The sequence below is a fragment of the Grus americana genome, chromosome 1 (assembly GCF_028858705.1).
Source record: "Grus americana isolate bGruAme1 chromosome 1, bGruAme1.mat, whole genome shotgun sequence".
NCBI lineage: Eukaryota > Metazoa > Chordata > Aves > Gruiformes > Gruidae > Grus > Grus americana.
Genome location: NC_072852.1, coordinates 79,649,210 through 79,793,388, shown reverse-complemented (window position 1 = coordinate 79,793,388; position 144,179 = coordinate 79,649,210). Strand labels below are relative to the sequence as shown.

General features: G+C 42.4%; 1 protein-coding gene across 7 annotated transcripts; it reads left to right on the top strand.

Moving 5' to 3' along the window:
• The first annotated feature begins 38,814 nt into the window (after positions 1 to 38,814).
• On the top strand, positions 38,815 to 138,397 carry WNT7B (Wnt family member 7B). 7 transcript variants are annotated; one of them, XM_054812792.1, is made up of 5 exons: positions 38,815 to 38,864; positions 40,710 to 40,893; positions 94,387 to 94,613; positions 123,460 to 123,731; positions 135,028 to 138,391. In XM_054812792.1, the coding sequence occupies exons 2-5, from the start codon at positions 40,823 to 40,825 to the stop codon at positions 135,505 to 135,507; spliced, it is 1,050 nt and encodes a 349-aa protein (XP_054668767.1). In that variant the 5' UTR covers positions 38,815 to 38,864; positions 40,710 to 40,822; the 3' UTR covers positions 135,508 to 138,391. The 7 variants fall into 7 exon arrangements, with proteins under 7 accessions (XP_054668767.1, XP_054668766.1, XP_054668772.1 ...); XM_054812791.1 differs by lacking the exon at positions 38,815 to 38,864 and having other exon boundaries at positions 40,513 to 40,893; XM_054812797.1 differs by lacking the exons at positions 38,815 to 38,864; positions 40,710 to 40,893 and adding an exon at positions 42,235 to 42,268.
• Positions 138,398 to 144,179: the final 5,782 nt, after the last annotated feature.

Genomic DNA, 144,179 nt, shown 5'->3' with positions numbered 1-144,179 from the left:
GATTACTAGTAATTTTTGTGTTCCTGACAAGGATACAGCACGGGAGCTATGCATTACTACAAAGCTGATGTTGTTGAAGAAGGTACCATGATTTGGTATAAATATGCTAAATAAGTATTTATTAAATAAGTATCTATTTTATTTTATTAATTATATTTTTTATTATTATTATTATTAAATAAGTATGTCAGTATTTCCAGTCCTAAGTGCTTACAAAAATCACAGGCTTTTCTAGAAGGAAAAATTATGTAAGATTATTTAAAAAAAAAAAAAGAGAGATAATTTTTGGAACTTCTTTGCTTTTTTCAGATGTTAGATTTCATATACCCAACTTTCCACTATAATCAAAGGTTAAGTGCTGAAAGCTGCAATTCTGCTTTCAGAACAAGGTTTCTTTCACAGGAGAGGCAGAAAACCAGTAAGCGTAAGACCATCAGGACCAACACCACTGTATTTTTGGTAGCTTTTTTCAAGTGTTCATTGTAGGGTTTTCATTTTTTGTTGTATTTTATTTTAGCCAACCATGATGTCTGTCCTCTGAAATGTTCCCCAAATGCATGTCATTGTTTCTGCTTTTCTATATTCTTAACCAGACAACTGGTCTCACTCTTACTGGGTTTTACCAAGCAGGGGGAAGTGCCTCTGACTACCAGTCTCTCTAGTCTAGAAGACTGTTTGCACTAGGTAACTTCTAAATACAGGGGACAGTTGACTTGTAGAGAGTTATGCAGGAATTTTATACAGGTAACATAAGGGGAAGAAAGCACAAAAATATGCTTTGCTGCAGTCATCATTTTGTCAAAAGTCAACCAAGGCAACAATTCCAAATGTCTATCTATCTTTGTCACTTTGTTAGAAATAGATCAAGTACTGCCTACTGGGGAGAATATGCAGCAAAAGGTTTAATCCTACTATTACTACTACTAATAATAATAAATAGTTTATGCTACTGTAATGCAAACCAAAGAGGCTAAAACCAGAGCAGCACGTGGCAATCATACTACTTGAAGTTTGGCTTGTTCATGCAGTCACAAGGGCAAAAAACAGAGGAGAAGGCTGAACTATCACATGTCAATGGACCACCCCAGCCACCAAGTCTAGTGTAGAGCATCTTCATCTACTGCTGCTTTTAGCCATTAACATATTCCCAGCAGGGTGCAATGGGTGTGAAAATTTTACCTGGTCAGAATAAACAATCTGTTGGTGTGCATGAGGTTACACACTCACTGGCAGAAGCCTGCAACAAATTTTGAGTAATGAACTAAATGATAATTGCTATGTATAAAGGATTTTTAAAAATAAAATCCATATTTAGAAAAGTAAATGTAATATTAGGTGCTTAAAGTTAAGCATCCTTTAAGAAGGAAATAACCATGGCTTCAGTTTTCCTGCCCATAAAATGGGGATAATGTTACATAGTCATTTTCTAAATTACTACAGGATGTTTAGATGGGAGTGTCTACATTAGGGCACGATAGTGCTAGTTTCAATCTCTCTCCACACAATATTAAGTGCAATGCTTCCAAAAACATGCCCTGTCTACACTGCTGCATAGTCAAGTCTGATTTAAAAAAAAAAAAATAAAAAAGGAGAGTGAGTGAGCAAGCACACATTACAGCTGTGCCACTGGGTCAGTAAGTGAGAAGTTAAAATAAGAAGTTCATTCAATAAAATATTGATTCTGGAAACAGATTACAGGAAATCATACCGTACCACTAACTTAATTTATGAGTATTTATATTGCAGGAATTATACCAATATATCAAACACAATGCCTTCAACCTTAGTTCAAAAGAGAATTTTATCTCTAAGCTTTAACAACAGGGCTGAAAATAATTCAGATTATATGGGCAGCATTTTAGCAGCCCATTTTCATCTTCTTTAAAAGCAACATTCTAATGCATGATGGTTAAGGATCAAGTTGGGATTATGTGGAGAATGTTAAACATATACCAAATAATACATCTGTTTTGAATAAAAGATGTTGCACAGAGTTCCAGTTCATTTTTTTCAACTCTTTGCTGTACGTGTTGTAGCTGCTAAGTGAAACCACGCATCAGATAAATACATCACTTCAGCAACAGATTGCTAATCAATTGTCTGACATGTTCTGAAATATGTGGGTTAAAAATACTCGGGTGCAAAGGCTTTTCTAGCTTGGAAAAAAACCTGTTTCATGTTCTCTTGTGGTTCATTCTTCCATCTCTAAGCTTCTAAGAGCATTACCATTGTCTCTATGTTGGTGCTAGATCATTTCCTCCATGGTGGGAAAACAGCAGACCTTATACCATGTTCTCTACCCATTTACAAAAGCTAGTCTGACTGCAGCCACATTTGCTGGCCTGGCAGTCTCTGGCCAACAAACAGGTTGCTCCCAGTAAGAGAACCACTAATATACTCCATTTGATTGCTGTATCTTATGACTTGAATATTGTTTTAAAGCAACCAATTTTTCAGAAAATTCATTTAGAAATTCTCATACTCAATTAATTTTTTTTTAAATCTTCAATTGGAATAGGAAACGGAAAACTTTCCATAGCATACAATTTGTCAAAATTACTGTTTGACTCACTAATAATTTCATTTAAACAATATCAAAACATTACACTGTAACATACTGATGTTAAATATGTACATTATCAAATCTGTATGACAACAGTATCAATAATTAGCATGACTAGTTCCTCATATTCAAACAAAACCACTTTTAATACTTTAATTAAAACAACCATTTAGCACTTTTTGTGGTCTTTGCAGGGGGCAACCAAAGAAGCCCCCACGTACCATCAGAGGGGTGCTCATCATGGGATACCACTTCCTCCTCTGCTCTCCTTCTACTTTTGGCTGACCTTTGTGTCCAGACCTGCTATCTACCTCCCTGGGCACATCCACAAGGGGTGGATTTCAGAGGCAAATGCGACACATACAAATCACAGCCCAGTGCATGCTTCTCTTGCAGGAAGAGAGGCCCTCTCCATAACATCTGAGAAGGCTGCCACTGGGCCCATGGCCAAGACTCTCCTGAGGACAGGCCGAAGGCTACAGCCACCCCAGCAATGCAGGCTGCTAAGAGCTTCTGCCACCACTTTCATTCCCCTCAGTGAGTCCCTAACAGTGATGGTCTGTGGGTTGGTGGAACTGTGTTTGGTGGGCCTGAATGGATCCCATGCTGCTTGCCCAGGTCACGACATGAGCAGTGACTGTACCTCCCACAGCTTACTCTAGAAGATGAGGGATGCTTTGAGTCCCACAATCCTCCGCCTCGGGTAACTCCTGTGCAAGAGTAACCCAGCACAGACCCTGAAGAGCTCCTCTGCCTCATGAGCCTCCTGGCCACTTCCCACCCAGTGCTATTGTAAGCCCTCATGATGCCTGCCCAGTGTACCTCCACGCTGTGCCCCCAACACAGTTGTACAAGCTCATATTCCTCTCAATCCCTTTCCCAGCAACTAGACCACAAGGCAGCTGTCCCTTTTACCATCACACAACTAGTGAGGAGCCCTGGTTGGCCAGCTTGTACTCCAAGCTACAAGAAATTTGGTTCACTAGGGACATAAGTTGGAGACTTCTTTGTGGAGCAGTAGACATGGGCACACTCATAGCGTTCCCAGATCCACATCACTTCCCAATACAAGAGAAAAATGGGTGCATGTGAACACTGCGTGTGCTAGGCTGCAGCCAATCTTTCAGTTCCTCCAGAACTTGTTGAAATTCTGGCAGCATTCCTCCTCTTTTCTCATTTTTGATACCCTCCCTATCTGCAGCCTCACCTCCTTGTCTTCACAGGAGCTCTCTGTCAGCCTCCTCATGGGGCAGGAGGAGGAGGGCATTTAGGTTTTTATTTCCTAATGAGGAAAAAAAGGAGAAACACTTGCCCTACAAAGGCCCAGAGTCTAAGATCAGTGCCCCGAATACTCATCTAGCCTCCAACTCCAACTGACTCCACCTAGGAACCAGATATGTTTTCTATGTATTGAGTAATTTAAACTCTATTTGATGCCCTCTTCAGCTTCTTCATCCCACTTGCTCATATTGTATCATTGTTCAATGACATCTTTTCCATGCTGAAACAAGTCCACCTACATTAAAGGGTCCTGGAGCTGTTGGCTCCCAGGAACTCAACCATTCCTACATCAACAGGTATTAGAGACAGAAAGCTTCATAAAAACACAATCATCACCTGTCACCCAGACTGATCCTGGGCTAACCTTGGAATATTTCCTCACTGGTGTAATTCTCTGTGGTTTTCTGATAACCTAAGGCAGATGCATGTGATGACAGAACAAATACTTTGAACTTGATATACCGCTGGGTTATGGGTTTGTGCAGTCCTTTTGCTGTGATGGTGAAGCAGGCGGAGTTCTTACTGTAGTATCTGCTAAGCACCAGGGCCATTTACAGCCCCACTGGGACATGGCTGAAAACCTGGTTCCTTTCTACTACATGGAGCAATCCTCCTAGGACAAACTCTTTAGCATGAGAAAGCTGCCAATGCAAGGGCATAAATGCTCCACGTTCCTGAGGCAAAGAAAACCTAGTCACATCAGCGATGTTCCAGTAGCCAGTGGAAACTGGCACACACAAGAAATGTAACTTCCAGGGGGAGAAAAAAAATGATTTATGGAGTGGAAAGTTTTCAAAGGGGCTCTTACAGTCCAAAGGGACACCTACTACCAGCCCTGACAACAACTCTTGCTGTGTTCTCAGCATCCCATTCTCAGTATCTTTATCTCCTCTTTCTTCTCACACAAGGTACATCTCAACTACTGGTGTAGGTAAGCTTCAGACTAGGATCTGTCTACAGTCACTGTGAGTGTTAACACCAGCGCAGCTACAACAGCAGAGCTCTGCAGTGTGGGTGCAAAGTTTGCCAGCTGAAGGAGATTTTGTGCCATTGTAGTTACGCTAGGCTCTGAACCCAACAGGTTAATCTGTCAGCAGCTTTCTCCTGGCAGCACAGCTGTGTCCACACCAGAAACTTTGCTGGCTGAGCTCCACTGGGCAGGTGGGATTTCTATTTTTTTCAGACTCTGGCTAACATCACAATGTGAGCAAAACCTTCTAATGTAGGTAGGCCTGGTCCTAAAAGGAACATCCCCAATACCAATCTAAAAAGCTCAGTTACCTCTGCATATATCAATAAGCTTGCTTGCCCCTCAACTCTAGCTATAAAAAGGAAAAATGAATTTGTGTCCTCCAAAAAAAGAAGGTGGGAAGACAGGTAACGCTGATATATCACAGGAGAAGTCAGAATTGCTTCACTAGTTTTTCTGTGGTAGCAGCATTTGATTGCTGCACTAACAAGGAAACGGTGAAGCTTCTTACTGCTTGCTGTACATGAGAGACACAGGACCATGATGCACATTAGAGTAGAATTAGCTTCAGCTTTGGAAAGCAGAGAAAAAACACTCACTTTTTTTAGAATCTGTAAGACTATTGCCATGCAAAGTCTTTTTAAAAAAGGCATTTAGTTAATTTGTTTAATTGCTGGGCTTACAGATGTCCTACTTTCAATTCTAGTACAGGGATGGGAAAGTTACACAAAATTAATATGCATTTAGAAATGAATCAACACATTGAACATTAATGCCAGATTATCTGTTTAATTGTTGATATTTATTATCTTTTTGCTATAGGACTACATTTGCCTTGCCAGGGGAAAAAACCCCAGCCCTCTTTGTATGAAGGCCCTCAGAAAAATAACATAAGCTGAGATACTACGCTGTGTAATAAACAGCTTTGAGTAAGAAAAAGAGTGATGTGAAAGGGCTTTTCTTCATGTGCCTCTTGTCAGAAATGACAGTTTGTTCTTCCTTATAGCTACACGTGGGTTACTTCAGTATTTCATTTTGAAAAGCCACAGCATATCCAGCATACCTCACTCCAGAAAGTCAGATAAAAAGATTAGTCAACAAAAAAGACAAAAAGAATAAGAAAGTATTGTGTCATCCCTATTTACATGTCAGGTTCACACCACCTCTGTTTTGAACTGCTGTCACCAAGTGCATCCTGCACTATCCTGAAGCGCCTTGTAGCCTTTTACAGATATTTTTTTCTGATTCGCTTGGTTTAAAAACAAAGTAATCTTCACTGAGAGAAATCCTGTAACTTGTGTGACAGATACCTTGAACGAGGACCAGTCAGACATCTTAAGTCACGTGTCAAATAAATAAAGAAAAACAGTTCCGATGCAATATTAATGCTGGTCATTTTATAAATTAGGAAAATGAAAAAGATCTTGAAACATAAAATGAGACTCTTTGTATTCAGGCAGTATATTACATGTCTTTGATTACTAAATATGTGCATTAACCTAATGATTGTTATTTTAACTGAAAAATCATTAAATGTACAGGATATATAGAGCATAAAAGCCTGTAAAAAGCCTATCTTTTGCATTTCCTGACTTAAAAAAACACTTGAAAACTTGGTACCTCCATAAAATCTGCAATATGGTACGTTAATAATAACTCAGTGCGATGCAAAGTTAAAATTTGCTGCCAAACATTAAGGTTGCCAAGTTAACACCGACTTGTAGATAAACATTATCATGGTGGAGAGTTTTTCCTGGATAATAACTTATTCACTGAAAATGCAGTTTTCACAAATCAAAGCAATCCTTAACTAATGTCAAATCTGGCAAACACATCTGAACATTTTTTTTCAGTGATGAAAATCCTTTGCCTCTATTAATTCAATAGATGAAGAGTATTCAAGAGCATGACCCCACAGGGCAAAGGTTAAGGCATTTGCCTCGCAGCTGGGATATCTATTTTGCAGTTTCTGTTCCAAAATCACTAAAGAGGAGATTCGACCATTTTGTCTTGTAGTTCTCCAGGTAACTACTCACTGGGCTACTAGTAAAAGGAGAGGGGAAAGGAGGAATAACGAAAATTACCATCTACTCCTATTTATCCAGATATATCACTCTTTTTACCTTCATTAAAAGTGGCCAGAACTACTTTGTATAAGACAGTTATGTTACTATGCCATACTAAAACGTTTGGGTTTGGTTCTACCTGAACCAATGTTTAAAACCTCAGCAGGGCTGCTGAAACCAAAACATCATTTATTCGCCTGTTTTTTTAAATCAGTACCTTTACTATTTATTCACCTGGTTGGTTTTGGGGTTTTTTTTGGTTTTGTTTTTTTTTTTTTTAAACAGTACCTGGCATTTTCCAGGTCTCTCTTCCTTAAGAAAAACCTGTCTTGCAGAATACTGCCACATCCAGAGAAACAGAAAGCGATCAAACGCAGCAAGGATGCAAAAATCTTATTGTTATGCACATGCAGGGACAGGAAGCAGAAACAATATTAACAATCAATAACTAAGAGAATTAATACAGAGCCTAGCTATTACCACAGAGCACATGTTGCAGGCACTGTAGCCAACATACTCATCACATAGAAAAGCAGATTTTTATCAGTTAGAACACTTCATTTCCATATGTAATAAAATAAATAAAATACAGTCAGCATCTGACCTGCCTGGACCAGGTACACGGTGATTGATCAAACTCCGACCACCCACCTTTACTGAGATCAGCCTCCCTGAGCACTCCTTCCTCAGCTGCATTTAGAATTAATCCCAGATGATCCAGATTAGGGAGAGCTGAAACCCAGATTAGATACCACTCCCATTTAAAATATAAACCAAACACAATTATATTAGTACATTTTAGAGGCTTCTAAAACAGTCCAAGTCCATTTAACTGACTGAAGAAGGGTAAAGAAATCAGAACAAGTAACAGAGAAGGTACCTAGCTGGGAACCTGTTTTTCTGGAGTTTGTAGATGCCTTACTTATTTCACTATTTTCTTTTTTTACAAATTTCCTCATTTAGATCTTTTAAGAAAAGCTGTCTTTAAGATGTAAAGGAAAAAAATTCTTCTCAAGAATCAGTAATAGTCTCTAGAGGTTGTTTTAGGCAATTCTAATTTTACAGTTTCCTCTTCACATTGGATAAGGATCTTGGATAGTGTCAGAGATTTGGTATGTGCACAAGATCTTGGCCCTGGAACATTAAGTTGTCATAGCTACTTTGGATGGTTTCTAAACATGACCAAATCCTCCACAGGATCCTTCCCAATTTTAAAGGGCTCTTCTGCAAAAGCTGGTTCCGAGTGTATTAAAGCAAGCCTCACTGTTTTGCCTGTATGTATCTGTACAGATGATGTAAAGAAAAACAGTCACTAAATCAATGACAAGGCAAGTTTAAAAATAACTAAATAAAAGGAGTCCAGGACTGCTTAAGAGCAGTGTTACTCATATTTAAACAGAATATTTTCATGGTCTGCAGGGGACTTCTCTTTAAAAAACAACAGTTTGCAAGACTTTTTGTGTAACACAGTTTTTCAGGTAGAGTTTGTCATTGTTCTTTTAAATATGCACTTTAAAAAAAAAAGGAAATGTGTGGAGGAGAAAGACTACAGACCAATTAAGGGAAAGCTCATCTTCTGAAAACAGAAGGAAATGGTCCAATTCTTTGATGTAGACTATAAAAAATCCTGGTTTGGTCACAGCAGTGTAAAACTGGAATAAATTCATCAACACCAGAGGAGCTGAGCTGGAATTATACCAGAACAGCTGAGAGCAAAGCTAGGCCTTTAGTTTTACATTTTGTTCAGCTCTCCTATAACTTGAGTAGAATCATAAAGCATGATCATAAATCATAGCTCGTTGTCTTTGGAAGTATACGGAAAACTAAGCCATTTTCTTCTGGGCTTAGAGATGAAAGAATGGTTTAATCACCTTTAGCTTCAAAGCAATAATCTTGATTTGAAGATAGGGTCGTACTTTAGAATATGGTATTATAAACCCTCTGACACAGGAGAAAGCAACATTTTCCAAACTGCATTTTACCCTGTATCTTCAGGTTAGTCTCCATTCTTTTCCATTTTCAATTCCAGAAGCAAGAGCAGAATAAATTGTGAACTTGAACTGTTAAAAGAACAAGGATCATGGATTCCAAAGGTAACTAGGTAGATTCATAGCAGAGAAGAAGGGAAATCTAGTAAATGGAAGTTGGTTTGGAACAAGCTCTTCAACAAGAACTATTGCCATAAAATACTGCTATTGAAATTAAAAACAAACAAACACACACACAAAACCAACCCCAAAACCAAACAACAAACAACAAACCCAGTTTAGTAGGTTAGGTCTGCTTTGAGTAGGAGGCTAGACCAGATGACCTCCAAAGTCCCTTCCCACCTAAATCATTCCATGATTCTAAACAAACTGGATTTTTTTATTGTACACGTATTTGTTCAAGAGATTAAAAGAGATTTTAAAATTGATATTGATTGGATAGGTAGTTACTACTATAGCAAAACTTACAAATAGTCACTTACAAATAGCAAAAAATATTACTTCCTTAGTAATACAAAATATATTAACTTTACGGTTTGATCATAAGTAAAGTCTGGTCAGAGAAAAATATAATGTGTAACTCTTTTAACATTTTCCCGAAGCTTTCCCATTGATTAAATGCAACTTTTTGGTCATGTATACCACTGCTTTTCTCTCAGTTGCAGTCCTCCTGATGCATTCCAAAAGACCCAAGGAAACAATGTTGTTGAATACAAAATTGTATGAATGTTATACAGTAAAGCCCTGTTGGAAAATGTTTCAGTGTGTAACTTCTAGGAAATTTAGTCTTAATGTGGGATATGCATCACTCATGAACAGGGCACTTAATTTTTATTGCCTTGTTGGTTAAATTAATTACGTTATAACTGCTAGCAATTTTTCATCAAAACAGGAGGCTGTTTTACCATATTTTTTCCTTTTGGTCCACTGGAGTGCACTGGAAAATATCACAAATGTGGACAGAGGAGCATTGTTAAATGGTGGTATTTGTGCTCATAAATTAAATCTAAAATAAAGTTGCTGTAAACCAACAATAAAATGGAATATAAGGCTGACATTAAGGTAAAGGAGTAGATTTTGCCACAGTGAAGTAGTGAAAAGAGGAATATTTTAGCAGCTTTATCTTCAGTTGTATATTAGGTGAAAAACAAGTAATATGTAGATTATTTTTGTATTGATTCTCCTATTGCACTTGTGTTACTTGACAGTGCTTCACAGTTCCAGTTGCGGATATGAACATGGTTAGGTGAGGTACTAAACAAAAGCAACAACAAGAGAGTCACAGAAACTCTGCTGATGCCAGTGCATGTGTACAAGCCCAGTCTTGCATTGCTTTCCTACCTGAAAATCCCACTGAGATTTCTACTTTCATCCCATGCAATCTAATATCCACAGAGAGAATCCCTTTTTTTTTCCAGGAAAAGATGAGTCAAAATGGACTGTCACACTAATTTGAACAATAAGTACAATATTTCTTCCTCATACAGTGAGTGAGTATGCCCAAAGAGCTTTGTTGGTAAAAATCTGGTCATTTTTATGCTTGTATTTATGTGCAGATCTATAATCCTATGAGCTATTTTGGTATTCATCATATCCATCTCTGTGTTTTCCCAGTGTTTGGATGTGAAGCTCAGTTTTTGTATCTTCATGCAAGTCTCTGAACCAGCAGCAGTTCAGGTCCTGAAGATATGGAAGACACAACTAGCTGTAATCACTATCTGTAAATGTTTAAGCTCACTCCTCTCCCAAAGAGAGACTGAACTGCTTTCAGTGATTAAAGCTAGATATCAGTAAACACTTTCAGGATGCAATTATAGAGCATTTTCACTCCTCTTACTGGAGGAAGCAAGCTGCCATTAACTTAAAGGGCTTCAAGCTTCTGCTGATAGTTATCCTTTAACAGTTGGGACCACTTTTGACCCACAACACATGAAGCAGTGATCTACGTGGTACTACTACAGTCCTAAGAGACATCTGGTTAAGATGTTCTTCAAGATCAGGGGTAAAGCACAAGGAAAGGTTCCTCAACTGCTGTTAAATGTACAAATACCATTACAGAAGTATTTTCTGTTTCCTCTGCTTTCATCATGGCTTTGTTGGTCGTATTTCTTTTTTCTCTAAAAAGGCCACAGTTTAAACCCTCTCACAGAAAGATATCTTTCATAGAATCATAGAATGGTTTGGGTTGGAAGGGACCTCAAAGATCATCTAGTTCCAACCCCCCTGCCATCGGCAGGGACACCCTCCACTAGACCACGTTGCCCAAAGCCCCATCCAACCTGGCCTGGAACACTTCCAGGGAGGGGGCATCCACAACCTCTCTGGGCAACCTATTCCAGTGCCTCACCACCCTCACAGTGAAGAATTTCTTCATACAGTTTTATAGCTTGACATTTTTGCTTTGGTTTCCCTTGTAGTACACCTTTAAACATTTTTAGGGCATGCATTTCTTACAAGGAGCAGCAGATATTTCCTGAGACAATGCAAGTGCAAAGACAATTAAAGTCTCCTTCCTCACCAAGATACATAATGCCCCCTCTCACTTTTCCTCTTTGGGGTTTTGGGAGGGGGGAGTTGTTGTGGGGTTTTTTCCTTTTTTTTTAATCTCTCTCTAATTATCATCTACTTGGAAATATGCATCTGGAAAGACTGGCCTGTCTTTCTTCAGATGAGGGCAGCTTGTCACCAATATATGTAATCCTGGGCCACTTAGACAAGATGCTGTAAAGACACCAACTATAAAGATGGTTCCTCTCCTGAAGAGCTTACAATTAAGTGTCTGACAAGAGACCACAGTTGGACACACCACGGTAAATGGTCACTTCAACAATACTTCCCTCTTAGAAGGCCACTGATAAGACCTGAATGACTATGTCAATGTTGTTCAGTATCAGTCAAACTAACTCCAGGGGAAAACAAACGAACAACTAATTCACTGAAATTGTGTTTCTCTGGGTGAGAAGACAGGGTGCTGGGCAGAACATTACAGCAACTCAGGAGCACAGAGAGATTCAGTTTTGAAACCTGGAGCTTCTGTATATCTGGAGAAGGAAACCTCCCTGACCTTCCCAGAACAGGATATTTTGAGGGCTTTTTCTGCTATTGTTCTCTCACTTAAACCTTTTTAAACCCACAGCCAAGGAGGAAAGAAGATCCAAAGACAAGAACTTACAGTTCTCTGAGGTCTCACAGGTGGAAGACTTGGGACTGCTGGAGAAGAAGGTTGTTTCCTCCTTCCATGTCCCTCCTCCCTCCTCTTACCCCTGCATTGCCACATAGTGCCTCTGTACTCTTGGAATATTTTGATTTGAGCTTAACTGTAACTAAATCCTATGCAACACTCCAGTAAGGCTAAGCTAAAAGGCCTGATGAGGAAATGCTGCTGGGAAACATCTGTGCTTTGTTTTATGCAACCAAAGAGTTAAAATTATTTTCATAAATACCATAATGTATAAAAGCTGTGAACACCCAACTGTAGTGTCAGACTTCCAAATTGTATAAATCTATTTGTCTCTCATATTAGTAAACGTTATTTGAACAGAAATAGCACATTGTAACAGCCTAACAAGAAGCAGTCTTTCTGATGACGTTTGAGACTTCTTTGCTCCACTGTATGGAAATATTTAAGACTTAAAAGATTTATATTACAACATAGCATTTAAAAAGGCTCAGTCCTGTTCCCAGTAAAGTCAAAGAGGATTTTTACCGTCAGCTTCAATGGCAATGGCATAAGGGCCATGAGGTATTTTAACACGATTTTTTTTTCCTGTTTTGTTCTAAGATTCAAGAAGTTTCTCCAAATGCCCCCCCCCCCCAAAAAAAAAAAAATCAAGCAAGTTATCAAGTGTCAGTCACTGTCATGGCCAGACATTAACACCCATTGAGACCTCTGTGCACGTAAAAGTAAATGGGCTCTGAATATCAGAGTTCCACCACGCACAGCACACTGGGCACAGAGAAGCAGTGTTATTTCTAAGTTTATTATTGGAAAGTTCTGTTGCCTTTTAGGGTCCTTTCTCACAATATCCAGCACACTGTCCTACTTGCTCTGAGACAAAAATTCTCACCTTATGCACACATTTCAAAGATAAAACTCAACATGAACTAGTAAGTGATAAAATCTGATCCATTAAAGGGATTTGAGTTTGAGTAAACTTTGATCTTCTTCAGCAGCCTTTGATCCATTTTCTTTTTTATGATTGACAGAGGAAATAGTCCCATAAATTTTTAAAATCCATGTATTAATTTAAATAACACAAGGACAAACACCATTTCTCTTCAACTGAGTTTTTCCACCAGCCTCCAGTATTAAAATGTTTTTCTTTGTTGGTTTTTATATTTGTTTGTTTTAATAATTTTTTAGATCATGCGTTTTGCATTTCTATTGAGCCTTAAGTGATATGAGAATAGCAAAAGCATATTTACCTTCTTGATAAAGGTTACAGGAAACATGAAAATGACATGGCCTAATATTTTATTTATTCTTCCTTCTTCTGTTTTTTGGTTTGGAATTGGTTTGTTTCCCCCCCCCCCCGTCTTTCAGATATTCTTCTGCTACAGTGCCCTAAATATTAATGTAACAGCAGAAGGTTTTCTCTAAAGTATCCTCCACTGCATTTCTTAGCAGTGTATTTTCCAAAGAGCTTGTTTGACTTCCCTTAGAATATCAACTGCATCAGGACAGCAGTCCTCACAAAGTGAACAGTTATAACCCAGGAAAACTGCATACGGGCCCATCTTTTTAACTGCATCCACTGGATTTATCTGACCACAGAAATTTATCTCAAACAGCTGGTTTTCAATTGGCACATGTAAAAGCTGAAATTAAGGGGAAAAAAACCCTACAGGAATGAAAAATAATGACATTTCTCAGTTAGCTGTATAGTTTCATATATTTAAAGAAAACTGAAGGAAAACCGAACTTGCAATGAAGCCACTGAGCTGGGAAGAAGGTATTTTTTTTTTTAGTTGCTGGTTTGATCAAAGATTTTTGTAGAAACTTAAGCATTGGCTAGTATGAAATTAATTTTCTCCAAAATCTCAGATGGGAATAATAACAGAAATTTCTTTCTCTTCCTTTTTGTTTCCATTGGAAACTACCTACTGTGCATATGTCCAGAGCCCACATCAATGGGTTGCTGATCTAGTTTGGTAGTGCTAAATGTAGCACAAATATATTGGTTATGCAGCAAACACATTTATGTGCTTCCTAAAAGTTATATTAAAAAAAGTCTGAGCATTTTTTGCATCATACGCATCGTATTAGAACAGGAGTCACACAATGTCAACATTCAGGCCTGCGTCTTTTCTCTTTAATATGTAAGCAGCAAGTAGTTTCTGAAATACTTGCATTGTAGCTTTCAGCTGAGCACATTTCAGTGAGTAAGGGGAGGTGTATAGAATAAGCAGCTAAACTGCTTCCTAAATATTCAAGCGAGAATGAAAACTGGAGGAATCAACTTCTCATCGGAATCTGGAGTATTATGTTTGGAAACAGACTGCTAAAATAAATAAAGTAAAATAAAGATTTGCCCACCTGCTCTTTGTTATAATTTCTGTTCAGTACTTTTTTATATATACACTCAGATATACCATGTACAAATAAAAGAAGTTACACTGAAAAAAACCTTCTGGACTGCCTTCCTGATTTTTTTCAGTGAATAATCAACCTACATTGCCATGAAAACTGTGTCTCAGTGGGTGAGCAACAATATTTACATATGAAGATAAACATAAGAAATGCTCTTGCTAAAGTTTAGGGTTTATAATCCCCTGTTACTGGTAGTCTTCTATAATTTCCTGAAGTATTTGCTGTTTGGGCTGAGGTTACGTATTCTTGTATTACTCTTCAAACTGTGACAAACTCTAGTGTGATACTTCCCTCCCACTGGTTTAAAAGCAGGCAGGTACCCAGCACAAGACACAATGCAATCTTGTACATGTGCAGTTGTGCATATGCCAGCCTATAGGTCCATAAGGATGTAACAACACAGCACCCCACGAAGTCATTAAGGCACAGAAATACATCACGCACAAATATGATGTCCTCACAACGTGCCCCTGCGACAGTTGCCATGGGAAACCGAACTTTGAATTTCCTTAGGTCTCAGTGTAAAAAACCGCATTAATACGGAGGGTTTGCTTCGCACCCTTTAGGCACAAAGCTAAACACTACAGGTGTTAAAGTAAAATCGTTTTGAGTGTTTTGCTCGCTTCTTTTCCTCTGGTGTCATGCTTCAGTGTTGTTCTGTTTGAAGAGCCCTAAGTGACCCTTTAAGCATAAACACAGCCAGACAAACTTTTATCCCAGACAGTTATGAGGGAAAACACGGTAATGTCACGCAAACGTGATCCAGTGACTTAATTAGAACCAAGTTAGCAGAGACGGAGAGAAGCTGTAAATCTCCTGAGACTCCTCGGGGGGCTGCTGCGGGAGGGTGAAGCTCTTGCGGCACTGGGAAAGGGCAACACTAGGGCGGCAAAAAACCCCCCCACAAACCCAAAACGAAACAGAAACACCCAACCCGCACTTTACAAAAAGAAATGTTAGAATAAGGCTGTATATTTTTAAAAGGAAAAGGTTAAAAAAAGCCTTTAGGGAGAGAGACCAAAGAGTTAATTTCCAGCAGCACTTGAAAGCAGGCAGCAGCCTGGGAAGCCTCCCGGCGCCCTCTGGTGCGAGGCAGCAGCAGTAGTGGAAATTTCCTTTGGAAACCAGCTTTGTTTCAAAGTTCAGACAGATTAAAATCACTCTTAAACGTGCCGACGGGACGAGGGGTAATTTCCCAGAGCGACTAAGCGGGACAAGGGGAACCTTGCTTGGGGTCAGCTTAGGTGATGGGGAGGGAAGGGGGAAGCTTGCTTTTTTACTATTAGTATTTTGTCCCTTTTTTGTCTTTTTTTTTGTCTTCCCCCTTTCCCCCCTTATTTCTGCTCCGGAGTGTCAAGTTGAGCCGGGCTGCGATATGAAGAAAGGAGCCTTGAAAACCAGGCGGTGAATGAAAACATCGCAGGCTCCTCAGAATAATGGTTGCAGCGTGACAAACATCTTTCAAAAAAAAAAAAAACCCAAACAAAAAAAACCCCCAACCAAAAAACCCCCAACCAAAACCCAAAAACCCACCAAACAGCAAACCATGCGCTCCTGTTTCCCTCCGGTCTGGAGTTTCCAAGGGAGGGTTAGCCTAAACAAGCACGGAGAAGAAATGTCTTCTTCCTACATGACTTTAATACTAAGCGGTAAGAGCCTCAAAAAAAAAAAAAAAAAAAAAAGCATCATTCTTGATTTCAAGCACCTCTCCCTTAAGATACGACAGTCGACCCCCTTATTTTAATTGCCAGGACAGTGAGGAGTCCTTTCTGCTATCAAACAGCGAATTCAGATTTTTTTACATCTTTACAATAAATAACAACAAGTAATTTGTAGCTACTTCTGAGAAACAAAACACATAAGGCACACACACAAGCTTACGTACGAATGAAAAGGGACCGACAGCTCAAAACGGGAGAGCAAACCGCAGAGTTATTCCTTTAGGTACCTGCTGGCGAAATACACTCTAGTATTAACCCCTAAAAAAAGGAAGATGAGGTGATGGGGGGGGTGGGGGTGGGGGTGTAGGCAGCTTCCCAGCTCATCTTTACCAACTGTTTTTCCTTCATTCCTAATACTTCACAAAATGACCCATCTTCCAGCAAATGCATCGTCCATCACTTCAAGAGACCTGACAAAAAAGCAGGTACTGCTTTTTGGGGGGGGCGGACCTGCAGCGCCCCCCCCGTGCAGTTTAGCTTAGCTTAGCTAAGGAGATGCCCCGCCGGGGTGGGTGATGATCCTCGTCCGTACCTGGATACAGCGATGATGTTAACGGGGTTTTTATCTCGCCTTTGCCCCCATCTATTCCTCTCGGCGTCCTTTCCACGGGGGGCAGCAGGCGCTGGATTTCTGCCTCAGCTAAGGATAAATTTACCCTAAAAAAAAAAAAAAGTGTGGTTTTTTTTCTTAAGTAAACTTTTACACACACACACAAAAAGTTTTTTTGTTTTTTTATTTAAAAGGAGGCTTTTTAAATAAGTGCTTCCACCTCCCGCCCTGACAACGCTTGAGAAAGTTTAGGGAAATAAGCGGCAAGTCCCTGACGGCCGCTCTGCATTTTTGCATACCAACCAAAACACATTTCCTTGGGGGAAAAAAAAATAGAAAACTAAACACAATGTATTTAATAAAAGCCAGCAGATTTTTGTTGTCAAGGTGCGGGCGAGGCTCTGCACCTAACCTGGCTTGTAGACATACACGCATGCGACTCTTTCACCCCAAGTTCCCCACCGAATTGCTTTAAAAAGGAAAAGAGAGGGGTTTTTTTAATTAACATTTTGCAGCCAGCGATAAGTCAAAGCAAACTGTCGCCGAATATTTGTAGGAAGGGTCATGTGCAGGCGGATTTGTCCTATTAATAGGACACAGGAAGAGACGGGAGAGCAAACGCCTGTCCTGAAGACAACGTGGGATGTGATTCGGCGTAATAGATTAAGGACAGATACTGGAAATTAGTACTTTGTGGATGCTCAAACGCGTCGCTATTTCGCGTTAAATAATTTTAGAAGCCACGCCGGCTTTTCTGCTGGAAGGATGCAGGATTATTTAGAAGCAGTAGTAAAATTGGGGGGAAAAAAATACAGACGACAGCTCCCGGTTGGGAAGCTAATCAACATTATAGATTATAAACGTTCAACTATCAAGGGCTGCTTTGCCACAATTAGTTTTAAACCATAAACATATAAATACAGGAACTAATTATGAGACCACATCGGACTTTATCTGGAAATGACTGGAAAGTAACAGACCATTCCCGAAAACTGTCAGTACCTTCCAGGGAAGCCTGTTGATGCTGAAGAATTGATACTCGATGGCAAAAATTAGGGCGGGGGGAGAAACCAATGTCCCCGTGCTTACAAGGCAACACGCGATACATTTCTAAAAATCCCGATCACCTAATTGTTATTTTTGTAGTTAAAATATTGGCTGAAACTGTAGGTGTTAAAGATCTGTTAGTAACACGATATAACAGACGTACGGAACCTTAATATGACCTTAACAGTTTAAGAAGTAAGCGGTTTAGGTTACAGTACTACGATAGCTACTAATTTTCCTTATTTAGAAATAATTTATTTTTAATGAACAGTTTTTACAACAGATTCTTTACAAAGTATTTTTGCTTGTAGGTTTTTGGGTTTGTTTGTTTGTTTGTTTTATTCGGGCTTTTACTGTTTTGTGTTTTGTTTGGGGTTGGTTTTTGTTGGGGTTTTTTTTTTCCTATTGCCCACTTTGTGTTTATTACCATTAATAAGAATTTCCAGAAGAAAAAAGAAATGGAGGCTATGAGGAGGGCCTGACTATACTTTTTTAATGAAGTGAAAGACAAAACTTCTATTGACTTATGTGAAAACAGAATGAGGCCCTACGAGAATTGCTGAGTGTCCCTTGTGCAGGACCCAGGTTTCTTTTCCTTCCTCCCTTCAGCTTTGCGAGAAAAGATGGATGCCGAATACGTATGATCCAATTCTCCCACGCGGGTGCACTAGTGGTAGGGCTCGGAGCCGCCTGTACCTTCCCGGGGAAGGGCTGTTAAATCGGGGAGGATTTAACTCGTTTAGGCTCGTTTCCCTGCCCGAGCGGCACAGATCCGCTCCGAAAGCTCACCGGCACCTCTCCCCACCTTCCCCGCCAGCATCCCTGCCTTGCGCGGCCGTGGGGAGAGGAAAGGGGACATGCGTGGCAGCTGCCCCCGGTTGCCGCCTCAGTTTGCAGGGAGCCGGAACAGGACCGACGGACAGCAAGACCGACGGACAAAGGTGTTAGCGGGCTCCCAGTCGGCGTGCTCGCTAGTTTCTCAGTAAGCCAATATTCCCACGCAGCAGAAACAAACCAGGGGTTCTGCAAATATTCCTGCCAAAGCGGAGTAAAAGGGGCTTAAACTGAATTATCAAGTACCCCGCAATATTCTGCTTTCATTCTTGTTACAAATAAATTATTTTATTAACGATCCATTAACTGTTTTAATGACCCATGTTATTCAATCACCAATGCTCCATGAAAGTTATTATTTATCTGAAACTTCATTGCAATTTCCAGTCACTCTCCATTTATCGTGGGTATAATATGTACTATTAGAAGAAAGCGAGAGGGCTCTGAAATAGAAAAACACAAAGTTGGTCCCACATATTGCAAGACGAACACTACATTTAGGCACCTAGTTCCATTTTTGATACAAATAAAATTATTTTCCCACTTGCTGAGCACTCACTATTCCTGCTGATCTCACTAGAAGGTGCTGGATAATGAAGCCTGACGAGAAAACAGGCCACCTTTCAATAAAGGCCTAACTATGGATTTAAATAGCTTAACTTTAAGCACCTACATTAACAAACAAGACGCTCTACGACTTCGTTTCAATCCCCAATTCACTGTACCACGTTCCAAAGATGACATTAACAGATGTGAACACTGCAGAAAGTGTGCGAAAGTTAAAGCCAAAAAAAAAAAAGCTATCATAAACGAAAAATTATTTTAGGGAATGTTAGCACAGTGACAGCCGCACTGTAGAGCACGACCTGCAAAGTCGCTCATTCCCTCTGGAAACACAGCCAGTCCATCTCTACCGGCGTCCTAGGAAGAATATCGGCAGTGTAATACTCGTCTGTAGTCCCCGTAGCATCGGCACCGACCCGGGGAGGGGATATTTACGGAACAAGGGCGACCGAGTAATAACCCCGTAGCAAAACTGCCGGGGGACGAGAACCGAGTGATGCCGCCCGGCGCTCACGATTTCTTTTCGTCCGGGTCCGGCCTTTGCAACCCATCAGTTTTTTGCTCCGAGGCGAGGGCACAAAAAAACCCCTCAGTCCCCTAAAATTTAACCGTGAGGTGTCTGAAACCCAGCTCTGCGCCTAGCTAACAGACTTCAGATGCAGTGGAACACATTATGCCCACGGGGGAACAGAGGAAACCACGCCACGATCAGGGTGACACGGGGAGCAGCTGGGAATCTCTGGTCCTTCTGCCCCTGCGCATGCCGGGGGGGGGGCCGGGCAGGGCTGCAGGATCGGGCCCGCACGCTTCCCTCCCTGATCGTTAAATTAGCAACAGAAATAGTTAAAATTACCGCAGACCCAAAAATCAAAACATTGTTGAGATCTCAGTAAAGCAAAGAAAAAAAAAAAAAAGACAAAAAACCCCACGCGGAACCAAAAGCTTAGGACGGGCGGTCAGCAACACAGCACGACCTATTCCTAATGACTGAACTGTTGCTCAGATTTTCCTCCACGACGCTCCCACCACGGAGGGAACGAACTTTTTTTTTTTTTTTTTTTTTGTCCCTGCAATGTCTCTTATCTTTTCTGCACAAGGCAGCAATCCCATGTCTTTACGCTGGGCCTTGTACAACGTCCTAAAACAGCTCAGTGTTAAATAAGGGGTATGCCCAAGATTGAGGTATTCTGATTGACGTTTATTTTATGAAAAAAATGCATTTTAAATATATCGGGAACACATTAGACCCGAGGTAATGCAAAGTCAGTAACAGAAGCAGCTTTTCTAGCCAGGCATTGTATTTATGTCTGGTTTATACAATGCTTAGTAAAAATGGATTAAACAGAACGATCCCTCGGCGAATCTAGGCAGTATGATAAAGCACAGTGATAAAATATGACTGTACCATTCTCTCCATGATACCTCCGGATTATTTTATAATGGTACATTCCCCGGTTATTACCTCTCCTCATGACTAACGACCGTGGGCTTTGCTGCCAGAATTAAAATGCACAATCTAACCCAGGGAAGTTTTAAATCCCAGGACTGACCTTCACAAACAGTAAAAAAATACAGAGTTCGGGAGGTGTAGCGATATACTCTCACTAAAAAATGTGACACGGGAGCAATGCATATATTTTTAAATAATCGGTGTGATTGTTTTTAAAGAATTGGTATGATTTCAGCAACGTTGTCTTTAAAATACACTTCGAGGGCCCTGAATATTACGTGTTCAATTACTAGGGAGGCAAAGGGCAGACAGGGGCACTCTGGATGTTCACATTTTGGTATTTTCTCGGAATTAAGGCAGTACAAAACGAAAGGAGACCAGAAGCAGGAACAGACGGTCACTCCACACAAGCAACACGCAGACATCCTCGCCATTTTAAACAGTCACCACGCAGGCCCCGGTTCTTGTGTTTAAAAAAAAAAAAAAAGGACAGTGGACGGTAGCATTACATCAAATGGTAATAAACACATTAACCTGGGGACTGCGAAGAAGCCGAGTAACTGCTCGGGGGACAAGGTGGCTTCTCCGCGCTGTACCCCCAGGGTCCCCCGCCCGGCTGCGGAGCGCGACCCAACCCTGCCCCGGGAGCGCCCGGGAAGGCCGGTCCTGCCCGCGGGGAACCGCAAGGGCTTGCCGATGGAGACGGGGGAAGAGACCGTCCTTCGGATCGCGACACCGCCGCTGGGCTCCCACACAGAAGGCAGTCACAGCCCCGCGCCCCGCGCTCGTTCAGCGAGAGCGCTGCAGTTTCAGACAGCCGAAAAGTTAAAAAAAAAAATAATAAGGGAGGAGAATCGCAACCCTGTCGAGTCTTTATTTCCAGGCAGGGCCCTCGAAGAAAATAAGCCTGTCACCCAGCCCGGGGCTGGGGGAGGACCGAAAATAAAGATGTCGGCGTGCTGCCGTCGGGTCCTCCCCCCTCCTATAGCGGGGGGGAGGCAGGGGGGCGGCGAGCCTGCGCCTCGCAGGCCCGGGGTCCCGCTAGCCGGCACCTGGCGGGGCCCCGTCGCCCTCCTGCGGTACCCGCGGCCCGTGACAGCCCCCGCACTCCCCTCGCTGGCCCGGAGGAAAAGGGCGGGCTCGGGGCGGCCGCGTCCTGTCAGGGCTTGCGTGCGGCCGGGGGAGGGGGAGACGAGGACATCTGCCTCCTGGCGGCTGCGCTCCTCGGCACGCACAGCGCGGGGGGGCTGGGGACAGCGAGGAAAGCCCAGCGCGGCAAAGGGCGGAGAGAGAAAATGGAGGAAGGCGAGGGGAAGGCGGGATCCGGGCTGCCTGCCATCGGGGCCGGGCAGAGCCGTAGGCGGCTGCGCCAGCGCCGCGCAGCTGCACCGAGGCGAGAGGAGGGGCGCGGATGAGCGTAGCGTTTGTTTTCCGCCTCCGAAGGCAGACTGGGGGCCGGGCTGGCAGCGGAGTGACCCGCGCTTCGTCCCAAAGGGGGAGCGAACAAGCCTCTTCTCCCGCCTGCCGCTCGCATACGCTTAACCGGGAAACTGCAACTAGGCACAGCCATGTCGTACCCTTCCCGCCACCGTCACGGCCGCTGCAAGTCCGCGTCTTCACACGCAACGGCAGCGGCAGCTGCAGGGGCGGAGGGGTGCTGGTGTTCAGTCAGAACCCGCTGGGGACGGGGTGACACTCCCAGGCCGTGCCGGGGGACAGGGGCACCCGATCGGCAAACGCCCGCCCGCCGCGGCTCGCCCTGTCACGGAGGGTAACGGGCGGAAGACGTAAACAGCCCCTTCCAGAACGTTCTCCGCGCGCTGACTGACAGGCCGGCACAGCCCGCGGCGAGCGGAGGGCGCCCTCTGCTGCCGCCCAGGGGGCACACCGCCCCGTCCCGCCCCGCCGCCGGGCTCTCCTCCCGGGGTGGCGAGACACCCTGTCCCGGGAGTCCTGCCTCCTGCTCCGGGCCGGGACTAGCCCTCGGAGGCGCCGGGCAAGCTGAAGGAAACGGTTACGGTGAAAAATGGAAAAAAGTAATAATTAAAAAATGATCTCTCAAAGCAGATTTGGCATCCTACGATGTATTCCCCCCCCATACACCTGCTGTTTGTATAATTTTTGTCAGGATTTTGTCAAATTTCTTTTATTTACAGCCTGAGAGTTTTAAGGCAAAAGTGCTGACTTGCCAAGTAAAATTACAAGTTAAGTGAAACTCAGCTGACAAACACAAGATAGATTTTTTTCATTAATTTTAAAAGTATCGGCCCAGTTTATCACCACTTTGTGGCAGTCTATAGTTCCATTAAATAGCTCCAAATACCAGATTGCAAATACCGAAAATGTAAATCCAGCTTGTCTAATCCAGAGTTTAAAATATTCTTGTGATGTCACAAAATGACGGCTTATAAAATATTTTCATTTAATTAGGAAGCACTAAGAGGATTTCTGCAAGGAAAAAAAAAAGCGAGGAAGCTCAGTTTGAATTATTTATGTGCTGTGAACTATCATGATTGCCACTGAAGCTTTTCAAGTACAAAAATGCAGGCTTTGCTTGCTTTTCATTTTTAGGCCCTAATTCTTTAATTATTCAGGCATGCAAATTCCTGTGAACAGGGATTAATTATGCAGGTAATCAAGGCTTTATTCTAAGTTTACTTTTAAAAAGCAAAGATTAGCTGATAGTATCTACATACAGTGTTGCTGACACTGTGTTCCTGCACTGAAATACCAGTTTAAGGTATTCTAATGGTTTGGGATTTCATAGAAGTAAAGAAGGGGTACGGATAAATTCGTCCCTCGAGTAAACTGAGGAATGCAATCCATGGCAGCACCGCTATGGTTGGCTGGCACGACTTGCTGTCCTGCAAGAGAGAAGGACGTCCTCCGTCACAATCAAGTGCTCATTGTCCCCTTCCTTGTGCAGCCATGTATACAAAAAGCTGTAGCGCAGCATGTGCCATGAAGAAGTCGGGAGGTTGGAGCCTGTTCTGGATTGGGAAGGGTGAGCTTGGAGCCAGAGGCAGGAGGAAGACCCTTAATACTCCAGCATTTGTAAAGCCGAGCTGGCCTCTGTCAGGGCTGCCACCCGGTGCCTTCAGGGGTCTGTCTCCTCTGGGAAGGTGCTGCACTCATTACGCAGCATCATGGCACTGTATTTAGCTGCCCCCTTCCATTTACTTCACTAGCACTTGGATGCCGACATGGTGTTGGTGCCAAAGCACACAAATCTAGCCGTGGCAGGTGGTGACACGGAGAAGCTCAACTTCCTTACATAAACGCTGACCCATACCATTTAACAAACGATGCTGTCTGAAGTACCACAAAATAACAACAACAGCATTACATCTCAAAAAAATGTTTGCGGCTGTAATCACACTTAGACACTTCAATTAGCAATCGCGTATTTAAAGTATAGTTTCCAGATACAGAAGTGTCATTTTATCTTTAGCATGACTTATTCCAGTAGAACCATAATTTGTTACGAAAGCCCTTCTTCTGACCCTTCAGACGAATATATTTGAACGCAGAGCTGAGCATAAGTCCCTGAAAACAGCAAGGCTTAGGGCAGGCGGCCCACCGCCATCCCGCCGCGGACCATCCGCGGCGCCATCTTGTGTGAGGTGGCGGGGAGGTGGCCAGTGCCTGTTTTGGGTGTCACTCGCAAGCTGTCGGTCACTTCGGTGCTTCTGGCTTTAAGGTACCGCAAGTTATAAAGTCAAGATGTCTGGATCGGCCTGTTTTGGGTACTGCTTAATCATGAGTTACTTCAATCAGTTAAAGAAATAAAGCCATACCCTACAAAACACCTTTTTGGAGTTGGAGAAAGGGAGATGTCGTATGCCCCTGTCTAAAGAGCTGGATCTGAAGAGTTAAGGAGTAATGTTACTTTATTCGTGGTCCAAGGAGAAGAAAATTATGTTCATTTTAAATGCCAGAGGATTATTTTAAAATGTTAGCACAAGAGCTAGAGGTCTGTGGAATGGGCAGTCGAGTCCTTTGGAGGCCTTGTGGCTCCTTCATCTTCCTCCTCCCCTGGAATTCCCGCTCCGCTCCAATTGTTCAAGGCACCTTCTGGGCAGCAGGGAGGGGTCCACGCCATTAAAAAAGCTATTTTATTTCAGACTGAAAAAAATGTGCTACAGGATCTGTCTCATGCACACAGAGCAACTAACAAAACCTTTTAGCTTCTTCCTACCAAAGTAGTTTCCTCAAGCCTCCCTCCACAGCCACTCCTTAAGGCAGGAAAAGGAAAACCCAAATGCTAACCACCTTTCCCCCACCAATTAATTTGCTGGCAGATATCCAAAAGGAGAAATGGACCTCTTGCTTTCATAGAAGTTTTATTTTTTTTTAACTCACTGACAAGACTAGGTGATTAAGCAGCATTTACAGCGTGGCAGTTCTGACAACACTGGAAGGAAAAGACAGCATGTGGGATACTGGTACAGCAGGGGAAAGGTCTACGCATTTTATAACCAGTCACATTCAGGTAGATGAACATCATAATGCAATTAATTATGTAGAAAATTATTTAGAAAATATAGTAAATACAAATGTACTATTTACAAATAGTAAATAGCCTTCTCAAAGAATAGAAATAATAATGCTCATACTAATGAGTATTACTATTAGCATAGTATTTTTCAGTCAGCTTGAAAAAAGACCTCCTGTTAATGAACAGAACATACAAGTCCAAGTTCATTCTTCATTGTGAAGAAAACTTCTGCAATCTAAGAAAAACTGCTTAGAAAAGGAACATGATTAAAAGAAATCATGACTAGAGAACCTGCACACTTGCATCTTCTGGTGACATTTACTTGAGATAGGAAAGAAAGGGAGAGAGAAAGAGAGAAATTAAGCTCACAAAAATCTGATTCACCCCCTTATTTTGTGAAAACATGATAAAATGTGAAGAATTAAAAAACCCTCATTATAAAAATGCACACAAAGTAGAAAAGCATCAGCACTTAGTAATGGAATTATGACATTCTATTTCCTTCACTGTAACAGTAAGGTATCATATATTGTCCTGCTTTTAGGACAGTTTACAGTTAGTTTACAGAATGCCCACAATCAGGACTTGCAAGCCATAGGGTTGCACGCTGTGCTGTAGTTACATCAACACAGCCATCATGGTGCAAATCCCTTTGTAGATAATGTAGTATTGATGTGACTTCTGAAGAAACTTCCTGCCTAGGGATAAAAAGGAGAGAGGGGATCAGACATCTCCTCTTCTCCCTTATGTCGCATTCAGTTTCTCAAAGCATTGTTTCTCCTGCCCCAGGGGTGGAAGCAACTTCCAGCTTCGGGTGGCTGGGAGAAGAAAGGCCGAGGAGCTGATCTTCAATTGTATGGAGTGAACAGCAACAGATGGAGAAGTAGGATACATGAATTGTTCCTTCCCTTCTTTTTCTGGATCTCTCTCTGGATTTAATTATCCAGTGATTTTCTAGCTGTCAGCTGATGGATGTGCAGTCTACCAGTGCCTGCTGGCTAATCCACTTTGGGGCTGTATTAGATTGGTTGAAAAATGATTGAATTAGAATAATATTCTGCTGTCACATAAAAAAATAGTGGGAGAATGAGGAAGTCCATGGAAAAAGTATTATTGGTATCAACAGAAAAAAATGAGTTTCAATTTCGAAGGGGTAAATCTGAGTTTCAGTTACATTAACGCAGCACCACAGAAAGAGCTGGGCTTGTTCTTACGAGATTGAGAATTACATAAAAGAAAAAATGAGAGATAGAAAAAATTAGCAAAAAAATAATAGGATATATGGTCTTATGGCTTGGTGGAAATCCAAATAGAGGATATTAAATTTGGGTTGTGTGGTCAGTAGCATCTTGTAAAGCCAGATGCAGAACATAGAGAGTGGTAAAACAGTAACAACTGGAGGAAGAGAAATGGCAAGTTTTAGACCTATCAAAAGAAATACAAGTGAGCTCCTTTAAATGAGTACTTGAGGTTTACATAGCTGGAGATTTGTCTTATGCCATGAGAATTCTCTCTGTGTGTGAAGTTTTTATTCAATGAATCATGCTTAAATGAAGAAAAAAAATAAAACCAACCAACCAACCAAAACAAACAAAAACCACCACCAAACCCCAGAATGTTGCATAAATCGGAGTGTGTTTTGACACGGTATCCATTCTCATGCTCTTATCTCTGAGTAATAGTTTACTCTTAAAGCAGTGATTTGGAGTTGAGTCCTGAGTAAAATGAGGAAGCTCTGTATATCTGAAGGTCCAAGGAAACTTGTTTAGCATATATTTTTTTAATATTTTGTGCTTAGTGCAACAAACACACTGTGTGAAATTTTTTTCTGCATCAACGGTATGCCTTTATCATCCTGACTTGTTTCCTCTTAGATGTATGTACATACCAGTATCACCGTTATCTTGGTTGAATCAAATGTGACTCTTCCATTTTCTCTAAGTAACTGGAAAAAGAAAGTATTTTTTCATACAGACTGTTTGCATACTGAGAAATAGAATAGAAATAGAAAAAAATAGAAAAAAATTAAAAATAGAAAAGATAGAATAGAATAGAATAGAATAGAATAGAATAGAATAGAATAGAATATTTCAGTTGGAAGAGACCTACAACGACCATCTAGTCCTACTGCCTGACCACTTCATGGCTGACCAAAAGTTAAAGCATGTTATCAAGGGCATTGTCCAAATGCCTCTTAAACCCAGACGGGCTTGGGGCATCGACCACCTCTCTAGGAAGCCTGTTCCAGTGTCTCTGGAAACTTCAGTGCTCTTAGGAAAGATAGGTAAATCATTATTTTAGTATCCAGTGTTTATGAAGGCACTAGAAATGGCCACTGAGAGCAGAGGCCTTGTACTTCCATGAAATTCCCTGAACAAGCCAAGAGCAATTCTCTCACAAGGTACATGTGATGTCTTCAACAAGATAAGCCTGATCTCCTTACTTGTTTCTGTCCTTGGGAGGAAAGGGTATTTTTTCCCTGTTTCACCCCTATCAGTAGTTAAACAGATAAAGAAACAAAAGCCTCTGAGGTGAGAACAGCAACAGCAATACTCCCTATAAGGAGCAACAACTGATGCAGTCATTAGCATCTACAGATGACTTCTTCAGAAGTGCCATCTTTACAAATTGTACAAGAGTGGCCAATACCCTGCCCTTTATGTAAGAAACTGTTTACAGTCTTGTCAGTAATGTCATCAAAACATCCCAGTTACTTTTTGCAACCCATGAAGACAAAGGTCCGGCTCACAGTTTTGGCATTTCCCATTCAGCAAAATTGGTCCAAACATCCAAAGAAGGTGGTATATTTATATCCTTTTGCTTTGTTATTGCTTGCTTTGTCTCAGCCAAATCTACTGTGATCCGTTTAGCTTTCGCATCACTAATAACATCACTACTGTCTTTCATAGCACTATGAGCAGTTAGCAAAGCACATAGAGAAGGAACTAGCATGAATGTTCATAGAATCATAGAATCATCATAGAATGATTTGGGGTGGAAGGGACCTTAAAGCTCATCTAGTTCCAACCCCCCCTGCCATGGGCAGGCACACCCTCCACCAGACCACGTTGCCCAAAGCCCCATCCAACCTGGCCTTGAACACTTCCAGGGAGGGAGCCTCCACAACCTCTCTGGGCAACCTGTTCCAGTACCTCACCACCCTCACAGTAAAGAATTTCTTTCTAACATCTAATCTAAATCTACTCTCTTTCAATTTAAAACCATTACCCCTTGTCCTATCACTACATGCCCTTGTAAACAGTTCCTCTCCGGCTTTCAATCCCATCAAGCCCATTTCAGTTCCCTTCTCCTTGCTGAGGCAGAAGGCACACTAATGGAAATGACTCACACAGAGTCGTTCAGTAGGCCAATGATTTGGTGAAGACTAGCACTAGGTCTGTCACATTCAATATACTTAAATTTCCTTAATGTTGTGACAACCTACATGAACAATGACTAGCTGAGGTAACCTGTGACAAAGAATTAAAAGGCAGAAAGTGCCCACTTGCCAACTGTTAGATTTCTATGGGTAAGCTTTGCATTATTTGACTACATTATCAGCAGGATGCTTTGACAAACAATGTAATACACTTAAAACAACTGGAACTGAGTTGGTCTGTCAGCATCTACAACGAAGACCATCAGAAAAGCCACATCAGTCTGAAGGAGAGGTAACATTCAAATTTCAAAAAGGTATCTATAGCCATGGAAATTATTAGCAGAAACAGGGTTTTGTGGATTCCAGAAATACTACATATGCTGTAGGATTACACTCTTGAACCCAGCCTTCATTTTTATTTTCAAAATATAGTTGTTGAGTTACCAACAAATTCTTAGAAATACTAAAGAAATGCTGTATTCCCTGGATATTTTTATTACAATGGTTCATTTTACCAAAGTGCTTCTCTTTTGTTTGGTTCCAAAATCTTTCTGTCCTTCACGCCTATTCTGATTAATGCATCTCTTCTCTTTTCACTGTCAGCTGACTCTCTTCTGCACACCATTTTTCTCTTATATCAATGTTCTTTTCCAGTTTCTCTGGAAATTACTACCTTACATTTTCTGTTCTCTCACAGTCTTTTTTTTTTTGTCAATGTGTAAGTAGGTATAATAGCCACCCTTAAATGCCTTTGAATACTTGTTGTTCTATATTGAATTCTTCCAAAGTGTATACTTATGCTACATATAGAAAACAGATTGCTCTGTATTATGACACTAAAAAGTAAGATTTATTACTATGGCAATCTCTACAAGAGCTGGCATAATGCAGTTCTAAGGAATGACAGACGATTAAGATTTGGTTTCCACATTTCAAAGGAAAAGTACCCATACAACTATAGGAAAGTTGCAAAGAAATTTCTAGAAAATTGCATGTTTTGGGTTTTTTTAATTGCCAAAAGTAAATGGACACCTGCAGCTGTCAGCCAAAAGAGGAGTTTTCCCCCTTACCTTTATGCTCCATTGATTGTAAGAGACATTGTGTGTGGATGAAATGGGACACTACTTTTAGCATCAAACCAAGTTATGACTTTCTAAAAGAAGAAAAAAGGGAGTGAAAAAATATAATAAGGAAACATTTAGCCAAGAGATTGTGTTTGGTAAAAGCAATAAATACATTCTCAGTTTACAGCTCATGGAGACTCAGTAGGCAGTAGCATAACAATCAACTGTAATTTGAAAGATTCCTGTTATACCAAAGAGCAAGAGGCAAAAGACTCTGTTAGCTCCAGCATGCACACAAACAAGCCCATAAGGATTCTGTAAATAAAGCTTTCTATCACTTTAGAAGGAATATTTTACTCAGCGTAAAACTTTCCTGCATCCAGAGACCCTGCAGACAAAATGTGAAGTGGTGAGGAATGCCCCACAGAATGGTATTAGATTTTGGGGCTCTGCTCTGGATTTGGAAGGATGTTGGGGAGTAATCATTTAAGGTTGGTAATCAGCAATTCTGTGTTGAGGTGCCAGCTTGGGGAGGCAGAAAAGGATGTCTAATAGGTTAATGGAGGAAACAAGAGGCAATCTAGCAGTGAGGATTCCTAGATTCTTGACTGCATTTGTTCTCTAGATAGACCAGACAATAGACAACCATTAAAAAAAGGAAGAATGATCATTGACTTACATGTATTGTCATAAATACAGAGACCATTTCAAAACATTTCTTGGTGTAAATTACATGACATTTATATTGATGCATTTTCTTTGTTTAGGACCCTATGAGAGAACACAGTGACTTTACAGCTAGTCTTTTTTAAATAAAAAATCTCCATGGACAGATGATATTGTCCCACCATTTCCTACTAGCACAAGCAGTAGGAATTATTAATGTTTTTGTAACAGTACTGTGTAAAGGTCACAAAGTTAGTCTCCAATTTGCTAACTCTTGCAGGAATGTGTAGAAAAAAGTCATTGTCTATACCCAAAGAGGACCGAAAGAATTTCATTTATACCCTGGTGTGAAACCTGTCAATCCTACAGGAACTGTTTATACTTTCTCCAAAGATCCCCCAATTCTTCACTTTTCTGGAGGCACAGATATGGGTGCGCAGCTACAAGCACAGTGGCACCTATACTTATTTCCCTCCTCCTTTTCAAAAAGCAGAAAGATAAATTGATTCTAGAAGCCACAGAGAATCGAAGACTTTGTACTAAGGCAGGGTCATGGAGACTTGGTTTGCTGAAGTCATTAAGTAACTGATTTCTCTTTCATGCTTTACATGTTTTGCCATCATGAATGGTATCACAGGAGCCCAGCATCTGCTAGCCCAGTGTCTCACAGGAGTTGTTTTGCATGCTTCGTCAGGTAACCTGTCCTCATGCTTTGCAGTTTTCAGGGAGCATATTGTATGGGGGGAGAGACGGGGACTATGGCAGTCACACGATGATTTCAGATAATCATAGAAGTGTAGAATGGTTTGGATTGGAAAGATCCCTTAAAGGTCATCTAGTCCAACCCCCAGTGCAGGAGTGCAGTTGTCATGCCAGGAGGGCATAATGGGGAAGCTACTGCCCTTTTGGGCCCTTGCTCAGTAAGCCTATGGTTGGTTTGGAAAGAATATTTTTAACATCTTTTATAATGCATGTAAGGTATGTCAGGGCTGCATCCAAAAAAATGCTGAGATCCTTCACCTCCAATGAAGGTGATGAAAGAGTAGAAGCAGTCAACACCACTTAAGATTTAGACCCTGGTCTCTACAGAAATCTTGTGCTGAGATTAATCAGACACTGGATTCAAGCAAAGAGTTAAATCTGAAAAGTAAAGTATGCACTTTTAAACATCTCATAAATTGCTTATAACTGCACAAAATACCGCAGGGTGCATGTGAGCACCCCCACATGAACCTGAATTGCAGCCAGATAAAATATCCTGCAGCTTTTGCTGATAATCCTGATGAAAGAGAGGCTTACTGTAATAGAAAGAAAATGTAGGAAAGATTTGTAGATAAGTGATCATTATAATTCAGTGACCTGGGGGAGGACATGACACAAACAACATTATTTGATGAATCGTTGAAAACTGTAAAGGGAAGAGTGGCAACCTTTCTAGATTGTTTCCAAAGTCTGGCCGTTTCTGTATAAGTTAATACATCCAGTACAATCATACCATAGAACTGCAGTGCGACAAAATAGCTAGGTTAGTCAAAACCTGATGCACAGAGGCAAAGATTAAAGTACCAGAGTAAAAGGGGAAAATGTATTGCAAAGCAGACACAGGGGTGAGCATAGTGAACTTAGCTGGACACAGCTTTATAGAACTACTCACTAGACCTCATCTTCACCTGAAATGGGGCAGGGTTTTTTTAGATTTAAGACGCTAGCAACAGACTGAACTCTTAAGAAGTAGGCTAATGAAAGGACTTATATCTCAGTGCTGTCATTACTGTAGCTTTAAATGAAATACAGTCCCTCCTAGGTAAGAGCAGTAGATGGTCCTTGATGATGGCTGGGTGAAAAGACAGGAAGCTAAACAAACCAGTGTCCTCATGTTTAGGTTGGCAACATTAGTATCATCAATCCTGTGCTTTCAAAACTAATGCCTAGACTCTTTCACCCACTCATTATTAGATTTACTTAAAAAATCAGGATAATTTTAAAAATAGCAATTCTAGATGTGTTTTCTTTTCTTAGAGGGCTGTAGTTTCTGGGAGGAGGGGGAAAAAAAATCACATTTAGGAGTTTTTCTTGGCTTCTCACACATGGAAAAAAAAAAATCCAGAGGTTCTCATCTGTTATTTAAAAACATCAAGCACTGGAAGGCATGTGATTAGCTTTTGAAATCTGACAATGATGTACTGTCAAGTGTATATGAATATGGATCATCAGAGTAATTTTTAAAAACAAAATACACAAAATTGAGAGATGATACTTGTATTCCAAACATGAGGGCACACATTCATACAGATTTATCTCAAAACAGTAAGCAGTATACAATACAAATCAATAATTTTAATATGAATAAAGCCTATAAAGTCCTGTATTTTTATGCAGAGGTTGTCATCAAGTCCTTTAATGGCTTATCTTTAGGAAAAAATGAATGTTTAAAAGCTCAATTACAAGATGCAGAATATGATCCAAAGGTATGGCTACTGTTATAAAGTTTCTTACTGGTTGCTGAAATCTGTTGAATATTTTCTTGATATGAGAGGGAAAAAAAAGATGCTATTCTATGGTCTTCTGCACTTACTGTTCACCTTTCAGGATGTTTCCCTAACAGGAGACTGCACCAGATAGCTGGAGCTGTTACAGCAAGAGACAGATGTGCACTTTGACTCTAGCCCCAAGATTTCTGGGAAATGTAGTTTAGAAATCAGAAAGAAAAAAGGCAGGGTTTTTATATGATTATTTGCAATGAGTGAAATTACAAGATTTTTGTATGCTTAAATGAGGTGATGATTTAGTAGTCTGGTGACAATCCCACAGAGGCACGTGTTTCTTCTGATGACAGAAACACGTTTAACGGTTTATCTGAGAGATTATGAGTAATACCTTTGAGAGCAATAAGATGAACTGCTAAAGAAGATTCACATGATTAAACTGTATCACCAGTGATATATTGATAAATGAAAAAAAAGAGGTAAACTCATCCATGTGGTAGTCACACCAACGGGAAGTGAGTAATCTGCACACTGTTCAAATTAGAAATGAGTAAATTCTCTCTCACTGTCTAGCAATGAAGCAGGGGCATGGATGGATGGGAGATGAGGCAGGGTAAATGGAAACCTCACTAGGCCTTAGAGCTCCAGATGTTGACGTCTGACTCAGTTGGAGGAGAGCACCATTGTACCATTTTATTTATCACTAATGATTCCTCCCCCCATATTTCTCCCACTTATTTTTTTAATGAGTATTCCTACTGTATACCTTTAACGATTCTTACCAAGGTGCCTCAGCTTCTTACAATGAAAAGTACCTCTGCAGCGAGTTACCTGAAGAAGGAATCAAAAGGACTGTCAATGTGTAGTTTTCTTTTTAATATTATAAAAATTCCAGCACATGATAGGCAGGCAAAAAAAATTAATTTATCACATAAAACTGTTCAGTCACCTAGCTTTGAAAAGATGATTTTAAGGGGTAAGTGTAATCTAAACCTATCATAGTATCTTTTGTACTCAACATTTGAAAACACAGATAACTAAAAAGATGTTTTCTCAGCTACACAGGTCTGAGAATATGATTAGAAAACAGGAATGAAGCATGTAAATCACAGCAAAATTACTTCTGAGTCCTGATTGTCCTTTGTTGCATCATAGGTATTGTTGACTTAGAGACTTGCAATGGCTCCTAGAAAAAGGGGAAGAGATTTAAATAACATAAAACAATAAAACATAAAAACAATAGTAGAAGATTGTGCGGATTACAGATTAAATCACAGGACTAAATTTATTTTCTCATGATTCCAGTATAAACCTTGCTGAACTCAATATTTGATTTACATTCATTTGGGCTGCCTTAGTAGGACTACCCGAGGCCAATGGCCAACTTGGGTTCAATAAAGTTGTCTTACTTCTAATACATTACCTGAAGTAGGGAATGACAGTTGTTCACAGAGTTTCAAAACCTAAAGTTTGAAACCTTAAGTCTTTGAATTGCTGACCTAATTAGAAATGTGCAAAGACTCCTTTTATTAGATTTTTTTTTTTTTTGTGAGAACCAGTAAGAGCACCTGTTACTGCAGAATTAGTATGAAATAATTAAATTTGTGAAATACTCCCTAGAGACAACTACTTTGGGTGTTCCTCTGCATTCCTGGATACAAACTACATCTCCTTGGGTCAAGCTAGATGCTTTCCAAAGCTCTTTCAGAGTAAGTCAGGGAGGTTTATTTTATATCTTGCCATGATTTATGAAGGAGAATAGAATTTTCACAGCACAGCAACTCAAAGCAGAGTCACTGAATCACAGGCATTGTGGCTGAAAAGGACCTTGATGCTTGTAGCCTGTGGTAGGAATCTGTACTACTAAACAACCTCTGTAGATGTTTACCTAACCTGATCTTAAATCTCAGGAAGATGTTTCCTAATTCTTAAACTAATTTTGTCTAAATGCTGCTCAAATCCATTTATCCCCTATGTCTGCACACAACAATTTCTTACCTTGATATCTTTGCAACATATTTTTGCACATTTGAAGACTATTATCATCTCTGCTCAGTCCATATTTCTGTAAAATAAACAAACACAGCTGATTCAATTTTTCTTCATGGATCATGTCTTCTACACATCTTCCTGTCACCTCTGGATCACCTCCAGTTGATCCATCTCCTTGAAGTATGCTGACCAGAAGACACAGTTCATCCATCAGTCTAGGCTTCCTACTCCTGCAAAGAGTAAAAGGATTAGTTTGCATACAGCATGTACATACAACAGGCTATTTTATTCAGAGTATTTAACTTTTTTTTTTTGCAACTATATGATATTGCTGACTCACATTCCAGTTTAACTGCTGAACCTTCTTCTGCAGAGAATCTTTCAAACACAGTCAATGGAGTAAGAAGCCAGTCCATGAAGAAAAGAAAAAAAAGGATCTGAAATTGAATTAAGTGCAATGCAACAAAACCAGTAAATATACACTTAGCAAGGGAAGACTAAGCGAGACAGTCTGTTAATGCCATTTCATGCTGGTACCCCAGATGTGTAATGTATCTAATTATACATTTCTGTGGTTTGAACAATGCCTCTCAGCTTTGATGAAACAAAAAGTAAACAAAAATTTTCAAACTAGGATTAACCTGAAAATGTAAAATACATGAACCAACTGAGTATGGACTCCTATGTTACTTATTAATCTAATTTGGTGTCTGTTAAACTGACAAAATGTTGGCAGACTTAGGAATTACAGGAAGACAGATACCCTGAGAAGTAGAACATATTCCAAGTAATGAGACATAAAAGAGAGGAAAGAAGATGATGGAGAGAAATAGGGAATGGAAAAGAGAGAAGGAAGCTAAATGAAAGCCAGTGGCAACAAAAATTGTGGACAACTGCTGTGTAATACCAAGCGAGAGAACAACTAAGAGTAGCAATGGAAAGTTCAGTTACTATCTAAGACCAAATTCAAACTGTGACCTTGGTGCAAACTTTCTGTTACCATTAATGTGCCCTCTACTGGACATCTTGCCAGATGTATGTCCCAAAAACATAAACAGCATGTAATTTGCCCACTCCCATCAAATGAGTTTCATGCCTTCCTGCTGAATTAAAGCTCAAAGACCAGATGACTTGAGAACAGGGTTTGGCATCAGAAACCCACTGACGGACATCCTGAGTGTTAAGAAAAACTCTAGAGGCAGAGAGTGGGTTCGGTAGTCTCACAGAAAGAATGGACATCTTAGACCTAGGAAGCAGTTGGGTAAATGAGAGAAGTCATTTAAGAAAAGACTTCATGTGCAAAGGCCTGGTAACATAAATACAAAGGATTAAAGACTAGTAGTAAATATATACATATATACTTAACAGACATTTGTAAAGAACACCTGTAAATTGTGTGTAAGATCCTGGTCAGCTATAAGATACTCCTCCTTGTGTGCTTCTTATTTTTATTTGTCTTCTTTTAGTTCTTTTCCTTTCTTTCTTTTCAGCCACGTTATACGCTGCATATTCTCCCTGAGGAATATTTTCGCGCGTTTATTTTTTAGTGTTAGATGGGGGCCTTCATCTACAATTGCATGGAGCAACAGTGCCAGACAGTGGCTGGCTGGGATCAGTGCAGCTGGATTCTCCCTGTAGTTAGCCGTTAGGACCTGTGACAAGCATACCAGTTACCTGTGATTGATCTGAGCAGTACAGAAAGAAGGGAAAGGCATGTAAAGAAGCCTGTCACAGAGGAATCATCCCTGTTGTCTGCATTCCCCAGAAATTTCACAGGATTTGTTCTGATTTTGAACACTGTGTTTGGAAATAAGCTCTAGGGAAGATGATGTGAGCTGTGACCAACAATTTAAAATTCTTTTCCCCTTCAGCACTGCTCATACTTTAATTTACAGAGCTTTACAGCAGGCTTTTCCCTCATACTGTGAGGATTTCTCCTCCTGCTGGGACAGAGTGCCCTGTATGTAAGGCCCTGCAAGCTGTAGTAGCCTCGGTCAGACTAACAGCGCCGTGTCCCTTGTGGCCTAGTGTGGGTGTTGTACAGTCTGGAATAAAATGAGACCCATGCCTCTGCCAGTGAATCTCGTTCCTGTAATCTCCTTTGTCAATAGACTGCCTCCCAAGTTACCCTTGAGTAGTTACCTCCTGCTGAGTAAGCTGTCAGACAAATTCACAGCCTAACCGGTGACTTCCGAAGGTCACTTGGGTTCTCCACCCCAGGTGCAGGAAAAGCCTCTCCAGTTGAAGGAGTGGAGGTAAATGCATTTGTGACAGATTGTGAAAGCATTGAAATATTTTCTCATAGGAGTCATTTTATCAAAAGGCTATAGGGAGGTATTGGGACCCTGCAGCAGTATCGTATAGATGGCCTTTCCTTCTGCAGGTTTAGAGGAGTGAATGTTAAACTTTGTCTGCAGAAGGTCAATGGGTGGAAAAAATGAATTACTGAATTTTGTCAACTGTATCACCTGCCATGCCAATCATTTTGGATGAAAACTAAATAATGATTGTGCACTGGAAGAGCATTCAGCAAATGGTTTCAACCCACACCTACTTTTTCATTTATGAATATTACCTTACTTTCTGGAAGTAACTGAGTGTTACTAAGGTAGTATTTGTTTAAAGCAGTTTAATAAGCTTTTCATATTTTGCCTATAAAGTTGAAGTGACTATATGAATTTCTGAATACTAATGTAAGAATGACCTAATTTTATATTCTCCAGGTTTGGAGTTTTTTAAATTACAGAATTATTAAATTTCATGAAATCTTCTTAGCCTCAGCCTAAGCTTTCAGCAATCGTTAAACCAATATTTGAAGGAAAGAAAATCTATTATTTATCCCCAGACAAGCATCTTCAAATCAATTAACTGAAGATAACGGTGGAGTAAGGGTCAAAAATACAAAAAGATTTTGCCCTGAAAATGATGCTATCTCCAGGCTAGTTTAGACACAATGTAGTTTAGTTTCTTTTGCTGAAACTTCTTGGCTTTGCATGGAAACATGAAAAACCCTTACTAGTTCAAGGAAGCAAGTAGGACATGCTGGCCTGATGGTTAGCATGCAGTCATTGAGGAGATGAAGGTCATCTGAACTGCAATCCTACTTCCATGGGTCTTGTGAGAAAAAAAGCAAACTAACCTGTATATGCAATCTTTAAAGAAGAAGGTGGTGGTGGGGGTATGCCGTACAGAGGAAAGGAAGGCAGCCCACGGGCAACACCCACAGTTTGCGCTCTTAAAGCTAGCGGCCGCGGCGGGGGCCGCAGTGGAGAGGAGAGGCAGGGGCTTATGAGTCCACCTCTGCCCGGCAGGAACGGGGAGTCCCTCCCGCGCCCTCCACCCCCACAAGTCCCCTCGCCCAGCCACCCGGGCCCTGCGTGCCCCGGCCCGGCCATCCCCGTCGGCACCGCCGCCTGCCGCCCCTGGGTGGCGGTGTTACCCCGTGGGATGCGGCCGCGCCCGGCGCCGGGGCTGCCCAGGGCTCGCTCTCGGGGGCAGGGCGCCGCGCCGGCGTTTGCGGGGCCGGGGGTAGAGACTCGCCGCGACCGACCGCTGCCACCGCCCCGGCCCTGCCGCCGCCCGTGGGTACGGCTCGGCCGCCGCGCCTCCTCCCGTCCGGGCCTGAGGGAAGGCCTTTGCATCCCCCGCGCCTCCCACCGCCGCCCCGGCCGCGGGCAGCGCCAGCTCCGCGCCCCGTGGGCGCCCGAGAGTTCAGCTCCTCCGTCCGCGGCTTTCTGGGGGAGGAGACCTCGTCTGCAAAAAGCTTCAAAAACCGGAAAAAAGAGGGGGGAGGAAGGCGGGGGGGGGGGGCTCTTAAATTGTCTCTGGGTGTTGGTCGAAGAGTTTGGATGGCAGCTCTGGGTAAAGTTACGAGGCGCTTGAAGAAATGGTTTTGCAAAAGATAAACACGGCCTCATCTTACCTAAAAATCCTTAAAAAATAGTGGGGATTAAAAAAAAAAGTGGTATTGGTTCAGGGGAAAAAGAATAAAGGACATTTAAGCATAAGGGAAAGAGCGTGAAGGGAAAACTCAGCATTTTAAAAGGACAAATTGTTCATACTTAAGTATTAGGAAAAACGTAGCAGAAGCGGTCTGGAGGAAGGCCGGCTGCCTGCAAGAGCCGGAGCGTTGATTATTAAAGAATAAAACGTGAGGTACGCGGGGGGAAAGGCAGAGCGAAACCGATCAGCAGGGAGAGCGCGGAGGGCGGCAGTGGGGTGGGCAGGCTCCGTCCGTCCCAGGGGAGCTCGGCAGGAGCCACTCTGCAGCAGGGCCCTTCTCTGTCCCGCTTCGCTTCTGTTTCCCTTTCCCCTTCCCAGGGACCGGCTTGGGATCTCTGCGTGATGCCGCGAGGAGCCCCTGTTTTTGGGAGCTGGGTGGGTGATGGCAAGGTGCGGGCAGCGTTGACTGTAGGAGTAATCTAAAAATGTCGCGCGATTTCACACTGCATCTCTTCAACCACGGCAGCCTGGCTGGGCTTTTAAAAAAATCCTTTGTTTTCTTCGTCAGGATAGATACTTTATGATGAAGTTCTGTGTTCAGCCTCTTTTGCTTGCTTGTCACTGCCTGCTTTCCTTTCAGCCTTTACTGGTTGTACGTTTAGCTGATTCTCTTTGAGAGATGCCTAGAGCTATCTATGTTTACTGTTACTGCATGTATATAAATGTATGTGTATAAGTGGGCATAGGTGCACGGGTTTATCCATATCTATATAACTTACCACAGGCCACAAACTTGTATTTGAGTGCTATTTAAGCGTGCATATGCATGCAGATATATGCCTCCAGACAGGCACGCATTGTGTAGTAGACTGGAATAGATAATTCCACAGAATGCAGGAATAAACTGAGCAGCTCGGAAATCAGTGAGAAAAAAAGAAAGACAAGACAAAGAAAGAAAGAAAAGGAAGAAAGAAGGACAAGACAAAGAAAGAAAAGGAAGAAAGAAGGACAAGACAAAGAAAGAAAGAAAAGGAAGAAAGAAAGACAAGACAAAGAAAGAAAGAAAAGAGAAGAAAGACAAGACAAAGAAAGAGAAGAAAGACAAGACAAAGAAAGAAAAGAAAAGAAAAGACAGAAAGAAAAGACAGAAAGAAAAGGAAGCCTTGCTTTACTTAGTGTCTAAACACAAAGTGAGTTTTTGTCTCAGCGATTAATCTCCCTAGGAGCAGCAAACTAACTATCCTAAACTTGTATTAAAAGCCAAATATATCTGTTTTTTAAAGGAGGAAGAATGTTTTCTTACGGTAGAAAATGAAATCAAATTTAGTCACAGGCGTTTGTAAGTGTGCAACAAGGTCGGATGGCCAAAGAGAAATAGTCTGCACACACACACATATCATTAGGATACGGAGCTGTATGCAAACGGGGGTTAACGCCTGCCTCTTTTTGATTAGAAAGAAAGGAGCCGGCGGGGGGGGGGGGGGAATAAGTTTTAACAATCTCTTGCGAAGTCCATACGTTGTAAATCCAGCCGCGTTACCATACTAGAGGAAATGAAAAAATGCTTCAGTTTGAGAGGACGAGTCCTTTATTTCCCTTATTGGATATGTTTCATGTGTTTTCCCCAACACTCCGGCTTAAGGACATGCCTTCTGAAACACAAACACACGCAGAACTCGCACACGCAAATGCAGAGAGACAGATAAGATATGTATTAGATCCTGACACTTACGGGGTGGGGGGAAGAGCAGGAGAGAGAGGGAGAGAGAGAGAGAGAGATCCTCCTACCTGGAGCCATAGATTGCAAGATACGTAGTGTTACCTGGGGAAGTCAGAACAAGTAAAAACACATTGAACTTCAGGGCTCTATGAGGCAGTTGATCGAGATCAGTGCTTGCTCATTTTCTCCCTCAGACTGTCTGTCTTGGGTTTTTGTTTTACCGTTTTGAGCAGCTCTTTCTAATTTTTCCTCCCTCTTTAGCTTTCATATCGGAGCCGGTTTCGGTCACCATGGCTCTGGGAAGAGCTGCTTATCTGCACGGTGTTGATTTTTTACAGTTCGGCCGGCTTTGCTCCTGGGTAGCTTCAGCAATGCTCTTGACTGGGATTTAATCGACAAGATCAGTTCGACTTTTTGTGAAATTTTTATGGCTCAGTCCATTCTCTAGATCATGCACAGAAACTTTCGGAAGTGGATTTTCTACGTGTTTCTATGCTTTGGAGTCATCTATGTCAAATTAGGGTAAGTCCTTGTGCACGACAAATCTCCTTGGCTTTTGGGTCACGTTATTACAGAGTTGTGAACAAAATGTTGCACAGGAAAAAAAAAAAAAATAAAGCCAGGTTATTATTGCCCTCTCCCCGCCCCGCTCCCCCGGGTGTCCAAGCGGTGGCAGCCCCCAGCAGACGCCCGTGTTTCTCCCGGGTCCCGGGGCAGCGCGGCGGGGCGATGCCCGGCTCCGGGGCTGCCCAGCGACGGGGCGTTCCGGCAGCGCCGAGCCTGGAGGGAGCCGGTCGCGGGTGATGACGGACCCTTTTATTTTGTACTGCTTAAGCGAACTTAAATATTATCTCTGGCGTTCAACACCCTAAGGAAAAAAAAAAAAAAAAAGCAAGCAGCCTGACAGAGTTAACTCAGCCGCTGCTGCTGGGACAATAGAGCAGAGCTTAAGTATTAAAAAGGCGAAAGGGGCGGGAGGAGGGGAATCCCTGCTCTGAACCTGCACTCAGGGATTTGTTTTATGCAGGCCTAGACACAATTTGCGTTTCTATCCATCACACGGACGTGTTGAAATTAACTTGACAACTGACTGGTCCGGCTACCTCCGCGCTGAAGAGCCCGGGAAGCCGAGCGGGCTCCGCCGAAAGGACCGACTCGGGGGCCCGCAGGCCGGCTCGCAGCGGGGGCTCCCGGGAAACCCGCTGTTTGCTCTTCGGTATTTGATCACCGCGATCGAGATCACTCTGTTATTTTAGTTGCCAAGTTTCTCCCTCTCTCCCTCTGCCTCTCCCCCCGTACCTGTATGCCCTTATTAATATTGCTCGTCGCAGTAGGCTGACTTGAGTTGAATTTCCACATTCCTGAGCCCCAGCCGAGTCCTTACCTGTCGAGCTACAAACTCTTTAAAGATCCTGTCTTTGCATAGCTGAGGGATTTTTTTTTAATGATCAAGAATGCATAAGGTGAGTTGCAATCCAAAAACGCTCGCTTCCCGCCTTGAAATCAATAATCGATACGGGTAAGAGGGGGGCGGAGGCAAAGGGCAGGCCCGAGAGGTGGAAGAGGGGGGACAATTTCCCGAAGGGACGGGCGGGCAGGCCGGCCGGCCGCGCGGCGAGGCGCAGCACCCCGTTCCGTTCCGGAGCGGGAGGGCAGCGGCGCAGCGACAAACGGGGAGCTGCCCGGCCCGCCCCGGCCGGCCGCCGGAACCTGCTGGGGCCGAGCAGCCCGCCCGCCCAGCACGCCCGCCCCGCCGCTGCCGCTGTCCCGGGCACGATGCGCGGCGGGGACAGCCCCGTCCCCGCTGTTAGCAGCCCGGGCAGCGGCGGGGAGGAGGGGGCTGGCGGCGGAAGGGAGGGAATCTGCAAGAGAGAGCACGCCAGAGCCGAGGATTAAGGTTTCACCCCGGGGGGGGGGGGGGGGAGCGGAAATTAAATCGGGCTCCTCGGGGATGAGAGGGGAAGCGGCGCTGCCCAAGCAGGGTCGGTGTCCCCCACCGGGAGCTCCCCCTGCCAGCTCCCTCCCCAGCTGCGGGCAGCAAGGTCAGGGCTGCCTGGTTTGCAGGGTGCCGGCGAAAGCCACGGGCTGCCTTCCGGAGGGTCCCCAGCAGGTCGCTCGGCAGGCACCAGCCGGTTTGCATCCCTGTGTGTTTGCTTATTTATTTATTTTTGGCACGGCTCTCGGCCCGCCCCCACAGCCGCAGGTGCCGTCGCGGGGGCTGGCGAAGCAGGCGCTGCCCCGCAGGCGACCCGCGGAGGATGCGCGGACGCGGAGAGGGCGTGGGAGACGCCCTCTTCGCTACCCTCTGCCCTGCCCCGGTGAGGAGCCCGCGTCCTGGCCGACGCACATGCCCGGGGGTATCCCCAAATCCTGCCTGCTGAAGACAGGAGGGTGTTTTCGGTGCTCTAACCTCTGCGGGGCTACATACCTGCGCCGCCTTTTGTCGTAGCTGGGGTCGGCAGCGATGGGCTCTCTCGTTCTCCAGGCTCAGATTGACAGGGGTTTAGCTGAAAAGTGAATTTGGTGAGGTTGTGTATCCATAAATTAAGCGATGACGGATGCACCCCATCTACTTCAATAGCTGGAGGACTTCGTACAACACATCCCTCACAGAGAGGCAGGCGAACTCGAAGAAAATGCTTTACAAAATAAGGGTAATGATATTGCTATTCGCTTTCACTGCGGTTTTATTTTTAAAGGGAACAGAAGATTGGGCACAAGTTACAGTCTAGAAAGCAGATCTCTTTTCGAAATTGGTTGTGGCTGTTTTAGAAGGGGATTCAGAGCAAAAATCGCAAGAATGCTGTTGGAGTGAGCCTGGAAGTAAAACCGAGCGGACAGCAGGAACAGTAAAAGCCCTTACAGAAACTCCATCAGATCCATCACCATGCCTGTAAGGCAATGAGGATACTTCACTTTATCTGAACAATAGGAGAGAAATTTGCTCTGAGATCCAGGGCTACTTCTAGGCTAGGCATGTGGGATGCAATTATTGCCTCTTTCATCAGCTACTGGAACTACCATTTTGTTGAAACCATATCCTTTGAGTGTAATGATACCTTTTCTAGTGAACTCTTTGCATGGAAGAGGGGGGGAGATGAAGTGAGATAAACTGTAGTTTGTCTTCCAGTGCATTAGGTTTATTTTGCAGCGTGAAGGGGAGAGCCATTGTGTCAGTGATAGCAAGAGGCTTTTTTTTTTTTTCCCCTGCGGACCACGTGTTCATGTCTTAATAAAACGTGCTAAAAGCTCCACTTTCAGTGGCTAACAGGAGACCGAGGGGAGAGAAAATAACGCGATACATAAGTATTCACCCAGCTATTGGACGGGGCGGGGGTGACATAGCAAGGTACCATAAAGAAGCCTCTATGTCCAGTTAGGAGGAGAGAGCAAGATCCCGCTCAGGTTGTCCTCCCTCTCGGGGAATTCCCGTTGTTCCGATTTCTATTTTCTACCCCCTGGAATAGAGGGGAATTGCTGGAGAAAGACGCGTGAGGTGAAGCATCCCTTGGTATTTCTGTCGATGACGTTTCCGTCCAGGCACCGAAGCATAAAGCATCTGCAACCCTGCAGACTCCACGTATCCCCTCGCGAAAATAGATCACATCAAATATTGACCTGGGCTAGCGGTAGGATTGAAACAGAAATATTTCCTGCGAAGATCGCAGAGCACTCGGCTCCGGTTTAATTAATAAATACCTCGGAAGTTAAAAATCACAGCTGTACCACAGATGCAAATTACAGCGGATGCTCTGGGGATGAGTGATGTGACCTTCGGAAAGACGGAGCGGCGGGCAGTGCCCAGATCAGGGCTCTGGGGGCAAACCCCTCCCCCCCCCCTTCCATCTTTATCTTTTCTGGAGGAAAAGAAGAGGAGGCAGCCGGGCAGCGCCAAGGGGAGCGGAGAGGACCCCCTTCCCCCGCGGGGAGGAGGTCAGGGCGCGGTTCGAGGGATGCAGGCGGTGGGAGCTGGCGCTGCCCAAGGGACAACGACAGGTGCTGACCCCCCTTCGGGGGGCGGCGGGAACGCTTCCTCCGACCCCGTGCGGCAAAGGCGAGAGGAGCTGGGGGGGCACAGGGCTGCGGGGCAGGCGCTTCCCGGGGAGGCCGGAGCACGCCGCTCCCTCTCGGGACTCCTGGAGATGCTACGGCAAGGAACCGGCCAGCCAACCCCGCTCCCCGCCCCGACGGCGAAGCTCACCTTGGTTTTGCGGCGTTTGCAGCAAACGCCAACGAAATCCAGCTCCCCTCTCCCCTCCCCGGGGCTGTCCGGCGGCGGGGAGCCTGGACGCCCGGCCCGGCCCGGCCCGGTCCCGCGGCAGGCAGCGGCTGGGGCGCAACCTCGACGGTGGGCACCACGTGGCAGCACCGGGAACCCCGACGAGGCCACGGAGCTCCCGGGAGGAGACCCGCGGGATTTACGCTCGGAGCCCCGGACCGTGCGGCTGCCGTACCGGGGCTGTCTGGCACCGTCCCCCCCCGCAGGACGACACGCTCCCCGGCACCTCCGTGGACACCCTCCGTTGTGCTGCTGTCGCCGCTACTCCTCGCCCTCCCCGCCAAGCAGACATCCGTAAATTTTAAGACACTCATCATTCCCCCTCTTCTTTCCCCTGGCACTAGACTTGCAGCTCGGTGAGCTACAAGAAATACCCGGTTCCGGCCAGAAAGGAGTGCAGCGTGTTGCCTGCCAGGCGTACCTTCAAAGTTCTTACTGGCTTCCGACGTGCTCTTGTGCCGGACACTCTGCAGGTTTGGGGTAAGAAAGAAACCACAGCTGGGAATAGACAGATAAAAGGGGGGAAAAAAAGAAAAGAAAAAAAAGAAATACTTGATTCTTACCTGCTCTGCTTAATTTGCCTGACTATGGTGTCGGCAACCATTTCAGTGCCGTTCTGCACCTATTTTGTCCAAAATACACGTGTTTGTGGAAGAAGAAACGACAGATGCTGAAATGCCCGTATTAGGTGTTACTAACAATATCGTCTTCTCCAGTACCACATCATTTTATTGAAGGGAATATATTCGGCTTCAATCAACAAAACAAGCGCACTTCTTGCTGCCCCCGGCTGATACACGTATAGAAACCATTTGAATGGAATTTAGCAGGTTATTGTTATCATCATCATCACCATTATTATTAATTTTCTGACATAATAACCGGCTCGTGATTTTAGAATAAAATTTAACTTCCCGAAGAGAAACAGCACGATTTGGCTTCTTTTATAAAATTTCCTCCCACCACACAGCTAAGCTGTGGATAAACCCAGCTTCAATCCGAAAACTGTGGAGATTGGTAAACCGTCTTCGTTTCAGCTGGACTGGGTCAAACTCTGCCAGCACCAGTTCGAAGATACCCAGCGCCAGCATTTACTTTTCATTTTTACAATTCACTTTTTTTTTTTCTTTTTTCTTCTTCTTTTCCCCAGGCATATCTTTAAAAACAGACGCACATTTAAAAATATATCCGAAGCCGAACAAATGCTAGAAATAAAACTTCAAAAGTCGCTACCCGTTCTCCTAGTTCACGTTCAGCACAGCTGCCCCAACCACAGCCTGCATGTCTGAGAGGGAGAACGGGCATTACAGGACATACGCATCTATATGTTTATCTATACATATATACACATACGCACACACACTTACAGAAGTAAAATACGACGATTTTAAAATCTTAAAGAACTCTAAATAAGACGAATCTGGGATGTAAATAATCGTTCAAAGGCTTAAGCTTCTGTCTCTTGTTAATCGAGATTAGTGTTTCTCAAAAGGACGTTGACTGTCCCAGCGTCTGCACTGAACTTACAGATGAAAGTGGTTAAATGAAACCAAACCCCGGGAAGATTTTTATCGCATATTGGGCGGCAGACAACGTTTTTACACCAATTCTGCAATTCTCGTTCTATCGGAAGAAATATTTCGTTGTGTCACGGAGACAGCAGCACCCATGTGCCGGGACTGGTTAACTGGAGGAGGTGTTCCCAGGGTGTCTGGAAGAGCTCTTGGTTAAGAAAACTCCTTCAGTCATTAACCAATTAACCTGAGACGGACATTTACAAACCCTACGGACCGAGGAGACTTCGGAGCCCAGTTCTTGCTCATTTCGGCTGCATTTGTGCTAAATTACCTGCGGTGTACGTTTCTCTTTCGGGCTTCGTTTTCAAACCCTAACCCCGTCATTCGCAGCGCACGTCTTTCCACCATCTCTCCCACCACTAAACCGTCTTTTTTTTTCCCTCGGTGGAAAAATAAAAAAAAAAAAAGGACAAACGCCCAACGAGGCAAAGATGAAGAGCACGTGTCTTCTGCACGGTTGGGGCTACACGGAGCGAGAGGCTCCCGCCCGCCGCAGCGAGGAAGGGTCGAGCATCCCCTCGTCCTAGGGCGCGGCGGTGCTGAGGGGGTAGGAGCCGCCCGGCTCGGAGGAAAGGCAGGGAAAAGGCAACTAACCTGCCGGGAAACGCCTGTTCGGACTGGCATCTTTTCAAGAAGGAGAGAGGGAGAGGGAATAGAGGAGACGACAGCTCTTCCTGCGGAGAGGTGCGGGAACCCGGGAGCCGCCGGCAGACGCTGCCGCCCCGGCGAGGCGCTGCGCCCCCTGCTCGCCCCCCTGCACCGGCTGCTTCACACCAGTCCTTTCCCTCCCCTTCTCTCACGCGAAATCCAATCTGGAAGCTACGAGTGTGCATGTCTTTATTTTTTATTCAGGCGGGCTACGACAACATATACGCTTTTTTTTTTTTTTTTTTTTTTTTTTGGAACGATCCCCCTGAAACCGGAGCTTAATTTTCAACACCGGGGACAAGAAGAGCCAAACCCCTGCCGAGGCTGGAGGGACAGCGGAGTCCTTCGGGGAAACTAGGGCAGCCGCCCATAATAAAGCAATTAACCGAGAGCGGAGCTGGGAGCTGCCAGCTCCTTCAGGATCTCTCCCAGGGCGAGCTGAAAGGGTGCCACGGCAGACGCAGGGAGCCAGCCGCCCGCAGCCCGCCGAGCGAGAGCTTTAAAAATGCCCCATGAAGCGGGTGAGGAGCGTTTGCACAGCGAGGAGTACGGAGAGGGCTCAGCCAGGGAGCGCGGATTCATTGCAGCCCGGGCTAGATCAGTGTCTCTCCATTGTCATCCTCCCCTTTAAAAAAAAAAAAAAAAAAAAGAGAGAGAGAGGGAGAGAAAAAAGTAGGCGGATTGCAGTGACTGACTGCCCAATGGCAGCCCCGAGTCTCAGGAGAGTTACAGAGAGAGAGAGGGAGAGAGAGAGAGAGAGGCACTTTCTGCCATCCAAATCCCTTAAACCATCCTCATTCCAACACGAGAACCCACTGTAACAACTTCCAACCACTGAGACATGACAGGCAGGAGCCCAGAGGCAGCAGCAGCAGCGAGAGCAGCAGCAGCAGCACATACTCTGCACAGGGAGCAGCATTAGCACCAGGGGAATACTAGACACAACAATACAAACAAACAAACAAACAAACAGACAAAGCCCCCCCAAGCCCAAGGGACTGGATTCCAACTCAGATTCAAGCCACAGCTGACACCAAAAAGGGTGGGGAATTACGACCAGGGGGGGCCAGAAAGGAATAACCAAGGAAGCGAACTCCAAGAGTGTAAACGGGATTCAGCCATGATCCTTTTTTCATCTCGCAGTGTGTTACTCTCAGTGTATTACCCTCAGATTTTCCTCATCCTTACCAGTGGGAGTTACCTGTAAGTGATCCAGATTTTTTTTTTTTTTTAATACTGTTTGAAATGACCCCGCTAGCAGCTACCTAGGGGCAATGCGCAAAGCAAGCAGAGGGAGCCGGGAGAAGCCAGCACGGGCGGTAGCTCCGTGCAGTGCGTGGTGGTGAGGATGGTGGTGGTGGCGGTGGCGGCGGCGGCGGAGGTGCTGTGCTGGTAGCGGTGCTGGCGCTGCTGCTCGGACCCTGCCGAGGGAAGGTGCACACCGCCAGGTAACTCCCGGGGCTGCCCCGCCGGCGGGACCGGGGCCCGGCGCGCCCGCAGCGGGGGCGGCGCACCTTGGAGGGCGGCGGGGCAACGGGGCACGGAGCGGTCGGCGTCTTCCCTGGGGACTCCGACCCCGACTCCTCCTCCTGCCAAACCGGAGATGGGCATCGCTTCGCGCTGGCCGGGGGAAGTGTGTTTCTGCGCGGAGATCCCGGGGAGCGGGGGGCTGCTGCAGCCGGTGGCGAGCGCCCAGCCCCGTAGCCCGGGGAGAACCCCCGGCCGCGGAGCCGCCTGCTTGCCGGCTGCTTTTGCTCCGGAGGGATCTCCAGTCCCGCAGTTAGAGCTGGCTCCAGGACCTTTTCCTTGTGAGGAAGGGGGTGGAGGTAGGGGTGGGGGAAATGAGAGTCGGTGGGTGGGACTGCAAGGAGTTTCGGTCTCTTTTTTTTAATATCTATATCTGTATCTAACGTTGCGGTGGATAAGTAGCGGCTGGGCTAGTCCGTGCGGGCTGCGGAGAGGGCGTCCGCCGTCGTGCTCCTGCAGGTCCCCTGGCAGGTCTCTGTCCCCGCCGGGCGCCGCGTTAGAGGGTCGGGGGTGGCCGTCGCGGCCCCCGGGCCGTCCAGCCGCGGTGCCGAGGGGAATCGGGTCCGGCCGGGGCTGCACGCCGGAGCCCCGAGGGGCTGCCGGGGAGTGTCAAGAGCTTCTGCTCTCCCGCACTCCGGGCGAGACCTGACCACGTTTAGGGCAGACGTGGGGAGAGGAGGGCGCTGGGGGCGGCAGGTCCCCCGGCCAGTGAAGCTGGTTTAAAACGGACCCTTCTCCCTCTCGCCCTGGGACACGGCGTGCCTCTCCGTGCCGAGACTCGGGGATCGGGCCCGGGGAAGCTCCGGGAAGGGCAGCGGCCGGTTCGGGTCCGGCCCAGGCTGCGCGGGGATCGCGGCAGAGGGGCTCACCTCGGCTCGGGCGAGCTCTGGACGGTGATGGGGAAAACCTGCCTCGGTATCACCGGCCTCGGATGCCGGCTCCGGGCGGATTTCCCTTCTCCCCCACCCCCGTGGCGAGCTCAGCCCTTTTGGCACCCCAGAGGGTGCAAAATTTTAGTTCCTACCCTTGAACTGAATGTGGATTTATATATCTATACATCTTAATTTTTTTTTCTGTATGTATGCACGGGAGCACATGCACATAAACAAGCACATGTGCGTGCGTTCCTCTGTGTGTGTGTATTTTCTGTGGGCTATGGAAAAGTATAACCCACCGCTATGGAAGAAAAGTAGGAATAAATCCACTCATAAAAAGAAACTAAACGCCTATTTCTACATTCTTAATTCTTAATGAAATGCACATGCCTTGGCTACCGATTTTTAAAGGCTCTTGATTTATGGAAGCACGTTAGGTTTAATTCGGTTGGAGGCTATTGATTAAATCAAATAGCCAGAGCTGCCTGTTTCTATTCACAGGCGGGATGTGTCTGCTGGTAGGTGACCAATAGCTTGTAAAAAAAAAATTGCAGTGCTATCTCTTTTTGAAAAAAAAAAACACCAAACCAAAAAAAACCCAAACCAAACCCAAACCAGGAGGAAGGAATCGTAATAAATAAATAAATACACCCTTTTAATATAAGCGTAGCCTTATTTTTCTCAAAACCGTAGGAAATTACTATCCTACAAAGTTTTCCTTCTATAAATAGTTCAAATCTTGAAACAAAAGTTTTAAACCGCACACCAGATGCTGGGATGCTAGCGGTTTCCCTTGCTGTGTGACATAATTATAAGGTCCGAAAGCAAAAGCTATAGAAGTATAATAATAATACTAAGGCGACTGCTGAGGGGAAATACAAGGGAAGCAATGCCTGCTTTATTTAGAGCGAACTGCTTTGGGATCTTTTGAGCGCTGCCCCGCGACAATGAGAAGTTGTTGCGGATAAATAATGCTCCCTCGCCTTTCCCTGTGCCATCCCCAGTTCATCGCCTCAGCGGCAGGTCACTCGGAGCTGGACCCGCGGAGTCGGAGCCGAGGTGGCTATTGCAATCCAGCAGAGCAGAAGGGAAAGGGATCAGGAGGTGAAACCCAACAAAGCGGAGCCCCAAACCAACGCGCACCTCTTTCCATCCATCACTCCAGAGGGACGGAGCCGGCTGCCTCCCCGGGGAGACAGCAGTGCGCCCGGGGCCGGCGGAGAGAGGCTGCCCGGGCCCCCCCTTCCCCGCTCCCCGCCCTCCCTCCGTGCCTCCCCCGGCCGGGTTTGCTGCATCTCAGCTGTATCCCTCCCCCATCGCCCCCAGTAAGCGGGGAGCAGCGGTGGGGAGAGCCGGGCACGCTGCGATGCTTCGCCTCGCTCCCGCTTGAAAGTTAAAAGAAAGAGGAGTTATTTCAGTGCTTAATGGATAGTAGCCTAGCGAACTTGTGGTGTTTATCTTGTGGGTAAATATACTTCTCTGGCTTACTAATGGTAGCTTTTGAAGATTAAAGCATAGTAGAGCCTGTTCGAGCATTATCTTCTGGTGTCTTTTCTGCTACCCTCGCTCTCTGGAGGGGAGGATGCTTCCCAAGCTGCTATTTAGTGAGCTCTCATGGACTGTCAATGGTTATGTTAATTTTGCCCGAGATCTCTATCATCTTTTGGCTATGGGAACAACTCCTCGGCCTCGGAGTTGCTGGTCCTTCAGGGATAAAGACGAACCTGGAATATGGAGTGGACGAGCAAACAGCGCAAGGGTGTCCGTGCTCCGTCTCTCTTGGTGGATGTGAGTCGGGGCAGGGCGGGACGGGGCACGATACGGCTCCGTTATTTTGCTAGAGAAGCTGTAAAGCAAAAATCCCATCGTGAGGAAATGGGACTTTCAGAATGAAAAAGGCAGTGATGAAATGAAATTTCTTTTTCAGAATGAAAAAGGTGCTAGGGCCTCAGTTTTTTGTGTGCACTAGCTGGGAAGAAAGTTAAGTTACAGCAGACCGCACGCAAAATTAGTTTAAAGAACCAACTCCTTTATAAAACTGATTTCTATATTATAAGTATACCATCTGATAAAGCAATCTTCTTCGGTGCGCTTGCCTACTAACCTTTGGTCTGCTGAGACACTGTAAACACTTTCACAACCAGAAACAATTAGTGTCTGACTTTCTGAAAAAGAAAACTGACTGCAGCTAGAATAGCTGGTATTAGGATGATTGATGCATTTTAATGCTCTGGACATATTTTGGTAATCCAATTACATATTTAAAGTATAAAACTGACATTTAATAATATCAATGTAATTAGTATAAATGTCTAAAAAACAGGATTATATATAATACTGTCTGGCACCATTTCTTGCAGTGCATTTTTGAGTGTGCATGTGTCTGTACACATATACGTATTTAGCTTCTTCTAGAGAAGATGGTGCTAGTCTAAGTTTCCATTTGTGTACTCCTTTCACTGTTCATCTTCTTTAGGCTTGGATGCATTCACCAGCAACATAAGAATTGGTTCTTAAGAAGCTTATTTCGGGGATTATCTGCTGGTACATAGGCAGAGTTAATTCAGTTATTTGCTATCAAGCAATTGGGAATAACTCGTAAGAGAGTGTATGTAGTAATAGCAGCATAAATCTTCAAAGTGGCTATGTATCATAATATACTAAATAATTTATATTAGTGAGTAGATATTACTGGCTGGTTAGGAAATGTAGAAGGAGAAAAATCCTCTGCATGTTTTACATCTGTTCTGCTGATACTCCCGTGTCCTTACAAGTCCACATCCTTTACAACAGGGCTTCTCCATACTCGTGGGAAGTGGGTTAGAAAGAACGCGTATTTTTCATATGCCTACAGGAAAGTATTCATGCCTAATCCCTAAAGATGAAGACTGTTCGAGATAGTCCCTGAAGCTTGTCTCTTAACCTGTGCAGTGTGGGAAGGAGCTATGCTAGCAGAGAACAGCCAGCCTGCTCTGTGGTGTAGAGCCTTCAAGGGGACGGCGGGCACGGCTTCATCATTAGTATCAACCAGCGTGACTGATGCTCCCACATTAGCTGATACAGGCAGGGCTACACAGTCTGGCCCACTCTTCCCATCCCGGTTAGGTCAGGGCTGTATTGACCTCTGTGATAAAGCTGTCTGTTATGGGAACAGGATTGTCCCTGGCTCAGTCACTGGACTGCAGTGTAAATCCGTCATTTCCCTGCTTTTTGCACCTTGTTCTTCTTATAACCGAGACTGTGCCCTCTTTAAGGCAAGCTTTCTCTCTGGACCTCTATTTGTGCAGTGTCCTGTGTCTGAGGAGACCTCTGTTGAGATCCTTAGATACTCCTTTTACATGGTACTGTAATAATAGTCATCTATAAGAGGATTTGGAATGGAACTTCAACTCTACTGTCCCCCAGAGATGTCTTGGCTTAGAGACAGAACAGGCGAACCTCCAAAGGGTATTGACTATTTTCAAGATCAGCTGAAGCTAATGCTTTTGCTCAGCAGAAACAAGAAAGATAAAGAATATTTGCATGTTGGGCTGCCATAATCACCATGAACTTGGCTTATCTGCCTGACACAGGCTATTTCCATGTATTGAAGCTCTCATGCAAAGATGGGAGAGTGATTGTGATATCACTTCTTGGTAGCTCTAGAAGATAAACCCCACCATTTCTCTGAGAGACCCAGACTAAAATTCCCTGTCTAACACCACAGAGCTTTGGTAAATCTGTGACTGGCCACCCCCGTCCCTGTCATGGTCTAGGCCAAGCACTCAAGTTCTGAATATCCTTGAATGCAAATGCATTTGGATGTAGGCACCTCTCTCGATCCTTTGTGGTAAGCAGGTTCTGGGAGTCAGATGTCTAGCAAACCTTAAACTTGAAAAAAAAAGTAATGACTTAAGTAATTATAAAGAAAGGTGGCAGCATCCAGAATTTGTAGGATGACAGCGTGGAATTATTACATATGTTGCATTACTAACATAATATAACAAGTGGGTATAAAGCAACATGAAATATTCAGATGAGTAGGTAAGATTAAATGCAGATATGCTCGCCTATTAAACAAAGAACAAGGCTAATCCCTCAGAAGACAATCTTTCAAAGGAGGTGTTAAACAGCTAACGAAAGTGAGCTGCAATTATACAGTTAGACTGACAAACGCAGTTTATGCAATGGAAAAAATGCACCATGTGCACCTGGCAATATGGCCTGCTAAAGGTAGAACGGTGCCAAGTGTCTTCTTAGTGCATGGGACTGCAGTACTGTCAGAGAGATTCCTAACCCCCCAACATACAGTTCAGCCCTCATGTCCTCCCAAGTTACCGCAAGCAACAGAAAGCTAGGGCCAGCTATAGATCAAAGGAGCTCTGCAGACGTGCTGACACTACGCGTTACAGAACAGGTTAATGTTGCAAGCCCGATTTCTTCAGCCCATCACCTTTGCATGTCATTTTACCCTCAGTGGACTCTCACCGGTGCTTTTCATGCTCGCTGGCAAACCACCTCTACCTGCTAACTAACCACCTGACAGGCAGCTTTTTGCAACTTCAGGCTCACCTGTCTGCTTGATTCTTCTCATTATTTTTGTTCTTTCCTCCTTGATGCTTCACTGCCCTCCTGTACAGCATTACCCCAACCTGCCCCAGGTGTATAACTTACAGAGTATTACAGTAGTGCTCTACATGGAAGAGTTGTACGGGAACAAGCCAGGCCTCTAGTTGTGGGAAACATGACCAAAATATCTTAGCATGGAAACAAAATCTCCGTGACTTTTGGATCATGAGATTGCGCTGTGCACATGTGAATACCCTGGCAATGAGCTGAACAAACTCGTCACTAAAAGCCACAGGTTTATGAGCCCAGTATTCCTTGGGAGGCTAAGAAAGACCAGGAGCTCAGGCACAGGAGTGCTCTGGAAGAAAAAGCCAAGGAAGGCAGGTTCCTGGAGAATGTCTTTCAGTCCTTTAAGGACTTTTAGCACGCTCTCCTTCTCTTTTACTCTCTCTTCAATCCTCCCCCAAAGGTAAAAGGATACATTTTCCTTCCATTGTGGAGAGCTGCATAGGACTTGCTGGCTACTTCAAGACAACTCCTATGTATTTGCTTTTGCTACAACACATGCATAAGGAGCATTGCAAAGACTTCAACTAGAGCACTCTAGTGAAGAAATTCCAGATACAGAGACTTAAAGTATTTTCTCAGTAGGTTTTTCTGTCCATATGCAATATATTTCTATGACACCTCCCTTCTGCTACTGCCTAAATGTTGTTAGGACAAGCCTTCAGATAAAACACTGTGTTGTCTTTTCCACGCTTTCCTCTTGGGTTTCTTTCTAAAAGGCAGCTTTCTTGATAGTGCGATGGAGCTGAAAGTTAGCTGCCTCATTCAGTTCTAATGGAGTATAAGAAGCTTTTCTAAAGTTAAGATAGTTAAGGCCAAATAGTTGCTCTCATCATAAAAAAATCTTTCTTCCACTAGGATCTGACAGCAAGATGATTATCACCTATTAATTATTTTTCAGCAAATCATACCTTCTTTAGAAAATCTGAAGACAGGCTAAATTAGAGAGTTATCGTAACTTTTTCTGGAAATAATTTTAATAGTGCGTACAGTTTGTACCCACGTCGTAGTTAGTTTTGAACATTTATTTTCTTTTCAGCCTATGCTTGTGGATCAGATTTCCCTCGTGGCAGGAACCCACAAAGGATAAAATTCACGTTTATGCAAAAATCCCACTTAATCATCATGGTGACATAGTCTTTGTTCCAGCTCTTTGTCCAAGGTCAAATTTCACCCTGAGTTCCTCAGTAATAAGAAAAAAAGGACATCCAGTGGTATAGTAAGTGTGCAAATGAGGGCAAAAGCTGGCCTCAGATGCTTAACACGTGGCGGAAGAATTTTCCCCTTGTGAAGTGGCACCAAGTCTATTGGTTACTGTATTGCGTGTCCCAAATTTTTTATTTGAAGTAGAGCCACCCTGTTGCTAATCAATGGCACCACTTTTGAAACTGCTTGGACTCCAGGGACTTTACTGGCAGATTTATGGTGCAAAATAATGGTGATGAGTGGTATCTTCCACCAGCACGTACCTGGAATGCACAACAAAGGCATTCAAAAATATTTTCTTCTGGATGGCCATCGCTATAGATCTGTGCAGCATTTTGGGAAGCTCTTATATCTTGTCTTTTTAGCCCTGAGGGCCCAACGCTTCTCTCCCCTGGGGTTACATCCACAGTTCAGCAAGTTAAGAAAGCAGGAGCAGCCCTGCCGCAGTCAACGCAGTGACTCTGGTGCAAGTGAGAGGAGACCCAAACGTAAAGTCAGCACAAGCCTTGTTCTTCCAGTATCCATTCGAGTACAGCCTTGGCACAGGCTGCCATATTATGCAATTTAAAGGGAATGTGGCCATATTTCCCAAGAACATACAGCAAAAGCAATATTAATAGGAGGCCATGTCAGACAAAACCCAAAATCAGTTCTATGGGCTATTGAAAGAATCATTATGGCCTCTGGTGCCAGTAAGAGCTGACATAAAAACAAAATGTTATTTATTTTTTGAGGGGAGAAGCACTTCAAAAGCACTGTGGCATTTGCTCGTTATGTGCAAGGCATTGTGGGGCAGCCCAGCTTTGAAAGCTGGAAGTAAGCATAAGCCATAAAGATATAAACCACTGTCTGCCTGCAAGTAGGGCCTGGAAAACAATTTGAGGGGTATTCAATTTAAAATTGTTTAAGTGCTGCAGTACTTGGACTGGATATCATATCCACCCTCCTAATCTGGCTGAAGGGAGACATAATTATGAAATGTGACTACTATTTAATAATAGTTTCTTTCATTCAAGGATCGTAAGTGAATTAATCCTCCCAGTATTCAAGTGAACTGGGCAAGGATCATTTCACTCAGTGCTGGGGTGGAATGCAGCAGCTGCTACGTAGCGCTCAGCAGAGCTGTACGGACATGCAGGACCAGCACCGGTCCTAACATCTCCAGCAGCAAGGCAAGAAAGCATCTGAAAAAGCCCAAGTGCGTCTCTAATTGATCTGGACCCTGGCCAGGGCAGCGGGATAGCCCCTCGAAAGAGTACGCTTTTCCACACTGGGATTCGCTCTGCGGTGAAGACAGGCGAGGTCTGAGACTGGATCGATGCCTGAGATGCTGAATAGCAGTATCCTGACTTCTGCCTGCCTCAGTTTCCCACAGCTTTCATAGGGCAATAACAACGCTGGCACGGCTTGGAGGTAGGGGAGGGGCAGGAGAGAGAAAGCTGCCGCAGCACTTTGAAAACGGAAAACGCGGCGTAAGTGCCATGTCATTACTTTCAGTGACTCTTTTCCGACCACAAGCAGTGGAGATGGCACGATTGCATCTCATCTGAAACGTGGCATCGCTATCGCTTACTTAACTGCCGTGCCCAGTGAGGCCTCGAGGAGAGGGCCGGGGGAAAGCGCCACTTACCAAAGTCACGAGCATCATTTCTGACAATGCCTCCTCCGTCCGCGGGAGCCAGCCAGCCATGGGCACAGCCGAGCAAGCCTTGGCTGAGGAGAGCTGCTGGCCTCGGGGTGCCGGATGGCTGGTGGCAGGCTGGGTAGCAGGCAGGACATGGTTAAGGGAGTGCTGAGGGGAATGGCAGCATCTCTCATGACTCCTTTGGCTGCTCGCCAGGGAGCCATGTGACTCCTTGGTTAAAAGAGTCCTCTCAACCATGAGACACTTTCCCCCCCCCCTCTGGTTGTACCTTTTATTTTCTGAACTTTAAAAGAAAACAAAACGTACCCACAAAACTTTCCACATTAAAGTTATATTGTAGTCCGATGACTCAGGGTGAGAAATTCAAGGGGAATGAAGAGGAAGGGGAACATTTCTAAATCAGACCTGTTGTGCTGAGCTTTAAAGGAGAGGAGGATTTTGCTGGATGGAGAACAGCACTGCTGTACAGCATGGTGAGCAAGGAGCAAAGGACGGGGCTTAAATCTATTCCCTACTGCTGTGGGCTACAGCTAAGCCTGTCAGAGTAGCTTCAAATCCAGTGGACTTTGATGCTATCGAAAGGGCCAAGGGTGGGAGTGCAAATAAATATGGCTTCATCTGATTCATAGTAAATTCCTTTTTCTCCACTCCCATGGCCTAAAGGGTACATCATCTAGCTTTACAGTTTTTGGTTGTTTTCTTTTATTGGCACCTCTCATCACAGTATCTGAGCACCGCCCGTAACAATTAGATTGGCACATCCCTAGTAGACTTCCTGGAGTCTTTTGTTCTTCTCCCTTCTCTGTCTCTGGGGAGCTCTGCTCAGGGTAGGTGCTTCTGAAGGGAGGGATGGGGTCAGGTTATTGTTGTTAATGTCACTCTGGTTATGTCGTAAAAGGTATATCAAAGAGGAAGTTCTTGCACTATGACCTAAGGGTCATCAGACTCTGGATTAGTCTAATCTCTGAAAGTTTGCTCCTCAGACAGATGCTTTCGACCGAGAGTAACTTACCTCTGGGCTCAGAGCTTTGCCTTGTGTTTTACAATCTTCGTTGTTCCAGAGGAGCTCAACAGCCCTGGCAGAGGCAGAGGTTTGGTCTGCCTTCTCTTGCTGGGCCACGATCCACTAATTGCTGTGTGTAGGTTAGGCTTCACACCTTGAACTGGGGATGAAAGAGAATAGGAGAGATGAGAAGGACGTGCGTGCAGAGGCAATATGCACAGCATAACCTCACCTGGGCTTATGCTATCTACTTTGAAGTTGGCATGCTGTTTTCATGGTCAGAGCACTTTGGAAGTCATGGTGCTTGTGTCTTGCTTTGATTTTGTCCTCTTTTGGGAGAAAAGGGCAAAACATTTTGAAAATTGCCCGCAGGGCAATTTTTCAGGCCCATTCATCTGTCAGGGTGTCTTGTAGGCTGCACTGAGTGGTTGGAAAAGCTGTGGCTGGAGAGCGGCAAGTTCAGGGATGCCCATTAGCCAGTAACACACAATGCAAGCTGTGCTGAGGATGTGAGGGGTGCAGGACAGGATTTAGGAACAACGTCTCGCTCCTTTGTAACCCCCAAACGCTGTCGTGCCTCTGAGCAGAACCAAGGCATCGTCTCGGTATAAATACTCAATTTTAAGGAATGCACTTGGGACAAGCACGTGTGCCTGCCCCTTTGTGCTCCTCTCCTCTCCCCACCCCAACTACGCAGCGCAGCGTGCCAAAGCCAGCTCCTCAGCAACAAGACTTGGCAGGTGGCACCCGATGAGATAATCATGCCCCTGGGACATTAGGAGGCATGAGGTGCAGCCAGGTGCTCCTAATCTGTCCATGGGTGTGATTTTCTGTGGTAACCACACCCTCAAGTGTTGTCTTACTGCAATTAGGAAATTTGTTCAGTTTAGGTCAAGTACTTCTGTTAGGGTGCTCTTCACATCTAACATGTGTTGGCATGGCAGGAGCATGTGGACGTCCAGGGTCAGGCAATGTACTGTGCTGAGTGGTGTTCCTGCAACTAGCAGGGAGGAGATCCTACTTCTCACTACTTTGCTCTCTGCTTATTTCCGAACCTGGACCTTCCCTTCACAAAGAGCCAGTAATCTGAGCATTAATTCAGGTGCAAATAACACCAAATGGAAACGCCCCCCTGGGGCAAGACACTCCGTTTCATATGTGTCGCAGACAAGGAACCGTTTAAGAGTTTGCCACTTTTGCTTCCTGGGATTTCCATTTTGCAAGAAGTGCTTTAAAAACTAAAACGTCTGAGGGCTGTACCGCAGCAAAGATCAAATGACAGTTCCTTCTTGTAGGTAGAAAACGCCTTGCTTGCAGGCTGGCTTGCATTTCAATCTTACTATAGGTAGGGAAGCTAGGTGTTAAATCAGTCTGGTAGTGAAAAATACCAGCCAGATACTCACACAGTTTCCTACCTTCTTATTAAAGACTTGGTGTAAAAAGGTCCAACAGGTGCTCTGTCACAGAGGTGAATAGGGAAGGGGGGCCTCCAGCTGCTTGCAGAATTTGTCCCCCATGTCTTTACTTGGGCAGAGCTGTCGTTGCTTGCCATGTCTGCTGCAGTACTGTAAGAGGTATAAAATGAAATAGCACAGAAGTGGCTTCAAGTGCTGCCAAGGTCTCCGTGTGACTTTGGGGAAGCCATTCCTGCCTATGTTATGTGCTGCGGTTCCTCTGCCAGTGTTGCCTACTTGGGCTGCAAGCGAGGGAAGATCTCTCTGTGCCTTCACACAGGGAAGCACGGGCAAAACTTGTGCTATTTGCCCTTCACTCGGCCAGCCTAGGTGCTGCCTAGTTTAAAGTTTAAGTTTAAATTTTGGCTCCATTCAAACATTGCCAGAATAACTGAAGGATTTATCTCACAGTATTTTGTTAGGACAGTGCTGATTTTTGGAAGGAAATGGTAAAATCCATCAACTCACTGATGAAGATCTCCTGCACTGGGTAAAGATAAATCAGAGGGACTGGTGTATTTTACCTCTCCGAAAATGCAAAACACTTCCAGTGCTAACAGAAGTTCTGCTTTTCTTCTTATTGCACAGATATGTTTTTTGAGGTGAGGTGTATCAGATCTTTGCTTACATGATAGTTGCCTTTGTATACCTAATTAGAAATCAGCTTTAGCTTTCTGACAATAGCTGGCACGGATTATGTTCACCCTAAGACATCTTGTGAGATAATTAAAGCGATGACTGACAACATAGCACAGTAAAAGGAATGTTTCTCAAAGTAGAGCCGCTTTACAGGTTGCTTGTACGCATTTTGTTAAATGTAGCCCTGGTATAACTACCCTGACTTTGATGAATTCCCCAGAAATGAATCTAGCGCCTTATTTTTTGAGAGCAAATCGTGAAATCCTCTCAGTTTCTGACTCCTTTTAAAATTCATGTTTAAATGCGTGTACATGAATATACTGCTTATGAAGGGTGCCTGAATCACAGCCCTGGAAAACGAATTCCTCTCCTTACCCACAAAACCAGTACAGCACAAGCAGAGGGTGTGTGAGCGTCCCCACTCCACCCCATCCTTGTGTCTCATGGATGACCTAGAGGGGCAACCTCTAGCTAGGCATAAGCGGGCGGCTCACTCCCTGTACTTATTTAATCCTTGGCCAACCTGCTAAGGCTGCCAATAAGGGTGCCAATTGTGGTGGTGGTTTCTGTGATGTGGATAGTCGTCCACTGGGAACTGGATTAAGACCATCAACTCATTTCAAATACTCTAGGCCACAAAGCATCTGCCAAACGGTAACCATTTTTTTGGTCACTACTGACTTGGGTCATGTTTGGATCAGCGATGAAAGGTTCCATATCCCAATACCAATCCCCTGAGCCATACAGTTTCCCGGAATAATTTTTTTAAAGAAGAGGAACATTATTTATTGTCCTAGATTCTACTTTGATCTGCTGATTTTTAGTGTGCATATTGGCCCTTTAAGGTGCATAATTTTCATTACTTCATTGTAGAGGGTTCAGATGCTGGGAAAGATTTTGGAAGGTGGCAGGTGGCAGACCCATGTGGCGTAATCCAAAAGGAGCTCTCAGAGATAGTGATTACACACTCTGGCACCTCAGTTGGCATTATATTTGGACCCAAAACTGATCTTACACCTTCGAACATGTCACACAGTCCCTCAGCAGGGAAACTGGCATGAAATTGAAGATCAGATTTCTTCCTTTGCTCTTGTTCTTTCAGAGATACGTAGATATCTGTGTCAGATCTGTGGCATCAAACAGCTTTGCTGGTAGCTCTTCCAGCAGCTAATTATATTGTCAGTGGTCCCTGCTGAACCCACCACAAACTTTCATGCACGCCCGCTAGCACCCCACGTTGTCAGGAGATGACTTGAAATAAGGCATCTTATTCATAAGACTAAGATGCTGCAGGAGGCAGAGACTAAATCATTTGGCTCAAATCACACAGCCCAGCAGGGCAGGGAACCGGAGTGGAGCTTTCCTAATCTTAGCCTAGCCTCCAAACCATTAGCACTCCTTCTCTTTGGCACACCTGAGAGTGGAGCCAGGGCCAGGTGAAATTCTGAGTTTAGCTGGCAATGAATAATATTGCTTCCTGTGGCTCTGGCTCTAGCCCAGAAGAGACCCAATCTCAGAGAATACCTAGGATGAGAAGCATGTTGTCAGCATGTTGAAGGAGTGTCTTTCTGGCCTTTCTTGGGTAATGTAAAGCTGTGCAATATTGCCACCAGCTCTCCCTTGAGCTGAAGCAAGTCCTAAGAGGTGACTGGGTTTTTCTTTCCTGGAGATAATTTGCATTTACGCTAGCACGAAGGCACTACTTTGCTTGCATTAGTTCCTCAGAACAGTGAGTCACCTACCTTCTTTATTACATGTGGAAGTGAAGCAGGCTGTGATATCAAAGGAGTGATTGTTAAGATGATAGAAAATTCTGAGCAGGTCCATTACAACTATAGATGTTCAGAAGCAACGGAGGAAAAAATGATGGTATTGAGTTGATGGTATTGTGAAGCTGTGGTAGAAACTGCTTTCTATCACACAAGAAAAGTGTCAGGAGCATCTTATCAGTAGATCTCACAGTGGTTTGTTGGTATTAGACTGTGAAAAATATATTTTGGATTTCCTTTTATTTTGTTTAAAATAATAAACAAAAAATATTTTATTCAATGTATCCTTCCACTGTGAAAAATTGTTTCTGTTAAGAGAAATAGAAGAAGATGGAAAAAGTAGGGAAAAAATTGTGTTTGAAAGATTATATGCAGTCATATAGATATGTATAGAAATCAGAATTCTTTAATTCTTAAAAAAATAGATGCATCACTACAAAGCTCTCTTTTTTTAAAGTTTCTCTGCTTATTTGAAGCTCTTTTATGTATTGTTTCTCTTTTCAGAATAGAAGTTTCCCTTTCAATAGCAGCAGAGGCTTAAATTCAAGGAAAGCACACGGAGAAATGTAAAGCATACTGGCTGAAGAGAGCTTGTAGTTACATGCATACATTTAAGCAGACCATGTCCCAAATGTAGAATACACAGGACGTATACAGTGCCTAGCACCCTTGTACGTTCCCCGAGTGCAATGGGATTCCAACGTATGCTTAACTCTTTCATAAACCAAGTTCTAAATTTGGGTGATAGCTCTCAATTTTACTTTTTCACTAGGAAACCCATGAAAAGTGAGCTGAAAACGTGCAGCGGCAGAGTGTCAGTGAAATCTCAGCTTGGGATGTAGCAGTTTGTGTAAGTCAGTCAGATTTTTCCCTTCAGCCTGTTGGCTGTGCCCAACTCCAGAGTTAGCATCTCTGGAGTTTTGAGATGAAAGGTGATGGGGAGTGATGGGTAGCAAGGGACAGCCAGGCAGAAGGGAATGGAGAGAAGAACCCAACGGGGAGGAGAATGAGCGAACCAGGAAGACCGAGCTCAGCAGCTGGAAGGAAGAAAGTGAGAAGTCAGGGAAGCATGGAAAACAGAAAAGATGGAGCTGGAGAATGAAACAGGCTTTAGGATGGTTGCCAGAGAGGGAGGCAGTTCTTGGGAGGTTCAGCGTTTAGCTGAATCATCGTTCAACCTGTCTTGTTGGATCCAAGTCATGGCCCCATCAGCTGGTCAGAAATGTAATCACCTGAGAGCAGCTTTTTTGCAAGTCAGTATGAGGACCACAGTCTGGAGAGGAGCGTAGCCTGGAACCAGGAGGCAAGCGAGGAGTTAGGAAGTGTGATCAGAAAGCGTGAACAGAGCAGCTCAGGAACCCGACCTCAGCCCAGAGACACCCGCTGTGCTGCTGAGGCTTATTTGTCCCCAGAAAAGATGCGACCGACCAGCACCGGTCGGGAAGAGAGATGACAAAGGACAGAGCACGACTCATAGCTGGCTAATTTCAGCTAGTAGAGGGTGATCCCCCTTTTGAGGAGGGGCAGGGGGAGAGGTGCAGGAGGGGGAATGTAAAAGAGGTAAGAGACAAAGCGCAGTTTACATCAGTAAGAGAATTTGGCTTTGGAAGAAGATTTTCTGCATTGCTGCTTCACATAAATTGTGCTTAGGTCTACAGTTGCAGGATTTTGGGGGTCTCTGATGAGGCTTTTGAACTCCTAAGGACAGTTTTACTATATAGCATCCCAATATGCTACCATCCACATAACCTAAAGCCTTATGTGGGTGCACCTTTAAGTTTAGAGATTCAGAAATGCTGTAATACTAGTGGTTAAAAGGGACATGGATTTAAGGCTCTCTTTACAGGATTTCGTTTGTGAGTATTGGGGTAAATGCACTCTTTGGCCTGAGAGTCCACAACTGTATGTATATTATACATAATATTACAATTCTTCAGTCACAGCAAATGCTGTGTAATACTGGTGTGCAAAGCTGAACTGGAACAGTCACTGATGAGGGGATGCTCAGCTTTTCCTGCCTCTAGAGCATGAATTTATTTCAAAAGCCAAGCTTTCTGGGGGTATAGCATTGTTTGTGTGCAGCCAAACCATGAAGGATTTTCTTCTCAAATTAAATTCAGCTCTTTTCTTCCCATCTCTAGAGCGAACTCTTTTCAATATTTCAGCTGACTGGGATCCAGTTTTTAAAATATTTGTAGGAGCTATTACTTGTCGCAGAAGAGTCCTTGGCTTTTATAGCGTGCATGCGCTACCAGGGTCTAGTTTATTACTTTGTAAAGTATTTTTGGGATGTATCTTTGTTTATATAAAAATAAGTCCAGTACCGTGCATATTTCACATGTCTCTCTTCTGTTGTTTTCTTCATGGACACACACACATATATATAAAGGCTTTATAAGATATAGAAAGATTCCAGAGAAGGTCCTTCATGACTGACTATGAGTGGTTTTGGGATCTTCTTTTTAGCTTTATTTAGAGTTCTCTTTCCAAAGTTGCACCCAGTTTTATTTTAGATTCGTTAAATCTTATACACACATATATGATTTCAATCTATGTCTCACAAGCCTGATTCTCAAAGTTTCACTCAGCAGTTTTCAGTAAGGACATATATGTGTAGATCTGAGACCAGGCAAATACTAACGTAAGCTGGCTATTGTATCTCATCCTTCTGAGGAGCTCAAATTAAACTCCTTGAGATGAACAGAGCAAGATTGTAATCTGAAGTAAACTATCTTATCAAAACTAATCTCAGTGTAGCTATGCTGGTTTCAGTCTTGTAATGCAATCACGGAGCTGTATTTTTTTTTTTCCTCCCTCTCCTCTATTCCCTTTATTATTGTTTCTAAAATAAAATGATTAAGGAAGGAGATAACTGATAGAGAAACGCATGAAACTGAAAAAAGGCTCAGAAAGCACCTATGATCCCCATTGGTGGATTCTGCTCTTTGGAATAAACCCCGAGTCGCCCACTTTCCCTGAGATGTGAACCCCAAAATATGCTTCCCAGGGACCAGAAAGCACCTGGCAAATATTTGGAGAGAGACTCGCTCACATGTTCAGCGACACACGCTGGCACACACGTGCCAGTCACCCAGGCAGAAGAGTAAATGCTAGCTCCAGTGCTTCCAAGTTGAGAACACATATCTGGGCAAACATAGGTTATTATAACTCTGGACAGCAAACCACAAAGGCATTCAAAGAATCACCACCACAACATTTTACAGAATATTATTACAACTGTCACCAGCAGTTCTGTCAGAAATCTGAAAATTGCAAAGGACAAAATTTAACTACTGAGGAGCAAGGAATTCTCAAAAATTGTCTGGCAGTATGCTGGCACGTTTCAGACCAGATAGAAAAATGCTAGACTTTGCTGCTAACCATCCTGCAGTGCACAGGGGGAAAATGAATATCAGAACGATACACGACTACACCTCTTCCTTTAAGATCGTATGTGCATTCTCAGTATTTTTATGCCTGCTTGCTCTCCTCCTCTGTATTGCACCACCTCTGGAGCTGGACTAGCTCCAAGGACTAAGTCGAACACTGTTCTTCATCAAAATCTCCAGTCTCACTAGAGCTGTGACTTTGGAAACAAGTTTGAATTTTATGAGAGAGAAAATAAATGGAGCTGTGCTCATTTGGCCTGTACCTGCACCAGCAAAATGTGTCACAGCAACATTGCAGTTAAATTATACCTCTGAATTCACATGAAGACATCTGGTTGGGCATGACCTCTGGTGCTGTGAAAAGACTTATTTTGTGCATTTATATATTCTGATATAAAAAACATGGCATTTTGTGTTGCTCCAGGTTTTAATTATGCGATATTAATGCTTTCTCCATGCCTTCTTAATGCAAGAGGTTGTCAGAGGAGAAGTAGAGATTTGGACACAAGGATCTGGGAGTTGGCACTTCTGGAGCTTGGGAAGCTTCCACAGGCAGGGTTTTTGGTGGCTTGAACCCTTGGCATATCTTCTAGACAGGAGGTAGAGCAGGGCTGTCATGCAAAGGCGCAGAGCTTGAATTCCTTCCTTAAGTCCCACAACCAACAACAGCTCTGAGGGACCTTCTCTATGCTGCATCCCTTTTAGCTGCTACTTCAACCAAAAGCGATCCATGAGCACGTTGCCTAAAAGCTCTTGGTTACTTTAATAAAGTGAAATGGTTAAGCACACTAGTTTCCATTTTTGTCAGGTTTCAGGAAAAGCAGATTTGTAGCATGAACTGTGCAGCTCACGTTTCTCTCAGAGCTATTGTTTCAGACTCCTTGCAGACTGAGGGGAAGAGCAAGGTTGCGGTAGTTTGTGTGTTGAAGGGCTAATGAACTACTTAAGAAAACACGCAGGATCAGAACGGTCCTGCAGCTTCCAAATAGTGAGCGAGGACTTGTTAACATAGTTACTGTCTGTGTGAGAGCCTGCCAGTATATGTGCAAAGTGTTGCTCTGTGTGTGTGTTAACTTCTGCCAGCAAAGCCTTGTTGCCTCTGTCATCATGTATTCCAGGGACGGCTGTCCTGGAGCCCCACGCATGGCACAAGCAGACCCTGTGGGTGCTCCTGTATGCTGGGATGTGATCGCAGCCAGACAGTGCCCAGAGCGATGCCCGGTGGTGCCTGCCTTCTGTGTTCTTGTGTGATGCCCTGTACAGAAAAAAAAAAGATTTATCCTAGAAATACCTGAGGGAGTTATAAAATGTATTATTCTTACTACTGGTCATGCCCATCTCCCTCTAAAGCCAGGTGTTTTTTAATACTAAGAGTTCAGGGACTTGTCCGTAATACAGCATCAGCCCTGGGGAGTTGTGCAAGTGTCCAGTTGTGCAAAATCCCTTCAGCTGACACTGCCCTAATGACTTGGCAGTTGGTGTAGATCTGGAAACTGAAGTTCAGCATCATGTCCTCTCACTTTTGTCCCAATGCTGGGTGGGATACTGTGTCATCTAGTGTGGTTATTTGCAACCAGGAGAAAATGGGTTTGTATTTTTGTAAGTGTAAAAAGCCGCCTACTTTACAGGCCACAGGGCGAATAAGAACATGTCATTACAGGAGCGCTTTTTAGGCAACGTGAGGCCGCCATCTACATAAAAATGTGGATTGCCCCAGAGTCAATAAATATGATCATATAAGGCCTAGAAATGGAAAGAAAACAATTCCCAGCTCCTCAGTGGTACAGCACGCTCCTTTCCAGCAGTAATGACTTATATTACACATGAAGCCTGTCAATCATCCAAGGCTGACTGTTGCATCTCTGACGTAGGAAATACCGATTCTGGGGGGAAATATGTTTATTTATGTGCTAGTGGTTTTATAACTGCTGCTTAGGTTTGGAGCTTCAGAAGTGGCTCCAGCAAGCCTGGGTTAATGGACTGAGAGTACGAGAGGTGCAGGATAAGTAACGTAGGAGGCATTTCCGCAGCTTACCAGCTGATATCACCACAATGTAAGTGATATCAATGTATGTGCTGAACAAAGCAATCTGTTGTATTGGGTTCCCGCCTAGCTCAGTTCAGCAAGAGGCTGACGTTTTGTGGCCTAATTTCACCAAAGTACTTAAGCCTGGGAGTATCCCACTGGCTCTGGTTCGAACTCAGTGGGAACATATGCGTGTTTAAAACTTTCCACACACTCTTAAAAGCATGTCTAAAGCCCATGCTCCGTGTGCTCCATGGGATGAAGACCGAAAGGCTGAGTGTCATCAGCAGCCACTGGTGACGTGTGTGCTTCGGTCACAGCATGCTCCCTTGGGTCGGCAGTTGCTTCACCAGATTGTTTCCAGTTACATATTTTCTCTGACCAAGGTTGTTTAGTTTGTCCATTTGCTCTCAGACCTTTGCTTGGACAGTTTGCGTCGCTTTTTAAGAGCTGCCTTTAATGCAGGAGCTCAGACCTCTTTGGGAAATCTGCCTGCAATCATCAAAATCGAAAGGGACAAATATGCATATGGAACATGCTGAATGTGTAATGTCACATAGATGCCTAAAGGAGATACGAACTCTTCAGGAAATCAGACTTCTCCTGTGCAGGAAATCTGCCTTTCAACTCTTTGGAGAATCTGGGTACTGGACAGATTTCCTTTTAATTATCTGTCTCTGCTGTCATCCCTAGCACTGTTAAAAGCTTACTGAAGGTAATCACCTTCCCTGAAAGCCTGGAGAACATCCATTCGCTCACTCATGTGTGTTATCGTCTGTACATCCATCTGAAGATGCACGTGTTCCCCAGCTATGCATATAGCGCTGGCTCCCTTCCCGGTGCTTCTTCTCACAGAGGTGCACCCACAGCTGCCTCAGCACCCCATATGCAGAGACGTGGCATGACCCTTTATTTTTGTTCTTCTCCAGCTCTGCTCTAGGAATGGTCACTCCTCCTCCAGCACTGTCCTTTCCCATTCGTTGTCATTCTAACATTAGCTATTTATTTATTTTTAAGCTGGAGCTTTGCTCTACAGCTGCCTGTACAAAGTAGCTTCTAGCAGGGCCAGTCACCAGCACCAGTGGACTTCATCATCTACCACCCATCCCCTGGTCTAGCAAGAAGAAAAGGGAAAAATGTGTACACAGGCAAGGTCCCGTGCAGGACAGAGACACTAAGGCAACAGTAATGAGCGCTGATGGTTTCCTATATATATATTGCCAGTGAGGATGGTCATTTCTTTGGAGTTCTCAGAGACTCTTGTAGACTTAGATGGACTTTGGCTCAGGCCACCTTTGTTTGATACAACTATTTGCTTTAATGGAGTGAGTCAAATTATTCCAGTTCCCTCCCAGTTTGAGATGCAGCTGATTGAAGGGGAGGGTGTGGAGGTTGCAGTGGGAGGGAAAAAGAAGGAATAGTCTTCTCTGAAAGCAAATAAATGCTACTACTTCTGCTAATTGCATAAAAATCAAATGCTAAGACATAAATGGTAGTGCAAGTTTGAGACTGCTCGACAGCCCTGTTCTTCAAATGCAGAATGCTGCATAGGTATAGAAGAGCTTAGTGTTAGAAAAGGCTCTTATCTTCACTTGTTAAACCACTCATGTGTTATGACAAGTCATCCCCAGCCTAACAAATGAAGATTAGTGCACCACCGGCAGCGTTAAAAAGTATAGATACTAGAAACGGTAACAGTGGACCCAAATGGCCCCTGAACTTTGGAGAACCGACACCTCAATCCAATCGTAGCTCAGACCCCTTTCTCATGAAACATCCAAAACCCACCTGTCTGTCACGTACCGATGAACATGCAAAGTACTCTTTTTGATATGAGAACTGACTTCCCATTCCAATTAATCTAGTTAAAAGACTCCCGCTGTTTTCAATAGGCTTTGGATCAAGCCCAGGAGTGGCTGATAATGCACACCGAGCATTAACATGTGACCCAGAAGGACGGCAGATATCTCAGCTTCTGCTCATATTTGGCAGCTCCTGTTAAAGCCAAGGCATACCAGAGTGGCTCCTCAGAGATGACTCGCTGCAGAGTGGCAGAAAACTGGCCTCGGTGTTAATATCCAGAGTTGTTTTCAAAGTCAACTGCTATACATATTTGTGTGTAGGATTTTTCCTTTGAAAAATTCAATATGCGGAAACCACAATTGCTCCATGATAAGAGGTAAACAAAGAGAAGAATAAACGGTGCTGTGAAAGGCAGCGGAATGTTGCAATCCATTTGAATGTTTATCTGCAGCAACATGCAGGGGTGGATTCATACAACCAAATTTAGGCAATGAGGAGAAGCTCTCAAGTTAGGAGTCTGGTCTCCTTGGGTGCCTCCTATAGTTAATGGAGAAACAAGGCAGGTCCATGGGGTAATTCAATCCACCTCCGTTCTGAATCATCCTGGGAGGTGGCTGGTTCTTTCCTTGATGGTAGAGGGAACCTGGAATGCCTGGTTGCCTAACTCAGGCACCTCTGGCAGCACTGTGCACGGCACAGAAAATGGGGTCCGGTGAAGAAGACTACCAAACGTCTTTGTTTAATCCCTATTAAAATGAATTAGACCCAGCCTGGCTGCCTGAATGCTGAGATGCAAGAGTTAGAAGGGAGCAAATGGGATGGATGCTAAAGAGGCAGAGGACCAAATGCTGCTTCGTGCCTGTGATCCCATGATATGCGTGGGTCACAAGTAGTGTGAGGAAAAAAAGTAGCACTGGCAGTCTTTGTGCTGCATGGATTTTTGGATTGATGAATGGGAGCTGTAAAAGCCCCGCATAAATTAAAATAGTCCTGAGGTGCTGCAGCAGTGGAATCCTTCTTTAGGCTGTTGGATTGAGTAGGGCGATGGCACTGATAGATAGCAACGCTTCTTTGAAGGTGGGATAGTGAAGACCTACTTGCACCAACACACTGCTGTTCCTGAAGAAAAACAACTTCTCAGCCTTTCTTGTAGGTTATTAGTGCCATGGTCAGGGTACAGTTGAGGAGGAGGCAGAGCAAACCTGTTTTCTAATTCAGGTAAGGGGTTCAGCAGCAGTTCGAGGAGAGGTAACACAATCTCTAGAGCTGCCGAAGTGTGCTTGGGACTTCCAGGCAGCAAAAGTGAGTCACAGGGAGGGACAGAGAGAGAGAAAAAGAGAAGCAAGCTCAAATCTGGGAAGGTGGAGAGTGTGGGTGGAAGGCAAATACCACGAAAGAGTAGAGGGCTGCTGTGTGAGTCAATTGAATCCTATAGATACTAATATTTATCATAAATTCCAAAGAGGTTTTAGCAACCACAGAAAGTAGTAAATGAAAACTGTTTCCTGTGGTTAGAAGGACCAGAGAAGACGATGTGAGTGGAGGAAAAAGAGATAACAGGGCTGTGAAAGCAAGAGAAGGGGTATTGCGGAATATGACATAATGGAATATGGTTTAACAGCAATTACGTGGCATGGACAACAAGATCGGATTATTAGCTTTTCCAGAAAGATGCTCTGTTGTTTTTCCCAGTAATCTCTTATTAAAAAGGATGCTAGAATGCATGAACAATACAAGAAAACTCCTTCTTATTCTACTGGCTTTTCTTTCCTAAACTCTGTAAGTTTTGCACAAAAAGCATTGCAAGATGCAAGATTTTTTTTTTTTTTGAAGTGCTGCTTGATTTCGGTTTTACGTGTCTTGCTTGCTTTGGTTTTCAGATGGCACCAAAATGCGTGGCTTATGACCTATGCAGAAATACTTTTAACTCTGCAAGTTGCTTTTGGGGAGCTCTGTCAATTGAGAGATCACCATTTACTACTTTTACTTCACAATGTTACCTTTCACAAGGACCTGCCCTGTGAGGTGCAATAGCCTGTCAATGGTTCATTTTTCTTCTTTCTTCAGAAAATACACTGAAGGATGAAGGAAAAGTTAAGCATTATAATAATCTTCTTACATAGCTTTTTGATTTTAATAACAAAAAAAATTGTGAAAAAAATAATAGAAATGTATCTTTGAAGGTAAGGCAGCAGTACAGCGCGTAGAAAAAGAGTTTTCTTTGACTCTTTTAGAATGTTACAAAAGAAAGCCTAAACTTTGGGCATTCCCAACATGCAGAAGTGATTTTTTTTTTCCCTTTTCTGGAGGACAGATTGCAGTGAATTTCAAATATAATTGTCAATGCTGGACTCTAAACCTTCTCAGGTGGTTCCATCTACAGGTTAAGTAGAGCACTATTCAGAATGGGTATAAGGGTGAGAAACTGGGCCACAGCTGATACAAGTTAGGACTATACATACAAGCCAAGGTAGGGAAGGAGAATTTTTATCTGAAATTATAGGAGGGATTGTTATGCATTTAATTTGGTGTCGAGACTTTTCCTGTTCTGTGACTGCCTCAGTAATTTCAAACAAGACTGTTCAGAAGACTCTTGGAAAGAGGCTACAGAAAAGGGTACTGCCCTGACCTTCATGACTGTTTCTCTCATAATCTCTAGAGTGCTTTTGAACAGGAATTTGCAGTTGGTATCAGAGTTGTGTCCAAATTTGACATTTGAAAGCTCCAAGAACTGTCAATGGATCCTGAGTGTGGCTCCCACCTATGCGTGCATTAGTATGTGGTCTTTAATTCACGGTCACGTTTTCCTACAGGATCTCTGCCTCAGGAGTGCACGCTCTGGGGCACTTACTTAGAGTGACTTTGGGTGGGTAGGCTTTCCTCTCGGGGCTGTGACTGAGCACAGGGTGTCCCGGAGGGAGGGAGGGTCCTGTGGGTCAGGCATTTGAGTGCTGCTGTTGGGAACCGTGTCCTGTTCCTTCCCCTGGCCTGACTGCCTGTGTATTGCTAGCTGAGTTGATTAATTTTTTTTTTTTTTTTTAAGTTAGTAGTAGCTGTTCCCTGTATTTGGTTGCTTGATTCAGGTTCCTAGGATGTGACTTGCTGAAGTGGGGAGCAATCCCAGCTGCAGCAGAAGTCAGAAGAATCAGTGTTTCAGACAAAATAAAGTATTTTGAAGGCTGGTGTCCTAAGAGTTGTCACACTGATCTCTGTGGATTGGCAGATACTTCATAGATAAATCTTGCTAAATTTCTAAGGTGGAGGGAATCATATCTCCTATCCTCAAAGGGGTATTATGAAACGATTTTTCTGTGATTGTCTCACACATTGTATTGATCAGCACTATGCAAAGCCAAGGTCAAGCTCAGAATTCATCAATAAAATGGAGTTTGAAGTGCTAGTAAAGCCTACAGTGTGCACAATGAACAAGGAGAAAGCAAGACAGAGCAATTCCTCATCAAGGGTGTACATCCACCCTGTGCATCAAGTGGAGGAGAGGGTCCTATGGAAAAAAAGTTTACGTTGGCATTGAACTGCAGGCTGTATCACTGTGCATACACAGAAGACACATGAATTAAAGTTTCACTGTCAGTCCTCATTCCGGCATTTCCTAACTTACAAGTGCTTGATCTCATGACCTTACAATGTCAGTGTAGAGTTGGTTTATATCAGTTAATATTATGTATGCTTACAGTGGTTTAAATGGAAAGACTGATAGAATGAACTAGGACATGAAACCCTGATGTAAATTGTCTTTTTTTTTTTTTTTTTCATTTTAGGGAACAGTTCTTTCCATACTTGATTTTCTGAGGCTTCCTCTATGACATATAATATATTGGCTCACTCACTTTTAAATTAACAAGTTAATTGAAGCCTGTTAAATCCTAGAATTCAACAGTTTGGGATTTTAGAGGCATTGCCCAAATTCATCCCTCATATTACTCTAATGACTTTGGTATTTGGCTTATTGCACCCCTTTCATTTTGGAAGGTTAATCCTGCTAGCCTTACTCACAATGAAGAGATACATCAACTTGGCCTATTACACTGGACTCCTTTGTGTCAACAACTCAGTAAACGAAGAGCCATATTTGGATGCCCTTGCAGGGGAAAAAAAAAATAAAAAAAGAACTACTTTGTGTCTTGCCAAAGAAACAGAAGCGTTCACAGGGCAAATTAAAACTTTGCCACATAGCTGATGGAAAATCGCTAAGTGGTAATTTCACACAGCAGTTTGCTGAAGACTGCACCCTGCTTATAAGATCTGGGTTAAATCCATCCTAACTCTTAAACTGTGGGTTTTATTAAAACAAGGTGTATTTTTAGATAAAGACATTAGAACACACTGTAATTTCTATGGCTGATTACACTTTGCAAGAGAAGGAAAGCAAGGTGAATGGCTGGGTGTGTGTGAGCATAGGTACGTGTGTATGTGTGCGTGTGTGTGCAGGTATATGTAACAAAGGTGGAGTTAACTATTATTGGAAAGAAAAAAATCGACAATTTCTGGTTTTGCTTTGTTTTTTTTTTTAAAGGAAAAACCTTGTAAAAGATGCAACTTACAAACCAGCTTGACTGCATTAGGCCAGGGTAAATGGAGAAGGGTGGTAGCAGGAGCAGGATATTGTGGAATATATCTGAACAGAAAAGTGGTGGCCTGAGGTTGACCAAAGCTCATGGAACAGAGATCTCCCAGCTTCATAGTGATCAGCCCAAATTCTGTCTAGAGCAGCATTAGTTGGAAGACATCACCACACCACAGCTGCTGGGTGGTTGAGGAGAAAATGGATGTTGTGGCTTGTCAGCAGCTCCCCCATGGGTCCCACCAAGCCACTTCTGTAACTAGCAGTAATTAACACCCCTATTTCCAGCGTTAGCTCCAAGGCCAAGAGGAAGGCCTGGAAAGGTGAGAGTTCTCCCTCTGAGAAGCACCTAGGTTGTGGCTAAACTTGTGGAGTGAGCACTGTAGTACCCTATGGCTTTTGGACACCCGAAGAGAGTGGGCAGCTGGCAAGAACCTAAGCCATGGGAAGCATAAGTTAAATTTAGTATCTCACCATTTAACAACCTGAGGAAAAGCAGTGAGATTGGTTAGTGAAGAAAGAGAAAGCAGCTATATTTTAGGATGCTACTGTTGGCATCACAGGGCAGAACTAAATTTCATACTGCATAGGTTTCAGTTTTCTTTTTGGCTGTTGTTTGCTCTTCTGTGACAAGCGTTAGTGTCTGAATCAATGACTGGAAGCTGAAAACAGAATCATTCAGATTTTTATGACAGCAAATGTTACAGCAGGAGTCACTAGAACAAGGTGCTAAGGGGGCTGTTCACCTTGGGAAGCGCTCATGTAAAGTCTGGATCCTTTCTGGCACATGTTTTAGTTCTGGGTTTCTCAGATGAGTGATTCGTGACCTCTTTGGGGGTCAAAAGAGGATTCAGGTGAGGTTACAAAGTTTTAGACAGCAGCATGCAGCCACTTGATTCCTCCAAGGTGGAGGAGTGAGAGGCAACGCAGGTATGGGTGTCCCATGGTTGCACTAACTAAGGCACAGCGTGGTAGCTTCAGTTTGTTGATAGGAACTCAGCTCCTCCAGACCAAGGGGGATGTGCAGCAAGCAAGGAAGGAAAGGACAGTGAAGCAGAGAAGAGGTGTGTTATTGCCAAGTGGGGAGCCAACATAGTCAGCATTTATAAATTCACAAAACTTCTGCTGTGTTTATACTTGGGCTGCATCTATGATAAGAATTGGAGGTATAATATATTCAGGATGTCCTCCTTGTCTTTAATAGGAGATAACTGAGACACAAATTAACATATTAGGCATGTAACTAACATGTTAGCTAATGTCAGTCTGTTTAACATAGGTGAATTTGAAAATGGTCCTTAAGACGGTACTGCTGAGCCACCTGAAGGAGATATTTAAGATTTGCTATACCTACACTCATGTACCTTCTCTGGAGCTGGAAAACACTGACATATGTTTGGCAAAAGTGAAGAGGATGGTTCGTTTTAGAATTACTACTTTGGCAACAACACCAGGTCAGCTAGGGAAAAAACCTATGGGCAGCTAGAAAGACAAAACAAAATCCCAACCCAACATCTTTCTTCCATGCAAATGTATAACAGCAACTGCAGCAAAAATGACCAGGATAATTTAAAAGATTTTGAAAAGGATAGTTTGGATGGCAGAGAGAAGCACTAAAAATAATGGTACTCTTTAATTTTTTAGTGCCTCCCTTCTTTGCTGTCAGCTTGTTTGTTACTGGTGGTACCTATGTGGGAGTCAGTTGGTATGTGCCTTCTAATTAATTTTTCAACTAAATTAATGCCTAGCGCTGAGTCCGTACTGTGGAGGAGATTACAAGAACGGGCAAGTCACTGTCCTGGCCCACATACTGTTTAGGAAGGTAAAACAGATGAATGCAAGGAGGCAGGAAAGAAGCACAAGGCAGTGAAGTGACTTGCCAAAGATACACAGCAAATCAGAGCCAAGACTAGGACCAGATCTGGTTATTTTGATTCAGTATCTGAACCACTGGAGAAATGGCTCTCCACCTCTCCTCTGTGGACCTCCTGGAAGAAAAGGTAGGCAATGAGAGCAAATGTAGGCTACTCTTCAGGACCAGGAAACTTGACATCCTGCACCTACCTGGTGCATCCCTCACACAACCTGACTCGGGTTGTGAACATGGGAAGTGAGCTGATACCCTAGATGTGAACAGAGCAGCTGGAGACCTGCCTCAGGTTGCCTGATTTTCTGTAATAAAATCTGTGACTCCAGAGGACAATCTCTCAGATTTTTATTTTAAATCCTAAACATATGAGATGATTTGGCCTATCATCTTCTTAGCACATTATAGTGCTAAGGTCTCTCATTCAGAAAGACAATAGGAAGGTAAAATACTGCACTAAGTATATGCCAGGGAGGCTTCCCGTGCAATTTAGAAGCTGTAAACCTCTAAAACGTGGAGGATATTGAGGCAGACAACTAAAACCAGCAAAACTTAATCTAGTGTCCAGCAACTGCTTGGTTTTGATCTTATCTAAAGGTGTACATCTATTGGAATCTAAAGCTAACAATTTTCTACAAACTCCTGTGTGGGGTTTTGATCCCTTCCTTTTACATTGTGCTGTAATGGTTGGAATCTCTCAGCCCCAAAAGGGAACGGGTAATTCTGCAAGTTTCAATAAGCACTGAGGAGTTGAGTAAGAGTTTGCTTGGCAAAGATACTGCATGTGAAAAATTTCACTGAGTTAAGATGGTAGGAAGCCATTTAAGATACTCTTCTTCAGCTTTTCCATTAAAGTTCATTAAAAGCTTTGTGAAGCAGAAGATGTTTTAGATTAATTGCCACGTTCAAATTCAAAACAAACAGGTTTTTTTGTATAGTTCTGTGCCTCAGTATTCGCATTGCTAACAGTACCACTTCTCACCTATTGCTATTGCTAGGAGTTTCAAATTCCTCATTTTTTAAGACCCATGGCTTTTCTTCATTTCACACAGAGCAGGTTTGAAAATTATTTGGTTTGCTTGTACAGTGTCTCGCCATGCTCAGAGGAAGGTTCAGAACATGTTGGAGCCCAGTGACAGCTGATGCCAATTAAGAAAAAAATAACGAAAACTAACATCTTGTAGCAAGGATAAGTGTAGAGTTGCTGCAGCAACACGTAATTCCTTAATAAAGTTGCTGTACAGAAATGGCAGAAGCGCGGCTTCAATTCCTGGCTGCAGTAACTCACAATGTCTTCACAGGGACCTACTTCTTCATGTTTTCTTTTTAGTCATCTATACCAGTGTCAGGTTACAATTTGGCTGCTTTCTACACAACTCTACTTATGACTTAACACAGGCCAGGACAGCTGTAAGTTTGCAAGTCAACAGCTTGCAATCAAACCCAAGTTGCTCAGCCACTAGGAAGACAGTCTGTCAATAGGACAAAAATAAAAGCCACCCAACAGTTTACCTGCTTCAGAGTAAGGCATATTTAATTCCATCCCCTCCAGTTTGAAGTAACAACAGTTTGAAAATATTAGGTTACTTCTGTGTGAGTTCAGAGAATTAAGTGAAGTGCGGGTGATATTGGTGGAAATTGCAGTATTTGATGCAGAATTTTAAATCCATGAAGACATAAGGACATTGCAAAGAATCAACAGCTTTGGTCTGTGAGGTCTCTTTTTCCCAAGATTTCCAGTTTTCTCTGGTCTTTCCCATCTCATTCCTGGAAGTTATTAGCATTTCAGCCAGGTCTTGCTGTAGACTTCAGTCAGTAAAAGTGACTTCAGTGGGCTGCAATGTGTTAGGGTCTTATACCACAAACTATTTTGTGTCTCTTTTGGGTTTATGTTTTCTTTCTGAGTGACTGATTATTTTTTTGTAATCATGGGAAACATTTCTTATTCTTGATGAACTTTTCTCCGTGTTAGACTTTTATGCAGAGATAGTGTGTAGAGATGGAGGATACACTGTGCTAAACATTTAGCAGAACTGAGAATAATCCCTTAATCCCTTTACCAAGAAACTGACTGTCAATGTTTATGCCTTTCACTGAAATAGCACAAGGGTGGTGTTGAGCTAAATAACCAAACTGGCTAGAGGACTGATCATGACATTTATCATTCAAAAAGGGTCTATTTTCCTCTACTAGCAAAACAAGAAGGATGATCAGACCCTTCTGTGCAGTGTGGATTCATTCATTGCCTTTCTAGAAAGCCCTGAGATCCCCAAAGTACACAATTTAAGTTCAAAAATAGTAAGCCTATTTCATAAGTCTGGCCATACCATAAGCCAGCTCTTTTGCCACCCACAATTGCTCGGTGGTAGGTTATGGCCAAACTCCATCCTGGCATCACTTCACTTCTCCACTCAGAGAGCATCCTAACAAACACACACAATCATACAGCCTTTCTTTCTGAGTTAGAGACACATCCACCTACACTTTGTATGCATTGTATGTAACTAAGTTATGAATATAAGAAATTTCTGTCCCTTCTGAAGGAGTCTCAAAACAGTTGCAGGCCTCTGGCACGTGCTCAATTCTACATTCACAGGGTTGTCCCACTGGGCCATAGAGTTAAATAACAAGCCATGTCTAGATTCCTAGGTAGAATCATTCAGTTCAGAACTGGAAAATATCAGCCATTCAGCAGGAAATGGTATCACATTTAGCCAAGCAGGTTTCTTGCCTCCAGCTTTACCAGAAAAAAGCTGGGATGGTCATTGTGTAGACCAAATGTAGAAAAACTGTTTAAACAGAAAGAGGAGCATACAATATATAGTTAATACTTACAGGAATTTTACACAGGCAATTATCTGATTTTCCATCAGTTTTCTGACTCCAAAAAATGCCAGAGGATTTTTAACACCACAAGAGATCAAGCCCTCTGTTTCATCTCTGGGAGGCAACATCAAACTGTAGGACATGCGTCATCATCTATCACCATCTATTTTCACTGTGAATTAGGCATTTGGTAACTCCAGAGGAACTGGATTTTGGGTTAGCATGAGATTGCATTGTTTTGTTCTACAACAAAGACGCTGATTCTTGTTAGCTTTTGGGAGTTGGTTTGTGATGTTTGGATTGTATTATCAGGATCATGCGCCATATGGGTTAGTTATCAGATCCTTCATGAAGCTTTAGTTTTCCAAACACTAAACAAAAGAACCCAAAGGGGTGATTTTCTTACTCTTGTACTTCTGTAAGACAGAAAGAATGCTGTGGATTTTTTTTTTTCTTTCTGGGTGACAGGAAGTTTTGAAGCATAAAACCCAAGATGCTTAAGAGAGGTCTAAAGTATACTTTAAGACATAGCATTAAGGTATTATTTCATAATACTTTTTTGTGAAAAGATTCAAAACATTCTCTTTATTAAAGTTACTGAACAAATATGTATGGTGTTCACCCACTGCAACTAGTTTTTTCTTTAAAATAAAGATTATTACAGCTTTCTGTAAGTATTTTTTAGAAAACACCAGAAGTCAGAATAAAAGTACTCAGCTTGGAAAACACTAGCCACCACAGGAAGAGCTTTGGGAGGATGGATTTTGAACAGCATGAACTGTGATTTTTTTTTTTTTTTTTCCTGGGCATCTGTGGGGTGGGCTTCCCCACACAGAAAGGCAGTTTGTGTCTCATGGTCAAATTTTCAAAATCAGCGAGATTTTTGTTGACCCTCCAAATGGGTGGCCAACTCATCACAAAGAATTGTCTGTCAACTGAGTAGGTTTGTGACAGGGGTGAGTGGTCCTACTTACGTACTGAACCCATGACCTCCTAATCCTATCTCATGTGTAGTGCCCGCTAGACTGTTCAATGGTCATTAGACCAGGGTGAACAATTTGGACAAAAAAATCGAGCCATTCTGGGGATTAAAGATCCAAAGAAACCAAAACCTAGCTCTCTCAAAGTTACTTTGGGCTTTCAGCTTCCACATAATTTTGTATTGCAGTGATGTCTTTTCCATGTTACACGTTTGTTTTGCCATGACAGTAAACTTTCATCCTGTATCCTATAGGCTAAGCTAGGAAAGCTCAAGGATGTGGTACAAATCCTTTGTGTATAAGCTAGAGAAACCAGAGTTTAAGGATTCGCTTTGATGGAATAACGCAATGGTAATCCAATAAAATGAGAAACTTTGATTTTTACTAGGATGAAATGCTCAGAAGTTGAATAAGAAATGTAAATGCTGGCTTAATTCTAGATCTGTTTATTTAAACTGATATTGGATAGACAGTTTTATGCCACATTCTATAGATAATCCATGAATTACAGCAAATTCAGAAGCATCTGATGATTTGGACTCTTAATCTTAACTCTTAGGGCCCCTTGAGCATACAAACTGACCTAGAAATTAAACAGAGAGAGACTGCATTTCAGCCTGCACCTGTAAGACACTTTTTCACCAACACATGTCATTCCTTACAACAAAAACTTCTTTAACTTTGTTTTGAGACATGAGAGAATGACGCAGTAAGGCTGGAAGTGATACCACTTCATTTCTCCTAAGCAGTTCACAGATCTCTGATTAGAGAAATTCTCCTGCACAGTTGTTCCGATTCTCAGAAGTGCAATGAAACCAAAATGTGTCAAGCCTACTTTGAATATCATTTACTGGGAAGCTAGTTTCCTCTGCTATAATTCTTCTCAATATTGCACCAAAACTTGGCTTAGATTTATTCAGATTGTGTATTGGTGGGAACCAACATATGCAATATTTCTAAGACTCTTAAAATAGGTGTTTTTAAAACATGACCTTTTTATATTTAAAGTGTTTAGTGAGGACACCTTTACTTGCAGAGTTTACCCTGTCTCAGACATTAAAAGCTTTTGATGTAAATATCAAGCATAATCTATGCAAATTGTGTTTCTACACTTTTTTACCATACTTCCCCTCCATCTGCCCCATGTTTTCGAAGTCAGATGCTACAACTCCCCTTATTTGCAAATCAAAGGAGTGCTGATAACTGGACGCTAATTGCACAACTGCTACTGTTCCACTAATGAGGGGGTGAGATACAAGTTCAAGGAGTCAAAATATTTTTGCAGGGCCCATTTGACACAGCTGCAAGATAGCCTTAACACTGGGTGCATGCAGGAACTGAAGAAGTCAGAAGCAATGGAAACTCACTGTAAAATGATGCCTAAATAGTCACTGCAGATCTCAACTCTGTTTCTCTCCTCCCTCCACGTGTACTTATTTTCAGATTTGGCAGTGTTTTGTTTCATTTTCCTCCTATACTGCTACAAAAGATACAAAAGAAGACCTCAGTGTTGAGCCAGTATTGGTTTCTCATAGAATCATAGAATCATAGAATGGTTTGGGTTGGAAGAGACCTCAAAGATCATCTAGTTCCACCCCCCCTGCCATGGGCAGGGACACCCTCCACTAGACCAGGATGCCCAAAGCCCTTGTATAGGGTGGCTCTCTGCTGGACCAAACCTGAGAGGAGCAGCACTCCTGCCTTTTCTGCTATGTGCCTTTTCAGACTGTGATATGAAGGAAGGAGGGACGCTTTGAGGTTTGGATTGGGATGTAATGTTGGTGAGCAAGGAAGGGTAAGAGCGTGATATAGAAGATACCCACTGATCACAGCTGCATTGGGGTATCAACCGAATTACAGCTAAGCCCAGGATTGGTGGGTAGCAGGCAGCACCCAGAATGGCACTAAATGTATGCGGTAGCAAAACCAGTTATCTTATCCTTGTATCCCTGTGAGGAGGAGAGGGGAGTGTATTTCCTTCAGTGCCAGTCATATTCAGTTTAACAGCTTCTTGTGCAGAAAAGCACGGACCAGTGGGAAGGAACATTGAAGAGAGTGGTAGAAATAGTTGGAGATCTCATGCCCGAGAGAAGTTAAATGAGGACTGTCTTGCTCTGCAGGAGATTTATAGAAAATGTAAAAGATGGTGCAAGACACCTAGGAGCAAAATATTCCTGTTTCTGTGGGGCATCAGAGAAGAAGCACTGAGCTTTAATTGTTGAAATTTAGGTAAAATTAAGTTAGACTGTTTTTATAAATAGTACTGAGTATTTTTCAGGGGTGAGAAGTGTGTATCTGATCCTGCCTCAGGGAAGGTGGATGGTCTACTGTCTCCTTAAGGTCACTTTCTGTCCTATTTAGTCCCTTCTGCTGTTAATACTGTGCCTTCCCATCACCATTCAGACAGAAGTGATTACCACATTGCTTTCTCACAAGACTCTCTCCAGGGAATGCAGCTCATTCAGTCTCCAGCATTTGTGGTCTTGTAATATCCTAATGGGAGCCTTTCAATGGAAGCATACACTGGCCAGCTCTGCACACTGCTGTGCGTGCATATGCCAGTCCGACAGAGTGCTTTGGCATGTGCTTATAGATCCTTTGATGCACGCGTTCTGCTGGTACGCTTAAAGGTAAGTGTGAGCTTTGCTTTGCCAGGGTTGGCTTAACACCATATATAAAGGCTTGTCACGTCATCTAAATACCCACTGGGAGACACTAAGAATGCAGGTTGCAGATTTCACATCTTAGAGCATGTCCATGACTATAATCACAACCCTTTTTAACTAACCTCGCCTTCTGAGTGTTGAGTAAGTGCCATAGGGCTTAATGATATTTAATTTGTAGGATTTTAGGAAAACTTAATAGTTTCAAGACATAATTATAGTCTATGATATTACTGTTAGTTTTTCTTCTCTAGAATGGTTAAATGTAATTCAGACAAAAAGGTTACACTTCTCGATCACTTTCTATTGCACTTAAGGGTAAAAAGGTTAAAAAAAAATCAGTGGCAAAAGAGTGACAGGATTGGGAAAAGATAGAGTAAGTATTTGTTAGCAGTGAAAGAAGATTTATCTAAGAGTGTGAGGCTGGCAGAAGATGAAGACTGGAGTGTGACTCAGATGTAGCTGTTAAGCCGTACTTAACCTGCTCTGGGTGCTCGCTGACTGACACTGTGTGTGCCGCACCATCTGCCTATATACCCTATAGACTTCATATGCTTCATTTTTATGTAGCTGTTTTAGTACCACCTCTGCTGGCTCAGCTGTGAATCCCAAACATTTATTATCACTTACCTCTTTAAATAGGTTCACTCTTTGGATTACATGGCCATAAAGGGACTTCTTTGAATTATTAGATTTAGAAAGAGAACTGGAGGAAAAAGGTATGCAAGATGTCCATAGCCAACAACATCTTCAGTTTGTAGGCAGGAAGAAGCTTAATTGGGGTCAACGTAGACCATAACAAAAATGCAGGTAAATGCTTGTATATGTATGCTTGTCAAGCTGTGTGTGATCTTTTGAGAGAAGATTTTTAGAATGAGAAGTATTTCATCCAACTGCTTTCACAAGCTTATAGCGATTTGCGAAAAGCCAGGGACACACCCAACATGGGCCACTGGGATAATAACACAGATGCACGATTTTTATGGCTGCCTACCAAATTTAGAAACTCCCTCTGGAAAAACAGCTCAAAATGGCTTTTGCTAATCCTTCTGAACACCTGGAATAAGCTCAACAAACCAGGGAACTAGAAAAGTTACTATGTGGTTTGCCATGGCTCTTACATCACTCAAAATTAAAATTTTGAAATAAGCAGCTGAAAGAAACCTTAGAAATTCATGGGTAGCCCTGTTGGGTGTTACATTGTTTTGCACCAGTGTTGACAGTTCAGATTATAAAACACAGTGTTTCTGTTCGCAGGAAGCCCACATGCTGAATAAAATAAAGTTTTGAATGTTTGGAAATCTGCATAGGAAATATATTCTTTTATATTCTACCCTTTCTGGGGGTTTCCCCCCTTTTTTAACCCTCAAGGCTTTCTCACACATTTTATAGTAATGTCCAACTTCTGGGAACAGATCTGAAGATCTGATGAGTCTCGTAGTGTACTCACAACCAAACCCTCTTTCGTTCTCTTACTAACGTGAACAACCTCACGTACACAAACCGTCTCACAACTTGAATGGGATAATTCACGTATGGAAGTTAAGCAGAAATTATCTACCCAATGGATCAGAATTTCTCTTTGCATGATTATCAAGAGCCAGTGGGAGTTTCGCTGGGCACAAGGAATGCAGTGTTTCTGCACTCTGTATTTCTACTAAGTATCTGCCTTAGTGCAAAGCTTCTACCTCTTCGATTCATTTTGGGATTTGGTGTTTACTACGAAGTCTTTATGCAGGGGTGCATTCTGATACATTTACTCAGGCTGACTTGCAGCTTAATAGCAAATTTCTGGCTGAAGCAAATAGGACCACATGACCAGGAAAGCACGAAAGGTGTGAACTAAGCATCTAGCATATTGAAATTTGTGATAGATCTCTTGTATTTAATATGCTGGTCCTAACACCATTTTCCTTCTTTAAATCAAGGCTTTGCAAGATCTTATCTGAGCTGTGCAGGCTGAAGCGGACTTTCAGGGCACCTTTTTTTGAGGAGCGTGCTCACGTCACAGCCAGCCTAGTGAGCTCATTTAAATCTACCTGTCTAGCCTTAGCCCAACGTCCTGGTTGCCAAACCTGTCCCGGGAGCAGGACAAGTACCCAGGCAATCAGCCTGTGCTGATCTCAGGTCTGTGGTGGTTACGCTGCAACTTCTGACAGGTCACCTAAAGCCAGTCTGGGTATGTCTGCGTGAGGCTGAGCTCACGGCTGGGTGATGGTGCAGAAGGACCCTGGTCTGAGACACGGGTTGGCTGCGAAACTGTTCTGCATCTCCAACGCCAAGGACAGGAGGGAGGCTGTATCTGCCATGTCACCTAAAATTGAACAGATGCCGCTCTGCCGCTTCCATCAGCTTGTGCCCATGTAATTTTCTGTGGATTCTCTTTCTGGTTGTGCCAACCTGCCACTGAGTAATGTGACATGGCATTTTGCTTACTGGTAGTAACACAACAGAACTAACCATGGAATGGGTGCGGCATCTCTAAATCATTAGAAAAATATTAGAAGAGACAAAATATCTTGATTCCAAAAGCAGATCACCAAAGACTGGGGAGAAACTGTGATGTAATTTGTTGCTCTGAAAAAGGGCAAAGAATACCTGCCTTCATGCCAAACCTGGAGAGGTCAATGCTTTCTGCTTCTGGGACTTTGCGTTTCTTTCCCCTTTTTTTCCCACATCTTGGAAACAATGCAAGTGATTTCACTATAAATGAGTGTATACCAGCTAGTGTAATTTGAGGGAAAGGTGAAAGTGGGCCATTGAGGAGGAAAAAGTCTGCCGCTCAAGACTCTGCGACCAAATTGGGAATATGTCAAGGAGCCAGTGATCTGCCTGGTACATTTGGGTGCTGCCAAAGATGCGCCCAATCCTCACCCGTGCTTCCTTACCTCCTATACACCTATGCAGGGGAGGCTGCCCTTCCCCTGATGGTGCGTCATTCCAAAGCTTCACTAATTGTAGAGAAAAATCAAGAGAAGACCTTATGTTCTTCATCCCCTGTGTTGGCAGACAATGGTCTTGCCTTAAGTAGGACAATTAGAGCACATGGGAACAGCAAACGCTGCCACTGTTTTGAGCAATGCACCCATTCCAGCTGTAGAAACAGGCCAGTAAGTAAATCTGCCAACATCAAGCCTATACACTTTTTGGTTTAAATTTTGTTTGTGGATGTTATTTATTTCCATATTTGGATATCTCGCGGCCTTAGCAAAGATTTACCACCATGAATATAATGGTGAGAAACGGAAAGAAAAAATAAATCATAACTCAGAGTATATCGATGTATTCAGTGTACAAAAAATTCAGTGTCACTGACAAAGTGAATTTAACTTTTACTCTTCTGCTGCTAATTCAAGACCAGTCAGACAGCTTGATTTGTGGTCATATATCTGTGCACAACTAGCAACCTCCAGTGGTCATTTAGTCCAAATTGCACATTGTGTGTGGGGTCAATATGGCCCCTTCACCTTCCTCACTTAAAAGGACCTCTCAGTCTACTTTGTATGGCTTTTTAGGTGTAGCTTAAAGCCACATATGTGCTTTCATCCTCATGATTAACAGCCACTGCAGTGTAGCCTTAAAATGAACGCAAAAATCTATATTTTCCATCATAATGGCTCATTAGTAGCTTTTCAGAATATATTCTCATTGACTGCTCAGATCTTGGCTAACTAAAATGAGTCCCCACCTGAATCACCATAGCAGTAAAGCCAGATGATTTCCTTTTGGAAAGCAGATACACTCCTTTCCTGTAGACCCACTACTACATGCTTTCCTCCTTCAATTTTTTGTATCATATCCATGGAAGCTCCAAGCATGCAAAGCCAAAAAATTAAGATATATAATATACTTAAATGTTCAATGGAAACTATAACAAAGCATGTATTTTAAGATGGATTCCACCAACAGTCCATCTTTAAGATTTTAAACCCACAATACATACCTGCTATTAACTGAATGGCATTGTAGAGCGAGCTAACCAAGGAATATATGCTTCTGTGTATGAGAACTGTTCTACTTAAGAGCCACACCGTGACTGTGACACACTTTCATCACATCTCACAAATTAAGCAGGGTATGGTCTTGCCAAGTCTTGGACTTTGCCTGAAGGACTTCATCTTTCTCTTACCTTTTTAGTCTTTTCATAGGAGAGAGCTAAACTTGGGACAAAGCCAAAATAGGCACTCCAGTTATGTTTAATTAAGGCTTGGAGTTGGTAAAGTTTGGAAAATGCCCATATCTCTGCATATGTCACGTGCGATGGAGAGAATTTATTCATTCTTATTTGCTATATGAAAACCATAAGAAAAGCATGGATTTTACATCTTGAAGGGTGAAGTTTTTATTTCTCCATAATATTGAACTATTTTTGTGTAGACATAGAAAATCTGCGGCTTATCTCGTCCAGCCATTTTGGTATTTCAAAGTTGTATTCCCTCACAGGGGAACTGCAATATCCCACCAAAGTTATTCGGTAAGGTAATTTTGCTTTCCACTGTGGTAGATCCCTATTCAGCAAACAACTCTGTAACTTTCTGTTAGATATCAGCATGACTCTTTCTAGTGCTAAAGGAAAACAGAAACGGGGTGGAAGGCAAATAACAACAGTAGACATCAACACCAACTGCAAGTGCTCAGCAGGCGTCTTGGCTTTCAGGAATGGACATTTGTGTTACTGATGGTGGAAGCTGCTTGGTAGTTTCCAGGGCATAACACAGGAGTGTGGATGCTTGAGAACTGAAATGGTAGGTCCTGTTAACTGTGTTTATCTAGCCGTAAGAAAAAAGGTCTATGAAACAGAAGCATTTCAGTTTGATTTCTAAATCTGATAAGGTCCTCGGTTTTTCAAGGAATCATATAATTTTACAGCAACACCATTTTTCATTAAACTTACACAGGTAAGTTTAGTTACAGCATGCGTGTCACTGGCAAGACCAAAGGAGGAATATTCCACCCTTTCACAAATTGCCCCGTGCATGCCAGGAGAGCTGGTTGCCTTCCTGCAGCTTCCAACACAGGCCACAGCTTGCTAAAGCCTATCAGTTTACTCTGGTTTAGCAAACCAAACGCTTCTTGAAACCCAAATTGCTTTGGAATCAATGTTTCCCACACTTCAGATATTTTAACATCCTATTTTACTTTTATTGATTTTTATGTATACAAGATGTGAATATTTTCCACCATATAACAAGATGCCCCTAGAATGACGTGAGTGGAAACAAGAAAGAAAAAGCTTGTTATATTGCAGTTTGACATGCAAATTCAGAATGCCTGCTGTAAGAGAGTAAATGTCCAGTGTAAATGTCCAATTTGCCAGTGTGATCTATACAATAGGACATATGAGGCATGTGAGGCATTTCTGTTTTCCGTGAGTCTTCCCTTGGTGTAAAAAAATTGAATACAGGTAAACTAGAGAGGTAACGGGTCCTCAAGATATCCTGTTATGTATCAAGTGTTGCCTTACTGACTGATTAATGAATATTATTGCAGTGGACCAGCCATACACTAAATAAGCTATGCATCAATTTACAGTCAGATTGGATTGTAATTTTGGGGGATAATTCTTAGGAGACATCATGCCAGAAATACTCCTGAGCCGTAGATGCCTTTGCTCTCTCTTGCTCTGGCGTGAACGGTAAGAATTAGCGAAAGGCTGGTACCAAACACTGATGGGATCTGTGACAGCTGGTGAGTAGGAGAGTCAAATTTTGTCTCTAAGCGCTCCCAGCCCTCCTACCTTGGCACAATGCTGTTTAGAGGAGGAATAGCTTCTGGGCCTTTGGTTGGAGCTTCAGCTGTCTTTTGTTGGGAAGCCAAAGGGAGTACCACTCCCTGGCTATCCTCCATTTCAGGCTCAGGACCACTGGCATTCCTATGTTTTTGCACAGCAACTGAAGACACGAACCCTTCTTGTAGTGGAAGGTGCTCTGTTGAGTGACGGGGCTTTTACCATCTCCGTTTTGTCTCATCACGTTCACACCTGCACTGCTGCTTCTGGTACTCGGTGTAAGCTTTTCTTTGGTAACACTAAAAAACTGGTGGGGTGAATGCCACATCAGCAGAGATTGCATAAAAGTGTCATCTCCAGGGAGTTGAAAAGGTGTGGGCTCTGAGGACACTCCTAGCGAGGGCCCGTGCTTGCTGCTGTGGTGCAGCCTGTGAGCGTGGGTCCTCGGGGCAGCACGCAGGCCACCGCCACGCCAGCACTGGGGACATCTCTCTGCTGGGCAATGGCCCCCCCTCCTTCCTCCTGCCAGCTGCACAGCAGCCGTCCTGTGTCTCCCAGCTGGCAGGTAGGGGAGGGCATGAATCCAAGGCTTTGCTGGTATTCCCCTCATCACTACTGTGTAGAGGGATGGGGCCCTTGTTCCCGCTCCTCTCTAGAGCAGGCATTTAGCCCGAGGCACGCTCTGCCCTTTTGTGAGTCATCCCTCAACTTACCTATCCCACCACTTTCATTCTTGACCATGCCAGCAATTGCACTATATAATATAGTGGGCTCTTTTTTTTTTGGGGGGGGGGGGGGGCGGGGAGGGTGACCTCATCAGAGAAATCTCTGCCTTTCATTTGATGGGAATGAACATGTTGCTGTCCACAGCCCCCAGGTCCGAAGGCTCGGCTTGGAGCTCCAGCAGAGATGAGTGCACCGCAGGACAGTACCGCGCAGCCCTATTGGATTTCCATTTCAATAACACATGTGCTGAACAATGATTTCCCAAAGCTGGCGGTGGAAAACAAAATTGAAAGCCTAAACATATGCAGATGGCATTCAGAGCCCGGGATGCTCCTGCCAATTTCTGCAACTGATGCACGCTCAAAATATTTACTTAGGAATTCTTAATTAAGTAAACCATTCGGTAGTGGTGTACTGTTTCAGATGTGTCGCCGTGTCACCACAAAATATGTCAGTGGTTCCTTCTAACAAAGAATCCATTGTTGAGATTTTTTATCAGAGGCGGTGGGGTAAGATTTCGGTACAGTGCTCTGAGGTTTAAGCTGTGCAGCTCCTCTGCTGTTAATGGGATTCGTGCGGCTAAATCCCTTCATTCCTTGCTGAAAATGAACCCCCTGCCCAACAGCAGCTTCAGGTGAATATTGAGTAGCAGGATTAGGGGTGAGATCACGGTGACCTTACGGGCACCTATTCAAAGGGCTTGCAGTAGGGCTGGCTCGGCAGCTCGAGGGGAAATGTGCACTGCGCTGCTGTGCAGCCAGGAATACAAATGAGCGAGGGTGCTGGAGGAGAAGGTGTAGCTCCTGAATCCACTCCTGGACTGCAATAAAATGATAGAGAAGAAATTTTAAGGCAATTTTCTTTTTTTAAATCAAAAGGTTAAAATCATCTTGGTTAAGTGCTTCATCTGTATGAAATGTGTTGTTGGTTTAATTTCTCTATTTTGCATCTTCTTTTGTTATATGTTTGTTGGAACCGAATTTTAAGCTCTTTGGAGAAACCTCAGTACACATCTGTGCCTGTACAGGAGCTTGGGAATAACTCAGAATACTGGTTAGTTACTGTTGTTTATCCACAAGTAGACAGCTCTATTTCATAATTTTGTAAAAAATTCAGATTCTTCTAACAACAGTAAAAATTAGAATTTTCCTCATATAGCGCATGTTGTTGTACAACTGTCCATTATAAGGATTTATTTTATATTTATATATTTTCCACTTGTGCAAGGACTCTAAGCGCCTCTACGAAATACAGTTCGAGTGACGACCTTAGTATATGTGAGATTCATCTGAAGTTGCAAGAACATGGTAACATTTGAAATCAATGATATGACTAATATGCTCAAGTTAGGCAAATCCCTACATTTATAAATATAAAATTGAGACTCAGGAAAGCAAATGATGAATGAGGAGTACATTCCTCTTGACAAGCAATACTGCATTAACGTTTACGTTCTTGAAACTCACACAATTTTAGGCCTCAGTGTTTAATTTCTGAAGTGTTTTCACAGATCTTTCACTCTTATGACTTGCTTGGAATATATAACAATTTTCACGGTTGTGATTTTTTCATTTTTCCACATAATTTTGTGAAAAGGAAGGTCATAGCAGTTTAGGTCCCGGAGAGGAGACACAACCATAATAGCAAATACATTTTGAGGGAGAATTTTCATTTTTTGCGACACTAGTAATCTATCTTTGCATAGTTACACAAGCATTATTTCAGAAAATAAGCTGAAACTTGTCTCCCACTGCCATGAACTTTTGCTTGCTATGACTGCAGTCATTTTTTCAAAGAATGAAAAACTTGACATTTCAGGATTCTGATGCAGAAACCAAGCCTTCCAAAACACCACTCCTTAGGTTTAGTTTGTTGGAAGCAAGGTCCTGTCCAAGCCCAGATTTAGATCAGCTTTTTTTTTTTTTTTCCTTTGGATATACCTCTGCTTTTAACTACTGCTCCATTTCAGTGCTGGCGTTTACCTTGGATTAATGACTAAGTGATGAAGAAAGGTGAAGACATTCCTGCCAATGGAGCAACGGTAGTTAATCGCTTAGGAAATGTGACATTATTCCACTAACGTTGTTTAGTTGGATAACCCATGTGGATGACGTTTAATTGGATAACCCATGTGGATGACCCGACATAAAATTCTGAAACGCGCGCGCGGGCTGTCGCAGTGCAGGATGGTTGCAATTACCGTGAACTGCACCAGAAATCTTAACAAAACGCTGCACTCAGGATTTCCTTGTGATAAGGCTCGAGGGAGTTTGCACCGCAGAGAAAGATTAGGTGGGAGAAGATGCCAAAATGTGGCATGGAAGGATCTGCCTTTTGACAGTTATAAAGCAAAACATTCTCCATCTAGTAAAAAAAGAAATCTAGCCTTCAACCTGCCAAGGGGCAGGACCACGGCACAACCCTCCTGAATGTGTGATGCATGCACAAACTGAGGGACGCCACAAGAAATAGCAGAGAGGAAGCTCGAAATGCTGTTGGGTGCATTTCTTTAATATAAATAAAGTTTTCCAAAACCTCAGTTTCATGATTCAGCATTTCTTTTGGCACTGAAATTATAGTGACAATTTAAAAGTAGGCTAAACAAGTCTGAGGAAACATGCTGGTAAGTTCAGGCCAGAGAGGGGGAAGTCCCTGGAAGTAATAATAAAAAAACTAAGACCCCCTCCACCCTCAATAATTGCAGTTTAATTATTTTAATGAGGACTGTCTTAAAGCACTTCAAAAACACACAATAGTTACAATATCCTCACAATACCTTCTGAGGCAGATATGATCATGCTTATTTTCTGGATACATAAACTGACCCACTGTATTAAAATACTTTAACCAAGGCCTGCTCCAAAACCAATAGGAGACCAAAGAATACACTCTTTAACCTAATTATGAGACAGTAGCAATGTGTATGGAGGAAGCAACTAAACTGAAAATTATACGTGGGGTAGATACTGTAGCCAACTCTTTCTTGCTTTCCTTTGTTTTAAAAGTCATAAGTTTTTGCTGCTCAAACTGAGATACTAGTGGAAACTGGGGGAGGGGGGGAGGCAGCACTTTAAAAAAAAAGATGTCAGAAAGTTGGCTTTTATCAGTATTTTTATTTTTTATTTTAAAAAATATTTATATCATATACAAATCATTTTTATATATAATTTTTATCACTAAGTTTGTCACGTGGCCTCGGTAAGCCAATGACTGTTGGGCAGCCAGGGACTCAGAACTGTGTGTCTTGTGCACGTGTGTCAAGCATCAGCTTAAATTTCGAATGCTTGTGCATGTCTGTTTCTTAGGACCCAACCCCAGATTCCTTCGGAATTAGGTTTTCCTAGAAGGGTCAGTGTCTGAAGCAGCTCTTGCTGCAAGGGAAATGGGTTACCGGATGGGGAGGTCTTGCAGGACACTTGGGCACCTACTGTGTCGCAAAGGCAGGTGGAGGAGATGGGGTGAGGACGGGGCATGCCCTGAGAGGCACCTGGAGAATTGCTGCACGTGCCGCGCTGGGGAGGTGTTGCTGCCAGGGAGCCCTGGCTGTTGCTCTGCTCGGAAGAACAGCTGCAGAAATTCACTCTTTCCTCAGCTGACCTGCTGTTTGTGCGTCGCGGCAGAGAGCGAGCAGCCGACCTGGGTTCCCTTCAGCCTCCCTTGGGGAGAAGACCCGCGGACTAAGCTGTAATGGCAGAGTTCCCTGTCCCCCTGGCATCCTCTGGTTGCTTAGTGCCTACAAGATATCTTTCCCTTGTCATAACTTTAAAGCCATGGAGGGACCAGACCTAGATCCTAACATTATTTGGGAAAGGGTCCTGGCATTTCGGTCATCAAAGAGTGTATGTTTCTGAATACAATACACCAGCTATAAAGAAAAAATACTTTTCTTTGCATTTTACTGCAACATTTTCAGAATGTACATCCTACTTGATGTGCAAAGTTGCTTAAGTCAGAGAAATAAAAGCTCCGTGAGCTATGAGAGAAAACGCTTTTACTTTTCAGTATTGAGAAGTGCCTGATTTTTAAAAAATTAAATATCGATACTTTACCCTGTGATTTTCATTAACTTTTGAAGCCATCAATTAATACATAAAGTGCCATTGTAAAGGTCAGAGAATCTTATCATCTCTACATCAAACTCATAGTTTTTCTGAAGATTGTCATATCTCTTGGAAAGTCCTGATTTAAAGATATAATAATTTAAATATATTATTCAGTTGTTTAAGTAGAGACGGGCCAGAAACAAAACCTTAGCTCAAAACCTCCATGAATCTTGGGGACTCGCTGGTTCCAATTGATGCTCCAGCTTTGTGGCTCAGTAATCAGAGGAACATGAATTAAAGCTACAGGTCTGAGCACTCCTACTCCGAACACTGTGAGTGGTCAGAGCTGCAACTACATTTTGTTCTTATTTTTGTTTAATAGTTAGTACCACATGGCATGCGTGCTCTGCATTTGCAATACCTTGTCTCTATATCTATTAAAAACCCCCAAGCCATAAATAAAAAAACACAATTGGTGAATTTCTCATGGATTGTTAACTTTGGAAAAGATGCACAAATACCTGTTAAAGGCAGAGTGAATCATCATGGAATTTCCATTCCGCAATAAAAGTGGTATTTCATTTTGGCTGGGGAAGAATTCTCAGTTTCACCCTTTTTGCTCTGGCTTTACCGTAGTTTATTGAAATGGCAAAAAGAAACACTGATTTTGTTGAAATGCAACATTTATGTAATTTTGCAGTTACCTCCGCGATGAAGTTGATAAATTCTTATAAAATTCTTCAGTTTTGTTTAGTCAGCATTTTCCAAAAGGAGCATTTCCAGTGAGAAATTTTTAACACTAAGAAGAAAGGCTTAAGTCAGTGTTCAGGATGGAGAGGAAGCTAATGGAGAAGTTAGTCTGTATCCTGTTACTAACCTATTTATATATGGTGACTTCTGTGACTGTGAAACTCCACCTAAACCCAAGGTGCTGCGCGTGCTCTGGGCAAGCATCTTTACATTACAGAGGCAGTCAACAACAGCGTTTGATGGGAAAATGAAATTACCTTTACGATCCAATACCAGGCTGGGACAAACCGAAGAGGGGAGAGGATTTGTGGAGATAATTCCTTGCAAGTGCCAAGAAGCAATGATGCTCTTGGCACCCCGGTGGAGGAGCAGGACAGCCAGCTGGGCAGCGTGGTAGGGGCTTTTCCAGGCTTTGATTGCGTAGCTGTCTCAGGACCCATCACTCCATGCTGAGCAAGGCTTGTTTTGCTGATGCAGCCATACTGCTCTCTTTGCTCCTCCTGACTTGTTCAGAGACAGTCGAAGCATCCCGCCATGGGCCTGGCTGGTACCTGGTAGATATGACCCGAGGCATCACTGAATGTATATTCATGTTGTCTTATTTTTCAAAATATTATCACTTAAAATGTAGCCTGTAAAGATGTTGAAAAATGAGCCTGTAAAGAAGTTGAAAAGTGAGCTGAAAAATGATAAATATATGCACTAAAGTGAAAACATATGGCAGGTGCAAGTTATATGCAAATTTTATAATGAATTCTGAAAATATACTTGAAGAATGAGAACTACAAATTTTTCTAGTCTGGATGGCACATACTAAGGATCACTCGTATGTGCTCCGTGATATTTGCCAGGTCTAAAAGTATGGTTATGCTGGTGAACTTTCATTAATCACTCAATACCCTGAGTGTAATAACGGGCAAGAGTGTTGGTAGCGTGAAGTCATTCTCTAAATTGTGCTCAACGGTTTTAAATGAGGGATGGATGAACTGGCTGCAGTAACTAAAATGCTGAATCTACATAGGACATTGAAAGCAGACATGAGCTCCAAAGATTCACGGACAATCAATTATCACTATTTTTTGCTTTTAAATATGTCTTGCTTTCCACATCTCCTCAGCTGATGGCTGCATGTAGGACTGGAAGCAAAAGTGCCAGAATTCCATTTGTTTGTTGTTTCTGGCACAAATCAGATCAGGAATTACTGCAAGATTTCCAACCTCATTTGCCAGATCAGAGAGGCTGGTTTAAGTCTGCATAATTATAGGAACCCAACTTCCAACCTTTCCCCTTTTGCCCAGCACCTTGCCTGCCACACGGCAGCACATGGCAAAAGCAATTAATGGCCTCGATTTGGTTATAATGTGTCTTTCTGCTTTTTTTTTTTTTTTTCCTTCAGAGCTTTGTCATCTGTGGTGGCTTTAGGAGCTAATATCATCTGCAACAAAATCCCAGGCCTGGCCCCTCGGCAGCGAGCGATCTGCCAGAGCCGCCCTGATGCTATCATTGTGATTGGGGAAGGGGCACAAATGGGAATCAATGAGTGCCAGTACCAGTTTCGGTACGGGAGGTGGAACTGCTCCGCGCTGGGAGAGAAAACAGTCTTTGGACAAGAACTTCGAGTAGGTAAGGGTGTCTCTAATACAGTGCTGAAGTGATATGTTGGGGCTGTTTTTATTTTAGCTTTCTCACTGTGGTCCTGCAAAGGTTTATATCCCTCTGGTATTTGCCTACTGGAGCTGAACAGTGATGCTCCCAGAACTGTGGTCTGTATGTCTGCACTCATTGAAAAGTAACTGGCAAGAGACAGGAGATGTCTAGTGATCTCTAGATGAAGTCATTCATATCTGTGCAACTTCATACCCCTCAATGATCCTGTGAAAAAATATTTCCAATTGTCATCCTGTGAGAAGTTGCCATGATAACCGTGGTGCATATTATGACCAATCAAAAGGGAACTAAAATCAACTCCAAAAGAACCTCTGCGGACTTCCCAAAAACTTAAGTAATGGGAGAATCCCAATTAACTGATGGAAGTACAGTGCATACGACACTGGGCTTCCAATATATGGCAGTGATACATATCCATTTTAGTGTTGCTATCATATTGTAAAGAAAATACTGCAAGTGATTTGAGGCAGGAAACCTATTCAAAGAAAATAATACAGGACCTTGGCCTGACAAACTGTTAGCTGGCAGAAGTTAAACTGATCACTTTCCATTTACCCTATGTCTGATATTATTTCATAGGGGAGATTATGCAAATTTTTTCCAGCACTGAGGTCATTATTTTCCTCATCACCCAGCTGAGTATCCGTAGCCTATTCCTGACCTTCCTTCTCTCCTCCAAGGGCTGCCTGCTTACCAAACTCCATGCTGTCTGCTGCTTGGTATTGGGATAACATTTTGTGGTGTGCGGCTCTCACAAGGGCCATTCAGCTTCTCAGTGGGGTTGTAGCCTGTTCTTGTGTCCGATTCTTCTTTGGGTGACACCTCTTTCCTGAAGTCAATGGTTTGGTGAGTCTTGTGCCTCCAACACAACTGAATGTGGTCAGACATAAGAACTTTTTAAAACTGTGTGAAAAAAGGCATAACATTTCATCCCATCTGTGCAAAGAGGAAACAACTTACATGGTGCTTTGGTTGTTACTGGAGATCAAGGCTTTGGGGTTTTATTTCCAACACCCTTGTGAAATGGATGCCAGAAGCTGAGGTATGCTTAAGTCAATGATGGAACTGAGTATTTTTTTCAAAGAACATGCAGGTCTGAGGGTCTGACTGAAGTCTGGGCTTTTTAAGGGCACTGTAGCCCAACTGTGAGTTGTAATTTAATAAATCAATTGGCACCAGGGGAACAGACTTACACCCTCAGAGAGTCTGTCATATTCTGTGAGCATTACTCCACACCAAATCACAGAAGTGCAGAGGGCTAAAACTAATAGTAAAAAGACCCAGGAAACCAAATTAATGGAAAAAAAAATCTGAACTTTTTGAACTTCAGAAAAAAAGTTCCGTAGAATTTGCTTTTGATGCTGAAAAGTTGGTGGTGAGGAATTTGCTCATCAGTGTCTCTTCCCACATTTGCCCTAAGATATTTCTAATTCTGTTTAGAGAATACTTTTTGCCTAACTTTTGTTTCTTAAGAAGAGCGTAAGTGGAAGACATTGAACATTTTCAAGACACCATATACAGGAAATAAACTAACATTCGACTTCAGTTGACCTTCAGTTTTAAATTTACTAGAAATACATCTGGTCACTGGCCTGGTCCTCCTTGGTTGGTCTTACACTTGTTTGTTGTAAGTTGATGTCCAAAATGATGTTGCTACCAGAAAATATACAGCTGCCAAGCATGCTACAATTGTACTTCATGCTACATTGTAGTGATCTGCCAAAGCTTGCAGGTATGCTCCGACCCTTACATAAGCAATTCCTCTTAACTTCTGTGACATCATTTATGTCCTTGAAAATGCACACTCTGGAGGGTTGTACCAGAGTCAGTGTCATCACAACTTCCTGGTGAAAAGGCTTTCACCACTTTTGCTTTTCTCTGCAAGCTGAGAATCTTGTGACACCTCATCAGCTCTGTCCTTGTACTCATGAGTAGTAATCCTTTTCACCACAGAGAGACTCCTTTCATCCTCAGAGACTTTGCAAGTGGGCGCAGTCCAAATGACTAAAGAGGACTACAAGTCATGCCTGCGCTTTCATTCTGAACATTCTATGCAAAATAAGAGCTACAGGGAACAAAAAATGTTTGGCATCAGGATGGACCAGCTGTCAGGTTGGTCAGACTATACAAAGCTTGAAAAAAACCCAGAGTTTTCTTGAGCCACTGTTCAGGCCATATTTGCCAAAATGTACACCAGATTCTTGACCTCTTCACCGAACCTGGGTGGTTTCTTGCAACTCTGAAATGACTGATGTGGAATTTGGTGGGTTCTTTTATGGCTTAACCCAAACACAGACAAAACTTGGCAGTTACAGCTGAGTTCTGCTTTGACATTTGTTGGGTGTGAAACCACACAAACTGTAACGGATGGAGAAGGTTTACATGACCCCTGCCAGCTGAGCCAGATGAGTTCCATGCAGGTTCTATAAAGGATCCTATAATCCACATGTCTTTATTTGTTTTATTAGTGGAGTAGCACCCAGAGACAATGTGGTCAATATCTAGGAAAAGGACAGGGTTTAGGAAGTGGTGTTATTATACTAGTGAAGAGGGAAAAGTAAAAAAAAAAAAAAAAAAAAAAAGGACAAAACTTAATTAAAAGGTACAAAATACTTGTAAGTATAAATACTCACATATGTAACAAAACACATCCATGTCTGACATATACAGAAACACAAAACCAGACATTTGGTTCTGGCTGAACAGACTGAAGAAAGGATTAAGACTAAAAAAGAAAGGCATGTTTTTCACTTCATCCTGAAGGAAAGCTCATCTAGGCTCTTCCCAGAACCGCTTAGGGAGATGAACAATCACGGCAAATTATTCAGGTCATAGGGAGGAGAGGGCAGGTAAGCTACAATAACATGATATTAATTGCTTTCTATCTGTGTGGGAAAGAGAGGACCTACTCTTTAGCCACTGGGCCAAGGCTCTACCACAAGCACTGGCAAGTGCAGATTTAGGGTTATTCTAATTCATATACCAATGCAACACTCCCCCACCGAAATTCAAAGCAAGCCCTTAGACTCACCCAACGTGAGTTTTCCCCAATAGCTGTGCATCTGTTGCCAACACTGCCTCTTGGGTGCCATTGCACTCCAGCTATGCATGTCTTCCAGCCGCAACCAGTAGCAGCCAGAAGGCATGACACAGGAGAAAATGTCCACCCTTGCGACATCTGGTAATCATACTGTGCCAGGGGAATCCCCCATAAACCAGCTAAGCTGGGTCGGTGCTGAGCTATTTTTTCAAAGAGGTACTCCAGTGAATGAGGGCTGTACCACCTATGTAATACACGGCAGTCTGTTAAAAACAATTGAAATAGTTTGTTCAGAGGACAGAATAACAACTGTAGCTATTATGTTAGACGTGGGGCATTTGCGTTGGTGTGAAAGATTTATAGCAGCCAGAGATAAAAAGTAACAGAGAGATCCAAATTAGTAGCATGAACAAAGGATGTAGCATGGGATGAATTAGCCAAGCATTGTGTATTACTTTTTTTGGGTATATTTATAGCTGGGAACTTTTCCATAGTCATGCTATCCCCAAAGAAATGTCACTACCACACTCACTTTTCTCGTCCTGTCCCTGTACGTACTTGTGTTTGTCACCTTCGTGCATTCATCCCTAGTTTTCATGCCAGCTTCTCACACAGTTCTCTTTTGCACTCTCCACTCATTCCTCTTGCTATGAGCCTCTTTAATGAATTGCCTCTTTAATGAATCACCTTTTTAGAGATTACCTCTTTAACAAATGGATTCACAAATTAATTGGTTAATGATATATCAATTGTTATTATGTGGTTGGTAAACATTGTTGAAAGATAATTGTCCTTCCAACTTGTTGAAGGCAAGGACCGTGATCTGGAAGTATATAGCCTCTCACATTATTAATGCAAAAGAGCTCCAGCACTAAGGACTGGTCTCTATTTCCCCAAATCGTGGTTGAAGCAATCTATCTGGTAGGTACCTCTAAGAGTTACAAATCATTAGTAACAGTTGGAAGCAAATAACTCCAAGCAAAAAAGCAAGCAGTGCAGCCCCTGGAGTCAGAATCAATAACAGAAGTGAAACCTACTGTTTTCTTTGAAAGTAGGTTATTCTGGCTAATTATTTGTGCATTGACCATTCCCACTGGAATTCTCCAAATTGAAGTGCTTATTAACAGACTGTTCTTACCAGTGCTAAATCCAGGGCAAAAGTGTGTTTTGAAAAATATAGCTGTTAAGACATCAATAGTAATCTGTAGATGTCTCCTTTGTCAGACTCATGGTGTGGAAAATGATTATGATTTAGTAGTTTTCATTTGACTGTATCATTGATACAGTGATTTGGCAAATCATTGAACTGGACACCTGTCAGGGAAGGATCAACAAATTAGCAAAAACCAAGGGGGTTCTGAATTTCTTTAAAAAAATCTCTGACCTTTTGTATTGATCTGTAGATTTCTGACACGTTGAAAGGACACATCTGAAGTGAGGTTAAAGGCCTGCTTACTGTGGGAGGTTTAGGAGAACAACAACATCTTAAGAAGCTTCCTGTTGCCACGCATTTGCTCAACTTTTGGTCCACTCTCCAGGCAGAAAGGGGGAGGGATGGGAGAGAAAATTACAGTTTTAAAGACTAACAAAATCTGTGCATGGATTTTATTAACTCACAGGTGAAGAAGACTTTACAAGTTATTTTGGGCAACAGAGTCAGAAAATAAAGTTGAATGTCATGGTTATATACAACCATGCACTCATACATATAAACGGCTAAGAAGGCAGCATAATTTCTAACTAAGACTAAGAAAAGGAGGGCAACATCCTCTGAAGGCAAGATACTCATAGAAAAAGTGATTCTTTCTGTATTTGTACTGGAAACAGGTAACTGAGTCCACACTGGATCCCAGTGTTTTAGCTGCAGGCCTGAAAGAACATGGGAACTGGGCATGAAAGATATGTAGGTGATGACGTCATGGAGAAATGGTGGCATCTTATCATACATGCTGAGGGGGTGTCAGTCAGTAAATTATTCTTGGTTCAGGCCATATATAGGCTTAATTAAATTTGGATTCAGACTCACATATGAATCCAGTCATTTTTATTCTGGGCTACGATGGTGGTTTAACCGAGATGCCAAATGTTCATAAAAACTTCCTACCAAAAATGGGAGGAGTAGAAAGGCTCGTTATTCTCCAAAAATGGAAATTCGTGCCCAAGCAGATGCATTAATCTAGCACAGTAGTGTCTAGTATGGTATGAGTTGGCCAACTTGGAAAGCTTGACTTTCAGTATGAGCAGAAAACTTTCAATACATGAAGACAGGCGGCATTCTTAGGAATGCTTTGCAACCATACTTGTGCTTTAATGCTATCAGCAAATCAATAAAGGGAACCATAAATGAATCCAGATAGTTTGACTAAAGTAAGTACATTTCTATCTTGCCTTTTGCCTTTCTTTCCTCCTGCCATTTCTTTCTCTGTTACTTTCTGTTCTCGTTTTCCAATTTTTTAATCGATTTATGTTGTTAGTTATATATTTATTAATGCTTAGTAATATTCATATATCAGGTTGACTGTATGTTTATTATTCTAACATATGTGTATTTATTATGGGAAAATCTATCTTTACAGACTTGCGTTATATCCAATAAAAACAATATGGGGGAAAGAAAGGAATCATACAGCTGGAAACAATTTGAAGGGGGAAAATGAGTTGGAATTAGATTATTTTAAATATGATACAGAGCAGGGTACACACTTCACCGACGGAAAGGCAGTAATTATCTTTGTCATAGCAGTAGGTGCTATGATTGGTTTAGGCATTTGTCTGTTATTGTGAACCTCAATTGCACAGTGGCTTTCGGACCTAATGTGGAAAAATTTCTGGGTTTTTGCTGTTGTCATATAGCATGGTCCCATACGACAACGTCCTTTGAGCGTTCAAGCAACTGATCAGAAAGAAACTTGTTTTCAGTAATTTGAACTGGATGTCTGCGTTGGTGCTAGGATATGGGAAAAAAACCCCCAACATTCCAGTGTGAGAGGTGGCTTCTCAGGGGATGGCATCGGCTTTCAACTCCTAGTGCAGCAGGCTGCCTGGGATGCCAGGAGAGAGGTACACAGGATGCATTCAATCAGATGAAATCTGTACCAGGACTGTGTGTGAATTCCAGAAGAACATGTAGGACCAATACAAACCGTGATTTTATTACTCACTTGGCTACCTTGGAGTGACTGCCGATGTCCATTTCACAAAATGTCATGTGGAGCCATTGCATTTGCAAATGTGACTTAGTAAAATTTGCAGATGCTATAAATACCACGGCAAATTGAAGGAGCTGTGGCTTATGCAAGGATAGTTTTTACTAGAAGCACAGTAATGTCTAACAGTATGTATAATTCTTGGTTATTTAGAGAGACAATTTTCTCGTTATTAATCTGAAATAAAAAACCACCCACAACATAGTGAACCACCACCCATACCAGCTGGGTAACTGACAGGCAGGCAGGCAGAGGCAGCAGGTAAAGAGAAAAAAACCAACCACCCCAAATCTGAGGACGTCCTCAGTGTGCTCATTTTGCAGGAAAGATTTATCAAAATGCAAACATTCATTGCAAAGCCTTCTCTTAAAATGTCTCAAACAGTGCATTTCTTTTCACAACTGACATGTTGTTGCTGGAAGGAGAAACAAAAATATGCTTAACCTTAAGGATATCCAGTATATTTGTTCTAGCTTATTAGAGATATATATTACTGCGGAAAGATTTCAGTTACGTCGGTGACCATTCCACAAGTTGCCTTACAAAGGTAGAAGGGCCATGCTGGAACAAAGCTGGGCTTTTCCACCTAAAGACCCAGGCGCTTCTGTTAGCTACCCTACAGGCAGCAGAGTACCTACTATAAGGTATGCAAGCTGCCTTGCGAGGACGGGGGTTTTTTTTCCAGTGCAATTCATTTTGACGGAAAGCTAAATAGTGGGAAAGAAGCTGTGATAATCTCGTTGTTACAAGGTAAAGTAAGTGAGAGGGCTATTTTAGTTTGCATTATCATCTTTGGAGGAAATTAAAGAATCGATTCAAACGGTTCATACTTTCTGGCTGTAGAAGGGTGGATAAGCTTTTTACTACTAAAAGCAGCAAAGCAAGACAGTAACCCAAACCAGAATAAAAAAATGAACCTCCCAGCTGGCAGCAGCTGAGTTTGGGAAGTATTGGTAAAAATGTTATGAAACTACTGTGCTAAGAATTTATATTATTTTAACTGAGGAGATAGCCTATTGTGAGAGTGGTAGACTCAGACTCTTCTTCATTTTAGTATGTTTCTGTGACTTGGAGGTTTTTAGAAAAATAAAAATATCTTTCTATTCTAAGGAAGTACCGTCATATTAAAGAAACATCCTGTTTTGAGAGGATGGAGGATTTCCAGCTTAGTGAATCAATGTGAAAATTTGTGGGTGATAATTTCTCTGTGCTTTAAAAATTTCTTTAGATGCCAGAGCTTCATAATGATCTGGTGAGGCTTAATTAATGTTTTCAAAACACACTGCAAATCATAGATGAAAAGATAAACATGAATGGACAGTACCATTTGTAAATTTTGAGTTGACAGTAATAAATTTTGCTTGACTGCTTTGCTATATTAATTTTATCATCTCTATCTCTTTTTGTGTCTCCACAAAAGAAATATGTAGCATATATAATCTGTAGCATATATAATAATTTCCAACCACAAATAGACAAATTTTTATATTCCCCAGTTTAAATTCTCTACTCCCTAGTCTTTTTGTAAGGTACTACTGTCTAGTTCAAGTGTAGCTCAATCGTGGTTTTTTCCTCTCAAGGGTCATGAGTTTGAAGAAAAGTATAATTTTCTTAAATTAAAATGTTATTGTTGCCATTTAAATATTTACCTCTTTGGCAGCACGCTTGCTTTAAAAGGCAGACATCCTTATTCTAAACATAGCACTAATATGTTAATACAATTACTTCATGAACTCTATGTGGCTTGTAGCTGGAAGAGAAATGATAGATGTTGACCTGCATGAAATCTGGAATTTCCATCCTGAGGGAAGTGCTAACTTTTAAAACTTCTGTTTCATTCAATTTTTACACATTAAAAAAAAAAAAAAAAGATTTTCTTGGAACAGATGTTTTTCTGCAGACATTTTCAAAGTAAAATACACTGATATACCTGATCCTGAACAACTCCATTTTGGTTTGTTCATGAACTTAATTTTAAATTAGTTAAATGCATTGATGTAAATTGATGCAGGGAACTGTAACTGGGGAGACTGAAGTCTCTGTATGTCATGAGCTCTGCTCTCGCATGCTTCCATATGTATTCTAAGCTACAGGGTTCCATAACTTACTGCACAGCTTGACAGGAGACATCACGTAGCATGATATACTGCCTTACCGTGACCTTGAACCTCAGGTTAAAAAAAGGCTGTTATGCTCTCAAAAAACAACGGGCTGATGTGGGGGATGCAGTTTAATACTTCATTTCAACAGTTCAAAAATAAATGGACCTGGTTTCTATTAAATGGAATAGCTCCATTTAAGTGTCGGTATGGAAAAGAAAAATTTTTTTGGAAAGGCACAGGTACTTATGGTTTTTGGCATTCTGCAATCATCCTAATAAATATGTAATTAGCTGTAGTGGAAAAGGATACCATTATATATGATGTGGTTTTACAGGCAGAGTCTGTAATGACCTCTAACTCTGATCATCTCCTCCTCAGCATTGGCCAGAACAAAAATCCTCCTTTTCTCTTGCTTTTAACTTTGTCTTTAGCTACTCAGGATAAAATTTTCCATGTTACTTTACTGGTCTTCTTTGGGACGAGCGAGTCAGAGGTCCTGTGGAAAAGACAGTATGCAAATTCGAGGCTATTATTTAATTGAATATTGTGCGATAATTTGGACACAACAGGGCTAACTAACTGCAGAGTAACATTAAGTTCGGCATTTCCTTCCTTCCTTCCAAGTGCCTCACTTGGAACATTAATGTTCCTTTAATGTCATTTTTTTTTCATGTCACTTTGTAATAAAATGGCTGGCTACAAATGATCCATTGCATGCTGACTCAATTAGTTACTTCCAGTGTCCCAGTCCTATTGGTCAATGACTTACAACGTAATGCATGCTTAAAACAGGAAAGCAAATAACATTTAAATTTAAATAAAGTGATGCTGGGCTTAATCCAAAGTGACAGAGGCCAAACTCAGGTCCTATTGCTGTCAGTAGAAATTTTGCCACAGATTTCCCCAGAGCCAGGGTTTTACAGCCACTAAAAAGACTCCTGGCGTTTGGGTACAAGCAGAAGTTCAAATTGCAGCTGAATTTCATAGCAGGGACTCAGCTAAAACCTAATTAGTTAAACTGAAATCAAATATACAACATTTGATGTTTTAAGTACAGAGCAACTTTGCAAACAGGCAGGTACTGCCAAATCTTGGCACGGCAAGGAAAGTTCTTTACATAAGGTGACAGGTAGCACGGGACAGCAGCTAACCTGCCAGTATGCGATCCTGTAATATCTTGGGGTTCTAATGACTTTGGAGATTCCTTGAGCTTTATTACTGCGGTTAGCTATGTTGTCAAAATCTCTTCCCTAGAATTACAGATGATAGGTTTGGTCATCTAGTTCAACCTCTACATCAAGCAGGACAGGCTAAACATAACATTAGACTTCAGAGTTACATGTGTAGCAGCATCCCTCCCTTTCCTCCTCTGTTCTTTGGGATGCGTTCTGTTTGGTAAACCATCTGTTTCTAAATTGAAAAGCTTGAAATGCACAGAGAGGCATTTGCAAACATTGCGAAAAACACAGCATTTTTTTGATCTGTACATTTTGGTTTGCAAACAAATGTTTTGGCATTCAGGCTTAGATCGCCGATCCATGCAGTTTCCTGTCTTGCCTCTAGTCACGAGCAATTTCTTTTCCTAATGAAATAGCTGGCATATTTCAAAATATTACGTCTGACAAATATCTTATTTTCTAATTGACAAAATTTCCTTCTTGAATATCGTGCGTGACTTTTTAGCATTGGATTAAATTACCCATGACTGTAGTTTATTTTTTACTGACGTATTGTATGTCCGTAACTGTGAAGCATAATATTACTGTTACTGACACAAGAGTCAAATTAAAATGAAAGCAAGCAAGCAAGAAAGCAAGAGGACTATACAATCTATATTTGGAGGCTTGAAAGAAATTAATCTAGCATGGTAGTGCCAAGGTAGTTGTTCTCTCAAGATTCAAATTGGCCAACAACGTTAGTCATTTACCCAATATGTGCTTAACTTTAAACCCTTTGTTTTAAGTCCTATTAAAGTAAAAGAGGGTTTGAAAGTGTTTCACTTTAAATGCATGCCCAAGTGGTTTGCAGAATACAGAAGTCCTAGGGAAAGCCAGCATGCAAGATCGAGCTGGCGTTGAGTCCTTCAGCTAGTAAAAAGTGTTGCACCTGTCCAATTCTGATCAGATTTGGCCTTAGGATTTAAGTGGATCTAGGAGACCACTTTGAGCCACAAGTGTAATCTGTTGCAATCTATAATGCTCTCTCCACTGCAGAGGTTCAACCTCTGATCTGTGGGACTGTGAAAGAAAGATGATTCCTAAGACCAGTGTCAGTGTAAAAAGTGGGCTTGGATGGCTGAGGAGTCTAAGTAGACTGCTCTCACCCCAGAAAGCTCACTGGTGCAGTGGGAGAAGACACTTCTATCGCTAGATAGAAGCTCAACAGACATGGACTGAATTGCTGTAGACTGGAAAGCTCTATTCAAGTTGCTAAAATTAAAAAAAAAATTACTCATGGCTCATGATTTATTTATACCTGTTCACTTATTTCTTCATGACAACATGAAAACTTGTTTTTTGTTTGGTTCAGCCTCCACCCATCCTGTTCAGAAGAGGTCTCCATGCAATGTCCCACCTGACATGGTCAATGCAACCTTGCAGTTTCTGAGGGGAATGCAACAAGAAGTAGCAGTGGTTTCTGTCTGTGTTGCTGAACTAAAGGGCTTCAGACAACAACGGCAGAAAAATCGGGAGCCCCTTCCTCATTTCTTTCCTTTGGCCCAGTTTCATACCACATAGCTCTAGGCATTTGCACAAGATATCTAAGATAGGAACCTAGTCAGCCTGTATTCCTTGTATGGTCAAAGAAGAGAGAAATACTTCCAGAAGGCGATTTGGATCTTAATTCGACTGCATGACTGCCTGGAGGTCCCTGTTGACTCTCCTGGGAGCTTAGACTACCTAATTAGGTATCAAGCCTGTTAATGTCTAATTTTGATTTATCTGTGAAATTTTTCCTCCTCTCCATTTACATTTCTCAGAGGAGCATGTGGTTCTCTAATATACCTGCTTGCCCCACATTGCAGACATGGAAACATGACCTTCATTTAAAGTCCTAGCTATTCTTGGTACTCATTCACCAGTAGTACCTGCAAAAGTTGTCTTAGCTGATGACTTTCAGACAGATACTGGCAAAAAAAAAAAAAAAGAAAATAATGCTGCAACCACAGGCATAACTCCACCACTGCTATTTGGAAATTTAAGAACAAGTGGGAGTCCAAAATTACCACCAGATGGTGCACCTATTTAGCAAGTGACAGAGACATGTTCCACAAGAAAGGGTAGCCACAGCCTCCAGCAACCCATCAAGTTGCTTCCCCTGCTGTTTATTCTCAGCTGTGATATAAATTGAATGCGTTTGAAACATGGACCTGCCGGTCATACTATTCTGTTACATTTAATATGGAGTATGTTTTCAATCTCTGCGATGGAAGCCTTTCAACTGCCTGGCTAGGGACACGAGGAAGTGGGAAAGAGCATAGCAGATCTATGAATGCATGTGTAAAGGGAGAAGGAAAGAAAAAGGGATGGGCCAGGAGCAGCAAAAATCGGTAATGGTGAATGGCAAAGAGCAGGCTCCAAAGTCAGAAGTGGTCAGCACAGAGCATCTATGCATTTCTGTATCATTAAGTTGGGCTAGTTCTGGCTATTAATGGTAAGTAGTTGGAAGAAGGTTGAGGTCAGGGCATTTCTGAAGGATAGTCTTGATGTATAAGTCAGTATTTTGGAAAACTGCCAATGCCAGTATCCCATGGCGAAAACACATGGGATATTTTATTAACTGCATAGCAAAGGTGGTGAACTTTCCTAAACAGTGAAGTGGTTTTTATTATCTAACTGCTTCTCATTCCTAACCACTTGTGGTACTCCGTACTCAGAGAAAGATTAGCACAAGTTGATAAGCATATATTTTCTGCCATATTTCTGAAAATGTCACAAGACCACGTGATTCTTTCAGATGGATTTGGTATCAATCAACACATTATCATGTGTAGGACACGAATAGGTCTCTTTTCCCTTTCCACTCTACTTCTCACTTTAAAGAGAATTCTCAGGAAATATGTAAGTTTCATGAACATTACAAAACTGATGAAGAAAATATTGTGAGTCTTTCATTCTTTTGCATGTCTTTTACTGCTTTCCATTCTTTTGGTGTGTTTTAAAGGATGCCATCAATAGAATTTAATATATTGCTAGATAATGATTAATTAGAAATGTTATTCTTTTAATTACAACTTGACAGTAAAGAAACATCTGAACTGAAAATTTCCCGAGAGTGAAAACATTTGCATATTGTTGTATCTGAGACGTACTCGTTCTGAATGGCTACAATAATTTTTCATTCTCCTTGTCCAAGCTGAGAGGAAGGCGTCACCTCAAGAAGCTCCACACAATTCCCTTCCTATCATTTCTCACATGCCCTGTGGCTCCTAGTTCAACATGAGAACTATCATTTTATGGTTAAAGCATGGACCAGGAGATAATGGACTTGGGTTCTGTTCCCAGCTGTGCCATATACTTTTCTTGTGACCTTGGGCAAGTCACTTCATACCTCGCTGTCTGGAGAGTAAAGATGACTAATTTCAGTGGGGAATTGAAAGGCTTAATTAATGTGGACTAGCCTCCACTTAAATATTTGTGAAGTACTCTGGGATCCTCAAACAAAAATGGTTGCTGTTAAGGTCTTCTTATCCAAACAAGAAGCAAAGGACAGAAATGTCGTAGAGGGATTTGTTCTAGAAACCAAGTCCAGGCCTGAAAAAAGACCATACTGAAAAAAAATCTGAATAGAATAGGCCTGGTAATATTATTTGCTGAGTTTGCATAAGAAGGAAGTATGAAAACTTTAGGTATTTGTCTACAAAGAGTCTAAACTCGAATTTTGCAAAGAGAAAGTACTTACATGTTCAGCACTTACATGTAACATAAACGGGACAGAATGAAGCCCACAGGGAGAGTAACTGCTGGTTATTTACTGTATGCTTGCTGTATGTCTGCTGTGATTCTTCGAGTAAATCTTCCTGTCCGAGGCCCTCTTTCTTTAGCTACTGGTGCACAGTGACCTCCTGACACCAACAATGGGGCTTGAACACTTTTCCCCTCCTTCCCTTTCTTTTTCTCCTTGCTGTCTCCCATTTTCTTTTACTTCAGCAGTTCAGTAATGCTGAAACCAAGTTCCCTGCCCTTTTGTTTGCTTTTCCCTTGTCCGTTGATCAACCATGTTGCTTTATTACAGACACTGTAGTATTAAGTACAGTATAAACAGAAGCTCTTAGCAGGAGAGTTAGCTGGGATTTCCCTCCCCTCTTACATAACCAAAGTTTCTGCAGCGCCACTTTCTTGTTTGTTTTCAGGGATTAGTGGCAATATTCCACATACTGCTGACATAATGAGGCATAAGCTTCACTCAAAGAAGGCAAGACACTGATTTTTAAAAGACCCTAGACTACTGTGCTACTAGGGATGGGCATGGAAAGTTTGAAATGCGGCAGACTACCCTCAAATCTGAGTGGCAGTAAGATTGCTGATGGGGTTTTGCACAGCACGAAGTATTTCTGTGAATACTGTGTCCTGCTCAAAGTTAAATTCAAAGTGTCTGTATGGAATATCTCATAAAGCAGCATGTGCATGCTGTCAGTTTGTGTTAGCCAGAGGAACATGACATCATGTGATAGACAAAAACACTACTTGGTACCATATAGCCTAATCCAAGACTTTTCACGTGAAACATTTGTTTTGTTTTGGTTTTAAGACATTTGCCTTTCTAACTGGTCTGTTTTAATTAGAGCTCAACCTGAACCACAAACGATAGATTTGAACTTTCCCAGAGTTCAGTGGTGTTCAGATCTGGCTTTTGGTTTGGCCCATCACAAAGACAGGGGTCAGCTTCAAAGTTCAGATCTGGAAACGGGCTGCTGCAAAGTGGGGGGCTGAAAAGGTTATTTAATGAGACCCATATCTCCTTTTGACGGTGGATTTGCAGTAGCGGTTTTTAAATGTACTTTCACTTAAGCAGGGTCTCGAAGAACGGTGTTAACACCAATCTATGTATTTAAATACTCTTGTGTTTATAGCACAGAAAGGGACTTCTCCCTACTTTCCTGGTCACAAAGCTTGGATCCTGGTCTGAAGCTGGAGTACCTTAAAAACCTACAGATTTTTCTTCTGATCTTTGTTTAAAACTCATCCTTCAGCTCTAGGGTGTCACACTTAAAAACAATGGAAGCTCTTTGTGGGCTAGAAATTTGATCTTTTTATCCTCATAACATTTAGTTTTTTCAGCTGAAAGGGCAGCTAACTCACAGGACTGGCATCCGCCCAGTTGTCAAACTCTTGCAGGTGTGGATCAGCAACTTAGGGTGAGCTTGCTCAGTACCTGGCAAAACACAAGCTTAGCACAACGCAAATAATAAACAACAACCACTAGTCTACTAGATAAGGTAACCTGACTGGTAGGGTTAGCTGGACAGGTTCAGATTAAACAGTGATTCAGTATCTTTCATGAGTCCTGAGAAGATTCATATAATTCTTTCTTGTTTATGTGAATCTTGTCACTTCTCAACTCCTATCAGGACCAGAAGCTCCAGAGCTGAAAAAAACTGAACAACTTTGCTCTTGTGATGCTTCCAGACTCATTTTGCAAACCAGAGAGGTTTGGACCAGAATCTAAACTTTGTGTACTTATCCAAAACCCTCTGAGCTCTTTACTCTTTTAAATTTCTTTCATATGTGTGATTTGTGCCATGTCTTGTTCACTGGGGTTACAAACTTGACTACCAGGCAAAGACCCTTTAAAAACCAAGAAGGGCAGACATCATTACTTGAACCTAGCTCTCCTCCCAGAAAGGTTGTAAGTCAAGTCAAATGTATCAGAAATGTGAATGCAGATACACAAGCAGTGCAAGAGCATTTGAAAAATACTTAAGCAAATTCAAAAGCGACTTTCAACCTAGGCCTTTCACCAGAACTTTCTCATTTGCTTTCCACAAAATCTGAGCTCTGACAGGGGACGCCAGTGACTTATGGGGTTACTGCCCAGCTGTTTGCCCTATGCCTGGAAGATGTGATTTCTGCAGCAGAATTAGCAGAGCAGAACACGGGCTCATACTGATGGTCTGCAAACCCAGCCTCTCTGCTGCAGCTGCCAAGGAAGGGCAGGTTTGGGCTGGACTGTAAGCTAAAGCATGGTCCTTCTGCTACCATGAGAGATATCAAGGCAGTGATAACATCCTAAACAGCCACATTGAGACTCACCACGTTTCACCTGTCAAACCCTATTTCGTGGTTAACCCCAACTGGCAACTAACACTTGCTCACTCCCCCCACAGTGAGATGGGAGAGAGAATCAGAAGAGTAAAAGAGAAAACTTGTGGGTTGAGGTAAAGACAGTTTAATACGTAAAGCAAAAGCAGCATGAAGCTAGCTACTATGAAGGAAATTAACTTTATCCCAGCCAAAACCAGCACATTCTCCATCCCTTATTCCATACCATTTATGTCATGCTTAGGTACCACACTATCCAATACAACCTCATTAACCACTCCCCCCCCTTCCCATCCTTTGATGTAATACACAGCTATCATTCTCTTAGTCTATGGACCACTCTTGTAAAATGTCTTTAAAATGTCCACAAAATGTCCACTGAGTTCATTTAGCCCATGACTTTGGGCTCCATCTGTTATGGTGGTCACTCAGGACAGGAGAGGTGGTGTGTTGTGTGAAGTTACTGGGCACCAAAGCCAGTTCAGGCTGGGCCACTGCTGCACTTGCACTGCTTCTTGTAAGGCTTGTCCTCCATTGGTTCAGGTGGTTCCTGCTATAGTAATTCCTGTAACATGCAACTAAAATCCTGGGTTACAACCATTTAAAAGTATTTCCATCACAATCTCCACCCCTGGTCCCTTTGGACCAGACCATTTGCTTTAACATTGCAATGAACTCCTCCCCTTGCCCCTACTCTGGCTTGGACTTATCCACAGACTGCAGTCCCTTAGGTGTGTACCTGCTCCGAGTGGAGCCTTATCCATGAGCCACAGTCAATTCAGTGGTATACCTGCTGTGGCATAGACTTATCCACAGCCACAGTCACTCTGAGGTGCACCTGTTCCAGCACGACCTTCTCCATGGGCCACAATGCCTTCAGAGATATACCTGCTCCAGCGTGGTCTTACCCATAGCCATGGTCCCTTCAGAAGTAAACCTGCTTAGTCATGGGCTTATCCACGGCCCCACACCTTGAGGTGCTCCAGCATGACCCCATGCACAGATACTGATGCTTCAAGGTGTACCTTCTCCAGTGTGGACTTAACCTTTGGCCACAATCCGTTCAGAGGTATACCTGCTGTGGCATAGACATAACCATGGCCACAGATTCTTTGAGATGTACCTGCTCTAGTGTGGACTTATGCACAGCCACAGATGCTTTGGGGTGTCCTGCTCCCATGTGGACTCATCCACAGGTCACAGTCCCTTCAACTTGAGTTCACACTGGAGTTCCAGCCTGTCCAGTACAGCAGAACAGAAACAACAGTGATGCCCTGGCCATCTGCCAGCCCAGGTGCATCTCAGCCAAAACCAGCACACCCTACCTTGCCAAGAATGCACCAGAGAAACACATTAAAGCCCTCACACCTAAAGGATGAGTGGTGAGTCACCAGCAATAGTGCTCACATTATAGATTTGTTTGTGAATTTGACATACTGAGTTGGCCCTCTAAGGTGTCCTGCCAGGCATCAGAAACCATGCCAGGAATTTATGTAAGCAATATATTTGCAGGGCAATCTTAATGAACAATGTGCAAAATTACCCTCCAGGAGACAATCCAACAGCAATTCCTAGCAAATGCAACGAGAACCTCTCTGCTACATCCCTATGCAGAGTCTTACAGAAAAAGGCAACATTCTAGTACACTATTTGATACAAATGATTTTTCCTTTTTGTTGTCAAGCATAGGAAATAGTCTTTTGTCTATGTTTATACCGTTTTGAAGAATATCTTGAGGCCACATTGAAGAGCAGAGTCACTGGATAAGATGAAAGCATAAAAATTTCTGTGCCTGGAAAGTGGTATCCCAGGCACACAGGAGCCATTTCTCCATGATCAGCAGTCTAAAATGCTTTTCAGAGCTCACAGTCTGGCTGTCACCATTTCTGAGGTTGGGCAGTACTTCCTCCATATTCATTACTATTACCACAAAAGGGTGTGTAAATCGAGATATTTCTAGATGTCATTATTTCATAGTTATTTGACATAATGATCCTTTTGTATTGCTGGTGCAGTGAAAGCTACAATGTGACAGATGGTTATGCGATTTTATGATATTCCTCTGGATTTAGATTGGAAAACTGACAAATACTTTAAATAAATATTTATTTATTAGATCCTGTCTAGACCAAGTAAGATGCCTAGTGGATGCGATTCAGTTTAATAAAAGATACTGCTGCTCTTCATAAGCCTTATTTTACAAATGTCATGACTAGGTAGAATTAGTACTTTATTTTGTATAAAATCATTCTAATTCTGCACTTGATAGAATAAAATTAAATAATACTCTGAAAAATATTAGAAAAATACACTAGAAGAAGTTATATTGTGTTCAGCAGGAGATCTTTATCCTAATCAGTGAAACAAAGGAAGTCATCTGGCTTTTAATGTAATGAAATCTTTTTTTCCCCAGTCAGAATATAAAACAGGATAATGGACTGATAGCAGAATATTTTAAGGGTGGGATCTCCTTTACTAAAACCACCAGCTACCCTCAGCAATTACACTTAGATGACTGCTGTCAGCATAGTTGGAGAGACTCACTGTGCAGGGAAATTTGGCTTAACTCTCTGATGGGGTATGTTTAGACTCCGTCCCTTTCTTTGCATTTTCTAACTCCAGTTTTGGGGCTTCCCCGTGCAGCTTGATAGCTTCTGGAAGTCTTGTTTTTTTGGTGTCTGAATCTCTCAGTGCTTGGGAAGGCTGGATTCCTATCCTGGCCACATGGAAAATACTAGGTGGCAGAACATCTAAAAGACAGGCTTTAGAGCCAACATCCCTTTGCAGATTTAGCTCTAGGCATCTAGCTTTGCCCTATAGATGTAATTAATTTTGTATACTGTAAACATTGGCATCTAATCTGAAAACAATACCTCATCCCTGCAAAATGTCTTGGGCTAGGCTTGCTTGGTACTGGTCTTGCTTTGTATGTGTTTCCAAAAGGGGGTTTCTAGATTAATACATGTATATGTGTGTGTGTGTGTATATGTATCAAACAGTTGTGTTGGTGAGCATAAGAAGTGAGTATGAGGAAAAAGTCTGTGCTGACAAATAGAAGCAGCCAGCTTTTAAGATCCTGCTTGAAGTTGCACATGTCTTACTAGCAGTCAAGAAACGCCATCAGCTCCAAATGGGGACATGAAAACATTTAGCATCTCTCTGAAACAGAAGCAAATGCAACCTCAGCAAAACTTCTGGCAAGACACTTAAATTAGTTATTTTTTCAAATTAAAAGTAAAGTAAGGATGTGGATCTAATGCTATGTAGGCGTGGCATGTGAGGAGGTGTGAGTGCAGAATGTTAGGAGCAGGCTCCAAGTGCCGTGCACTTCTCTGGCAGGCATGGTGATGCTGAGCATTGCTGTGTCCAAATCCCTTTGTGGTTCTGGCAGTAGATGACCAGTTCAATACTATGCGTGAAAGGTATGTGGAAGAGCAGAGCAGTCTCAGTCCCAGGAGCTGCTGCTTCTTTCCTGGAGCTCTCCTGTCCCACCATGCAGCTTCATGGACATCCTCCCTTTAAACAGGGTTGAATTTGTCTTTCAGTTGTCGGTTGAGAAGTCTAGAGCTAAATTCCTCTCCATAAAGAGAATCCAACAAGAGGACAGCTTATTCTCTCACAGGTCCTTCTGCCATGTGGATAAATGTCTTAACCCCCTTGTGCTCCTGTGAAAGAGAGGTAATAGTATCTCTCTTCTGTTGCCCTCTCCAGCTGAAAGTCCTTGCTGCTTAAGGCAAGAACTACCTCTCTCATGAACAGATTTGTGTCTAACACCAATTTCAGCTGGGTATCACTTAGTATATCTGTAATTCAATAATTACGACAACGTGATACTTGCCCACTAATAGTCTCAGCACAATATATTGAGGTAACATTCATGATTTAACTAAACTGCCTCAAGAAAAATTCTGAAGCAAGAGCTGAAATTTCATCTGCGACGTACACAGACGTTCACACCCACGGACACCCACCCTCAGACACTCTGGCATGCCCAGGTATAGGACCTTAGTGCTTACAACTACTCATAATTCAGTGAACCCTTTAAAAGGTGTTATTATTTAACATGTTTCTACAGCAAAGCACAGGTGTGCACAGTGATTTACAAAAGAATACAGACATGACCACTGCCCTCAGGGATTTGTTATCTAGGTTAGAAGTGACATAAGATAATACAGGAAAAGATGACTTCATGCAAATGGCAGTGCAGATTTATTTTTAAAGAGGTGTTCTTCAACATATTATATTTATGTCAGGCCACTGAAATGATTGAAATGAGTTAATTAAAATACTGACCCAACAGAGAGTCCACTGAGAAGGTCCGATTCTGCAGGGCATTGACTTCTTAATATTCATGACATGGTAGTAGGGATGACAGAGTATTTGTGAAATTGGGTCCATAGCAAAGTCACATATAATCATAGAATCATAGAATAATTTAGGTTGGAAGGATCCTCTACTGACAGCCAAGAAGAACGTCCATTCCGAACGGATTCACTCGCCAAAGGTTCAAGCCTATACACGCATGAAAATCTCAGTAACTAAATGGTTTGGTAGCAACCTACCCTGCTGTTGTATCCTACTAAATTGAGCACGAAGTTGACCTGAAAACAAATTCACTTTAAAAATGTGGTATTGCTGTCCTTCATTTCCCTGACAGGTTCAGAGTGGAGGTTTGTTTTCTGCTGGTTTTAGGGTTTTATTTTATGGTTTGGCAAGCATATTTTCTATTTCTTAAATAGACGACAACATTGCCCTTGCTTAGCACCACACGGGTATCTCAGAAACCTTTAACAGGCAAGTGCAAGAGTACTACCAAGAGCAAACCTAAAAAAAAAGAATATGTATCCACATACTCTAGCTTTTCTTCCCCTTTTCTTAAATATTGTTTTTATTTCTCCCTGTGAAATGACCTTAAAAAAAAGAGACCATAATGCATTGGCAAATCCTACGCATAAGAATTGTTATCATGAATAGATCGAGGTGGTTGAATTATTAGAATAGGATGGGACAGGACAGGACAAGACAGGACAGGACAGAATATGTAACAACATCTGGTTCCCCACAGCCCGATTTAATTTAAGGATGTTAGCATGCTTTAGGACCCAGTTTCTCTGAGATGCCTTCAGGAGTCCATGCTTTCCTTCAAGGCGTGCAAAGAAGTTTTTAAAAACCCTGTACGCTGCAAGATCTCCCCAGCCGAGTTTTCACGTATTACAATCTATCAAACCACTAGTCATCATTGAAAAGAAAAAACACCAAACATTCAGCAGGGAATCATTAAGTCCCACAATGGGACGTCAGTAGGTCCAGAAGAGAACACAGGCAGGAGACGATTTCTCTGCTCCAGCTATTGCTTCCCACATACTACTTTGACAGTATTAGCAGTAGCATTGTGAAAACACAGCCAGCTGTGACACTGCACAGGCTTTTCTCAATGGTACAGTGTATCTGGAAACTACCCCCTCATGCTTTGTGCGCTGTGTATTTCTCAAGCCAGGCTCTTGTGCATTCTTTAAATGAGTGCTTAGCACAAAACGGAGCAGTGGTGCTTTGGGATCAAAACTGAATTTCCCCATTTTCTGTAAGAATGAGATACAGATTGTTAGGGCTGAGTTAGTGGGAAATATTTGCTGCAACAAATATAGTTTTACAGGGGAGAGACCAAAAATTTCATATTTCTCTAGGCATTTCTAAACATCCTCCCAAAGATCACAGCTAACTTACTAACCTCACAGGAGATGTCCCAGAAAACTCCACCAAAGGACATGCTGCCAAAAGACAGTCAAAAACAACAGAATTGCTCACTTTGGAAGAGGAATGCTGACTATTGTTTATGGCTGCCAGGAGTTAACTGAATATGTTTAGGGGGTAAATTAAGTAAAAAAAATTGTTGGAAGCCTCATTACAGAAACCACTGTGGAAAGTACCATGAAGTCTTTAGAAAATAACCATGAAATTGGAAAAATGCTTGAAAAAAATGTGAAAAGCAGAGGCATAGTAAATAGCTCTTTTCAATAGACATGCTTCCAAAAGTATATAAATAGTGACAGGAAGGAGCTGCGAAAAGGCAAGTGTGAAACAAATCTGGCTCACGTACAGCCCATTCTAAAAGAAAATTTGACAAACCCACATGAGCAACAGAAAACAATCCAGTTGACAGAGTCATTCTAGACTGATGGCCAAAATTCTGGCACCTCCAACCATAAAAACTTAGTGGGAGTCTAGAGATGAAAAATGCTGAATAAGAGAAGAATCTGTAAATAAAACATTATGTCATAGCACTACACATTCTCAGTTTTGAAATCTGCAGTGTTCTATGTCCCAACCATGTGTAATTGGAAATAGACATCACGAGCAGCTTAGGAAGAAGCCGCTGAAACCATGTGCACCTCCAGCTCTAGCTCTATCTGGATGAAGCAAAATTAAACAAGACTATTTTAATTAGACTGTAGGAGGAAAGAAAAAAAATTAGGATGGAAATGAGAAACAAATACATATTGTAAAGAGAACATTACCCAACATGGCCATCAGAAGACTCCATCAGATTTGACCAGAAAGTCCTGCGAGAGTAACAGATATTTGATCTGCACTGGGTTCATCATTCAGGAGCACTTCTGAGCACAGGTGCTACAAGAGGAACCTCACAACCACGGATGACTATATCTGTTTTTCTGACAACAGGCTGCACAGTAATCATTCAGTTGGTACTTTGTCAATGAGTGGAAGATGAAAAAAAAAAGCTAGTCCACTACTCAGTGAGTGGACCCCTGAGGAGAGTGTAAACCAAGGATAATGTCAAGAAGGCCAAGCACTTCTTGCATCAGCCTTCACTAAAAAGGTCAATGCTGAGCAGATGGTTATAGAACTAATTTAATCAACAGAGGAATACCATCTCAGCATTAGATAGAGGGAAGGATTTGTCCGGGTTGAATGCTTTCCAGTTAGCTGTCCCTCATCTCAGCCATTTTAGAGCCATTAGTCCTGACAGCCATTAGCACTGAAAAGTTATGGAGAACTCTGTTCAAGAAGAATTGAAAAGACAAATGTATTGCCTTTGTCTAAAAGAAAAAGAGAAAGGCATTATAGAACCAACCAGCTTAACTTCAGTAAATGAAAAAATATGGTAACAAAAACTCGTTTGTAAGCTCATAACTGAGAACAGAGATGAATAACAGTCAACAAGGATCTGTCAAGAACAAATCATGTTAAACCAATCTAATTTCCCTCTTTTGCCACCCAGGACCTCAGAGGCATAGAAGCAGCACTTTATACCATGTATCTTGGACTTAAATGAAACTTTTGACACTGCTTTATGTGACATTCTCATAAGAAAACTAAGGAAAAGCTAACCAAATGGGTGCATACTATCTGGAAATCGTACTTGGAGGGTAGTTATCAAAATGCAAAGATGTACTAACTGGGTTTGCTTTGTGATCTGTGCTGAATCTGGTACCAGTCAGTATTGTACTCTTGACTCGACCAAGGGAATAAGCTGTATACGCTGAATTTACAGATTATGTCAGGCTGGGAGGATCTGTAAAGAACTTGGATGAAATTTGGGTCAAAATTGAAAATGATCATGGAGAAATGGTCTGGAAAAGAAGAAAAAAGGGAAAAAAGAAAAAAAAAGAGGAGGCAAATCAGAAAGACAAATATATGGGTATGTATATGTGGGAATAATCAGCTGTACAAATGCAAGATGGGAAACATCTGGTGTGATAGCAGCTGCACAGAAGACGACTGCAAACTGAGTAAGAGTCAAAAATGTCCTGCTGCTGTGAAAACACCATGTTGGCATGAGTAAACAGGAGTGTAGCATGCAAGACATATGAAGTGCTCCTTCTGCTCTAGCCTGGAGCAGGCAAGTCCTCAGCTGGAGCTCCCTGTCGCATCTCCGGCACTGCAGCGCAAGGCACAGGCCAGCCCGCTGGGAGAGCCCGGGGAGAGCAGGGGGAATGATGAGAGCTCCTGAAACTGCTCTGTGTTCGTGTTCTGACGATGGAACACACCTAGAAAGGGGTGAAAGTCTTTAAATATTTAAAGGCTGCTGCTAGAAGAAGGGAACAATCAGTTCTTAGCATCTGCAGAGAAAGAAGCAGTGGGTTTACATTCAGAAAGACAGTTTCAGTTTAATATTAGTAAAATGTGTGCTAGTAGGGGTCCCAAGGCACTGGAATTGACTGTGGAATCCCCACCACCGAAGATCTTTAAGAACAGGACAAATAAAAAGCTGTTGTGAAGGACACCTGTGTTATTAGCTTACATTAGGTTTGAGGGATGGACTAGAGATCCTCTTGAGGTTCCTGCCAGCCCTGCTTTTCTATGGTGTTTTTTTCTGCTTGTACAAAGTGATTTCAGTGGTCCATAGTACTGACATTCAGCACTGGGTTTAGTAAATTAGGGGGACAGAGAAATTAAACCAATCCCTGCTTTTAGATTATAAAACAAGAAGCCCAAAATTAATGCAAAAAAACCTCCCTGCAAATAGAGAAAGGATCTGCTCCAGACAGTGAGAAAACTCTCACTGACTTGTGTTGCCCTTGGATCAAACCCAAAGAGAAGAGCCTGTACTATTTTCCTTGAGAATTGCTAATAAGCATGTTGAATAAAATACAAAATTACAAAAGAACTAAACTTGTCTGTAGAAGTCTTCATCCAGCCCTACTTGGGGTGCTGTTTGAGTTTTAGTTTACTCATCTAGATGTATCTATTGTTTTTTGCCCATAAAAAATGACTCAATGTGTCCTCAGCTTTCATTCGCAAAAGAAGACTTGTTGAAAAGGATAGGTTTGGCAAAAAAATCAAACTTCTGCCGTGGTTCATTTCTTCTTACCACTGACCTATATTGTATTGTGTCATATAATCAATCTGGTGTCTAGAGATGGTCTAAGTACACAAGGAATTTGTTTTGTTTAACAGCAGCATGTAGTATTTTTCTCTATCATTGTTGATCCAAGATTTAGCAAATTACTGGCTAAACACTGTATATTCTACAGTTTAATACCTCAAGTTAAATTACGGTTCTAATGGTTGACATTCAGTGGCACTCTCATTCATCTAGCTGCTGACATAAGACATTTCAGAATGATGTGTGGAATAGTAATATTCTCATCTAGTTACTCAGAAAAATAGATGCCTTGCTAATAACTACAAAACAGTTAAATCTTTAACCCCGGAATCACAGCTGAATGATCAAAATATATATTTAGCATATATGATTCTCAGCTGATTGTGGTTACATGCTGAAAATATGCCACTAAATATGTGCATGCTAGAATGTAGTAAATGACAGCAATTATAGAACTTGTAATAATTTCCACATCAGACCTTACTAAGTTTACTGCTCAGGTAGCAATCTAAAACTTAGTCAGAGATGACACCTAAATTAGAGGTAAAGTATAGGCTGCTCCACAACTCCAACAACGGATAAATAGGCTCCTCTCACCCTATCCGCCAGATATCACCTCCTTTTAGGAAGCAATGTTGCAGTATCAGCTGCCTGCATTGCTGGGTATTAGAGCACTTTTAAAATACAGCCCTCAGTCAGAACGCAAATATGGTCAGGCAAATGGCAGTAACTCAGACCAGCAGACCGCAGGCAAGACATCTCTCATGGCCTGGCAGACTGCAAGAAGTGATCTGCAGCACCTCCACCAAGGACGACAGTCTTCATTTCAATTAGTACTAGTGGTGATCTCATATTGGACTTATTAGATCAGACAGTTATTACATTGGACAGAGTAACTGTCCACGTTACTCAGGAAAACATTCATTCTATGTTTTGGGAATTAAATCAGAACTGTCGTCTTTGACACCAAAGCAGGTATTTCTGAGAGGGAAACAGATGAATCCAAGGGTTGCATAAAAAAGTGTCTTTTCTACCAAAATAAAATCCCAACAGAATTATTCTGGTCTACATGACAGAAAACATTAAGAAGCAAACAAGAATTTTTCTTCTGAGATACCAATAGTGAGCATATATAGTGCCAAATAACTAGGTGACCACAATATTCACTGGAAAAAGAGAGATCTAGCTTCAAAGTTGGGTCAGATCCCAAATCTTCTGCTATTCATAATCTTTCTCCATTTCATGAACATTTATGGGAAGATTTGTCTCTGTTTCATGGTAGAACAAGAATATTTTTGAAATCTCAGAAAATTCCATAAAATGAGGTTATTGTTCTCCATTCAGGTATCACAGCAATCATTACTTAAGTATTTTTAGCTTCCTAACAAAGACTTGCTTAGAACTGATTCCAAGTGATGACATGCTAATGGAAAGTTCTGTGTACAGCATACACGTTATTTGAGCACAGAGGTTCCCCTCCCTCCTCCATCAGCATTTTCTGATAGACTCTACTGATCCTAGGACTTTAGAGAACTGCTGAGGTAACGCTTACACTGAAGTTCAAGGGAAATTTTGGAACGTCCTCTAGTTAAAAAAGCCTAAGCCCAAAAAAACTTAATTCTTAGCAGGACAACTTAACTTGCAAAAGGAATCTGATTTTCAAGCCAGATCTTATTTCTGAGCCCTTCTTATTTTCGAGCTGCATTGAAATGGAATAGTAATCTCTTCAGAGAGTCGATATGGTTTCCATTTGGTATTATCCCATGACTTGAGATAATTCCATCACTGCTACAGCTCTTAAGTGGGTGAAAGAAAGATATTTTCCTCTGTTCCTGAAGGTAATCAGGGGTATAATGGGAGTGAGGGGGAGCAAAAGGCAGATGAAGACAGGATATTCTTTAGTTTTACAAAACTGATCAAGGGAAGCGCTGTGTGAAGACTGACAGACAGGTCACAGACACAGTGGCCATGATAAAACGGCTTATCTTCTACTCTGGATACATGTGGTATACATTGATCTGAAACATAAAATGTACGCCACCTCCCTCTGGTTAATCTCTGAGTAAGGCTACTGAACTGTAGCTCACAGCTGCTGTGTTCCCTGACAGGAATATGTTTCTGCTTTCGCTTTGTAAGCATTTCTACATGTGTTTCGAAGGTGTCTGAACTCAAAAATTTTCCTGGGTCTGATTTTGCACTCTCATTTATTCTCATCCTGAAGAGGAAGAAAAATGTATCTATATATGTAGTTACTATTATATCTCATATTTCCAATCTTTCAATTTCGTAGAATGAGAATAGATTTTTTTGAAAGGAGGTGAAGAAAGAAATCCTGCAAATCAGCAGGATACAGTTTACAACACAGGTCTTGGCTTTGACTTCAGCTGGTGGGTGAAGAAGAGAGGAGTGAATATTGATAGGAGTTTTGTAGAGAACACACTAGGAACTGCAACAGAGGTTCCCAAACTTTTTTGGATTGCTATCAACCCTCAGAATTTCTTGTGGACCACCAGGCATCGTTATCATCAAACTTTTAATTGAAAACACTATTAAAAACAGTGTTTAATATAGCTCTGCGGATTAGCTATGAACCCTTTACCATGGCCTCCTGGACCACCAGTGTTCTGCGGCCCACGGTTTGGGAACCACTGAACCAGACTACACACATAGTACAACCCAACAAAACACTTCTGTGTCTGAAGGCAAAGTCAGTCCTTCTATTGCACGATGTACTCAAATAATGCACAACTCAGTTTAACCTTCTTTAACCTTAACACAGCACCCTTTTATTTTTCTCTTACCTTAAATTTCTTTTTTACTGCTTTGGAGAAAGAAGCAAATGGTGCCAAAAACCAGTTTATGATTGTTTCTTGTAGGATCTTTCTCATATCTGGCAGCGCTGTAAACTTTCAGAAAGCTATCTATGAAAATAAGAAACATAAAAATCCCCACACTGTGCACTGGTCATTCCAGAATGGTTATGATATCTGTGAATCCTAAAATAAAAAATTAAAAATAGCTCCTAAGTTGTTTGTTTTTTTTTTTTTTTTCTCCTCTGGAAAATTTGTTCTTTTTTTCCTTCCTAGATCCACTAACAATGTTAAAGCTCTGTGTGTGGTCATTAAAGCATTTCAGCAACTTTCTACAAATTCTTTACAGTTATTCTTTTGCTGCAGTGTTACAAGATTGTCTGTTTATCACCAGATAAACACACAGAAGAAAATGAGGTTAGCACTGAGAAGGCAACTTTTAGGGAAAGGTTATAAATAAGAACAGCAAAACACCAAGGGCCATGATCCAGCTCTGCATTAAGTCAGCGAGAGAGCGCGGTCTCATGTGAGAGCACGAATGGGCTGTAGCATCCCTTTCGATCGTTCTGCCTCTCTATCTATGTGCACCCCACGTGCAACTCAGCTAAACAGTGTCTAGTAAAGAAAGGCGGTTTATTTGCCTCTCTTCATATACCCACTATCAACAGCTGTAACACGGAATCGGGAATGAGGAACCTTGGCAACTAATGGTATCACAGAGAACCAAAAAGAACTTTTTTTCTAAAAGGACTTTTTTTCTAAACGAGACTGTGCTTCCACAACAGTATCTCACTTGTTTTGGAGAGGAAATAATGCCACCACAGCACTTCCACGCCCCTTGTATGCTCAATAGCCAAGGTGATGCAGAGGTTTGAGTCAGAGTGAGAGGGGAAAAGGGTGGTTACAGCAAAACTAATGTGCAAGAGGTCAACAAGGGGAAGGGGTAGTCTCTGCCTTGAAAGAAAACAACACCCACCTAGCTCTTGTCTCTACAGGCTTCTCTTGCAATACTTTACACTCAGCATCCCTAGTGGATGCCGCTGGAGCATTTATAAAGGTGGATTAATAATCTTCCCCATTTGCGTCCTAGCCCTCTTGCACACCTGAAGGGTCTGGTGTTTCTTATGCTGCCTGAACGCTTTTCTTTTTCCATGCGGTGCCAACGGTTGGAGGTAACTATTGTTTTGCGGTGAGCATTGCCACCAGTGACTCGCTTATTACTCATCTGATATAGACTCGACTAGACAGCGTAAAAACAAATCATGTTGCCTCACCTTACCACTGCTCAGACTCATTGCCAAATTCCCCTCTGGTGAAGGGGGTTAGGTGGGACTGTCGTATGGCTGGTGATATGCCCCAGTTGTGCCAAGCGTTTTAAATATGTATGTAATTCTGTAAGAGTGAGAATAACCCACCAGAAGTAATGCCCTCCTTGCATTCTTGCCTGACACCATTGCTGTAGATAATGTGTGTACTTTCTTTAGTAAGTGCTGCCTTTCTGCCAACCCATCAGCTTTTGGCTTCTCTCCACAGGAAGCAGGGAAGCTGCGTTCACCTATGCCATTACTGCTGCCGGGGTTGCACACGCTGTCACAGCCGCCTGCAGCCAGGGCAACCTCAGCAATTGTGGCTGTGACCGAGAGAAACAGGGCTACTACAACCAGGAGGAGGGCTGGAAGTGGGGAGGCTGCTCTGCGGATATCAGATACGGCATTGAGTTCTCCCGGAGGTTTGTTGATGCCCGAGAAATCAAAAAGAATGCACGGAGGCTGATGAACTTGCACAACAATGAGGCTGGAAGAAAGGTATTCCAGAAAGGACGAGGGATGGGGAAACGTGTGCGCTGGAGGACGGGGGGGAGGCTGGCTTGGTGGCAGGAGGCATTCCCCGAGAACGTACCCCTCTCTCTGCTGTTATCCCACACCCGCATCAAGTTACCCGATGGCATCTAATGTTTACGTTTTGTTGCTGTTTCTTTTTATTCAGAGCTGGCCATGTACTATAGATGGTCCCCATAATATTTCTGCTTCCTAAGCCTTTTTTCCAGTCCCACTGATAACAGAGAGGACTTTGCTGGAGCTGTTCAGCATAACGATAAATCTTTGCTTTTCATCTCCTTTGCAAAAATCTAGCAAGAGATGTCAGGGCTTGTGATGGGACAAGACTGAGTGTCTGCGTTGCTGAACTCCCACAGCACTTGCAGCTATTTACTCCATCCAAAACCAAAACACTTATTTGACCACAGTTCTAATGAAATACACACTTCATAGTAAATGCACAATTGTCCATTTTGCGCTGGCGGGCTACAAACAGCTGCGTAAGTGTCACTTTGGAAGAAGAAATAGTTTTATGTCTACAACCATGACTGCGGAAACAATAAACATCATGGAGCTACGCTGATTTATGTCCATTGAATAACAATCCTCATAGCTCTCAAAGCTTGCCCTTTAAAAAGTATAACAAATCTTTCTGCATAATATATACTTACCTCAGGAGAGATTTTACCCTTCAAAGTATTATTACCAGGTAAAACAATGCTGCTCCTACCCTCTGGTGTTGTAGGAGACTCCAATATACCACTCCTCCACACCTAGTCCCCAAAGCGTGGCTGAAATTTTCTCCCCTAAACCAGTGTGTGCTTTCAGTCCTGCACCAAGCACTAACTGCTGAGGTGGGCAGAGATGGTTGAATTGGTGGTGACAGAAGCAGTACAATTATCTTACTACCTGTATTTTGGAGAATGCTTATTAACACCCAGTCCCTGCAACAAAACCTCCTGGGGATTGCAGTTGGTTGCACAGAGACTGAAGGTGGTGTATGGGCAGTTATACATTGGGGTTAGAGTGTTATATACATTCAAAGTGGTGAAAGACATCAGTTATGGGGCATAATCTCAAGTAGAGACAGGCTCGATACTTGATTGATGCTTGATACTCAATTGATGCTTGATACTGAGGTCTCCAGATATGAAGGAGACAGCTGACTGAAGAGCCAGTCAGAAAAACATCCTTAAAAGAGGGGCACAATTTTTTTTCCCCAAAAAACTTGCTCTGTTAGGAGGTAAGAACACCTCACACTGCTTTATTGCGGCTTGGAAGACCAGCTCCAGGTCTGATCACTTCTCTTAGCCTGGGCATTTCACCTCAGTGTCATGTATTGCATTTGGATGCAAAAGAAGATGGAAGCCCCATGTTAAACTTACAAAGGAGCATTTATTACTGCTAGATGCATGATGATCCCTGCTTAAACTGGCAACCCTCTGTGGTGGGCACTATGCCACCCCCATGGAGATGCTGATGTATGTCCTGTTTTGAACATGTTACAGTCTAGATGTGAAAGAGAAAAAAAAAGAGCAAAAGCAAATGCATAGACGGAGAATAGTGATTCCCTTGCCCAAGGACAGAAGGTGGCTCAGTATCTGAGAGAGGCTCAGATCCCACGTCTCGCAGTTCTAAATATAGTCCGGTAACCATTAGACCGCATTGCTGATTCTTATTAAGCAAATTATACTTTTACTCTTCCTCAGAATTTCATAAGCAGGGGGACATAAGCAAACCAAAGAAGTGTGTGTTTTTACAGATATTTCTGATAGCAGCATTCATGCAAATGTATTTCTTTTAACATTTCTAAAAATTTATTTTTTTCTGCAAATGTTCTTGCAAAATCAAATGATAACACTCACTTTTTTGTTTTTGAGATAGGAGTAAAAAGGCTTGTAAATACTGACAACATAGGGTTTTTTTTCCCCAAGCACACTTTTTCATAAATAGTATTTTGGAATGCCCACACTTTTGTTTTGTTGGCAGTTTTCAGTAGTTATTTATACCGATATATTGTCATTGTAATCATTAATGCATCATATCGCTTTCAAATGCTAAGGGTGACTGAAAGGATTTGGTGCAGCTTTTTGTTTGTAAGTACAATCCATTAAATCCTGAGGAATGCGCTTATATAAAAGATGGTTTGGGGGCCATGTTTAGAAATAATGTTGGTGTTATGACATACATTCCCATGAAATGAATATGCAAAGTTGTACAGTATATAATACTTAGTGATTTTGGTTCATCTGAGATCATCTGCTATTTGTATAAATAAGACATTCTGAATTTGAGACTGACTGAAACTTCAGCTTAGAACAAAACTCTGGAAATTAGGATATGTTTTCTTTGTTTTCTGGGTTGGACCTTTACGAAAGCAGGCACAGAGTTTTGTGCAATTTTGACATGAAATCACAAGTCCCTTCTGAGAATCCAGGCAAACTTGAAATGTGACCTACATCCACCTGAAATTTGGCACTTTTGGAGGTCCTGGGTAAAACCTGGATTGGATTGTGAGCCTGACACAAAATCTGAAAGCAGGAAAATTTGCTTATGTGTGGATGTCATTCAGACATACGCCACATGGTCCTTATTCACACTCGAGTCAGAAATATTGCCTTTATGTCTCAAGCACAACACTGAACCTCCATCTTCCTCCTTTCCCCTTCCAAAATCTCACAACTCAACGGGGAAAAGCTCGTACCTCTCTGAGTAAGACTCTGTCAGTACCATCCTGCTGATCTGAATGTGACTCGTCTTAAAATTTGGAAAGAGTTTGGAGCCAAGCTTCTGGTTCATGACCAGACCATGACTATTATTAAGGACCAAAGTAAGGATATTTTTCCCTTGTTCTGAATAGTGAAAAAAGGTAAAAAGGAGACCACAGGCAACTCTGATATTTTTTACCTCTCTGTTACTTCAGAAGTTCTCAAATAATCTTTTCAACCTTAGGATGAGAATTTCAAGACAGTAAAGGAAATATATACTTTTGTAGCTTCCCACAGAGATTCTGCCAACCATTAAAATATGTCTTAGTTACAGTTCAATCTTATCAAAACTGGTACAGGGAAAAAAAATCCAACAACTAGATTATATGAACATCGGTCCATTTCCCAAGGTCTTATATTTCATAGCACTTTCACGATTAAAACATGCCCCCCCTTCCCCCCCCTTTAAATCTATAATGGTAACACTCACAGCTCTTGTTCAGTCCTGGCTTAATTCATACTGAATTGGCTTTTTGAGTAAGGTAACAACGAAATTTAGCCAATAAATCTGCTATCTTCCTTTTAGTCTTCTCTTTAAATCCCAGAGCCTCCTAAGACAGAAACATGAGGGAAAAAGGATGCAGAGAGCTCCCAACCTCCCCTACAGTTATTTCCAACTTGCTCTGAAGTCAGTGGAAGGCCCCGATGACCTCATTAGACCTCTACCAGGTGCCCATTGCTACGATCATTATCCAGGACTCTGACCAGCACTTTTGCCCCCAGAGCAATTGTTTGGATGCTTTTTTATACCATTGCATGGAATTTTTCATGTCCGGGGGCAGGAATTTTGCCCATCCTCCATCTTTTCCAGCACTTGTCCCAGAGGCACCTGGGAGTCAGAGGCGTTTGTAACTATAGCAGTGACTATGATGTTTTGCTCTCATAGGGATGTTCTCAAAAGCCTGCTGGTATTTCACTGTTGTTAAAAATAGAGTCCTGAGGAATTTCTCTTCCGGGAAAAAACAGCACGCTGTATAAATAATTGCCCAAACTTTGCAAACAGATGGGGAGAAATTGTTCTGGGGGCTCTTTAACTGGAGTCTGGGGCTGAGGTGCTCAGCACAACACTCTGATAAAGTACCTCCTTGAAAACAGACGATATTTAGGCTTTTCGGGGAATTTCTGATGACTGGAAAGAATGAAGCCCCTAATTGCCCTGCATTGCATTTCTAAGAATTATTTCAGCTAATGGCAAATTTGTGAAGGTTCTAGTAAATTTGTAATGAATGGCACCAGTGGCAAAATAATAAACTTGCCATCAGTGCCATTTGGAAGAAATAAATGCTTAGCGATTCCTGGTGACACGAGACGCTACTGATGGAAGATTTATGCTTTGCAGCAAAACAGCACTGTGCTGTGTAAAAAAAGCGAAGCAGCTAACTTCACCATCATGTTTTAAATGGCCACTGTGATTCAGGATGGAAAGTACAAGTGTGGTAAATGAAAACAAGCCCCAGAAGGATTGCTAGTGTAAGTCTAATGCAAATGTTACTGAAAGAATGGTTTGTTGCAAATCTGAATGATTACAGAGCGATCTGTGGGCAAAACTTTGATAGAGTAATGAAAAATTAAATACCAACAAAACCAAGTAAGCTTTGAAGCTGTTTTATGAGACAGATTTCTACCGTGTATTTTTAGAAACAAGTATCTTTATTCTGGGGTAAATGAACTTAGAAAGAGTAACATCTGGGAACGCTCACCATTAATCTTAACTTTTTGTTGAAAGCTTCAAAACAATGACCGCCTCTCATGGGAATCTCAGTTATAAAAATGGGGTTTTCTGTTTGTTTGTTTTTGAGGGGGACAGCTAAAAGAACAAGCTGACAAATTGGTAGGAGATCACAGCTTTTACCAAAAAGAAGAGAAGAAATATTTCTAACAGTTTATCAATCAATTAGGCTCTTACGACAGACAATGACTGTGGTTATGTGGAGAAAAAGCTGGCCTATTTCTTTCCCTTCCAGAAACACACCCATCGCGCTGACTGCCAGCAACTCAGCCTGGTACCATCCCAATACTTATTCCTTCGCAATGTCGATGGGTTTTTCTTGTTGTTTTTTTGGAATGCCTGGAAGATGACAACATCTTATTTTACATTTGAAACAATAAGAGTGTGGGGACAAAAAGAAAAAAAAATTCAGACTCTCTTCAGAAGAGATTATTCAATTACTTGGGACAACATTTCCATCTAAGCCATGGCTCGTTCTCACAGTTCCTGGCGCCACAGGACTGTGGTACTGGGAAGGATTTTTTGCTGACATGCTTTGGCAGTGGAACAGCTAATGAGGTGATTGGTTGGTCACCATTCACATCATACATCTATACACATGCACACATATGTAGAGGGGGTGTGTGTGTACATAATTATGTATATTTATACATATTTATGTGTTGTCTGTGCATAAAATATATAAGAAAATGTTAGCTCACTTCACAGGAAATATTTAAATTAATAAGCTCGCTTCTGCAAGATGCACAGCATGCCCTAATATGTTGTAAACCATCCTCACTGTCACCAAACAGGACATAAAGATTAGAAGGAATCCCCAGAAAAAGGCTCTGGATGAAATGCTCCAGAGTTGCAGTGGAGACTGAATCCCAGTTTCAAAAGTGAAAGCCAACTAATTTTATGCTCCTATAAGCCTAAAATATTTTTCAAAATGTGACTTTGTTTCCTAAGTCATTTCAGCGATTTAAAGAATGTGACTTTCCAGGTTTTACAGCCCTGAGTCCATCATTTGCTGAAAGTTTCTTTCTCTGAAAGAGACAAAACATTCACTACACATCCCTGTGAGAACACTCATGAAAGAAAATCTTTCGATAGCTGTGCTTGATGGCATACTTTCCGCTTTCCCATTTAAATTGATTTGCAGACAGATATAAATCCAATTTCAAAAAGTTTGGTGTTACAGCCTGGGTGGGTTGGATGGATAACTAATGCTTATCCATATGTCCTGAATATGCAAGCGTTGGCTCAAAATCTCATGAGGATAGTTCTCCTGCTTCCAGTTGGGCTGGATTTACTAGCCTATTTTTTTCTTCCAGAAACACACCCTTAACATTGACTGCCAGGAGCTACATCTGGTACTATCCTACTTTTTGAACATTTTGCTTTAAAATTAGAGGGGGGAAATAGCCAAATATTTTAGGACTTGCTAAATGGGTTTATTCTAGAAATGTGCTTGCCCATGCATACCATGCAATGTATATAAGACAGATATCATCCATCTAGTAAAATATTACTGCACCCCTGACAAAACCGATATCTCTATATTGCTTGACAGAATAAAAAAGGTAATGAAATGTTTTCATCCCTTTAAGATGATATTTAAAATTTGACCTTCAAGCTTGACAGCAAATTCCATAGGAAAAGAGAGTGAAATACTGCAATTGCACTTTGTTTGGGGATGATTTAAAGGGTTCTTCTCAAGATTTTTTTTCTTCTTGCAACATTTCACTGTAAAAATAAATTTCAGGAAGTTTTAACCAATCGCAGCAGTTTATTGTTCAAACTTAGAAGCTATTTTCTCTTCTTCTAGAAATTAAGGAAGAGGCACAGATAGGTAAGGCTCTATAGCCCCTCCACATAGTAGTAGGGACTTTCATCTGATGGTTTCAGGTCTCAAAATCCCAGGAATTTCCTGCTAGCCAAGAGGAGAACCTAGGTAAAGAGAGCAGCAGGCCGCCTTCAATTTTTTGAATGCATTCAGTGGGGATACTATGGGAGTGAGTGCCTCACCCAGGGAGGCAGGTGACGGGTAGGAGGAGGTGAATTGATGCCTCTCGGTACCTCAGAGGGTACCCGGTCCTGCTGAGCTCTGGCCAGTGCCAGGGAAAAGCCATCTCACGCTGTGACCGGATGCGACCTGCTGCAAGGCAGAGGCTCCCTGCACCCATCAAACACAACAATAAGAAAAATAGGGATGTGAGGAGAAAGGGAGTAAGCACAGTAATTCAGTTCCTCATCTGTCATCCCGCAGAGTATAAATACTGTTTTGCTGCTCAATGGAGCAGCCCCACAGAGGAGCAGAAAGAAAAATATGCAGCTGAAGCGCCCATGTTCCTCTCCAGCTGGCTCCGTGTCTTCTCTTCACAGGGCTGGGCACAACCCGAGGAGACGTGACATGAACTGCTCAATTTTTGGGCTCTGTGATCTGCTATTAACAAAGAATATTTTCAGGACATTTGTATTAGAGGAGTAGTGTAACACTCTACTAATGTTAGTTACACCCCTGGCTATTCAAGTTAAAAAGGCAATCCCAAACAAGCCCGACTTTGTTTCCCAGATGGGTCCATGAGATCAGCATTTCGAGAGCAGTGGTGAACCCCAGGCTGCACTGAGACTTAGGTTAGGCAGCGCCCACACGTCATCGGCAAGCCATTGGCTCTCGTTGCTGCAGCCGCTCCAGTATCAAAGGGGTGGTGACATCTTAAGACCAGAATCCACCTCTTTTGGTACTGGTATTACCCAAAACAAAAGTTGATCACTTGCATATTTGACAGGGGGAAACTCCTAAAGTCTTCTATTTCTTTTTGATACTGCAGTCAAAAAGTAATATGGATTTTGTTACATTCAACATCTGGTCCAAAAATGTGCATTTCCACTAAGGAAAACACAAACCAGAAAAGGCAAGCCAAAACAAACACACACAAAATGTTACTATTGTTTTTACATATTTTATCCAGATAGGATTTTTAATATGCACAGAAACTGTATCTGATGTTATGCAGTTGGGTCTAGATATGGAACTTGAAAAGATTAATTTCTTTTCATGTGTATCATTTTGTTTTATTTCAGTCTTCACAAGTCTTTTTCTACTTAACTGGCACCGGACAACCCTCGAATTGCATTTTCAGTGTATGATTTATATAGATATAAAAATATGTGGGATAAGAAAGCTTTAACGTTATATTTCACAATTCATTTAACAAAGTAGCAGTAGTTAGAAAATTTTGCTTGGCAAGATCATACTGGGGTGGGAGTGGGCCTGTATGTGGAAAAGGGACCTAAGGAATGTTCCTACCATTAGTCTGAGGCAGCACAGTCCAACGATGGGAATTTGCTCTGGGAGGTAGAACTTGCTGTAAGCCATTCAAGATTAGATACGAGGCACTGACATATGACAAATGAAACTGCTGAGAGAGCAGGTCGTACGAGCTAATGATTTTCAATCTTTAATCAGGCACTTAGCTTGGCCTGGTGTATTAGATTTGAGTAAATAAGTACCTTTAAGGCTCAGGGTCAAAGCTTTGATGGGAATTCTGCTGAGGAAAACTGAGCTGGAGGGACATTTAGGAAGAAAAATATTAGTCGTTCTTCATTCATAGGGCGACTTCATTGAACAGGGTCAAATCCTGCCAGGGCTGGTGGCACCTTGCTGGCAAGAGGGAAGCCACTCGAGATACCACGCAGGCAGACATACCTCTGGGAAAGCCGGAGTGTGCTGGGAGAGAAAAAAAAAACATGCTTAGAATCTGCTTAGTTTGGGCCTTGTATTCCCCGACCTCCAAGTTTTTGGGCACAGTTTTATACCCACAGCTGACTGTGGGCACACAAATTATAGCATTCAGGAATTTAACTACCTGATGATTGGGCCTGCGCTCAGTGTTGTAACCCCAAGCATTCCACATTCATGAGAGAAGCCTCCAAAAAAATAAAAAAACCTGTGAGATTGGCTTCAGGATCATGAATTAATACTTCAGGAAACTTCTGCTTTTTTGAGCCTGCGTGGCTTGCATTTGCAAGCTCTTCCACCACCATAAACAGTGGGAACCTTTGAAAAAATACAACAGTGAAATCAGATTTCTGAACAACAAAATGATTTACAAAACTGGACCTTCAGAAAAACAACAACAACAACAAAATCAAGACTTAGGATGAAGTTTTTGGAGATTGTACCACAGAGGATGCCAGGCAGTGCTGTGTATAAATGGCAGCATCAACCAAATACACACACAGGCAAATATGTATACACACACACATCCATATATAAATATACAAAGATATCACCCAGGACACCAGAATGGGTGATACCTTTGTCTTTCAGGAACAATGACACTTTCTGCTGTCGCAGGGAAGCACATCAGTGGCAGAGACAATGTCTCCTTGGAACAGCTTCCAGAGTGTTGAGCCCACAAAAGAATAAGGAGCCTCACAAGCTTCACCTCCTCCCACTCTCTGAGCAAGTCACTGACTTGGCCTTTTCAACCAAAAAACAGACATCATAAACACATGCAGAACATGACAAAATGTGTACTGAACCACAAATCTACTCTTCACCAAGAGTTAGTATTTAGGGAGAAGAGGAGCACGGATCAGGTGTGGCAGATGCATCCCATTGGTAATGCTTTCCTGGAAGTCCTTAGATTGTACAGTGTTCTTTGGTGAAGGTGGAGAGAAGGTTGCTTCCATCCACCTTTTATTATGGATTTTGCCGCAGTGCTTCTGGATGCAACTGCTTGTTGACCAATGGTTGAGCGAGCTGTAGAAACAGGCTAGTTTCAAAAAAAAAAAAAGGAAAAAAAAAAAGAAGTATAAGCACTTTTACACATATCTATGTGCACATCTAAATACCAATAGATTAGTTTAACCCAGATTTGTGGAACAGGATTGGAATCTTGTTTGGAGGTCTTTGAGAAAATGGTGTCCTTCTGCACAGGCATGAAGTAGAGACAGAGGAACCCTTAAGACCCTGGAGTATTTCATAAGGCATCCCTCTACTCACTGCTACCGAGATGCAGCCGCCGCGGCAGAAGGCGGCAAGTTTTCTGGCTTCTGGCTTTTTCTGAAGGGAAGACAGGAAGGTGATACAGTTTGTCAGTGGCCTTTCCAGTCAGCAGCTCATCACGGCCTTGCTGATTTTAGAGTAGTTGCGGCTATAGTAGCTTCTTCCCTAACCCAGTAAACCTTCCTGGAAATCACCTTTTCTGCCTCTGATAGGCTAACTTGACCTTGACCTGGGAAAAGCCTGTGGTTCCAGAAGGTCTAAGGTATTTTTGAAGAGGATGCGCAGCTATCTTGTACTTGCTACTGTATGTTGGCAAGGGAGAATCAAAACCAAATATTCTCTTTAATATTGAAACCCCAGAAATTTGGGAAAAAACAAACCATACAATTTAAGTGAAACTCGAACAACTCAGGAGGGTGCCCTCTATTTGCAGGGATAATCAGATCTGTGCAGCTTTTATTTTAAGGCCAGTTTCTTAAGCAGTAAGCATTTTTTACTTCCCTTCTACTTCATTATGCCATTGTACTCAGATTTCGGCCCTTTTATCCTTTGCCCATTTCAGTCATGTTCTGGGATCTGCAACGAAACCACTACAGGAGATGGTCTGCAGCATCAGTAATGCTTTAAGACAAGCTCGGTAGCTCATGTTTCTTTGTTAGCGTCCCATTGCAAAGGGGAAAGATCAGCTTGCTTTGTTCTTAGGCCTTGATTTTCATAAGCTAACGATGACTGCGGGTGTAATTGTGGTCAGGCTTAAGTGGTAGCGCGAGGGCAGAAAAACAGAGAGGCGCTTCCGTGAGGCCGGTTTCCCCTCCGCCGCACGCAGGGAGCGGGAGGGCATCTGCTTGCCTTGCCCAGGCGTATGCCCCTGCCCAGGAAAGGACGGATTTGTCAACCGTGGCATCGGTCGGCTGCAGGGGAGCTGGGAAGTTGGGAGCAGAGCATGAGCCCGAGCACCCTCCAGCATTTGGGTCCTTTATAGGGACCATCTGATGCTGGATTAACCTCCACCAGGTTAACCTCCTCTAGCAATAGCAATAATAAATGCTCCCACTTCTTTTTTTGGCTCACAGCTGAGCAGGACCCTTCAGTGGATTTTATTTCCTCTAATGCTGCACAGTCGTTGCCCTGGTGCAAAAAATATATTTGTGGCTGAACATTTGCTCGATGGTTGGGCTAGATACTGCAAGGAGTGCTGCTTTTAAAGGGGATGGTGTGCTCTGTGGGTTGAATAGTTAATAGGTATGCTGCTATTACCACTGCCGGCATACGCAGAATTTTTAATTATGCAGCGAATATGAATGCCTATTCGGCCTCACAGTATATATAGTTCTTAAAGCTGGTCAAAATTTTGTAAATATTCTTTGAGCATTACCTAAAGCAATTAAGATTAAATATTCTAAATCTTAACAACATTTTAAAAAACATTTTTTTTTCTGTTTTCAAACTGAAAATGATTTGAAATTTTTTTTTTAAGTCACTGGAGTCCCATGAATTACTTTGGCTCTAAAGACATGTCTTCTGAAATTTAAGTAAATATTCTCCAGTATTTGGAAACAGAATGCAATTGTTTTTTAATAAAATGACATGGTGTTTACGGCCAGGCACCATGTAAACTGGAATGTGTTAGGAGCATTCTGCTGGGAAGTGAGAAGATTTATAAGCATGCATTTGAAAAATTTCAACCAGCAGCAATGAATATTCATATGAACTAAACAGACTGAGATTTAGGCAAGCTTGTAATGCCATTTTCCTGCAGTAACAATATGCAAATGTCTGTACACATAGGTTCTTGAAGAGAGAATGAAATTGGAGTGCAAGTGTCACGGAGTTTCAGGTTCCTGTACAACTAAGACCTGCTGGACCACACTTCCTAAGTTCAGAGAGATTGGATATATTTTGAAAGAGAAATACAATGCTGCAGTGCAAGTGGAGGTGGTACGAGCCAGTCGACTAAGACAGCCAACCTTCCTGAAGATCAAGCAGATTAAGAGTTACCAGAAACCCATGGAAACGGATTTAGTGTATATCGAAAAGTCACCCAACTACTGTGAGGAAGATGCTTCCACAGGGAGCGTCGGTACCCAGGGACGACTCTGCAACCGTACCTCTCCCAACGCGGATGGGTGTGACATGATGTGCTGCGGCAGAGGGTACAACACACACCAGTACACCAAGGTGTGGCAATGTAATTGCAAATTCCACTGGTGCTGCTTTGTGAAGTGCAACACGTGTAGCGAGCGGACAGAGGTGTTCACCTGCAAATAACGGCATCATGTGCAAATGAACAGAACAAATCACCACGAGTGAAGAAAGTGGAGTACAACAAACGACGACAGCATCATTTTGCACATCTAATCTTCTTTGGGAAAAAACAACCAACCAACCAACCCACCAACCAACACCACAACAACCAATCCCTCCCCACTACTTACACTTCTAAGGATGGTGCATTTTGGCTGGCTGGCTGTTGTAACTGCTTTGGAAACAAGGGCAACAGGATTAAGGTGACGTTGACAACCACCTGATACTTTCTCTCGCTTTTGGGTGTTTTTAACTACAATCTGGGTGTTGTAGATTCTCCTAGTAAGTGTTTTAAGTTACACATATCAGAGAAGCTGATTGCATTGCAGCTCCCATGAAATTTAAAGGAAAAAGACACTTTCTCCTGTTTTACAACAACAAAACCACCAAGCCCTGTGCAAATAAAGACTTTTTTTTAAGGAAATTAAATCTTCACTGACTAGAACACAGCAGTCTTGCTGCAAAAACCTTAATTTCTAAGCAAGCAGGTAGAGAGAAAACAACTGGTAGGGAAGCAAAAATCTATGGCGGAAATACTCCACTACCAGTTTGGAAAAAATAAAGTTCACAAAATTACATCAGCTGCCAGTGACACTGGAACTCTTTGAATGAACATTAAAAATAATTATTTATGTTTTTAATAGTATCAAAAATTTCTAAGCACTAACGGGTAGCTATGTCTTAATTCTGTACTAAATGTAAACTTATTGGAACTCTGACTTTATGATTTTTGTATTTGGTTCTCCCTAAGTTCTTCAATGCTACTGATCTGTTGTCACTCCACTATTAGAGAGTTCAATTACTGTAGGCCTTAAGCAATTACCAGAACTGAGCAAAAAGATCACGCAAAACTGTGGTTACAAATGCTTGATAAAGACTTTTCTCGTTTGCCTCCTGAATAAGAATGACTCTTTTTAGACTCAGGCTTGAGGTGCGGAGCACCTGCTCTCAGCTCCTTGTAGGGAGTTTTGGGATACAAAGGCACGCTTCAACAAATATCAAAGGTTTTGCTTTGCTGTTGAATGCACTGGCAGGATCTTCCAAGCGTTGCCTTTAATGGTTGAAAGTTAATATTACCAATAGTTTTAAATAACTTAGGCTCAGTACGAACTGAGAAGGTAATAAAAATATGGTAGCCGAGCTCTAGGTTGCTGCAACCTGTGAGCTGTGGTGGCTTCACAAGCATAAGAAAGCTAAAATTTGGGTTAGTCTGTGTCGTCGTTATTCTAAGGTTGGCAGTAACATACCCCCAGTAAATACATTTATGTTAAGAAAGAAGCTGACTTTTTACACCAGCACTCAATCGTAATTCACACACCTTTTCCCTATGAGAAATTTTTAAAAAAAAATCCTCAGATGTTTTACTACTGTAAAATCTAGTGGTTTTAACCCCAAGAGCCAGATAAGCTCACTTATAATACAGCAAATTTTATCACAGAAATGTTTGCTTGTAGCAAGGGTCCCTACCTGATTTTCTGAAAACCCGGATTAAAAATTACCTAACGTCTACATATCTGCATTTCTAGCTTTTGTTTCATTTTATTACTTTTATTGACGGGCTGCACAGCCATGAGCCCTCCCCACCTGACATGGGAGCACTTCCCACGCCACATAGTGCTCTTGGGGCAAGGGGCTGGTGGAGCTACTGCTCCACCGGTTCCCATGCTGGATATGCGAATGAGCCAGGCTTACCTCCATAATTTATGGACCTGTATTATCAAAAGTAACTCATGACCTGGGGACCATTGTTTGAACACTCATGAGGACCTGCCTTTCTGACCCCAAGCACTTACCCTCTGAAAATCAGACCCCTTTGATGAGTCTCCCATGGAACAATCCAAAACTCAAGAGCTCACTTTTTTCGTTGTTGCTGTTGGTTTCTAAATACCAGCTAGAAATCCAAACTTGGTCTCGGTGTGAACGAGTGCAACTCCACAGAAGTCAACAGGGGCCCCCACAATTGCTAGGGTCACTCCATATAATTTAAAGTCCCTTTGATTCATGGCTATTGTTGTTGAATAATAGTGATATACTGTACTTTCACTACATTCTTGACAGGAAGCAAATAAAGCTCCCAAGCACAGTAATGCACAGTCTTATGGTACTAGATACTGTAAATATATTAGAATAGTATTTGTTAAGTACAATTGAGGAATCCAATTAAGTTATATTATTGTATATCGTTTAAATGTCTATAGAGTATTTTAAATTATTGTGAACTACACTGCGTTAAAAAAAGAAAAAAAAAGGTTATATATTATAACACCAACCACTCTGAAAAGTGGACCAAAGTGACACTTTCTCTTGTTTTTTTCACATACCCCTATTTCCAATAGCTCTGTCAGCTATTGTAACACCATGGTAACAGCCCTGGATTAGCTGTCTAGAATGTAACGTTTCAGAGCATCCTATAAAAGCTTTGCTCGTGTGGAGGTGCAGCATTCAGAAAGGTGCTGTATGGCACAAAGCAGGGGCTGACCACAGAAATACATGGACTTTGAACTATGTCCCAAGAAAAAGCAGTTTGGTCAGAAAACACCATTACCACTAATGTACTGAAACATCCCCCCCCAAAAGGGAGACCTTTTAACGAAGGTGTCTATTATGAAAGTGGGTTACACAGAACTTTTATTTTAAAAAATGTAGTTTGACGTCAAAGAACTGTGACAATAGAGGTTTGAATGCGACCAGCAACACAATGTGGTTTAACAATGCCTTAGCCATGACAAAACTCAAAATACTGTATGTTATTAAAGAATTTAAGAGCAAAGATCAATGTGTTTACTATGTTAATGTTTTATGGCAAGCAGAAAACAAAAGATGAAATGCGTTTCCATTAAAACTTAATTTTTTTTCCCCTTCTAGTTCCCTTTATTTTTGTTTGTTATTCATTTAGAAAAAAAGAAAGAAGGTGACAATGCCTTATGCAAAGGCCATTTGTGTACAGGCTTCTCTGGATGAGAAATGATATGCACATTCCACATCCAAAGCAGTTTTTGTGTTTTGTGAGAAACACTAATGAACCTGCCTGCATTTGGTATCACAGTCCAAAGTCTCTGTACCACTACCTACAGCAGTGGTACAGAGAAACTGGCACTAGCACCAACCTTGCTACTACCAGAGACTTCGGGTGGCTCAAATAAGGAGGAGATAATTGTTTTGGGATAGAAATGTGCCATCAGACTCCAAAACGGTTCCTGAGCATGAACCTCACGTAACAGACTAGCGAACAGAGAGGAGTAAGAGACGTAGAGGAGAGGACCGACGGCCCTGACTTCAGCACTTGCACGTGCTCCAACTTATTCAAGTAAGTTACGGACACATCTGAAAACCTACCCAAATCTGGACCTAAAAGATTTTACAGCATTTATCTTGGTCAGAATAGTAGTAACCTCCTTGATGTTGAGAATAGTGTCTTCCCATACAAAATCTAAAGAAAATGTACAACCTTTGTTGTATATGCCCCTTGGGGAAGATATCCAGCTATAGATAAAGGTATAGCCAAATTCCACATGAACTAAGTCCAAAATAACTTCATTAAAATGAACCGAGTTGCCCTGGGTTTACAGCAGTATAAGTATGCGCAGCATTTTACCCATGGATGCCAAAGAAAACACTGCACCTTCTTTCTAATTACATCATGGGAAACTTGTTCATAGAGCTGCAGGAAGTTTTTATAGCAAATGGTAATCTTACATTCATTTCTACAATGACATCTGGAAAGTAGATGAAACTCATCAAAAAGTTTGCAAATCTTTTAACAAATCTAAAGCATGTTGTGAGTAGGTGACTTAAAGTTTCTTTCTTAGTTTAAGGTTAAAGATTCTACTGAACCTAACAAATCAAGACCTTCTCTTATACTAGCTTTCTCATGCGAATAACTCGATATGCCTTTCACTATTGAAGGCACTACTGGTGTTCCACAGAAAACACTTTCTATAAAGCTAGAGATAATTTGCATTCACAGCAATTTTCATAACTGCACAGAATGACTGCATATTTCCTTTCCAATCCTTCAGACCTTTTGTTGCAATGACAGTTCCCACAGCGACGCCGGTGCAGTAAGTGGTACAGTAAAGATCCAACATTCTTCTCTCCGAGTGATGGTCACAACGAGGTGTGGGATATACACAACTAAAACTATGTTTAAGGGATAAAAACATCAAAGTGGGAAAGACAGAGGAAGTCGTAAGCAATTTCATTTTGTGATACTGATGTTGTAAGAAATGTCCTGTGTGCAAAACAAACTGCATTGTAGGCTGAACTTCACCCAGAAACTTTTTCCCCCTCAAATCCAAAGTCCTCCATCTGCATCTCTGCACATTCGGACTGTTTCATTGGAGAACAAGCACACCCAGAGGTTTGCAAGTATTTCCCTTTTGGTGTTTTAGCTGCTATTAGGAAATTGTAGGGGATCATTTCCTGAGAAGGGAGATAGTTGCAAAGTTAAAATTTGCATCTCATTTTTTAAATTAAGATCTTGGGCTTTTTTCCTGCAAATTTCTGCAGTACAGATATATGTGCTTTAAAAGATTTCTCTGGTGAAGAATTAAGATGGCAGTTTTCACATAATACGTGGTTGTTGGTTGTAATGTGTTCCACAGAGCGCTGAGGCAGAAGAAATAATACTGCTGTAAATTCAAAATCTTTAGTTGTGCTGTTTTTACTGAAAGCAATACACTAAATATTACCTGTTTAGAGACTCTAGTGCGATTCCATTTTATAGGATGATCCTTTCCATAACTTGGTACTACGAAAGGCCCAAAAATGGGAATAACAAAGTTTACCTATGTTTCGGGTCCTCTTATTCTTCCTGTAAACAGACCCTAAGATCAATAAGGAACCAGCTTAATGACATTTAAACTTGTGCATAGGTATTAAAAACGATTAAGATATTTGTTTCATAGGCGATCCCAAACAAATGGCACCGCACCAGACATTGGAAATGTTTGCATCGGAAGCCAGCTGTATGATTAGCCTCTGCCTTCATTTACCCAGCAATTTAGGGGAAAACCAGCATTTTAGATCCCATACGCTAAAAGGAATTCCCAAGGAGATTACAAGATTTTGATCTTATTGTTTAATTCCTGTGGCTGAGAATGAAAAGGAGCATTCCCTCAATCTTTGGGTAAAGGGAAACCCAAAGGCATTTTGAAGACTATTCACACCACTCAACTTAAAAGACAGGCTAAGTGAGCTGACAGCCTCTCTGGACTCCCTCTACAATAGGGAGAGTGAACTTGCTCCGGGGGAGGCGTTAGTTCAGCTCTGACGGACCCTCTCCTTCTCAACCAGAGAAAAACCCCAGGGAGACACGTTGGCTAATTTATTCACTGAAATTAAGCGCCAAAAATTGTCGTGTGAATAAACTCCCATTTCCCCTCTACCATTTGCCTCAGCTGCTCTTGGGCACTAATTATATTTTCCTTAGGGTTTTGTTTGTTGTTTTTTTTTTTTTTTTAACTGCAAGCTTTATTATTTTACATGCTGTGGAATAGACACTGTATTATGTCAGTGCAATTGGCTTTGCTTTTCCTTTTTACTGCCACCCTGCTCTCATCTCTTCCAACCAATCTCCGACTCACGATTTTATGCATGAACCATTTCCCCGCAGAAATGATTTCAAAGAGAATTGTAAAAGCCGGGCTATTATCCAGTGATTTGATGAAGCAGTTTCCTACAAAGCGGCTTATTTATGATTTTTACTTCCTCTTAAGATACGCGCTGTGCAGAGAACTTTAACCCATGGAGCGAAGGTTTATTAGTATTATGATACTGGTTGTGAAGGATGGTAATGGGTGCGCATCGCGATGCTCTCCCGGTTATTTCATCGGAGTGCATCCAGGCTGCTGTTCCTGAGCACATCAGGCTACGCCAAAAGGCTCCCGCAGCAGCTGCATCCCAATTACCCGCATGGATTGCACCCCGCCATTGAAGCTGAGTTCAGCCTACAGGTTAGGCTTGTTAAAAAGGCAGTGGAATTTAAGTCACATATTTTCAGTAGTGCTAGCCATCACACAGAATATGCTCGCTTGTCTCAACGCCTTCCTGAGGTAACGATTATACCCTTTAAAGACAAAGAAATATATGCATAACAGTACTTAAAAGAATTAGCATACCCAGAGAGAGGAAAAAGGCACTCCTCAAATTGCACCACATATTCCCAATAAAAAGCCTAAAATGCACACACATCACACATGTATTGCCATACATACATATAAATATATGTAAATATAATTAAAATATATAAATATATGTGTGTTCATATTTGAAAAGCACACACAGCAAATATTCAGAGCAATTTCTCTAAGAACCTTCCTCAATTTTTCCCTTTTCAAGAGGAGTGGATTTTGCTGCCTCTTACTGAAATACAGAGATACAAATTTTCCACGTTTCCTTCCAGATGTGCTGTGTCATCAGCACCATAATAACACCTGACGACACTTCTTTCCTTCATTTGTAGGCCTTTTTGTTTGTGGGTCTCAAAGAAAAGCAAAAAAAAAAAAAAATCTCTTACTTTGCAGTTGGAGAAAGTGGAGATGTGTGAAACTCCCCCCTCCCTTCACCTACTCAGGAAGAGAAGGCAGCCTAATTTAGCTCTAAATCACTCGCCCAAGGTCCCAGCAAAAGTCAAGAGTTAGGGCTCCAACTGAGATGTCCTGGTTTTCGGTCCAGGGCTCTGATTATCAGCCCTACCTGCCGCGGTTACTGCAATGCACGGGAGCATCAGTTGTGATGAATATACGTTTATTGGCAAGCACCTCACAACCCTTCGTCCTTATCTCTCTCTTTAAAAGATAAGCTACTTCATATTTGCCCCTGGCTGGTATCAAGAAATGTGTCATGAGACGCACTCGCTTTGCACCCGTGTTAACCTTTTGAGCAGATGCAGGCACTTTCAGTCAGAAAATCATCACCGGTATGCTCTGTTAGTACATTTACAGTAATGAGTCAGATAAATGCTTTCTGTTTTTAAAAGGCTAGAAGCAATGCAGCAGGACAGGTTTGTCCACCCACTGCGTTTGTTCCAGCAATTCTGGCACAGAACTGCATCTGGGATCAAATAGTCTTAGGAAGCCAACATGCCAAGCTTGAACAGTAGGCTAATGTAAATATATAATGGCGTGGGAAAAAGTCTTTTGTTTGTTAATATTAGGCGATACAGAATATCTGTTGTTCAGGACGAGGAACCAAAGAGTTGTTGGATTATGTTCAGCAATGCCCAGTTGTCTTTTTTCAGTGCATAGCTTGCCTTCCTCTCTGTGCATTTGTGTGTAAGTGTGCGTGCGCACATGCGGCGGGGGGGACTTGGGAAGCATTTAACTAAGTCAGTGCACCAATAAAATTTCCATTTCATGGACAAAAGGAGGGGCGGGGGGGAAAGCATTTAGTGGGAAGCTAAGCAAGAAATACCTGGAGATGGGTCGCAGCAGCATGGTAGGAAAATACGTGCTTTGGAAGTTTCAGCTGACTACCTAATCCAAACCACTCCTGGAGGAAGGAGAAAGAATGAGGAAGTCAGTTTGCGGTCACCAGCTTCTCTGCCTGTGATATCCAGTACATAATTATTACAGGGCTATGGTTCAGCCAGCTTTTGACAAATGAACTACCAAGAGTTTTCTCTGCATGTTTTCTATTCAAGTGTGTTTAGTCATAAATGCTTCGTTCTAATGGTATTTTCTTAGTCAAACAGAGCCACTCCTAAGCATTAATAATACATTTTATTCTTGGTATAAGCCTCTGAACAAGATTCTTTTATTCTGGTTGAAGGTCTTTTTACAGAAGTTGAATATCCTGGATTTTTTTCACCCACACATATTTTGACTCATTATACCCCTAGCACCCTTCATCTCCAAACCCTTTGCAAGAGTCCATATAGTTTGTGCTGAAAAGTTTCCATGAAATAGAAACAATCTCCGAGACATCCAATTAAATTATCAAGTTGATTTTATAAAAGGAAAAAGTAATAGCAAAAGGACACAGGCATCAGGTCAGAACACCAAATCTCCTTGTTCCCAAAGACTTGACTCATACTCAGCTTCTCTACTCTTCAGGTTCATAAAACAGAAACTCCTGAGTGCAGGTAATACTCCCATCAGCTCATCTAGAGATACCAGCATTTTAGAGGTATCTGTAAATACCAACTTTCAGTCCCAAAGATCTGAAGTAGGAAGCAATGAGCCATAAACATTCCCTGGTAGTGCTACTGTATGATTTGACTGTATTTGCAAACTTATTATTACTTATTTTTAATCGGTGCATATTTTTCAAATCATATTACTTTTTAAAATGAGGGGCAGTAGTCACTTTCATTCAACACGTTTTTACAAGCAGATACTAAGAGGTCATACACCCCTTTGGTGATGGTTTCCTGAAGTGGAAATTAAGATTTAATAAGTCAGATGCCCTCTACTAGTATTTGAACTGTTTTTGTATCTGTGAGTCTGCGACTTATGTATGTGTAAAACACATTTAGTGAAAGTACCAGCACTGACAATTTTTCTTTTCAGGTATTCCTGAAATTTTCTCCCCATCCCTAACTACTCACCAGCAAAGAGAACAAACAGAAATATTTAAAAAAAAAAAACCAACCAAATGGATGCTTTTCCAAGGACCTCCATTTGCTTTCCTTTAAA

Excerpts from the sequence above, each read along its gene's own strand:
- WNT7B (XM_054812790.1), top strand. The coding sequence starts at position 47,996 with ATGATCCTTTTTTCATCTCGCAGTGTGTTACTCTCAGTGTATTACCCT. Across the intron at positions 94,614-123,459 it reads TGGACAAGAACTTCGAGTAG|GAAGCAGGGAAGCTGCGTTC; the intron begins GTAAGGGTGTCT and ends TTCTCTCCACAG. Across the intron at positions 123,732-135,027 it reads ACAATGAGGCTGGAAGAAAG|GTTCTTGAAGAGAGAATGAA; the intron begins GTATTCCAGAAA and ends CTGTACACATAG.